Source organism: Nelumbo lutea, chromosome 1 (assembly GCF_056320005.1).
Source record: "Nelumbo lutea isolate HS-2025 chromosome 1, American lotus-T2T, whole genome shotgun sequence".
NCBI lineage: Eukaryota > Viridiplantae > Streptophyta > Magnoliopsida > Proteales > Nelumbonaceae > Nelumbo > Nelumbo lutea.
Genome location: NC_142684.1, coordinates 149,684,643 through 149,828,821, shown reverse-complemented (window position 1 = coordinate 149,828,821; position 144,179 = coordinate 149,684,643). Strand labels below are relative to the sequence as shown.

At 38.7% G+C, this 144,179-nt stretch overlaps 4 protein-coding genes, 3 long non-coding RNA genes and 1 pseudogene across 20 annotated transcripts; 4 read left to right on the top strand and 4 right to left on the bottom strand.

Moving 5' to 3' along the window:
* Positions 1–6,224: 6,224 nt before the first annotated feature.
* LOC148878323 (ARM repeat superfamily protein) lies at positions 6,225–8,448 on the bottom strand. Of its 2 annotated transcripts, none has more exons than XM_088952888.1 (2): positions 8,307–8,448; positions 6,225–8,111 (listed from the first exon to the last, which is right to left on the bottom strand). In XM_088952888.1, exon 2 carries the CDS (start codon positions 7,855–7,857, stop codon positions 6,448–6,450), a length of 1,410 nt encoding a protein of 469 aa, XP_088809014.1. In that variant the 5' UTR covers positions 7,858–8,111; positions 8,307–8,448; the 3' UTR covers positions 6,225–6,447. The 2 variants fall into 2 exon arrangements, with proteins under 2 accessions (XP_088809014.1, XP_088809021.1); XM_088952895.1 differs by having other exon boundaries at positions 6,225–7,990; positions 8,307–8,445.
* Positions 8,449–28,433: 19,985 nt separating this feature from the next.
* Positions 28,434–29,015, bottom strand: LOC148878322 (uncharacterized). The gene is made up of 2 exons (XR_016101740.1): positions 28,886–29,015; positions 28,434–28,771 (listed from the first exon to the last, which is right to left on the bottom strand). It is a non-coding gene; the product is annotated as an uncharacterized LOC148878322 (long non-coding RNA).
* A 1,154-nt stretch (positions 29,016–30,169) lies between these two features.
* Positions 30,170–46,735, bottom strand: LOC148878321 (vacuolar protein-sorting-associated protein 11 homolog). 4 transcript variants are annotated; one of them, XR_016101726.1, is made up of 6 exons: positions 46,328–46,735; positions 35,499–35,672; positions 35,015–35,338; positions 33,132–34,904; positions 32,906–33,057; positions 30,170–31,026 (listed from the first exon to the last, which is right to left on the bottom strand). XR_016101726.1 is itself a non-coding variant. In XM_088952907.1 (5 exons), exons 1-5 carry the CDS (start codon positions 46,547–46,549, stop codon positions 30,637–30,639), a joined length of 2,883 nt encoding a protein of 960 aa, XP_088809033.1. In that variant the 5' UTR covers positions 46,550–46,735; the 3' UTR covers positions 30,170–30,636. The 4 variants fall into 4 exon arrangements, 2 of the variants coding, with proteins under 2 accessions (XP_088809033.1, XP_088809051.1); XR_016101725.1 differs by having other exon boundaries at positions 32,906–33,027; XM_088952907.1 differs by lacking the exon at positions 32,906–33,057.
* Positions 46,736–46,879: 144 nt separating this feature from the next.
* LOC148878320 (uncharacterized) lies at positions 46,880–54,504 on the top strand. Of its 5 annotated transcripts, XR_016101734.1 has the most exons (6): positions 46,940–47,172; positions 47,316–47,388; positions 50,258–50,328; positions 50,480–50,522; positions 53,717–53,837; positions 53,931–54,504. XR_016101734.1 is itself a non-coding variant. In XM_088952935.1 (5 exons), exons 2-5 carry the CDS (start codon positions 47,340–47,342, stop codon positions 51,116–51,118), a joined length of 393 nt encoding a protein of 130 aa, XP_088809061.1. In that variant the 5' UTR covers positions 46,940–47,172; positions 47,316–47,339; the 3' UTR covers positions 51,119–51,777. The 5 variants fall into 5 exon arrangements, 1 of the variants encoding a protein (XP_088809061.1); XR_016101733.1 differs by lacking the exon at positions 50,258–50,328 and having other exon boundaries at positions 46,880–47,172; XM_088952935.1 differs by lacking the exons at positions 50,258–50,328; positions 53,717–53,837; positions 53,931–54,504 and adding exons at positions 50,730–50,940; positions 51,029–51,777.
* An 18,684-nt stretch (positions 54,505–73,188) lies between these two features.
* Positions 73,189–74,887, top strand: LOC148878319 (uncharacterized). Its single transcript, XR_016105109.1, has 3 exons — positions 73,189–73,367; positions 73,509–73,695; positions 73,777–74,887. It is a non-coding gene; the product is annotated as an uncharacterized LOC148878319 (long non-coding RNA).
* Positions 74,888–85,105: 10,218 nt separating this feature from the next.
* LOC148878318 (protein STRUBBELIG-RECEPTOR FAMILY 8-like) lies at positions 85,106–95,789 on the top strand. Its single transcript, XM_088952879.1, has 16 exons — positions 85,106–85,589; positions 85,883–86,015; positions 86,156–86,227; positions 86,325–86,390; positions 86,489–86,560; positions 86,674–86,745; positions 87,492–87,563; positions 87,683–87,748; positions 87,828–87,893; positions 87,982–88,304; positions 90,864–91,123; positions 92,712–92,983; positions 93,090–93,225; positions 93,856–93,995; positions 94,121–94,277; positions 95,379–95,789. Exons 1-16 carry the CDS (start codon positions 85,460–85,462, stop codon positions 95,529–95,531), a joined length of 2,190 nt encoding a protein of 729 aa, XP_088809005.1. The 5' UTR covers positions 85,106–85,459; the 3' UTR covers positions 95,532–95,789.
* A 3,677-nt stretch (positions 95,790–99,466) lies between these two features.
* Positions 99,467–101,172, bottom strand: LOC148878317 (pentatricopeptide repeat-containing protein At2g29760, chloroplastic pseudogene; annotated as a pseudogene).
* A 20,141-nt stretch (positions 101,173–121,313) lies between these two features.
* Positions 121,314–131,770, top strand: LOC148878316 (uncharacterized). Of its 6 annotated transcripts, none has more exons than XR_016101713.1 (8): positions 121,326–121,462; positions 121,639–121,726; positions 121,850–121,893; positions 122,038–122,254; positions 130,028–130,121; positions 130,228–130,496; positions 130,585–130,925; positions 131,003–131,770. It is a non-coding gene; the product is annotated as an uncharacterized LOC148878316 (long non-coding RNA). The 6 variants fall into 6 exon arrangements; XR_016101708.1 differs by having other exon boundaries at positions 130,585–130,928; XR_016101715.1 differs by lacking the exon at positions 122,038–122,254.
* Positions 131,771–144,179: the final 12,409 nt, after the last annotated feature.

Genomic DNA, 144,179 nt, shown 5'->3' with positions numbered 1-144,179 from the left:
AGCCACAATCTCAAATTGAGGGAGGTGTGCTTCAATGGCCAATAGCATCAAAATTGGATTTGATGATCTTGAGAGCTGAAATTTTTGTTGTTAAATCTTTTGAAATGGATGTTTCCAGTGGGTTTTTAATTATATACTTGTTGGATGATTAACGTTCTATAAACAATATAAATTTGGAATTATATCTATAAGGTGCTTCATGTATGCCTGTCCTCTTCCATGTATAAGACATAATCTCAATAACTCAGCCTTAATGCTGTTGTGCTCTATCAAGAACCATTATTAACACAAATTATATAAAAGCATGGAAGGGACAAAATGATAGATAAGAGTGGTTTAAGGCCAGGTTTGTCCAAAAATCGAGTCTAGGCATGTATTCATGATGCTAGATTTTGTTCAAATATAAAAATTGCATGTGGAATTCTGTATTTGACAAGTAAATTCTGTTAGAATCATGTAAAGCAGAAATACATTTGTCCCAAGCAAAATAGAGAAATTTATTTTGGTATGTAGACTTGCACAATAATGTATAATAAAACTGTTGACAGATGTTGTTGTACACATGTTTAGTACCACAAGGGTACTTGTAATTTCTTCATGCTTTATGTTGTACGACCAGCCTAGTATAAATAATAACATATTGCACACGCCTGCTGTGTTCTTTTGGGCTCCCAGTCCTCTCACCTCTCCTCTCTTTCTCTTCTCTTCTCTTGCTCAACATGGCATCAGAGCAAGTCGTCTAGGCCTGAAGGGTGACGTCAAGCAAATCTGATTTGTTCATCCTCCAATGTCGAGCAGACAGTCTCTTCATCTCCCAGCCGTATCCATCTGCTGTTCGACCTTAAGCAAGAAGATGCCTGCCTGACTTTTCATCTTCCAGCACAGAAAAGAGTTTTGGTTATAGAGAGTTGGCTATCTGATCTTCAAAGAAGTCTACCAACATTGACTGTTCGGCTGTAGAGAGGCTATCATCTGATGTTCAAGAAGGTATTATCTACTGTTCATCTACTGTTCGGGTGCCCTGGTATTCAGCTGAAGTTTTTTTTGTGTGTTATTTGCACCCATTGATGGTCTATTGATGCCCTAATATTCGACTGTGGTGTTCCTTTTTGTGTTACTGTTGTTCGGCTACCCCGTTGATGGACTGAAGTAGCTCTTTCAGTACCTGAATGGACAAATGCCATAAAGGAAGAAATTAATGCCCTTCATAAAAATGGCACATGGGAACTTGTAGATCTTCCTAAGGGAAAGGATCTAGTTGGATGTAAATGGGTGTTCACTGTCAAGCATAGGGCTGATGGAACGGTCGAGAGGTAAAAAGCTTGCTTAGTGGCAAAGTGGTTTACTCAAGTGTACGGAGTTGATTATGTAGAAACTTTTTCCCCTGTTGCCAAGATGAACTCCATTAGAGTTCTTTTTTCTCTTACTGCTAATCTGAATTGGGATCTACATCAATTTGACATCAAGAATGCATTCTTGAATGGTGACCTTGAAGAGGAAGTTTACATGATTCAACCCCATGGTTTTCTGGCGCAAGGCAATGAACAGAAAGTGTGCAAGTTGAAGAAGTTTTTATACGGGCTGACACAATCACCAAGAGCTTGGTTCAGCAGATTCCATGTTGCGGTTCAGTAGAGAGGATACAAGCAATGTCAATCAGATCACACACTGTTTGTGAAAAGAGGAGAAGGTAAAATGGCTACCTTAATAGTATACGTGGATGACATAATTGTTACTGGTGATTGGAATGATGAAATCCAAAGGTTGAAGGGTTTCCTTGCAACTCAGTTTGAAGTGAAGGATCTAGGACCTCTCAGATACTTCCTTGGATTGAAGTTGCCCAATCAAAAAGGGGTATCTACATTTTCCAAAGGAAATATGAACTAGATTTACTTCAGGACACTGGAAAGATGGGAGTGAAGCTAATTGACTCTCCCATTGACCCCAACCATAAATTAGGTGACAACCAAGGTGAACCTCTCAAGGATGTGAAACAATTTCAGAGGCTTGTAGGGAGACTGTTATATCTTTCTATGACTCATCCAGACATTGCTTATGTTGTTGGTGTCCTCAGTCAGTTCATGCATGCACCTAAGTCCACTCATCTTGAAGCAACAGAAAGTTTCCTAGTGCTGGCTTGTTATTCCAAAGGCACGGGCATTTGAAAGTTGAAGTTTATACAGATGCATATTGGGCTGGATCTCAAAGTGACAGAAAGTCTACTAGTGGCTACTGCACTTTTATAGGAGAGAACCTTGTTACATGGAGGAGTAAAAAGCAAAATGTGGTGGCTAGATCCAGTGCTGAAGCTGAATATCATGCAATGGCTTATGGAGTGGCTGAAATTATGTGGATAAAAAATTTGTTGAGTGAGTTGGGTTTCCCAGTGGACAAGCTTATGATTCTATTCTGTGATAACAAAGCAGCTATAAACATTGTTGCTAACCCAATGCTACATGATAGAACAAAACACATCGAAGTTGACAAGCATTTTATCAGAGAGAAGGTCATCACAGACGAAGTATGTACTCCCTATGTCAGATCTAAGAACCAACTTGCAGACATTTTTACAAAAGGGCTACACCATTCCAGACATCATGATCTCTGTGACAAGTTGGGCATGATTGATATCTATGCTCCAACTTGAGGGGGAGTGTTGACAGATGTTGTACACATGTTTAGTACCGCAAGGGTACTTTTGTAATTTCTTCATACTTTATGTTGTACGACCAGCCTACTATAAATAATAACCTACTGCACACGCCTGCTGTGTTCTTTTGGGCTCTCAGTCCTCTCTTTCTCTCCTCTCTTTCTCTTCTCTTCTCTTGCTCAATAGAAACCATGAGATGTGAATTTTGCATAATTTCTGAGAGATGTTCAAAAAAATCAGAAATTAATACTTCATGTCAAACTTTTAAAATAAAATGAGTTAAAGGATCTAGAGAACAACCATTTCTTTTCTAATCCAATCCATGAGTTACAGTAGCCATGGTTTTTTCTAATCCAAACCTTCTACTTCGGAATACTCTATAATAATTCATTCCATCTGTGGAACAATTTGAAGCTTGATCTTCCTTATTTATTGGGTGAACAATATCCATGGAACAATTTCCATTGGACAGAACCATCACAACATATCCTAGATCAAGGTTATTGACCAAACATAGTTCTAGGTACATTAAAGCTTCTATTGATCATGTAACTCACAATATTCAAGTGGATGTTGATCCAAAATTATAAATAAAAAAGAAAAAGAAAGGTGAACTAACAACCATCTGATCATAATCAAGCTATTGTTTTTTATGCAATCAATGCACAACTTTATTTTGCAGATATCAGATATTAAGCTACTCGAAATTTAGAAAAATCATGCATTGAACAAAGAAAAAGGTTTCTTATTCCCCAGAGGACTCACCTATTTTTGCCACATGGAGGAATACTATGGAAAACCTGAACTATCCACAAGACGGAATGGTGTGGGTTGGGCACCCCTTCACCTCAAAAGCTTATATTTTTTAGTTAAAAAAGATTCCTACAAGAAGGCTTGCTTTAGGCATTAGGTTTTCTGGTTAGGGCATCTTTGGTGGGGAGTTTCTCAACTAAGTCAACAAAAAAAAAAGGATCAGAACAATCAAGTCAACAAAAAAAAAAAGGAAAACTATACCTTCTTTTAACAAAAGGACCAGAACAACTCCACCTTGCACTATCAAATACTTCCTTGTTACAACTAAAATTTCAGACTTCAAATTTTCAAAAATAAAAAGGGCAGAGCAAGGAGTCAAATTTCTTACTACAAAATCCTGTAAGGGGGCAATAAACAGCTCAAATTGGCTTGTCATAGGCAAATGTAGTTAAGTGTGCTGGATGGACAAAAGGTCCAATCTAGATATGTTGTACAACAGCAAATATCTACACCAATTCCTTTTGAAAAGTAACCCATATACTGCATCAACCAAAACTATTCTTAAATTATGCATATGGATAAAGGTATGATACTTAATTAAATTACTCTTAAAAACTTGAAACGGAGCCTAAAAACCCGTGAATGTGCAGAGAAGAACAAGCATAACAAGATAATATGATAAGGGAAAGAAAAACATTTATACAGGTATATATGGAGATCATACTTCGCCGATCTGGAAATAATCAAGAAGACTGAACCCTCAGATGTTAAATGTCTGAGAAAAATGCTCCAGCAGTATCAGATCTCCGTCCATGGCAGCAAATAAGGAAGAGACATCATTTTCCGTGGTGTATGCGACCTCAAAACATCAAAAGTGCATTTTCCGAGACAACAATTGATAGATTTGAGAATAGAAGCAGATCTGAGGTAAGATATTACCATTGGAAGCACAGGTGTTCCAAGGAGGAAGGCCAATTTGGATAAATGAAATAAACATAAAGAAAAAAACCAAAAAAGGAATTTCACTGCCTATATTCCAGATTGGAGGCAAATGAAGCATATTTAACAAGATTTGGGCTTACCATTGACAATAGAGCTGTGATGGGAAAGTTCCAGGCTCAGATCTGGGTTTGGTTGCGATGAGGAAGGCGGGAGCTCAGATCTGGGTATAGATTTGAGATTTCTTGGCTATATAGAGAAGTTGACAACAGCAGATATTGGAGCTCAGAACTAACCATTATTGACACACTCCAGTCAAAGTCTGCAGGAAGCTACAATGATGAATGTAAATGGTTGGCTTGCTTCCCTCGATCGACTAAGAGAGGAAAGTCTGCTTTGAAAAAATCAAAGTAAACTTTACCTTCAAGATTGAGGCATTCTCTCTTCTCTGACAAGAATACATGTTTTGTCAATCTTCAACATGTTTTTACACTCTTCCAAATTTGCAAAAATCCAACCAGAGTACATATATGCACCAAACCAGCATATACACTCTTCCCAAACAAAATCTGAGGAATAATATTAACACTGTTCAAAATGATTAACCCCTTCTACTGATGTAATAGCTTCGTATACAAAAGCTTATTGACTCTGCTAAAATGAAACAACTGGTAAAAGGATATTGTAATGGTGATAGAGATTGGTTTTGATATGATACCCCCATATGCAGTGGCCTCAAAGGTGCTTACTATCACAGGAACAGTTGAGGGTAAGAGTGCTCTGAGGCCAACACATGCTGAACTTTTGCATCAAACAATGTGGTTTGGAGGACTACTTTGTGTTCTCCAACAGTTGAGGATAAGGGCTTTGTTTGTCCCCTTCACTTGGATCACTTTGGGTGAAGGGGTATGGTTATCATTTAGCCATGCATAGGATAGAGGTGAGGAAGCTTGATGTGGTTTGGAGGTTTGATCAGGTGAAGCTCATTCCAATTGATTGTGACCTTTGCTTTCTAGATAACCTTAGTGATTCATACTTTGAATGGACCCATTGGCTTCAAACATCAATTTCACTCTCCAATTATGAGTTTGAGTATACAGAAAAGCCTGATCCAATTATGAGTTTGTAGGTCACTGCAATGTCTTCCTCAAGCAAGCAATGGATTTTAGCCAGATGGCCAATAGAGAACTCGAGCATGGATGGGAATTATGAGCTTGAGGTTGTAAACATTGACATTATAAGGTTGATAGCAGAAGAGAAGGGGACGTTTCATCTCATTCTAAAACAGGACAGAAAAAGGAAGAGCATGACCAAGCAGAGATGAACTCCATGACATCATCCCATTTTGTGTTTCAGTGCTAGGAATGGGAAATGGGAATGGGCAAACCCCACTCTCCAATTTGGAATGAAGAATTGAGGAAGACAGCAGGGGAAAGAGGAGTGGGAGCTGCAAGTTTGTGTCTCTTGAACTTTTTTCTTTTGATAAATAACAGAATAAAATTCCATTCCATAGCAAGGTGCCAACCAGCTGGTTGGTAAGGTTTCCTTCTGGTCGTAGCAGAGAATTGGGATCGAATCCTGCCTGCACCTGGGTTGGGGAATGGGCTACCCCCATTGTGTAGTCCTTCAGAAGATATCAAAAAAATTATCATTCCATAGAAGAGTGAAATATACAACATAGCAAAAATGTTGGTCCACATTCAAGTTTGTCTCTCTTGAACTTGAGGTGTCAAAGAATCTATTAGGAGCCCTATTCCAACATATTACAGGATTTCTCATTTCATTTTCTAATAAACCTGATGCATAGTTCTGTTAGAAGTTCGTATTTATCCCTTATATCTACAGTTGTATGATATAGCATGACAACATGTAAAATCAATGATGAACAAAAAACTATTCATTAAAAGTCATCACCCAAACAATATACAATGAGCAATTGTAATATGTCAGATGGCCAGCCTGCCTCTCTCTCTCCTACCCCAGCACTATTCCCCCTCCCCCAACATTCAGTGCCTCCTTCCCCGTTATTGTTCCAAAGTACCAACCAAATGAGATCAAGCATAAACAACCATATATACAAAAACAAAGAAGTATTCAAATATAAGTCAGAAAAGATCCGGATCCCATATGAATTGTTCAGTGCTAATCTGTCTCAAAGATCTAACCATATGCTCATCAGTTGCACGGATTCGAATGAGCCTATTTTGTATGTTCAGGAAGGAAGGACTGTTGAATGCTTCAGATACACTATCGTGTTGTAATGGATCTTCTGAGAAATTTATCAGGGCTTCGGCTGCATTATCCTTTAGTTCCTCAGATTCACCCTGCAACAAACTAATGAGAAGTGGAATGACACCTGCATCAGCCAGAGATGCTCGATCTCCCTCATTATAACTCAATTGGGCAATAGCCCCAGAAACCCTCTCCTTTAAATCAGTATTTCCATCTTGCAAAAGTTCAACCAGGACCGGAATTGCACCAGAGAATCCAACTACAGATACAGAATACTTGTAACTCGACAGGTCCCACAGGACACCTGCAGCAGCAGCCTTGGCTTCATCATCATCTCCTCTAAGAATCCCCACCAAGTGTTGGGCTATAGATGCTGCATTTACTTCTGCAACAGCTAAGATACAAAACACATCTTCTGCAATTTCTCTCCCAAGGGGCTCAGTTCCTCGGAGAAGCTCTGCATATAAAGGAATTGCCCCAGCTTGAGCAACCAATCTAATATAATCGATGTGGGATGCGATTATACCAAGTGCATTACCAGCTACCAACTTGGCGGAGATATCTCCAACCTGCAGCAATTCTATAAGCGGTGGTATCACACCAAGATTAACAAGCATGGGTCGAACTCTTCTTGTGACCCCCAGTAACCCAATTGCCTGAGCAGCTCTGGCTCTAGAAACCATGCTGCCACTTCTAGCAGACTCAACAAGCAAAGGAAGGCCACCCAGACTGATAATAACCCTCCTCACCTCTCTCAGCAACGCCAATGCACTCACGATCTCTAACAAGTAAGGCCTTGTACTATCAGTGAATGATGCCGACATATTGATAAGAACTTCCAATCCACCAGTTCTAGCTACAGTGACGCGATTGTTAACACTACCAACCGTGACGAGCCTCCAAAGACATTTCATCAAGACTCTCCGGAAGCTGGCTTCAGACTGTGGCAATAACCCCAGGAGGCAACGGATGGCACCCGATTGACCGATGGCCACAGCCATTGAACCATCGTCTCGACGGGAAAGGCAGTTCAAGCAATACGCAGCAGCATGTTGAATTGAAGGACCGGAATCATTCAGAGGCCTACCGAGAAGGTCTACGAGGATCGGAAGGGTGCGTGATAAGACAGTCTCAGGTGCAGAACTTGAGAGACGACCGAGCTTGACGGTAGCCATTATTTGTAAGGACTCATTCTCAGAAGCTATTATTCTTTCGTATAGGTGGAGCGCTTGATCCCAATCAATAGCCTTCTCCCCCGCTTGGCTTCTCCCTGGCTGCTCCATAGAAGAGAATTTGAATCCTGGCAGGGCACTGGGCACCTACCTAGGCCTATAAAATTTAGGATTCCCTCCCTCTGTAGAACTCCAAGATCATCACTTAAATTCCATGTTTCCAGTTTACCAGAAAAACTCCAAGCTTCCAAACGAACACAGACACACACACATTAATAAACTTATTGGATTCCTAAAATCAAAGGAGGTTGCAGAAGCTTTTCGAATAAAACCCAAATAAAAACACACCAACTATTTGTTTTGCACTGCAAAAAATTGTCGTGAGGTTCGTTCAATCAGCGATAGACAGAATCAAAATGGCAAAGGGAGAGCGAGAGAGAGAGAGAGAAGCTTCGATGCAGATACGAATTATACAGATACAAAGAACAACTGATCAACAAACGGTGGTTGAAATTTAGAATATTAAATCGGTGGAAGAAGTGAAAGAATCTGGCGGTTACCTCTTCGATCGAGGGAAATTTGCGAATTCCTCGTTGTGTGAACTGCGAAACATTCCCGAGTGCCAATGGGAAATGAGAAAGAGAGAGAAGCTATCAAGAAGGAAAACGTGGCTAGCGGGAAAAACAGTTTAATAAGTTTGGTAATAGAGTCAGTGAATTGGCCTTTTTGATAAATGTGGGTAGAATGGACGTCACTGACACAATCCACCTATAAAAAAATTGGAAATTTTAGTATCCAAGTTTTCAAATGTGTCGCTCACTTACTTAAATTTTTAAAAAGTGTAAATTTGGTCCTTACCGTTAATTGATTGTCCCGTTATCTGTTGAAAATGTCAAAGCTATCCTTCAAAAGAAGACATTGGTCATTGTCTTCAACCCTGAGATTGAACCAGTTGAAGTGTTTGATATTCTAGACTAATGAAGTCATTGTCTTCTACCTTTAGATCTAAAACACATTCTTGTCTAGTTATTTCTTTGCTTTCAATTATTGTTTCTCTTTATCATATTTTATGCTTTTTCTCTTTTTTCTTTGAAGATAACTGGTAAGGTAGAAAACAATGAACAATGTCCTCTTTTGAATGGTAGTTTTGACATTTTCAATAGATAATTGACGGTCGATTAACAACAGGGACCATCTTGACCTTTTTTGAAAGTTTAGGTACTGGAATGACACATTTGAAAGTTTGGGTACTAATTTGACACTACCCCTAAAGTTCAGGGTACTAAATTGGAAACTTCCCAAAAAAAAGGGGTTTCTTTGGTCAACTACAGTTCAGAATTTGAAAAATCAAAGAGGCCAATATGGAATTGGAAACCTTTGTCGTCCCCACTTAAGAATTCTAAAATTTTTTCAACTCCACCCCCCTGTCAACCAAAAAGTGTAAATTGTTTTATTGTTATACTCTTGGATGCAAAAAGAAGGAATTGAATACATTTCTTCACTCCCTTCTCCTAAAGCTTCAACCATCTTCCCCATTTTGATTTCTTAGAGCTCGTTGCGTTCATCGTCAAGTAGAGGTCCAGTTTTGTCATTGGCCGAAGGAAGGTCGATTTACCCATCGTTCAAAGAAAACGAAGACATTGATTCGGTTCTTTCATCCCAAAGTTTAGAAGTTGGAAGGTTTCTTAGAGCGCAAAAAAGAAGAAGAAAACAAAGTTCGCTCCCTTCTTCCAAAGTTTCGACATTGGAAGGATTCATCAGCTATCGATGACATTTTTCGTTCACCATTGGAAGGAAGCTCGAAGCTCATTTTACCATTCACCAACCGTTGGAGGCACCATGTGTTCACCTTTGGAAGGAAGCTCGAAGCTCAGTTTAGCAGTCGTTCAACTGCCGTTGGAGGCCCCATTTGTTCATAGGCTTCCTTCATCCCTAGGTTTCAACCATTGGACGCCCTTGCATTTTCCTTCATCCCCATTTACTCTATTTCATTGTTTTATGCTTGATTGAGTGTGGTAAGGACCTGTAAATGAATTATTTAATGTTATTTAATTGAGTGCTATTGAATTGTTTAAGGTTGATTAAGATATGGAGTGGGTTATTGAACATTTGTAGGTATGAGTAGCCAATGGAGTGTCGGGGATCAATCCCCCAGTAGCTTGTAGTATGATACCAAGTATTGCTATTGCAAGCAAAAATGCATCCTTCGAATTTAAACAACTTAGAATAACCAGTATAAGTTGTTTTATAGTTGTCAATTAAAATATGAGGTAATATTTTTAGGGGGACGATATTATTTTTAAGCATTGATGTAAGGCATGTATATTGCAATAGACATTTGTTGCAAATTTTTTGAGAGAACTCCTCGAGGTTGGTTGGATGATGTTACATCGGCAAATAGTCATAGAAAAGTTGTGGAACACCTTTAAAATGTGGAAAGAGCAGTCAGTATTTGCCTAAGGCAGATTTGAGTCCATAAAATCATCCCATGAGCTAACTATTGAAGGGATGGGTACAGTTAGGCAACTTGCTTTTGTTCTTTTTATTATTATTCTCCCCACACTTGTCTTGTGGAAATAGTTTGTCATAACTGATCATTATGTTGGTTCAGTTGTTTTACGATTGTGTTAGAAGACTCCCCCCCCTTCGTTTTCGTATTGGTGAACTTCTTTGGCGTTTTTTGTAGTTATGTTGAACTTTTAAATATAAACATAATGGCTTACAAGGTTTTTTTGTTCACTAAGAAATATTTCTAAATCCATCGAAGAAATGTTCTTGTAGGAGACAAAGAAGCCCTAGGATAACAAGGGAGCCCGACGGTAGAAAACGGTGGGCTAACGGGGAATCCGGCGGTGGGAAACAGTGCACCCACCATTGGTCTAGGCCATTGGGCCGATGGGCGGTTGGAAGGTGTTGGGATGCTCAGTGGGCCAGTGGCAACAGAAGGGTGTGGGTTTGGTGGCCACGGGACACGTTTGCAACCGTTGGAGCAATCAATGGGTGGTTTTTTCAATTCTAACATGTTGTCCTAGAGGGGGTGTAGGGGTAGATGGGTGGTGGTACCACCTCCATGGGGTTAGTGAGGTCCTGTAGGTGTCCCTACGAGAGGTGGAGACACCCCAGGCTAACGAAAAAGCCTGACGGTGGGAAACAATGCTTTTGCAAAAGCACCATTTTCCACTGTCGATCTGGGCCGTTGGGCCAATGGGAAGCCAAAAGGTGTCAGGAGGCTTGATGGGCCAATGGCAACAAGAAAGTGTGGGTTTGGTGGCCACGGGACATGCCTACACCCATTAGAGTGGCTAATGGGTGGTTTTACCATTTCTGACACGCTATCCCAAGGAGGGGGCAATGGTGGTTTTGCCATTTCTGACACTGTCCCGGAGGGGGGCACGGGGGTAGTTGGGTGACAGGACCATCTCCACGGGGTCGGATTAGGTCCTATGTGTGTCCCCACGGGAGGTAGAGATGCCCTAGGCTAACGAAGAAGCCTGACGATGGCATTGTTTCCCACCGTCAGTTCGGGCCATTGGGCTGATAGGCGACCAGAAGGTGTCAAGATGCTCGATGGGTTAGTGACAACAAGAGGGTATGGATTTGGTGGCCATGGAACACGTTCGCACCCTCCGGATCAACTAGTGGGTGGTTTTGCCATTTCTGACACACTATCTTGGAGGGGGGCACGAGGGTAGATGGGCGGCGGTACCATCTCCACAAGGTGGGGTGAGGTCCCTTGCATCCCCACAAGAGGCGCAGATGCCCTGGGTTAATAGGGAAGCCCAACGGTAGGAAATAATGCTTTTGCAAAAGCACCATTTCCCACCATCGGTCTTGGCCATTGGGCCGATGGGCAACCAAAAGGTGTCGAGATGCTTGATGGGCCAGTGGCAACAAGAGGGTGTAGGTTTGGTGGCCATAGGACATGTCCGCACCTGTCGGAGTGACTAGTGAGTAGTTTTTCCATTTCTGACACGTTATCCCAAAGTGGTGGCACAGGGGTAGATGGGTGGCAGTACCACCTCCACGGGGTGGGGTGAGGTCCCCTGGATGTCCCCGTGAGAGGCAAAGGTAGATGGGAGCGATATCACCTCCATAGAGTGGGGTGAGGTCCCCAAGACATTCCCATAGGAGGCGGAGATGCCCCGAGCTAATGGGGAAGCTCGACGGTGGGAAACGATGCTTTTGTAGAACCACCGTTTCCCATCATTGGGCCAATGGACAGCTGGAAGGTGTTGGGATGTTCGGTGAATCAGTGGCAATAGGAGGGTGTGGGTTTGGTGTCCACGGGACATGTCCGCAACCGTCAGAATGGCCATTGGGTGGTTTTGCCAATTTTGACATGTTGCTTGACACGTATGATGTGCAGGCCTATACAATATTTTTGGCACGTAGACATATAGATAAATCAAATTGGCATGTGTGCAGTGCAGACACATGTAAAAGCAATACACATCCACTTCCATTAAAACTTCCATATGTCCATTGCTATTTAAGATTTCCACGTACATGTTATACTAGCATAAAGGAAAGGGAGGGTTCCTAAAACCCTAGTGGGGGTGCTTCCATGCTATTGGGATAGCGTTTAGGTTGGGTGGGTGGGGGTGGTAGGGATGATACACCTATTGGTCAAAATATACAACTACTAGATATGATTAGTCCCTTTGTGGTACCAAATGCACTACTTTCGGTAACTCCATGGTCAAGTTCCATAATTTGCTTCCTCAAAGCCAAATTCTCCTGCATCAAAGCATCTACGTCTCTCTATAGGTTCTGACTCTTCCTAAGAACATTGCAATATTCTGTGTATGTGACATCCACCACACAAATGCAGTGGGCTTCTCTAATGTGACAGATTCCTATAGCAGTCGTTGATTGTATGCTAGCTCCCAACGGTGGACAAAGCTCACTAGTAAATGATGCCTCGTGTCCGCATACGATGAAGGCCATCATTGCTTGGTAAAGGTTGTTGCCAAAACTTACAATCCACTATGCATCCTAGGTGTTCAATTCATAAAGGATCAAGTTAAGCAGATCCCTCTGTGGAGGTATAATAGTGGTAACGTCATTTTAATCCATTGTCCACCTGAAAAATAGATGAGAAATTCGATTAAAAGGTGACCAATGTTTGTAGCTATGAAGTATGTTCATCAGATGCATGAACTGCCCCATTTATAGATGTGTAGGAGCCTAGCTAGGCCCAAAGGTCATTGTGATGCAATATATTGGAGTGATTTCCAAAGTTTGATTCCATGGTGATGTCTATCGATGGGTCAATCTACTAACTGATTGACATGCATCACTTTACAATGCACCTGCTTTACATTAGATTGCCTAATGGTCATTGAACTGTACTATGTATATTGTATCTCCTTTACATTAGATTGCCCATTGGTCAGTGACCTGCACCATCACCATGCTAAGTCTCCCTTGGTCCTTATGCATGGGCAGTCAATACTTGTATGAATTAGTACATAGGTCTGGCCTATACCTCCAATCCATGGTGATGTCTTATCGATGGGTCAATCTATTAACTGACTGACATGCATCACTTTACAATGTAGCTGCTTTACATTAGATTGCCCAATGGTCGTTGAACTGCATTATGTATAATGTATCTCCTTTACATTAGATTGCCCATTGGTCATTGACCTGCACCATCACCATGCTAAGTCTCCCTTGGTCCTTGTGCATGGGTGGTCAAGACTTGTGTGAAGTAGTACATAGGTCTGGTCTATTCCTCCAACCCATGGTGATGTCCTATCGATGGGTCAATCTACTAACTAATTGACATGCATCACTTTACAATGCAGCTACTTTACATTAGATTGCCCAATGGTCGTTGAACTGCACTATGTATAATGTATCTCCTTTACATTAGATTTCCCATTGGTCATTGACTTGCACCATTACCATGCTAAGTCTCCCTTGGTCCTTGTGCATGGGTGGTCAAGACTTGTGTGAAGTAGTACCTAGGTCTGGTCTATACCTCCAACCCATGGTGATGTTTGTTGATGAGTCAATTTACTAACTGCATGGCACACATCACTCTACAATGCGCCTTCTTTACATTAGATTGCTCAATGGTCATTGAATTGCACCATGTATAATGTATCTCCTTTACATTGGATTGCCCATTGGTCATTGACTGCCATAGTCCACCCACCCCTACCACTCTCCCTTAATCCCTCACCCCATCCCCACCCATTATCTCATAACCACCACCCCCATAGCTATCCATTTTGACATGGAACTCACCTCTAAACATCACAGTGGAAAATATTCGAAAGGCCTTCTCTCATGCACCTAGTTCATAGGCACGAAGCTTCTACCCTGTGAACATTGGGGGATTATACCAAGGTTGGTGGCGGTTTACATGTCATTCGGCTAACTTACACTATTCAGTTCTTTCATCAAAATGTTTTCTTCCCTCATCTTCTCGTAGCAACAATAGTTATGACTGATGCTATCTATCTTTTTTATAGGTGTGTCCTCCGTTCACAAACACATATGGACCCTGGAGAAGATAAGTCAATCTTATGAATTTACACATTTAATGGCAAATTATTTGGCATTATTATCAATGAGAGAATAGAATTAAATTCATTCATGTCGACCATCTTTGGGTGTTTTGGGATCGACCCACGCATTGCGAAGATAGAGTACACAATCCAATGCAAAGAGAGGGATGTGGATTTCTCGAATGATGGCGTAGAACCTAACTCCGACGATGACTAGAGCATGAATATGCGTGTTGGCTTAAATGGTAACTTTGATAGCGGTATCCTGGTAGCAACAGCGTGGCATGGTCTCATAACTAGAGTCAACCAAGTGTTTAAAGATGCAACTACATTTCGATCTGCTATGTCTAAATACTCTATATCCCATAGATTTTCCTTTTAAGTATAGTAGGAAAGACTGGACACACATTCATGCATAATGTAGTAAGGACAATTGTTAGTGTGAAATTCAAGCCAATGCATTGGGAGGAGGGCCAATGGTCCGAGTGTAGAAGTACCAACCTCTACACTCCCACACCATAGGTGCATCATCCTCTGTAAGTCTTCTCAGGTCGGATAAGTTTGTTGGAGATCTTCTTGTTGAAAAGGTATGGAACAATCCATCCTATAGAGCAAAGGATATTGTCAAGGGCTTCAAGCGTGACTACGCATTGCAATTAATGTATCAGCAGGCTTGTAGGGGGAAAGAGGTCACAAAGGTTCTAATCAACGACATAGATGATGACTCCTACTCACATATTCCATAGTTTTGTGAGAAGATTGTTGAGTCCAATCCACGTTCGTATGTCATGTATAGCATCGACGAAGATGGTCATTTCAAGCAACTCTTCTTAGCATTCCATGCATCTCTACGAATTTTGCTCTAAGTGTCAACCACTATTATTTGTAGATAGGGCGAACTTAAATGGCGAGTACTGAGGGAAGTTGTTAGCTGCCATCATGATAAATGCCAACAATGGGATTTTCCCCATGGCATTTGTCATTATCCTGACAGAGTGCCTTGAGGATTGCAGTTGGTTTATAAAGCATCTTAAAGTAGCAATCGGTGATGACAAAGACGTGATTGTTTTGGATAGGGGAAGTAGCTTGGTGGATGCACTCCAATGGATTTTCTGACTAGGTCTACATACCTTTTGTTGTCGACACCTCATGGAAAATCTAAAATCGTACATGACATGGCTTCATTTATCGAATGAATTGTGTGATGCAATCAAGGTTGTAACGTTTAAAATCATGTATGCAAGATCAACTAACAAGTATGAGTTACTAATGAGGAGGCTTTTCAAATTGAACGAGGAGGTGGTACCACCACCCATTTACCCCCGCGCGCCCCTCTACGACAACATGTCAGAAAAAGTATGAGTTGTGTACATGACATGGTTTCATTTATCGAATGAGTTGTGTGATGCAATCAAGGTTGTAACGTTTAAAATCATGTATGCAAGATCAACTGACAAGTATGAGTCACTAATGAGGAGGCTTTTCAAATTGAACGAGGAGATGGTACCACCACCCATTTACTCCCGCACCCCCTCTACGACAATGTGTCAGAAAAAGGAAAAACCACCCATTGGCCACTTTGACAGGTGCAGACGTGTCCCATGGCCACCAAACCCACACCCTCCAGTTGCCACTGGCCCACCAAGCATCCCGACACCTTTCGTCCGCCCCATTGGCCTAACAGCCAGGACCAACAGTGGGAAATGGTGCTTCCCTGCTAGCCTAGGGCATCTCTGCCTCCTACAGTGATGTCCAAGGGACCTTACCCCACCCTGTGTAAGTGGCATCACCACCCATCTATCCACGTCCCCCACCCTTCAAGACAGCATGTCAGAAATGGATAAACCACCCACTTGCCACTCTAGTGGGTGCAGACGTATTCTGTGGCAACCAAACCTACACCCTCCTATTGCCACTAGTCCACCAAGCATCCTAACACCTTTCAGCCACCCATTAGCCCAATGACCTGGACTAATAGTGGGAAATGATGCTTCTACAAAAGCATCGTCAAGCTTCCCTATTAGCCTAAGGCATCTCCACCTCCTGCAGTGATGTCTAGGGGACCTCACCCCACCCCATGGAGGTGGTATTGCTGCTCACCTACCCCCACACCCCCTCCGGTACAATGTGTCAGAAATGGCAAAAACCACCCACTAGCTACTCCAGTAGGTGTGAATGTGTCTTGTGGCCACCAAATCCACACCCTCCTGTTGTCACTTGCCCATCAAGCATCTTGACACCTTCCAATCGCCCATCAGCCCAACATCCAGGACCAAAAGTGGGAAACGGTGCTTCTGCAAAAGCACTATTTCCTACCGCCTGGCTTCCCCGTTAGCCTAGGGCATCTCTGCCTCCTGTGGTGACAATTGAGGAACCTCACCACACCCTGTGGAAGTGGTATTACTGCCCATCTACCCCCTCTCCCCGCCCCTTCGGGACAACATGTCAAAAATGGCAAAATAACCTATTAGCAGCTCTAGCAGGTGCGAATGTGTCTTGTGTCCAACAAACCCACACCCTCTTGATGCCATTGGCCCATCAAGCATCTTGACACCTTCCAACCACCAATCAGCCCAAACGGCCTGGACCGACAATGGGAAACAATGATTCTACAAAAGCACCATTTCCCACCATCAGGCTTCTCTGTTAGCCCGGGGCATCTTCGCCTCCAATGGTGACATCTGAGGAACCTCACCTCACCCTGTGGAGGTGGTATCATCGCCCATCTCCCCCCGCCTCCCCTTCGGGACATGTCCAAAATGGCAAAACCCATTGGCCACTCCAGTGGGCGCGGATGTGTCCTATGTCCACCAAACCCACACTCTCTTGTTACCACTAGCCCACTGAGCATCCCGACATCTTTCGGCCACCCATCGGCCCAATGGCCCGAACCGACGATGGGAAATGGTGGTTTTGAAAAAAGCCTTGTTTCTCCCCGTCGGGCTTCCTCGTTATCCTGGGGCGTCTCTGCCTCCTAGTGTGACGTCCAGGGGACCTCACCCCATCCCGTGTAGGTGGTACCACCACCCATTTACCCCCGCACCCTCCTCTAGGATAGTGTGTTAGAAATGGCAAAACTATGCATTGGCTGCTCTAGCGGGTGCGAACATGTCTTGTGTCCACCAAACCCATACCCTCCTATTTGTTTAAAAATAGTTTACATTGCTTTATGCCAATACTTGTGAAGCAAAAATTTGATCACAAGTCATACCACACACATAATGGGGAAACAGTTAAGGTTTCACTAGGCAATATAAAAAATTTTACATTTCTTTAAGCCATTAAACTCTATATTTATATAGTTAGATATGTTCAATCGTTAGCTTTGTACAATAATTTGCATTGTTAATATCTGCTCACACTGCTCAAATGAGAAAAAGACAAAAAAAAAGTTTTTCAAATCATCTTTGTATTTCATCGTAATCACACCGTGTTATACCAACCAACATCCTTCCTCATAACGTATGAAAATCATGGGATACAGTTCCAGATCAGTTGAACCCCTATCTGCCACCTAATGACATCAATCATTCCCTACAACAAATGTATCATATTTTAGTACTAATGGAATACATTTATGTGTGTGCTAATACATGAAATTCATATTTACTCACTAGATCGAAATCAAAATCCACGCTCTAGGCGATGCACTCCATGTACTTCATCACAAATACACCACACTCACTACAACTGTAGAAAACAAAAATTACTTTTTTATTCATTCATAATAATTATCATACAAGTATCCCAACACCTAAACATTCACCATATAACACATACCCAACTTGTTCCAAGGCTGACTCAATGAATTCAAATGGCTAATCGGTGATCCCGACAACAAATGACACCAATTTCTCTTTCAAACTTGCTTCCTGCCAGATAATGTGAAATCAAACAAACACATCAGCAAACTAACTCATTATCTTATACCCAATTATTGGTGTAAAAATCAACTCAATGATACGTACCATGGTTCTTGCGTAAGCTTGGTGGCAATTGTTGTTTAGGAAAATGTAATTTTTGGTTTTTTGGTGCAACATATCCACCACTAGTAGCTGTCAATGTGAGCCATCCAACAATGGTATGAAAACCTTATTGCACATCAATATTTCTTAAGGTTTCAGCCACTAATACAAAACATCATGTCGGGAATCCAAGAAATAAAGTTGCATTACAAACACAACTTTGAGATTATATTACAAAACGCATTGCCAGACTGTGTGGATTTTAGCCACATTGCAAGCAACAACCCATACTGATGTCATCAAAGACATAACATATCTTGATGGTTTTGGTGGGTCTTGCCATCAGTAACAATCCATACACTAACCTACACAACCAATCAAGTCAAATTAAAATAAGTAAAAGGGATTTTTATGGGTAGGTACACCTCAGAAACTAGATTGCCAATTAGCCTTGTACATTGCAACACCCCCCTAAACCAAACCAATACCTCATCGTAGACCCATGCTTCCAGGTTGAAGAGGGGCAGTAGGAAATCTGGGGTTCAAAACACCACACCATCACTCCAGACTAATTGTTCATTGCCATGAGAATAACCATTCATCAACCTTATTACACAAGAAAGAAAAATGATATAGACAAAATTCAGTTTAAAGAAAATCAATTAAATGGGCACGATCCAATATACAATCATGTGCACTTGCCCTCTTTTGGAGTTGTTCAAGAACCGTTTCACAACTGCCAAGTCCTCCTTTGAGAGCAATCCTTCATCTTAAAAGAAGTCCACAAAGATCGTGCATCCACAAATTTCAACAAATACTCCACTAGTCACTAAAATACTAAACAACTCGACCCTACAAACAACAATAAGACAACACCAACAGTTATCACTTCACCTTCCCCTTCACTGCTCTTTTGGACCCTATAGTAATGGAAAACTCTTTTGCTACTTGCCCTTGTTGGCCAGGAGGTAGGTAAGGCGACGCCATTGTGCTACTTTGCTTTCGCTCTCTCCTTGATTGGGAAAACCTACATTTGTAAATACAAGCAATGGAGGGAGACACATTAGCAATCTAACAAGACAGGGCCACAATGCTAGTCCGTTCAGGAGATTACTCTGCCCTAGTGGTGTCATCTACGAAACCAATAGGCATGTCTGCACCATAATCATCATCTTCTGGCATGCAAGTTTCCAAAGCTATCAACCCCTTACTTAATGGTACTGCATCCGGATCCAAACCATTATTTTCAACATTGCACAGAGCCTTTAACTTCATCACAAAGTGGTTCATTCTGCTTTCTCATCGAGGCATACTCGTTGGCCTCCATACACAGAATTTGATATTCCATAGGATTTGTAGACTCCATGTTAGGAGCTGGTTAACAAATCTCAACACTAGCAGTTTGTCAACTTATATATAACCCAAAACATATAGGCTACACTAATAATATCTTTTGCCCCCTCTAACCCCACCTGTGATTAGGGTCCTCTCTATTAGAAAGTGATTCCTTACCCATACTATGCCCCCCCTGAATCCACAAACTACATATGAACACTAAAAGTTAATTACTCTATATACATCAACTTCCATGTACTTGGGTTAAATAAAGGACTCCACGAAAAACAAAAATAATATCATTAATTCAACTTACACAACCCTCTTACTGAACCTTCACTAAAGCCAGCTCCTCACTTATAGAGTTTAAAACCTCAACCTGTAATGGGTTTAGAAATCCATATGAGATCTTAGGTCTCCCCATAACTAAAAAAATAAAAGCTGCAAACACCATAAGTAGAGGAGCAGAAGTGAGAACCGTTTCCAGCCTAGCTTTCTTCAACAAATCAGCTCTATTTAGCTTCCACTAGTACTCCATGTTGCACCACATGAATAGACAAGGACCAGCCTAGGGAACTGAAGGAGTGAAAAAGTGTCATGTACTCGTAAAGCCATTACTAAAAAAACAAACAACCAATAAGCGATGTTTAATTGGATTAGATTTACGTAAAGTATAAATAAAAAAAATGAATATCATCCATACTAACCATCAATCAAGCCGCTAAAGGAGGATGAGTCTCCACTTGATCTAGCACCACAACATGAAAACAAACTGGTCAAAACCATGAACCAGGTATTCATTACACATTTACCCCAAGCATAATCACTGATAGATTATAAATCGTCGACGTATCCAGCCCAGAAGGAGCTCATGTTAGACAGTTTTGTATGCCCTTAGCTTCAATCAGAATGATGTACTTTATGAGTTTATTGTAAATGAATAAAAGTGCATATTTGATTCATGTTCCCTTGGTATGTTTCTGTGTAATACCCTTAAACTGGACACTTAATGAGACTCGTGTTAGTTTAAAATGTTCATAGCCAGTGGGTCGGTCTGGGGAGACCTATCCTGACAAGGCTGACACTGTGGTGCCACCAAGTCGGTTGGGGTGGCTTGTCTTAGCTACCAGGGTGAGACCCTAGGCACACATAATGTGGGATTAATTGAATCTTTGAACTGGACCAGATTTCCAGTATTGCCCTGGACCTTGGAGATTGATAGGAAAAACTGAAAAGTTACACCCGACATAGTGACGGGATCAGCCCCTTTGTTGGACAAAGGTAATGATCAGGGATGCACTCTCACTGATGGAAACCAAGACTGCCGGCAGCCGATTTCAATCGTTGAGATTTGTTTTGCAAAATATATTTTATATGAGATATAAAAGTATATATATTATGGTTTTGAAATGTTTGCAAAAATGTTTTAATTCCTGGGATCCATACTTGAGAGAGTGCAACACTGTTCCTTGCAGCCGAGGGAGAGGTCCTCTCTTGTCGAGCAGTGTATGATCGTTATGGGCTGAGAGGTTAAGTGTAAGGCCATTGAGGATAATACCTGATGGGCTAATCTTGCATCTGCCTACAGTCCCTGGGTGTTACAAGGTGGCTTGGCCCAGGGACCACTTAGGGTAAGTGTTGGGCCCATAGAGCCCATCTGATAGGTTTCAGGGGGTGCACTGTCCATAACAGTGTATTCGGCCAGGTCTTGTAACAAAGGCTGGACTGAATCCATGTGGCTGATGTGTAGATCAATGTTTGGGTCCCACGCCATACAAGGAAGCCCAACTGGGCAGCAGTTTGGAAGGCTTGATGAATACATAACCCTAAGTGGGCCTTAAGTCCATTTTGAACTGGGCTAATTTGATTAGTCTTTAAGGGGCGAATTCTGAGATAAGATCAGCTGATAGGATTGGGCCCACACCCTATCCACTCAGAGAGTCCAAGATCTAAATGAGATTTAGATTTAGAAACTTCCTAATTAGATTAGGAGCTGGCTGATCTAATCTACTGATAAGATAAGGATTATCCCTTATCTTAAAGGGACTTCTAATCTAGATAAGATTTGGGTTAGCAACTCCTAATGGGATTAGGAGCTGATCCCTTTAAGTCTATAAAAGGAAGAGGGGGCGACAACCTTTAGACACAACATCCAACAGACTCAAGTCTTGTCTTCAGAGCTGAGATCACAGAGGAGAGAATTCTGCACCCTGCAAATTCTTTCTAGCTGCCTCCTTCCTGTAGCCGCCGCCTATAGTAGTTCGATCTCCATTGTTTGGGAGAAATCAAGATTGGATCTTGATTCCAATATTTTGGAGAAAAGATTGGTAGGAGTTATATTTACAAGCCGTCCAGGTGATTCTTGGGAAGAATCAAGTTCTTAGGAAGGACTATACTGATTCTGCTCCACCTTGCACTGCGTCATCTTTAGTGGGAGTAGATTTTGGTTTCTACCTTGGGTGTGAACACCTTCATTGAGAGATACTATTTCTTTGTATCAGGTATTATCTCTCTCTCTTCCTTTTGGTTCAGATTTGGTTCAGTTTGTGGTTCAAGAATGATCATTGAAAATATGATTTTCTAAATAGGGAATTTGATTCCCAATTGAAGGGAGAGAAAAATTTTTGAAATTCGCCCCCTTTATTCCGCAATCTTGGGCGTTCATGTGATGAATTTCCTATCCCTTCAGCTCACCCTCAAGCTGTCTTGGGGAAACAAGACACAACTGAATAAGAACAAAATAATCAACTTCACCACCTCGTCAATGTGCTCCTCACCATCCAACAAAACAATCTTTTTCAGCCTATGCCATCTATAGAGGCAGAGTGATTTTCGCCCAAACCAAATGAATCCATGAACAATCTCCTATTGGGAAGGCCTTGGGTTAACTATACTACCCGACAGGCCAAGCCCCGTTATCAGGGCAACACCGACCTCATAGAATTTCATAATCCTTCCACCAACTGTAAAGCAATGGCTATTCTAGTCTCACGATTTTAGTAGATAACTCAAGAGGGACGTCTCCAGAGGCACATGTGGCAAATCCAAGAAGTGTCCAAAGGGAGTATGTTGGAGCCTTTGCTTGTGCTCTAAACTTAGAGACAAACTATTCACCATCTCCTTAAAACGTTTAATGAAGCACGTTGTCCCAACTTTGTCACCTTACATTTACTATTTTAACACCCTTACGTTAGCATAAGAGACAATCCGCACACAGTGTAATATTTCAATTTCATATTAGCAATGACAGAACTCAAACATCACTCAACAAAACTAATAAATCAACTCCCAATGATAAACCATTTAATACAGGGTATTCACCAAACAAATAGTCTGTACATAGAAACAATAGTGGGACAGAATGCCTATTTGCTTGAATGCCTAACAGAATAAAGCTATTCCATCTCCAGATCGACAGGCAACACAATAGGTAATGGGGGGTGCACGATGGCCGGTAAATTGAAAAACCTTCTACCGATGATGAACATAGGGGCCATCTGAGAATCCTTCCAATGTTCAAAGGGAAGAAGGTGATGGAAGAAGAAGCAGACGGGAAATATTTCTTCCAATGTCCGGTAAATCTCACATCCGACGGTGAACAACGGCTGCCTCCGACAGCCAGTACAGGGGGCCTTTGAGAAACCTTCTAACGTTCGAAACTTTGGGACGTAAGGAGTAAATGTCTTCGTTTTCTTTGAATGGCGGGTAAATTGAGCTTCCTTCAGCCGGTGATGAAATGGGACCTCAATCGGACGACGAACGCAGGGAGCTCTGAGAAATCTTTCACCGTTTGAAATGGGACAGCTAGTACAGGGGCCTCTGAGAAACTTTCCAACTTCGAAACTTTGGGACGAAAGGATCGAATCAATGTCTTCATTTTCTTTGAACGGCAGGTAAATCGACCTTCCTTCGACCCGTGACAAATTCGACCTCTATCGGACGGCGAACGCAGATAGCTCTAAGAAATCAAAATGGGGAAGATGGTTGAAGCTTGGGGAGAAGGGAGCGAAGAAATGTATTCGATCTATTCTTTTTATTTTTTTGCGTCCAAGGTATAACGGTAAAACAATTTACACTTTTTGGCTGACGTGTGCGGTGGAGTTGAAAAAATTTTCAGAATTCTGAAGTGGGGTCGAGGAGGTTTCCAATTCCGTACCGGCCTCTTTAATATTTAAAATTCTGAGCTGGAGTTGACTGAAGAAACCTTTTTTCATCGAATTAACTATACAAAAATATTTTTATATATAAAAAGGCTCGTGTCGTTCTCCCAACTCCCATTTCGGAGATTGTGACAAGAAAGCCGTGGCCGTGGGAACTGCCCCCTGATGCAATGATTAGGGCTGAGGAAACCTTTTTTCATCGAATTAACTATACAAAAATATTTTTATATATAAAAAGGCTCGTGTCGTTCTCCCAACTCCCATTTCGGAGACTGTGACAAGGAATCGGTGGCCGTGGGAACTACCGCCTGATGCAATGATTAGGGCTGTAATTCGGACCAGATTAGCGGCAAGTCGGATTGAACTTTGGATTAGGATTAGCCGGTTAGGTAGAGTTAGGGTTGAAAAATAATGACTTAGATTTAACTTTAGATTGGGTTAGGGTTGAGGTTTTGGGGGGTTTTATATATAATAGTATTAAAATCAAATTGACATCAACCCCCTAGATTCCAGTAAATAAGAACATTTGGTAACCCCCTAGGTTCCAAAAAAAACCTTCGGATTGAAGTTGGAGTACCTATCTTGATTATATATATATAGAGATGGCTATAAGTACTCGTAGATGAGAATGTGAGATAGCCAAAGCAACCAACATTCAAATTCAATACCTCACATTCATTTAGAAATGTGTCAATAAAATAACAAGTGTAACAGCCTCAGCATAGCCTTATTATACACCAAATAAGACTTCTCTTGAAGTGGCCATGTGCAACATGTGAAACTGAAAACACATGAATCGTTCTTGCTCTTCTTTTTCTGGTAGAACAAGGATCAAGCTGCAGTAAGCCGGATCACAACGTAAGGATATGTTTGGAGCCCAAGGAGACGGGCTGAGCTGGAAAAAACCAGACCAGCCTGGCCTACCAATACCAAGGGGGTACCTACCAACCGTGATTTTATTTCAAACAAAAACAACTGCCATGTTTTGGCAGTTGTTTGAAGAAATAAAATCATGCAGGTAATACAATTGAGTTTGTGTTTGCTTTGAAAGAAAATGACTTAAGGCCTAGTTCGCTTTTCAGTAAACTACTTATCGGGGTAAATCAATTATCTAGGTAAGTTTTTCATGTGAGATACTTACCTAGGTAAGTGCATTTGCCCATGTTCTTTTATTTTCCAGGTAAATAAGGCAATGACCATTTTAGTCATAGAAATCTATTATTAAAAGGAGTATTTTTGTCCCATTCAACAGTTGGTAACTTTTCCACATACCCCCTATGTGGGAAAGTTATTTATCCACCTAGAAGATGGGTATCACTTTCCTAGGTAAATGATATTTAGAAAAATAAACTTTCCCTGGTATCCACATAAATCTGAAAAAAAATAAACATGGGATTCTTTATACCAAAATCCCATTGAGAAACTTTCCCCCTCTCAAAATCCAAAAAAATAACACCCCCTAAGAATAAAAATCAAGAGAGAAAAAGGAGAAAGAAAAACATAAGTTTTCTGCATCCATTTAGGGATGTAACTTGAGTTGGCCCAAGTTAGCATTTTACGGTGCTTCAGGCTCAGGCCTTCATGCTGAGCCTATAAAAAATTTGACAAAATACCACCCCAAATCCACCCAGATTGCACTCCTAATCCATTGTTTGGTTAACGTGAGAATAAGGTAGAGAAAACTAGTAAGAGCAAGGTACCAACTGGCTAGTTGATAAGGTCTCCAACTGGTTGTAACAGAGACTTGGGATCAAATCACATCTGCATCAGAGTTGGGGGATGGGGTACACGGTAGTGTAGCCCTATGATGCCAAAAGAAAAAGAAAAAAAAAAGTGGAAAAACTAATTTCTCCCTGTTTGGTCAGGCAAGGAAAATAGATGGAAGTTTTTCTTTCGATGATTGGGCTGCTAACAACTTAGTGACATAAGACGGACAGTTTTGCAAGAGAGTCATCTACACCATGTTTCCAAATTTTGAACACGCAGCTCACATTTAAAATACCAATGAAGGCCCACAATTTTGAAAATCAAATTTTATAAATAATTATAGATGTATATATAATATATTCGTTGGCAGATACGCAAGATTGAAATATGTGAAACCTACGCCAACAAAGCAAAAATTGATCGTGTTGACCCTCACATCATCGCCATCATCCAAGCCTTGTCCCAATTATATGAAATGGGCAACAAGTTCTAGTACTATCTGTCAACCTAACGCAGCCTCATACTCTATCTGGGCTTTGAACCCACAATGTAAGACAAGCTACACCAGTAGTGTTATATAGGCTCTTAATCGATAACACAATATGAAAAATATGCCATGTTGGTTGTAAGACGCATCCAATACTTGAATTGAATTAGTAGGTGTAATAGAGTATGTGCATTTTCAAGCTTCAATACTCAACATTTTCTTTCTTTCTTTTTTTTTTTCCTTTCTTGATTGCTTTAAAATAGGTCTAATATGACCATTCCGTAGAAACAATTAAATGTCCATAATATTTGTATTTTATCGATTGATATGCACCGATACAATGTGACATTTAGAACCTTGGTTCAATGTAATAAACTAATAATTATACTTGAATAAAAATAATAGCAAAATATTTACTAATAATATAAACCATATAAGATTTCTAGATTAACTGCCCTCGTAAGAGCTTTTTTTGTTCAAATCAAAAACAGTCTTTGATAGGTAGGGGAAGGGAATTTACAGAACTTTAGCTCAGTAGAAAATTAAACACATTTTTTTAATCCAAAATTAAATATCTTTCAATGAGAGAATGCCTTCAACATGCTTGTCAACCTGCCACAACGCTGAAAGAGAAGATTCCCCTCATCTTTGTCAGCCTCCATTAAATACATCTTTCAAAAACAAAAACATGAAAGTACTAAGAAAACCCACATTTCATGAGGTCTAAGAGGGGTTTTATTTTATTTATTTATTTTTGAGCATTGTTTGCACAAGGCTCAGTTTGGAAGGAGTACAAATACAAATATATACAGTACAAATTCATACAAAATATAAGGTTTTGCGCTATTTGTATTTGTACTCCTTCCAAATGGAGCCTAAGGCTCAGTTTGGAAAGAGTGCAAATGCAAATATACACAGTACAAATACATACAAAATAATATAAAATATAAGGTTTTGCACTTTACAAATTTGTATTTGTACTCCTTCCAAACTGAGCCTAAGTTTCAACTTCTAATGGACATTGTGGTTGATGTCTGGTTGAAGACAAACTTTTAATGTGGGCTACCTTATCTAGATCATTGTGGCTCCTAGAAACTAGTCAACTTGATAGCATAACTAAAACACAGAATTGTGCAGGATTTCCCATTACAGGGACAGACTATGCAGAATTCTCAGAATTTTAGCAGATGTAGAAAATTGTGGAGAGACAAGAAGGTAATCTAGAGATGAATCACCTGATTATGCTAAATTTCAGAACCACTAAACTTACAGTGAAAGTATTCTCCTGTTGAACAAACATCTGTCATAATAAATCTTATCATTTCTGCATATATCTAGACATCCAGAGAAAAGTACCTACTGAAAAATCAATATATCAGTGACTAGTTTATAGATTGCATTGGGAGTGGAGTTATGCATCTGCAAGGAATTTGTTGCTGCCATCTATAAGATCAAGATCAATTTAAACACCATACCTCACATCTAGGATATAGATATAGAAACTATCTTAATGGAAGTTTAAAAATGGCCAAAAACCATCTCATTAACATTGAGACCTCTGACAAAAACAAATCAAAGCAAGAAAGAAAAATAAATCATAGCATTAGCCAACCAGATAATGGCAAGCTAATGAACACTGTAACAACAGAAGGCTCCATCTTCCTCAATTGGTTATTTTCTTCACCATAACCTAATAACTCCAATCTACTTCCCCTCCAAATTGAGTGTAGAGGACCAAGGGGGCAAGAAAAACATAATAAAGCCCTTCATAAGCTTTTATGACAAGTCGTTTCTTGGAGCCACAAGCTTGTACTCTGTACTTCATCCCTCCCCTACCGATTCCCTAAACCACAAGCCGATAAAATCAGGTTTTTTCTTACTTTCTATTAGAATATCCTCCATGTTTTTCAAAAAAAAAAAAAAGGATATTATATAACCTCTTTGCCTACAATTATGGTTATATAGATTACTCTCCTCCATAAGAAGGAAAAAATATAATATATTTTATAATAATATACATTGACTAATGGGAGAAGAGACCATATGCATAATGTACATGCACAACACAGAGGTCCTTCATGACTATTAATTATGAGTTTTAAAATAGTTTTGGTATACACTATATAATTATATAATTATGTTTAGCAGATTGGAAAGATTGAGAAAATGTGGCAGCAAAAATACCCCATAAAAAAGAGTTTAAACTTAAGAGGAGATGCATGACAGGTTCAGCTCCACCATGTCCAAGGGCCTCAATCCAGAGTGCTCAGAATTGAACACCTTTTTGATTGATAATGAGCATAGCCAATAAGCCAACACAAAGAGGAGGATGCTTACCTCCTATTCTAGAACCAAAATTTGGCATCTGTGGAATAAAAAGATCTGATCATAGACCAAGAATTTAGATGTCCCCACATTCACTTTGATTGTCATACTGCCAAATGTATACACATGACAGATCATCATATAGGTTCAGATAAATCATTCAACCAGTAATGCAGTATGAAAGGACAGGTCACTGAGAATGATGAGTTGTAGTTTTATTATATATTTAATTACCTCTGAAGGCATCATTACAATAAAAATGCCCAACCAAAAGAAAAAAGCCCTATGCTACAACCTATTGGTAAGAAAACGTTGGCAATAAGTAACTTACAAACAGAACACTTTCAATTAGTGAAGTCTTGCAAACTCCATCACAAGCAGTCAAATTAGCTGAACCATTTCGCAGAGCACCTTCTGCGAGTAACATTTCCAGTACCTTGTAAGATGGATTTCTAATTGGTCTGTATGAATCTGAAGCATAAAGAAATGTTTATGTTGCCCCACTGCTCCACTGAGAGAATATTTCACCTGCAAACAAATCACACCTAGAACCAGTGTTTCATGATGGAATTCAAAGCAACCATGTAAGGATTTCCATATTAGCTACCTTGCCAACCCCAAGTAGAGATTTTCAGAACATACCTTCTGAATGAATCTGGTCAAGATTTTCTAACGATGTAGGACCTCCATTGCAAAAGACAATCAAAATATACCTGCCTCTTTGACCTATGTTCCTTCTGCAAAACCACGTAATCCTGTTTTTCAATTAAAAAGGAAATATATAAAACTTTGTTTGAGTTACATGGACCGAGAGTTAGGGTTTGTTTATCAGTAGATCTGGGACACCTCAAATTGGCTAGACATGGTGAAGAACCATGTTGAACATTAAATCACAAAACCAAACAGGAAAACAAACAAACAAACAAACAAAGGTGTGACTGCAACTTTAGATCCATAACTTACTTTGATTGTTGCATCTAGTTTCTGGAGTGTAGGTCATTGATTTGCTTTGTTTTTCCTTTGAACTTGGCTGAAGACACAAGCTCATGTGATCGTTCTGCAATTGCATTTTCTTCAGCCCAAGTTTTCTTCTTTCATGTTTTATTTACAATTGAAACTTTAGAACTGGGACACCTCAAATTGGATAGACATGGTGAAGAACCATGTTGAACATTAAAATCACAAAACCAAACAGAAAAAAAAAAAACCTAAGGCATGAGAGCATTGACTGCAACTTTAGATCCATAACTTACTTTTCTCATTGCATCTAGTTTCTGGAGTGGTCACTGATTTGCTTTGTTTTACCTTCAAACTTGGTAAGTCACAAGCTCATGTGATCATTCTGCATTTACACTTTCTTCAGTTCGATTTTTCTTCTTCCATGTTTCATTTATCTTTTCAAGGGAAGCAGAGTCGCATCAATTTTGAGAGATCCAGTTTCTTCCTTTTTAAGAAACTAAATCCTCTTATATTCTTTTCTTTTCCTCATTTAAAATCAAACCAAACAGATGAAGATTTAGAATCTTTTGAAATATTCCAAATTTTCCTTTCTTTTCATTCAAATAGCCTCAAGGTGCATGTAGGTGAAGGTGGGATTTAATTCCTCTTTTCCACTATATTACTCTTAGATGGATTTGTCTTTAATTTATGATGCAACTACTGAAAACACAGTGGTTTGTTTTAAGGGTGGTAAGCTCCAAGAGGTAAGTTTGTCTAACAGGGGCTACAATATCAGAAATCAAGACACTATTTCCAACACTTGCAATAGTTTATAAAGGAAGCTTCTTCTTTATCTATATATATTGAATTAATTTAAACTAAATTAGACTTTTTGATAAACTCAAAATGTCTGGAAATAGCATGCTATCCCTGTGAACTCAAATTTCTTTGCCAATACAAGATCAAAGAGATACTAGTCGTAAGAAGTAAATTACAAACCTCATTTCATTACACTAGAAAGAATTAAAGTGTGCCACAAAAACCATATCCTCAACCCATTTTAATTTTCTGATTGTAAAAAGAGAACATAAAAGACCAGTCTTTTCCACTAATTCTCACAAAGAGAAACAGATTACCGGCCATGACATATGACAACCCCTAAAAGACTTTTTAAATGTACCGGTAAATGAGATTTGTATCTTTCTCCCTCTTCCTTAATCAGCTGATCAATTGGCTGGATCAGGTTCTGGTACAAATACAACTCAATCTCAAGAGCATCAAATGTATTAGTGCACCATTCAACCCCTCAACTGAGCCCCAATCATGTTCCATATAAGCCCCAGACAACATTTTTTTTTTGATCAATATCCCCCAGACAACATTCACCAAAGATTAGAATGAAATAGCTAAAATGTTGTTCCACAAAAATGACCTAACATAATAAACAAGCCATGTTAGAAGATACTACTGGGGGCAGTGCTGCCTGATCTAAAAGCATCAGCAGTACCATTGCTAGTTTTGCTCACAACCCTCTTGCCAAAATACTCAGCAATCACAGAAAATCCATCCTTTGAGTTCTTCACTTGTTGGAAGAACCGATCTTGGTCCTTGGCATTCTGCTCCAAGCTTCTCTTCATCTCTAGGACAGATCTGTACTCAGGAGCACACTCAGGGCATTCTTTCTCATTATCTCCAAGGCAACGCTGGTGGAATGAATGCATACACATGAAGTGCACAGCAGGGAGATCAAGGGTAAAAGTGCATGCAGTGCACTTACTAAGCTGGAAAATCCTTGCATTAGTCCTAAGATCCTGGATTTCTTTCCTCATCACCGAGGTGTCTTCCTGCACAAAAAATGTTTCACTGGAAGCATCAATTTAGAGCCTTTGTATCAATTCTGTTGATAAATAATTACAACCATGAAACAGATAATTTGAAAGTCACTTGTCAAGGCTTAGATGATGATGATGTGTCAATTCCAATTTGCACCTATTATTTTTTCATAACAAAAACTGGAGAAAGATCAAAGGCTGATAATAAGCGTTCAGTAGCCTGAAGTAGAGAAATTGTTTCCTTGAAGATGAAGATAATAATAAAAAAAGCAGACAGCATGAGTATCGAACTTGAAGGAGAAGAAAAATCTATGTGGCCTTAGTTATTGGTTATGGGACCATTTCTTGATGTAATGGTAAAATCTCGGGCTGACAAGCATGAAAGCCCAGGTTCAAGTCTGAGAGTGGCCACGTTGTGCTAAAAATATTGGATATTGGGTGTGGGTCTGTATCCAGTCAACCACTCCCAAGATCTTGGATAGCCAGGACCAGCATTGAGTGGTTCTATTATTTGTTATCCATCAGCTGATTTATAAACATTTGTTTTTCTCGTACAAAAAAGATCCATAATGACCAACTAAGGAGAACTCAAATACTACACTCAAGTTTTTCCAGAGGGCATGGTAAAGCATCCCGTCCAACTAGGGATCAAAGCTGCACAGCCTACCAAAATAAATAAAGAGAGAGAATATCTCAACCTTAAATTATTGTCAAGATTTATTGATTCATTATTGAACAACTTCTTTTTATTAGTTCTAAGGACACTAATCACCTGTTTGGTTTTAGTACTAACCTAGGGTCTCTTAGTTATGTGTTTTTTTTTCAGGCCAAATAGGTTAAAGAGATCCCCTTGGAGCCAAGATTCTGGCCTTTATTCAAGGCTAAGAATGAATTATGTCCATCAGGAGGAAGCACCTTCAGATAGGAGTTTCTCAAGTTTTCTTTTTTTTTTTTTGATCAGCAGGATTGGATTTCCCTTGGCTCACCACCTGACTGAGGCAAGAGACCTTTTGGATTCCTTGATTGTTAAGCTCATCTGGATTCCTAGGGAGCTAAACTCTTTAGCAGATAACTTAGCCAAGTCTGGTGCTCACAGGGAAGTTTTATTTAGTGACAGAAACTTGCCTCTGTAACCACTGTGTTGGGCTTTTCTTGTACATTATCTCATGTACTTCCCTTTTCGATTCTTAATAAAATCAGTTGCTCTTTCTCTCAAAAAATGTTTTAGTAGGTACATAGGTTGGATGCCATTTTGATGGGACCATGGTATACATGCCGTTTCACTAGATAATGAATCGCTAGTTCAGATTGATCAAAATATCAGCCAGTTACTTTGCAGATGAGCTTAGCTTGAGAGGACATATTCAGAGGTCTGTTCTATGAGGTCTTTTCTATGGGCTTACATTGTATTTCTGGTTTTGGTTCATCATTACTTCAGGTATTACTCTTATTGTACCATTTCTGGTATCCTTAACCCAGAGTTTTTTTTGGGCTTAAGGGTTACCACTTGTTTTTTTTTTTTTTTTTTTTTCTCTCTCTACATTACTGAATCTTTAGACTAGATCTATACTGAGTCACTGACATAAAGTATATATATCGAGAGAGGGTAAATGTATAAAAATGTGCTATTCCAAGTATTATCAAGTAAAAGCATATTAATATGGACAGAATACAAAATTAAAACAAATAGTTTATGAAAGAAAGTGCTAGCATAGCTGCAAACAAGCTTTGCTTTAGTATGTGTAGTAATATAATAAATAAGCCCATCTGAACCATATAATGAAATATTTATCATAGCACTGCAGGTTCACCTAGATTTACAAATGCAACAAAATACTCTTTAAGCTGTTGTTAGATTGATGGAATTTGGGTTGGTAACAGAATTGGTCACCTGTGGTTCTCGTAATATTCCAGATTCCTCTACTTGGGGAAGGGGGCACTTCAATCACCTAGAATTGAGGCAGAATGGAATTCATTCCAGTTCCACCTCATTGGCCAAACACAGCCTTCGGGCTGTGTTGAAAAAAAGAATCCCAAGTTTCACTGCATGGAAGATGCCAGTTTTCAAATAAAGTAAACAGGAGGAAAGTATGTCTAATAGCTGCATGAATACAAACCTGGTATTTCTCAATAGATCGGCGGTCTTCTTCAATCAGTTTTGATTCTTCTTCAAGTTTTCTAGCAATGTAATCCTTGACAATGGAGAGAGTGAGACATGGATTTCTGGACAGTGTCTGAAGAACAACAATAGGAGGTAATATGTCATCCCTTTCAATATAAGTCAACACTTCCTTTACTTCTTTGGAGCAATCTTCTCCAAGCTCACCAAAGTATTTCAGTAGATCACCCCAAAGAGATGGATCACCTCCTTTACTTGAATCCCCCAGCTTCTTGCAGCATGAAATCAACCCTTCATGGTCATGGGCTTGCATGTAGCAAGCAATCACTTCTTTATAAAGTTTCATCTTCTCATACAGAAATAACAACCCTTCTTTAAATGCATTCATCTCACAAAGAATGATAGCAAGATCGACATCATACAGTGGATGTTCCAGGTCAGATGGCCATGCATTTTTAAGCAAGTGTAGTCCCTTCTCAAGTCTTCTGAGGCAATCCTTTTCCTTGTCAATATCTTTTCCCTTAACAATTGATCTTTCCTTGGAATCTTCCATAGACATCTTATCTGCTACCATTGAACTTGTTGCTTTAGAATCAACAACAGCGTTTTCTTGTGAGACGGATGGGAAATTCAAGTCATTAGACAGGTAGAGCTCCAAGAGTGTGTTGTGAATTTCTATTTGAGCAGGTGAATCCTTCACCTTGCTGGTGTATTTCTCGAGAAAATCCAAAAGAGACTGAGGGTGGTGAATGAAAATGTTGATGAAATCAACAGGAGAAGGTAACATGGATATGTATGTACTGTTTGACTTCCCCTTTTTTGCTGATTCTGCTTCCTTAGTACACAGCTTCATGAGTATTTCAATTGTCTCCATGGGCCTGTGCTCAATGAGAATCTTTCCATACTCTTTTACTGTGACACCCGCTTGACTGGGTTCAAGACTTGAAATGTATTCTAGTGCTTCTTGATATCTACCAAGATCTTCGAGCAGGATCTTTAAGTATAATTCATGCTTCCCTGATTTCTTAGCAACATACATGGCATGTTCATGATACCCCGCAGCACGGCATACCCTTATTGCAGTCTCCACATCAAACTTATGTTCTCCAATGCTGTCTTCACTTTTGATAAACATATTTAACTTCTCAACATCTTTCAGTTTAGTATAACAGTTGAGAAGGAGAGTGGTGTGGTCCTTAGAAGCCAGCCCCTTCTCATGTAAGTTTTCCAGGTAATTTGTAAGGTTGTATATTCTTTGTGCATCAAGAAATTTCTGTATCACATAAGAAGGTTCAAGGTGACCAATGGTGTTTATATATTGAGCCATAGCTTCATCATAGTCTTGTTTCCCATATAAATGATCCCCATATTTCCTTAGCACTTCAGCAGTTGCTGCTGCATCAGCTTGCTGGCTTTGAACCAGATTGATAGCAACAGTATACAGATTCTTCCTGAAAAGCATATCTAACTTGCTTTCCATGTCCTTCTCTCCTATGCACAAAGTGGTTTTGTCACTCATTATAAGGATTATGTTACCCCATTCACAAAGCAAGTATGAAACTTCTCTAACCATCAAACTATGGGCAATGAGACGGTTCTTCAGGTCATATACATTGAAAGTATTTCTTCCATTTCTTTGATCTGCAATAACACATAAGAGGTACCCACGGAACCATCCAAGAAATTTCTTCTCCCCCTCAAATGCCCAACAAGGGCCACGCCCATCAACTTCATAGAAATAAATAGCTTCTGGACGCCCAACTATTAGCTCCTGGTTAGTTGACAAGGACAAAATTCTCAATTGCATGGAAATATATAATGTACTTCAGGAAGCTTTAACACAAGAAAGCTAATCTACAAAAAGAAACCAAAACTGCATACCAAACGATCACTCATTGTGACACTATTAGCACCACACCCAATCTGATCAAGAGTTTGCCTCCTAGGTGGTTGATCCTGCAGGCTGAACAAACTCACTGAACTGGGAGTCACAGCAAAGAGTTGAAGGGCCTGACCATCAACTCGGAATCCTAGGCCTGTGATAGAAGAAAGGCTCTTATCTGAAATATTCTCCACTTGAAGCTTGAAGCGGGTTATGCGCTCACGTGCCATGTCCCCCTTGATGCAGTAAATGCAACCGTTGTCTAGCCCTATGGAGATGAGCAATATTGGCGGAGCTTCCTCAAGGACTAAGAATGATGTAATCTGCAGACAATCAGGTGCAAGGTCTTAGACTCAAAAAAAAAAAAAAGAAAAAAAAAAGAAAAAAGAACTCAGAACTTAGACTTCACTGGTAATAATGCAAAATTAAGATACATTGAATGGCTCTAAAGTGACAATAGATAAACGAAGTTATATCATGCACCTTTGCTTCAGGAAACTGGTTAGTGAATATCCGTAATATTTGAATGCAAACAGGACTTGATGTGCTGGAACCCTCTGGTTGCATCTTGTCAAGGTCAAAAACCTTAAGGCAGATAGATGATAATTGTGGTGATGCTTGTTCATCTTCTCCGATAGTCAGCAGGAAGTTGCGTTGCTAATTTAAGCAAGAAATAAGAAACAGGTTAGGTTGTCATATAAGCAGTAATTAACCAATCAAGTTTAAAGTTGTCATTGACAATAAGATAAGAAATAGCATTGGTAATTCACTAATTTTTTACCAAATAAAAAATTCTTATTTCTAATCTACGCAACCAAACTATTCAGTTGATAATATATGGTCCTCACTTAGGACAAGGTTGTAGATGGCTTCATCATGGCATTTTACCAAGATTGTTGGGAGTGGCTAAAGGAGGATTTAATGAAAGTCTTTGAGGAATTATTTCACAGAGGGATTGTCAATGGGGGGTTAATGCTACCTTTATCACATTGGTTCCTAAGAAATTGGGAGCATGTCACCCCAAGGACTTTAGAACCATTAGCCTAGTGACAATTCAATACAAAATCATAGCCAAGGTTCTCTCCATCCACCTAAAAAAGGTCCTCCCATAATTTATCTCATAGTATCAAGGAGCCTTTATTAAAGAGAGACAGATTCCAGATCAACTGCTCAATGCAAATGAATGTGTAGAGGAATTCGAGAAGGTTGGGAAGAAAGGCATTGTTTGCAAATTGGATCTGGAGAAAGCCTACGATCTTGTGGACTGGGGTTTCTTGATTGAAGCTTTGAGCAAATGTGGCTTTGTTGCAAAATGGTGCAAGTGGATCATAGGATGCCTAAAATCTTGCCACTTTTCAATCTTGGTGAATGAGATGGTTAAAGATTTTTTTGGTGCTATGAGAGGCATGAGACAGGGGGATCCACTATCACCTTTTTCTATTCACTATTGTAATGGAGGTGTTTAGCAGATTGATCACAAAAGAAGATGAAGTGGGTCTCTTAAACGGGTGGAGAGTGGGGAGAGATAGGGTGGTGGTATCCCAACTTCAATTTGCAGATGACATAATTAGTTTTTGTGAGGGGGAGGGTGAGGAAGAGGCTAAGAATCTAAGGATGTTATTGAGCTTGTTTGAGAAGGTGACAAATCTGAAGGTTAAGCTCAATAGAAGTGTAGTGGTTGGGGTAAATATGGGGCAGGAGGAGACTGAGGTGTGAGCAAGGGAACTCAGGTGTGTGTCCAATGACTGCCCTATGAAATATTTAGGACTCCCTTTAGGTGCACTCCCTAGATCTTTGACTTTCTAGAGCTCGGTAGTGGAGAAATTTGAGAAGAAGTTAGCGGCTTGGAAGAGGAATTACCTATCATTGGGTGGTAGGATAACCTTAATCAAATCTACCTTAGCTAACATTCCGATCTACTACCTATCGGTGTTTAGCATGCCTCAAGCGATTGTGAAGAAGTTGGAGAAAATTATGCGTCATTTCTTGTGGGAACCGGGGGAGGCAAAGAAGGATCGTTTAATCATATGGGGAATAGTTTGTAGAAGGAAGGAATATGGAGAGTTGGGGTTAGGGAGGCTGAAAGAAAAGAACCAAGCTCTTATTCGAAAGTAGCTATGGAGATTGCCGAGAGAATCGAACAGGTTATGGCATAAAGCGGTTGCTAGTATTCACGGGCTCTCAAAGAATGGGTAGGATGCTGGAACTTCTAGCAAGGCCTCTTGCTCTTCACCTTGGAAAGTGATTCAGCAATGTCTCCTAATTTTTCTCAATCACATCAGACTTGATATTAATTCAAGTAACAAAATCAAATTCTAGGAGGACCTTTAGGTGGGCGAAGTCCCTTTGAAGGATTCTTTCCCCTTCCTTGTTTACCCTATCTGCTCTCAAGGGCAAACCCATTTCTATGCTTTTGCTCCCTTCTCCTTGGTTCGGGTGGAATCTAGGCTTTCGTAGAAATGTGAGGGACACTGAACTGGGCCATGTTTCTAACCTACTACACATTCTCGAGGGGGTTTTCCTTGACCTAAATAAACAAGATGATAGTATTTGGACTCTACTTTCTTCTGGGGTTTTCAGCTGTGCTTCCTTTTTCAAGTCGTTGTCTTTGCCATCTCAACCAGACAACCAATTGTTCCCTTTCCAGTCAAAGAGATTTGGTGTCATCCGAGTCCCCCCAAAGTGAGTGCTTTCTATTGGGAGGTCTTCCATGGTGCAATCAACACTTGCGATATTCTACAGAGAAAGAGACCTAGATGGTGCCTTTCCCAAATTGGTTCTGCTTGTGTGAATCTAACGGTGAATCTGCTCATCACATTTTCATTTCCTGTTCGTTTGCTTGTGGTATATGGGATTGGTTTTTCTCTCTTTTTGGGTGCAGGTGGAATACTCTGGGCAGATTGGACAGGTTGTTTGATGGTTCTACTTTCAGCTGGCCAAAAGGAGGGAAAGACTAATGTGGAGGTGTACAAGGGCAGCAATAATCTGGACCTCATGGGAGGAGAGAAATAAACATATATTCGAGGAAAAGAAAAGGAACAAAGAAGCATTAATTGAAGGGATTATGGCAAAAGTGGCTTTTTGGACAAGGACACTGGAGTTGTTTTCAGCTTTCTCTATTGATGACATAATAAGGAACTGGAGACAATTGCATCCTCAACTTCAGCCAAGTGGAAGGCACTAAAGGGTTGGGATCCCCCAGAGTTAGGATTCCTGAAATTAAACTTTGATGGAAGTAGTTTTGGGAATCCGGGTCCGTCTGGAATTGGAGGGGTTTTAAGAAATGAAAGCGGAGTGATCATGGGCATGTACTCAGGTCCCATTGGATTGTGTGATTCTGTAACAGCAGAACTGAATGCAGTGATTTACAGGATGCAGAAAACTATGGAGATGGGGGTAAGAAAGCTAATAGTTGAAGGTGACTCCAAAATAGTAATAAGTTGGCTAAAACAGAATGAGAAGGCTCCTTGGTTTTTTAGAAACAAAATCAAACAATTCAAAAGGTTCTCAAAGGGATATGCAGCTGATAATTCAATGAATAGGTTGGCAAATGGTCTAGCTGACCAACTAGCAAAGCAAGGGGTAAACAGGGCAGTGTGTTTCTGGGCTCAATTGTGAGACTGAATATTAAATTGTCTTTGTATTTTCTTAGTGGTAGCTGAGGCTGCCTTTGATTTGTACATTTCTCTTTATCTAGGTAATAAAATTTGATGTTGGTGCTGATAAAAAAAGGTTATAGATGGATTAAGTGGTTACATTTTTTTTCTTTGATCGAAAACAATTAACTTCATTAAAAATTAAGCTTTAAGTACAAGAAGAGGGAGATAAACTATCTAACTCCCCCAAGAGAAACTGAAAGCCACCCAAAAGAAAATGAAAAATACAATTAAAAATGAGCCCAGAATAAAGATTCCCTATTCACCCCTTGTTTGGCTAACCCATCAGCAAAAGAATTTGCACTTCTCTTCACCCAACTACATTTTACATCAACGCCCTTTATCAGCCATTTAAATTTATTTTTTTCATTGCTGTAGTTCCAAAGCCCACTCTTGTCTTCCTTTAACCAACTCACAACCACCTCAGAATCTCCTATTACCAGCTTACTAATATTCAGTTCTTTAGCTCTTTGAATCCCTTCCAAAGCTGCTAGGATCTCAGCCCTGAGAGAGCCACCTTCTCCAATTGGGCTTGAAAAAAGGAGTTAATACATTCCCTTCTTCATTCCTTAGAACTCCCCCAATACCTTATGGCCCTGGATTTCCACTGCTACTACCACCAAAGTTCAGTTTTATAAAGCCATTAGTGGGAGGGGTCCAAATTGGACATTTTTTTTTTATAAATGATGAAGTTTTATTAAGAAAGAGAAGGAATTACATCAAAGTTTTACAAGACAAACATCCCAATAAGGACATGAGGTGCAACCCCTAGACAAAATACAAATTACAATTGAGACAAAAAAGAGTTCAGACTTATGCACCCCCATTTTTTGCAAAGTAATCTGCCATCCCATTTGCTGACCACCTTTCCCATTGAACTATTGTCATATCTATAACCAGCCATTTGAATCTTTTCATAGATTCCTTAAACTTACAAATTACTGTTTTCGGTTCCTTCAGACACCCTATTAATTTAGAGTCACCTTCAATGAGGAGTCTGTCATAGTTTAGATATCTAGAAATCTGTACTCCTTGCAAGACTGCTTGGAAGTTAGCAAAAACTGAATCCCCTATTCCCAGCGGGCCTGAGAATACAGCAACAATATGTCCTTCATTATTCCTGAATACTCCACCTATACCAGTTAACCAGCCGGACCTGGATTCCCTAGACTGCTGCCATCAAAGTTCAACTTGATAAAACCGTCGTCAGGAGGTTTCCAAGCTACCACTGGTTTGTTCCTTGCAGTAGAACTTCTTGTTACAACTCCAATTTCTCCACAAGTCATCAATAGAGAAGTCTGAAAAAAGGCTTGAGGCTTTATCCCAATGTATAGCTCTATTTAAGATACATTCCAACACTGCCTCCTCACTCCTTTCTTTATCACTGAAGACTCTGCCATTTCTCTCTTCCCACACCGTCCATATCAAAGCAGCCCTAACTAACACATCTCCATATAACTTTACCTCTCTTCTTCGGCCAGCTGACAGTCGTAGAGTCAAAGAGACTTCCAATCTGCAGAGGCACAATCCACTTGTGACCAAAAGGACCAAAAACCTTTTTCTAGAGGCCTACAACAAACGTGCAGGAAATTAAGTGGTAACAGATTTCACCACTTGGTTTACAAAGGGTACACTAGTTGGGGGAAAGACACGGAGAAAGTCTTCTTCTTTTTTGCAAGGTTTCTAATGTGTTTATTTCTTCACGAAAAGCTTCCCAAGACAAGGTCCCAACCTTGGGAGGGATAGATTTAGACCAGAATTCTTTAAAAGGGCACAGAGATAGATTCAGGCCTGAGCACAAAGAAGAGAAGAACAATGCACAAAAGAACAAGCCCCTAGGGTGAAGAGTCCAAATACTACCATTAGGCTTAGAAGGATCTAGGACTACAGAGTCAAGGACTTGGAAAAGTGAGATTGCCATGTCAAGCTCACAGTCTCTCAAGTTTCTTATTAGTCTCGAGTCCCAACTTAACCCAATTGACAAGGAGGACACAAAACGATGTACAGGTTCTTTTTTGAATAAAGAAAGGAAATACAGAGAAGGAAAAAGGTCTTTAAGGGTTGAATTGTCAATCCAAAGGTCTTCCCAAAAAAGAACCTTGTATCCAGAGCAAACATCATACCTGATTAAGCTTAGGAATTGAGGGAGAACTCCACAAATGGATTTCCAAGGAAAAGCCAAGGTAGCCCTCGAAGATACCCTAGTGTCCCAACCATTGCTTGCACCACCATGTATACTACCTATCACCTCTTGCCACAGTCTCTCCCTCTCCAAAGGCCACCTCCGCAACCACTTACCTAGCAAAGACAAATTCTTCCTTCCTAAATTTCCTATACCTACCCCTCCCCCTAATCTTTGCTCTTACACACTACATCCCACCTGACCAAGTGATCCTTCCTACCTTCCTTGGGCTCCCAGAGAAAATCTCTCATCTATTGATAAAAAAAAAAAAAAAACTCATCAACTTTTCTAATTTTTGCACTTCCCTCCTTGGCATCCTAAATAAACTAGCAGGTTTGCTAAAGTGGACTTTATCAAGGTAATTCTACCTCCCAAAGAAATATAATTTATCTTCCATGCTGCCAATCTCTTAGTACAATTCTAGGTTCCAAAACCTACTTTCTTTCAAATTATATCCTAAAGGAACCCAAGGTATTACAAAGGCCAGCACTCAATAGCACAACCTAGAGACTCTACTATTGCATTTAGTTCCTCCTGCCCCAAGTTTATCCCTACCACACAACTCTTCTCAAAATTAATCTTCAATTTGGATATATATTCAAACAACTTTATCACCTCCTTCAAGTGCCTTGCTTTCCTAGGATCCCCACTCTCACAAAAAATGATTGTATCATCCACAAACTGTAAGTGTGTCACTACCGTGTTATTCCTGCCTACTCTCCAACCTCTAAATAAGTCCAACTTGCCTACCCTTTGGAGGAGTCTATCAAACACATCAGTTATTATGGTAAAAAGGAATGGGGAAAGGGGGTCCCCTTGTAGCAGGAAAAAAATCCCTTACCACACCATTCACTAAGACTGATAATGACAAGTTTCCAAACACCCTTCAATCCAACTGCATCATCTTTCCCCAAACCTGTTACACTTCATGACTTCCAAAAGAAAGACCCAATCCACCATATCATAAGCCTTCTCTAAATCTAACTTGCACACAAAACCTTCCCTCCCCCTTCTCATACACATTCATTTGTTATTAGTATTTGACCTGTAATTTCAAATACTTGATGCAATTCTCTAGTAAGTCAATGGTCACATAACATGTAACTGTACAGCCCATTTACCACAAATGTCATGCTTTTTGTGTATGAGAAAATTTAGCTAAAATGCCATGCTTTTGGTGCATGATAAAAATTAGCTAGGCCAACAGGGAAGAAGAGTTATCCTCAGATGACTGACATGCCATGGAGAAGAATACAAGATTATATAGGCTCTGATTGAGGTCCAAAGAAAGCTTCTCATTTAAGAACTAGGATTCTAATATAAAATACTGTATCAAGTTAAATGTATCTCAATTTGGAGCAGCAACGAATTCCATAAGTTCTCATAGTTGAAATATGCAAGATATTTTATGGCTGTTGTATGAAAATACAAGCACTATAAAGTTGGCACTGCTCATTGAGATTTGTACCACTTTGTCATGTTTTCTCTTTTTCAATTTGTCCTTATTTCCCTTTCTTTTTTATTTAATTGTTCAAGATGCATCTTCCACTTAGACTTTTCAAAACCAATGCTACATTGTTACCAGGGTCAAGAAAATCTGAAGAAACTTGTTGCAATGCATTAATGGTCAAGACGCCAAGTCTAACATAAAATAACTCTACAAGGGTTACCACAATTTAGCATCATTAGCATTTAGCTAGTTTAAAGGGAGTTCATATAATTTTCAAAAGAAGCCCTTTGAAAAGACAAAGAAATCCTGGCGTATCTGAAAAAAGCAGAACAGTCAACAATATTAAAAAAAAACTTCATTATTTCAGAATTTAATTACAGAGATTACCTTCCCTTCTGGATTATATCAAAAATTTGTCACCCATTCAGGAGGTGTAAGCATAAACCACCATCCTAGAAAGAATAGTTATAAATTTAAAAAAAAAAAAAAAAACAAGAAATCCATGGCAAGAAGGTAGGCAAGATGCATGAGAAAAAGGTTGGATTGGTTTTCACTCCACTGGTGCTTCTGTAGATTCCACAAGTATTTCAATAACACCTGGGCATGACATCTTCATGTGTCGCTTATGCAGAAGGCAGTGTCAAAAGGGTTCAGCATGTTTAAAGCATTCCAGAACTTGAGGATGCTTTCAGAAAATGATTAAAAGTCATGAAGCTAAGAGAAGGAACCATTAAAAAAAGAAGAATAAGGAACCAGCTACTTCTGTATCATTTGACAAAAGGCATGGCTCTTAATAATAGTGAGAAGGAATGACAGAATTCCACTAGCCCGCCACACATACATAGTTTTCAAGGTGTAAAGGCAAGGCTAGGAAACAGTGGGATGCCTTGTCAATGGGTTTTTTTATCAGTAAACATGAAATTTATCTATAAATATAGAAAAGAATGTCTACATAAGTTACAGTAACAAGGTTAGGCTAGTACCTGCTACCTGACACCATTGTTCTTACAATCTGATTCCGGTTACATTAAACTATTAAAGCTCCCCACCCCCAACCCCCAAATAGTCTTTTTTAACCCCTTGCCTTGTGAATGAGTTAGCAACATTTGTTTGCAGCTCTACGTGAATATATCCAAACCACTCTCATTTCTCTAGCCAACTGCTGTGCTTGTTTCAAGATGTTGATGTTCCCATGTGCACTGACCCTTTTGCAGCCATCCTATTACAGTTTTGGAGTCTCCTTCAACCATTATGTTTACCATATTTAACCTCTTACAAATCTTTAAACTTTGTAGTACATAATGCAAGTTATGCAACTCTGCTCTTGTAGAGTCTCTTAATCCAATTGGACTTGAAAATAGAACAATAAAGGAGCCTAAGTTGTCTCTAACAACTCCACCAATACCGAAGGGTCCTGGATTGCCAAAGCTATAGCCATCAAAATTAAGTTTCACAAGGTCCATGGGTGGTGATGCACAATTCCCTTATTATATTTGGCCTTTTAAGTTTGATGATTCTTCCATGTATACCCCAACCCCTTAAAATTTCATCTCTAAACAAAGGCTCAAAGATCTTTAAAGTCTTCACCCAATTTACCACCCTCAAGAGAATAGATTCAATGACAGCCTCCTCGGATCTTTTAGCCTCATTAAAAGTTTTGTTATTCCTCTCCTCTAAAATAGACCATAGAGTAGTTACCTGGTGCATCCGGTAGCCCTTAAATGGAGTAAGTTTATCAAGAACTGCCAACTGCAACAAAGACACTACAACAGTCAGGGACTAGGCAGTAAGGGTAGCACTAACCTCTTGATTTTGCAGCTTGTCAAGGGGAGTGACCTTAGTCTCTATTCGCGTAGGAGATGCTAAGGTTTTGGCCTCAATTATGGCGCCTGAAACAAAAACATAGAAATGAACCAACAAAGAGGTGGTTACAATGATCAAGCACTCAAAAGCTAAAAATGGAAATTGGCAGCTTGGTGGGATTGGTCACGCGATCTGGCTGTCAAGATTTGGTGGTTGCTCAGCATGATCTTCACTAGTGGGTCGGTTTCCTTGTGGCCAGAGGCTGGTAGTGAAGGCCTTACTCAGGGGCAAGGCCCAAACTATGGGAGAGGCTATCCTGCGAGGCCTTACTCAGGGGCGGAACCAGGGGGTGGCAGGGGGGAGCCATGCCCCCCCCCCCCCCCAATGCCTTCAAAATCCCCATAAAACCCATTTAAATTCCACTTATATTTTGACCCCCCTTACCCATGTTTCCTAGATTTTGGCCCCCCTATCCATGTTTTCTAGGTTTTGGCCCCCCTCAAGAAAAAATTCTAGCTCCACCCCTGGCCTTACTGGTGCGGTCTTGCAAAGCTGTGATAATGTGATCTTGCAAGGTTGTGGTGCAACCCCACAATGCTGTGGAGGTGTGATCTCGCGAGGTAGGTGCGGTCTGCGATCTCATTGTGTTTGCGATCCCGCAACAACATGGGGTGTGTTCTACCTGGCCTCATAGAGTTGGGCCTCACTCCCTGCAATCTTGTGGAACACAATCTCACTTCTGACTTTGTCTAGTCATAAGGGGGGAAACCACCTACTCTCAAAGAGAGAGAAGAGATAGCCCTATATACTGAAAGTATAGTTGTAGGAGATTAGTAGATGCAATATAGATTCCCCACTTGCTTCACAAAGAGAACAAGTGTGCGGTGAGATGCATCATTTAGACTCCTCTTGTGCAATGTTTCACAAGTATCAATCTTCAAATGGTAAACCTCCCAACAAAAGGCCATAATTTTGGGTGGGATAGGACCAAACCAAATGGATTTTGGGTGGGATAGGACCAAGACAAATGGATTTAGAGGGGAAACAAAAATCCTAGGCCTAGGCGATTTGTTTTTTAAATAAAAATCCAAGATAAATGGATTTAGTGTATCCAAATATGCTTGGATACCGATACAGAGGTATTTTAGAACTTTTAAGACATTCCATAGATAGACACCAACCCTCTAATTATTATTAAATTAACAAAAATAAAAATAAAATAAGAGAGTATTGACCATATTGATTGTGTGTATCAATGTTATAATCTTTGCCTGAATCCTAGGATAACTCCCTAGATTCTATAGTGATCAGCAATCATCTTTCACCGGTAGTTATCAATAATCTTCATCAAATAAGTATAAACTTTATATCAAAATATGGAAAATCAACATATTCATGAAAGAATAGAAAATCAGAAAATATAGGGGCTGAGACCCTATTTTTCTCCTAGGAAAAGAAGAAAAGAAAGGTTGAAGAAGAAGAAGAAGAATAAGAAGAGTGCACTGATTGGATATAATTTAAAGTTGTTCCTCTTATCAGTTCAGGTAACATGTGTGTTGATTGAACCCTAGCATAATAAGAAACAACAAAATGAAACTAGTATATAAACCCGTAAATAAATAATATAATGTATGTCTATTTTATAATTATAATATCAGAAAATAAAAAACATAGAAACATTATATAGTGCCTTGTACAAAAAGGCTAGGCACTTAAGCAAAGCAACATTCCATGGGTACCTTGTTCTCTAGGCGCCTGCCTAAGCATCACCTTGACAACTATGCACACATAGTTGGGATTAAGCCTTAGCTTTAGTTGAGTTGAGTGAGCAGGCATTACTTTTCACACATAGATAATAGAACCAAGGAGTTTTCAACTTGTTGACTAATCAAACGGATCCATGAATACCAGTAAAGGTAGCAACTTAAGATGAAGAAATAAATAACTAATCAAAACCAAGAGGTCATTGCCTCCGCTTAAGGAAGGCCACTCAACTCTGTAATTTAATTAGCTACTTCAATCAATCAACATGGAATACAATAGGATTTTCTTATTCTATTTTTTGAAACTAATATGTATTAAATCTAGAATAGATTAAACCGTTTCAGGGGCGGGGGCTCAACGACTATTTGAACAAATAGTCGTTTTTTTAGGCGAAAAAAACGAGAAACAAAAAAAAAAAAAAAACGACGGAAAAGGGGGACGAGGAAATCCATACAACCTTAAGCTGCTGCATGAAGAGAACAGAAGATGCGTGAGCTTGGAAGCCATAAATGAATTTAAACCCGCGATCTAGCAAATTCACCGTGCCGTCATCGCAACCAACCACGATCTTCCCTTTCCCACCGGAACAGCACTCAATTTTTCCCGTGACTTCGTCGGGAATTGAGCTTTTCCCGGCAGATTTTTCTTCAAAGAACTCGAATTTCCTCCACTGATACATCTCTATGGCACCAAAACCAGGTGAAAACGGGATCTAAAAAGAAGAAATCATGTTGACAAAACTCTTGTTGAGGCAAAATTTAGATTTGGAATCTAATCTCTCTCACACGCATGATTATAGATGTCTTTTCTCTTTTCTCCACGATTGTTCTCCAAGGAGAGAGCCGGAGAGGAAATACATGTGTTCGGAGTGTAAAACGGCGGGCCGTGCCTGACACGACACGAACCCCGTGCCGGGCTGGGCCAAGGGTTTGTGGCCCGTGAGGGCTCGTCCGGCACGGCCCGGCCCATATTACAAATAAAATATGTAAGGTCGCGTTTGGCAAGTTTTTTCGCATAGACTTTATTTGTTTAGAAGCCCATAAGACCGAAAATTGATTTATTCCCGTTTGGTTCGCATCAGATCTCGCCGCCAAAAGTCATTGAAAGCCCGGAGAAACCCAATTTGGGCCGATTTTGGGAAGCTAGGATCGTAGCTTCTGGGCTTTTATGCCCTTTCGGAGCTTCCCCATACGGGTGCGATTTCTCTTACGGATACACAAATGAACAGTAACCCCCGATGCTAAACCCCCCAAACGCCTCTCATTCGCACACTCGAGACTGCTTTGCTCATACTTCCCACAGGTTCGATTCCTCCATTCCCTTCATCCTCCTCTTCCCTTCTTCTTCAATCTTCTTCTTCTTCTTCTTCCTCTTCTTCTTCCGCCGTTACCATCCTCTTCTTCGTCTCTCTTCCGTGGTTCCACTAATTTTCCCCTCTTTTGTAGGAGATTACAAAGCATTTGGTGCTCATGAATCTTGCGGCAGTGGTAGCTTGTTATTCGGTGATGGTTTGCACTGGTACAACCCCCATCCCAATATGTATTGTTAGGGTATTTTTGGAACAGCGATTGTCTTTAAACTTCTATATGTTTACTCCCTTTTTTTTTGAATGTAGTTAAAAATTGTTTGGTTTTAAATTTGTAATGTTAGGTTTGCGCATGTCTTATTAGGGTTTTTTTTTGGAACATCGATTATTGTTAGGTTTAAGAACACATGGTTCTCTTGTAATGCTATAGATACCCATGCGATAAGAATTGTGGGCAGACCTGATTTCCACTATTTTTTCCCTTACCTATCTTTCTATTGTTTCCCTCAAAGAAACCTCTGCGGTTGTGTACCTGATTTCCTCATTCTTTTTTTTTTCTTTTGTGTTTTTCTTCTTAAACAATTTTAGAAATACTACAAAAAGAAATTATGCGAGAAATTTGATGTTTCACGAATGTCTCCTATAAATTTCACAAAAGGGAAATATATAAACAAAAAAGTTGAATGAAAACTTAGGATGAAATGGACCACCAAGTAAAAGTAAAATGATGTAATCTCAAACTTGTAAATAGTTAAATGTTCAAAAATGGAAACGCAGCATACCCAAAATCTTTATTTTCACGTAACCACTCAAACTTGCTAGGACCTTCCCTTCCTCCAAAGCATTTCCCAATACCTTTGATTGTACTTCCTTCAATAGCATCTCCAATAATCTTAACATCACTGACTGATGGAGGAGCTGCCACAAGAAAATCAAACATTAGCATTTGAGGATCATTACTTAAACAAAGTGCTGTTTTTAGCCTATCTGTTGTATGGTGCTATGGGTTGTATGTTTGTACAGGCTATTGGACAATGGCATGGTTTGCACTATGCTCTCATTTCAATCTGTGTAACCCATGTCCACAGTTAAAGAAAAGATAGTACAAAGGTTCCACACCTTTCTGCTTGATAGTTACAAAGGTTCCACACCTTTCTGCATGATTGTCTAAAAATAGGTTCTTGTTTTTGTTTGCTACTTCTGGGGTAATAATTTAATTAGTTAAACTTTAAATTTATACTGAAAATTATCCATAATATTACCTTTGCTATATAACAAATATTTATGGCACTGCAATAAGGTGGAGGTTGAAAATTGGAATTGAATGTCAAATAACTTGTGCTATTGTAGCTTGGAGATAGGCTTAGTACAAACAATATATAGGGAAAAATCCAACTAAGATTTCATAAATCCTTTTAATTTTCAGTAATTGTATATTATTGGTGTAAAATGAACAAGGCAATTATTCATGGTACTGCAACAAAAGGGAGCTTGAAGTTGAGTGTCAAACAAGCTTATACAATTGATGATTGGAGATGGGCTTAGAACAAATTTAATCAAAAGAAACTTTTCAAATAAAAGTGGTGAAAACCCCAAGTTATGGGTGTAAAGGCCTATAATCTTTTATTTTTATCAAGAGATCTGTAAATAATTTTCTTTAGTCATGAATATAGTTAACAACCTAATTCAATTTAAATCTTTGCATTGGTGATTTGATCCCCTAATCTGGATGAATGCAATTTTGTGTAGATGGGTTGGATGGGATAACAACAATCTTTCTCTAAGGCTGCAATTGATATCCCAATTGTTTGAATTGATGAAACATAGAGCTCTCTTCTGTTTACCAAAATTTCAGATCAATTGATTGTGCTCACCTTGCGTTTATCAAATTTCTGATAACAAGGCAGCACAAATAATTAATAATATGGGGTAGTAGCAGATAGCTAATAGAACTATAGAAGCTTTCCCTGTAACTACAGAAAAATCAGCTCCACACATAATTTCCTTCTGAATATTATGCAATTAGGTATGTACAGTTTACAGTATACTTCAGTACCAAAAATCTCGCTGCCCCAGCACAGATGATGAATACTTTTGTTTTTATACAATATACATATAATTCAACATACACGGCAATTAAAAGAAATCACCCTTAATTGGAAGGTTCAGATAATCATCAAACCCATACATATGAGAAAAAATCATTGATCTAATTCATAGTCCAACAAGAAAACAATTACATAGAAATTGTCTATCCATCTAACTTTTATGTAACTAGAGTTTTCGTGGCTAGGAAGATCGAGGCTGTTGGGTATGTGGGTGTATTATTCAGATGATCTAAGGGCCAAGAAAATACCTCTATGAGAGTGTTGAAATAGGTTGGAAGGAGGCTATTTTGTCTACTGGAAGAAAGGAAGTTATGATTAAGGCAGTGTTCACTGCCATTTCCACATATGCAATGTCATGCTTTTTATTTCTTAAATGGCTTTGAGATCAATTGGTTAGAATTTAGAGGAAACTTCTTTGGGGAGGAGGAAAACAAAAGGAAAATGAATTGGATGAGTTGGAAGAACTTATGTAAAAAAAAAGGTAAGTTTCTTAAACTACCCTTTATGGTTTAGCTAATATGCTTGATATTGATGTGCTTGATGTTGATGGCACAGCTGAGTTCAATGATATTCCACATACATTCTACCCTCTTGTTATAACTTTTTAGAAATTATTGTTAATGCTAGATGGTAGCACGGAAAATTCATACTTCGACAGATTTCATGATTTGAGGGAACTTTCTCTTGGTAATGATGGACCTTCAAGATCAATAGCATTACAAACCTTTATAGGAACAAAGGAGGTTAATTATGACAGGTTCAATTTGGGTTAGCCCCATTTTATGCTAACCTGGATCATCAATGGTTGTTTTTCATTCCTTTTGATTGTTAGTGCTATAGGTTTTGTTATTGAGCTTTCCCTCATTAAATTTAGAAAAAAACTTATATTTGAATATGATATTCTTTGTGTTTTTAGATGCTTTACATCTAACAAAATGGATTTTTGCTACACTATGGTTGTATAAACAAATAGTTTTTAAGAGAGCACAAGTGATGGGAATCAACTTGAGGCATATCAAAAGAACCAAAGCTGCTCTTAAGATGGTGCGGAGTTCACTGCTTTGTTATTACTTGGAAGAAAACATTCACACAAGCTTCTTTGCTTTGTTATTCGGTGCATTGGTTGTACATATTGGTTGATGTGGGTTGTACTGGCAATTTGCTAAAGCTATCATACCCTTGTTATTGATTGCAGGATTATATCCACTAACAACGTTCAAAGGGAATAACTACTTCAGGTGACTCATACAACCATCAAACCTTTTTCTATTTTTTTAGTTGATTGGAAAAAAAATATGATTATTCTATAAATTTTCAACAATATTGTGTTAGTAACCCAAAGTTTCATGATGATTAGATGCCAACCAGTGTATCTAATACATCTTTTGAGAATACCCCCGTCACAAATGCAAACTGGACACTTACACAAGAAACCTTTTTCATAGATTTACTTGTACAACAAGTCCAAAGTGGGGGAGTTTTTTCACAAAATTTGGCCTGAAGTTCAATATGAAATCGTTTAGTAACAAGATACAAGACTTAAAGAGTAGATATAAGGAGTTTACAAAGCTAAGATATGGGCAAATCGGATTTGGTTGGGATGAACAGAAGCAAATTGTTGTAGCCTCACTAGAGACATGGGACAACTATTTGACGGTATTTGCTATAACATATATGATTGTTTATTTAAATTCAATACATTGCATACATATTGATTGGTGTCCCAATGTCTTTTTTTTTATAGGCTAATCCTAAAGCCAAAATGTTTCATACTGTGGGTTGCTCGGAGTATAACAACCTAGAGGTCATATTTGGGGGAACAACACCCACTTGAAGGTTTTCAGCATCATTGGCACGAGGCATAGAGTCCCCACCCTGATATGAGGGAAACATCTCAATTGGCCCACCTATTGATGAGACCCAACATCCATTAGTAGGAGTTGATGAACCAATGAATGGTGATACTAACCAGGTCTCAGCTACAAGCACCAAAACTCCACGTAGGAAGAAACTAGTCGAATTTTGTGATGCAGTGGTTGATCAGTCTACATTAGTTGAAAAGAGATTTGATAGGCTAGTTAAGGCAATAAATGGATTGCGAATGAGGACAGATAGTCCAACATCCATGTTTTCTGTGTTGGTGGAGGTAAACACAATTGAAGGACTTGACCTTTCTGACTATGGCAAGATATACGAGGTTTTCCATGACCTAACAACAAGAGAGTTTTATTTGAACCTGCCCCCAACCATTAGGAGGAGTTGGCTAATGGGTCGTATAGATCGTTGAACATGGTGGTTATCTGACTTTGATTAAAAAATTGTCTAGTATTTTTCCTTTTTAGGCTCTTTTTTTTTTCTTTGTGAGATGATTAACCTTGAAACACATATGACTTGATGGGTTGCTTTTTGTTTTTTTTTTAATTGTGAATGAATGGTTTGATAGATACTTATTGTGATTTGTGAAGATAGGTGTATATATTTTTCCTACTTTTTTTATGGTTATAATTACACGTTGGATGGATGTAGATGCTAGTGACTGCAGGTTTTAGTTACTTCCATTTGTTGTTAATGGTATATAGGTACATGGTGAATGGATGGATTTGGGGATATATGTATGATGAATGCAATTTTATCTGCTCTTATTTGTATGATGTATGTATGAGTTGGGCTTGAGGCGAGTGGGTGATTAATGAATAGCAGGTGGATGATTGTCATGGCGTATGTGTCAATGTATGCTTATGGGTCACCACCATAAGCATTTGCCATTTGACATTGTGATCCAACCTTGATATGCATCTTATACTCATTCATTATTCATATGCCATATTAAAATGGTTGACAACCCTATTAGGATTGTAATGCTTTCAGCAATTGCACTTGCTGTAGTTGAGGACGAAGAGTAACGAATGTTGACAAATATCATCATTGTGAGAGAAATGGAGAAAGAAGGGATGTCAATCTCTAAGACACCTTACCATGATGACATACTGACTGGGTCAGAATATTTAAAGAATGTCATCTACAGTGGTAGTAGTAGATGCTTAGATATGTTAAGACTCACACCAATAGTGTTTCTTAGATTAATAGCCTCGATGAGACAGAGAGAGTTAGTGAAAGACAGTTGGTATGTATCAGCTGATGAGCAAATTGGGATTTTATTGCAAGTAATGGGGCATAACAAATCAAACTAGGATATTGCAAGCCATTTTCAGCATTCTAGTGAAACAATTTCACGACACTTTAACACTGCTTTGAAAACCATTTGTGAATTTGGGAAATAAATTGTGCGACCCGATGATATGACAGTTGTGCCACCCTAGGTTCAAAATAATCAAAAGTATTTTCCATGGTTTGAGGTAAAATCATTATATTTGTCAGATGTTTTTCTTCTTTGAACCATTACATACAAAACCGTTGCATTTCTCCCTCTCTTTTTTGCAGAACTGTGTTGGTGCTATAGATGGTACACATGTCCATGCATGTGTTCCAACTAGTGAACAAGTGCGATTTAGGGGACATAAGTCAATCACCACCCATAATGTGATATGTGCATGTTCATTTGACATGCTATTCGCTTTCGTTGTAACAAGATGGGAGGGTGTTGCTCATGATTCAAGGGTATTTTTGGAAACAATCCAAAACCCAGATAACATGTTTCCTCTACCACCAGAAGGTCAACAAAACAACCATAAATAATTATATGATTATATGAAAGTCATCGATATATTGATAAATATGGTTGCATTTTTTTGTATATGAAAGTATTATGTTGTTGATTCGGGTTACACAAATATGTCGGGATTTCTATATCCATACCAATCTGGGAGATACCACTTGAGAGACTTTCAAGGGAGAGGTGGTCGTCCAAGGAATGGTGAAGAGTACTTTAATTATGTGCATTCTTCACTAATGAATGTCATAGAGTGGCGTTTTGGAGTTCTGAAGACATGTTTCCCGATTTTGAAGTTGATGCCTCCCTACCCACTTCACAAGAAAATTAGGATTGTGTTTGCTTGTGTGCTACACAATTTCATATGGATGTCACAAATAGAGGATCCGTATTGGAATGGATTCCTATAAAAGGATGTTCCCTTGAAGGAGAGGGAGGGATGTTTCATAATGTAGCACCTACTCCTATTGACATTGGGTCACAGGCCACTAAACGGATGGAACAAGTTAGAAATGAAATTATATTCAAGATGGCTGATCACTACAACGTTACGTATTAATCGTAATCGATGAAGACATAGGAGACAATCTACTTAGCTTATATGGGTTGTGATTTGATACTTGGACTATTTATTCACTTTGAATTGTATGTTTATTTCACACCGTTTGCTATAGTTTGAACTTATGTGTATTGTTGGTAATTACTTGTTTGTGTTTCCTAATGTTCGGATGTTATGAGTTAATTGTACTTGTTGAATGGTAGTTATGGCCACTATTCGTAAGGGACCTATGTGTGCATGCGGACGAGGACGTATGAGGTTATTCATGGCAAAAACCGAAAAAAAAATTATGGAAGATGGTTTTATAAGTGCCCCAGTGGTGAGGTATGAAACCAAGAAATCAATATTTGTGAGTCATAATACTTAATATGAAAAATGAGTAATGTGTAATCGGTTTTTGTTATTATTATATTTCAGCGACTTCATGTGGGCAGATAATTATACACCGGACGAACCTCAAGTGCAGATCATTGAACAACACAACAATGGTCATGACAATGCAAACTATAAGAAGAAGCATGTTGTTGCTCTTGGAGTATGTGTGCATGTTGTAGACTATATCACTACCTCTGTGCTCAGCCTCAACGTTGAACATGATCAGATCGGGCTCTGCATGCAACACCTACTATAAGGGGGGTTTAACATTAATGGGATGCAACTGTGGCCAGGTTAGAACGAACCCAAACCAAAAAGAAAGTTGCACTAGATTAGGTCAGATTGGGACTGTTGGGTTATGGTTATGCCAAGTAACCAGAGTCAATATGAACCAACGATTATTACTGTTGGGTTATGTTTTTCTTGATGCCAAAGCTTCTGATTTGGATAAGTTTACTTGTTGACCAGAGGCTCTTTCATAGAGACTGATTGCTTCCAAGAGTTTGACCTTCAATGGAATTAGCTCTTGTGAAGATGTAATTGTCATCTACAAAAAAGATGTGAGAAATCATAGGGCAATCTCTACCTATCTTAATGTTAGAGATTTTTTTCCTCACAAGATCTTGAAGGTAAGTTGAGAGGGCTTTTGAACAAAAGAGGAATAAATAGGGGGATAGGGGGTCTCCTTGTCCGATTCCTCTTGCAGGCTTGATGCTACTCCCTAGAGCTCTATTTATTAAGATTTAGTAGGAAATAGTTGTTATGCATTCCATTATCCAGGCAATCCACTTATTTCCGAAGCCTAATTTCTCCATTAGTCTTTAGAAAACTCCACTCTACTCTGTCATACACCTTACTCATATCCAGTTTAAGGGCCATCCACGCTTTTTTACTCTTTGATTTGTTCATGAAATGTAAAATTTCATGAGAAATTAGGATGTTGTCTTAAATCAACCTTCCAAGGGTGAAGGCACTTTGATATCACTTACAATTTTGTGAATGAGAAGTTTGACCCTATTAACCAAAATTTTGGCTATGATTTTGTAGATGGCGTTACAGAGACTGATTGGTCTGAATTGGCTAGCATTGATTGGGTTTTTAACCTTGGGAATAAGTGTTATATAGGTCTAGTTTAAACCCTTTCCCAATTTGTTTCGGGTAAAGAAAACTTTAATTTTTTCCATAACATCTCTTCCCACCACATCCCAGCACTTTTGGAAAAAAAAAAAAAAAAAACATTTTGAAATCCATCCAGGCTTGGAGCTTTTAAAGGAGTTGTTTGTCCTAGAGATACCTTGACTTTTTCTTCTTCCAAATCTCTTTATAGTCAGCTTTTTTTCTTCCATTGAGATTCTCGAATTTTGCAGTTAATCAGATCATCCTTCATGTGGGGGTTGGAAGATTTGAAAAAGTGTTCATAAATGGTTTCCTCTATTTACTCATCTTCATCAACCCAAATACCTTGCTCCTTTTCCAACTTGAGGATTCTATTTTTGTTCCTCCTTTGAACCGTCATCGCATGAAAAAACTTTGTATTTTGGTCGCTAAATTTGAGCCAATTTATTCTGGATTTTTGGACCCACATTTGCTCTTCCCTTCTCAACCAAATCCCTAGTTCCTTCTCTAGGTTTCTAATCTTTTTTTTATCCTGATTTTTTCCTTATCCCTTTCTATTTCCTACTCCTTTTTAAACTTTCTAATATTTTTGTTGACATTTCCAAAAAACTTTTTGTTCCATACTTGGAGATGACACTGCAATTTCCTTAACTTCTACTCCAAATTGTTTTCTTCTAAATCTATCTGATTTCCTTCCCAACATTTTTTAATAGTATTTTCAAAATCATCATGGGATAACCACATTTCTTCCATGTTGAAAGGTCTTTTCCTCCATTTGGTGACTTTTTCATTGTTGATTAAAATAGGAAGAGGATATGAACCTAGAGTGATTAGCACTTTGACATTGGCTTCTTCAAAGAGATTCTTCCAATCTTGATTACATATAGCTCTGTCAAGTTTTGCTTGAATATTTTCCTCACCCTCTCTTCTGTTTGTCCATGTGTAGTTAACACCATGGCTCTTTAGATCTAGCAGACCACAGTAATTTTGGCAATCTCTATTCTTTTTTAGGTATGCATAACTACAAGTTTTCCACCCTGTTTTTCTTGATTATTAAAAATCATGTTGAAACCACTACAACAAAGCCATGGTCCTCTTGCTAGGCTGGCTATGTGCTTCCATTTTTTAATGAAAGTCTTTCTTTTTGTCTCTTTGGTTCCCCCATAAATGAAAGAACAGAACCAAACTTTATCATCCAGCTCCTAAATTTTTGTGTGAATTATGTTCTGATTTGCATACAACACCTTTTTAACTATGTTGTCTTTCCAAAAAAGAGTTAAACCACCTCCCCGACCCTCCGCATCACATCCCCAACAATTCCAAGTTTTCAGAAAAGGGAGCAATTTCTTACAGTTTAGAAGAGAATGTTCTGTTACCATTAAAAAGATAATGTTTGGCTTAGTGGCTTTCATGGTCTCTTTCAAAGTTTGAACTGTCAAGGAGGACCCTATTCCCTAGCAGTTCCAACTTAGAATTTTCATTTGTGACCCAAGGCATGTTTCGGGACAGGTTCCCAAACCCACTTATTGATTTTATTTTCAGCAAAAATTTGGCTTGGTGGAAGAAACTTCATAAATCCCGAGGTAGAAGGCTCATTCAGACTTGAGCACTCTTTTATGTATAAGTTAACTCCCCTATGAAAAAAATTGATTAGATATGTTCCTCTTTCCTGAGTTAGATCGTTAAAAAAAGTTCCTAACACATGTATCCATCTGTCAATCTTTAGCCATGTACTAAAATTGACAGACTATTTTCCTCATTTTTGTTTCACACCTCTTTCAGATTTTTTGGTGTCCTCAATTTTTGCTTATTCAGAACCAAATTTCCTTTGGGTTTACTTTTAAATTAGACCTTATTTTGACCATATCTTTTGAATTTTGGAGTGGTGGATTTCAATTTTAATTTTAGCTTGGTAAAATTATTTTGTCCATTTTCCAAAAGGCTTTCCCCACTTATATTTTTGTCATTTGGTTTTGACAACGTTCCTTCATTATTCATGGAAAACATTTCTTCCTGAGGAATAAGGAAGAAATTGAAATAAGAATCAAATTTCTGTGCCATCTTCTTCAATGTCTGAGTTGTCGAGGACTAAGGGTTTCCTAGTGTCCAACAACATTCTGATGCGATAAGTTCTTTCCCCTTGAGGTTCATTTGTCTCTTCTCCTTCCTATTCAAATATTGGTATTCTAGTCAAGAATAAGATACAATGAATGTTAATGGAAGTTAATACTTTAAGTATGATACTCTTTCAAATTAGAGTTTTGTCATTGAAACTAGACAATTACCAAATTCAAAAATTGGGGTAATTTAGTCAAATAAGAGTTTCACACCATTATTCACACTTTTAATAAAAGTATAATATAATATAATGTAAACATAAATAAACATTAAATGAAAAATGTGAAATGGCCTTTTTGATATAGCTTGTTTTCCAATTATTGAATAAAAGTACTTTTGTGTCTTTTTATCAAATAGATAAATATGCGGGTCTAGTTTGAACACAAAGCCTAGGTTCAAGCCCATAATTTCTGAATTGAGCCTCTCCGAGGTTGGCTGAAATTATCACCCCTAGTTCAATTGCACAATTCCTTAGTTGTGATTTGAAGTTTTGAACTATTGTTTCTAAAGTTTTCAAAGCAATAGTAGGCCTTAGAATTGATGTTTCTGTGTTGTTTAAGTATATCATAACTATTTCTCCTTTGTATTCATGATCAAAAGAAACTCCTTATGCTATGCAAGTATGGAGAAATAAGTTGTATTTGGGGTTTTATTCAGCACTCACCAACCAAAATTTCTACTAAGGCAAAGCCCTATAAGTCTCGAAGAGGGTTTCTCCTTCATATGCATGGCCACCTCTCTTTTTGGAGGAAAAAAAGAAAAGATATCTACTATAAATTGGCTATTTACCTCACCTCTCAAAAAGTATTCAGGTGTGACATATTAATATTTACTAACATTTTTATTGAATTTAATCAAATTACAATTTCAATGATATAAGACCTTACTAATTCAAACTTCAATGAAGTATGTTTCAAACATATATTTTCTTTATATGTATTACAAAATTTAAATAAAGGCCAAATATAAAAGTTTTCAAATTTAAACCCCCTCCCCCCCAAAAAAAACAAAGAACCACGCTTGAGCCGAGATAGGAAGCTCAAGATGATATCGTTACCCTATAAAAACCTGGTTTGGCTCAACCCATGATCATCCCTGCTAGTGTTTTCAATCCATCGTTGGCCCGGTTGGTTGAACTGTTTGAACAATCACTTGGTTGAGATTCCGATCTGGTTTAAGTAAAACTTGGAGATGGTAAAAAACCATTGATTTGGTAAAAATCATGTTTGACCCGGATGGTTGGACAATTGACTCATTTGACTCGATGACCAAAGTGCGGGTTGCTTATTAATTGTGTATGCAAACTTCAAGAGACTTTAACTTTGCATTCCAATGCTCGATTGAGGTGTTTTTTTTTTTTAATTTTGGGTAACTTTTTGAGATCTATGCATTAGGTGCCTTGTCTCGTTATATATTTTCTTTGACAAAAAACCCCATCTTTTTTTGCCTCAAATTATAAATTTTAATATTTTTTACAAATAAAAAATTTACAACTGAATTAAAAGATAAATTAAATGTAAAATATTTCATATATATATATATATATATATATATATATATATATATATATATATAACATGCTTTACACGTGGCAATTCTAGATGATGATAATAATAGTAATAATTAAATTAGACATATTTATGATATTTTTATTAATCAAATTAAAAAATAATTAAATTATAGTAATTAAATTGGATACATTATTAAAACTTTTGGATACATTATGATTGTCTAGAATTGAAAAAAAATGCTACTAATTTTTTATATTTATTTCTATTATAAACATTATAAAACTATATATTACATTATGATTGTCTAGAATTCACTATAATTTTGGATAAAACTATATAGTCTAGAATTTTGGATACATTATGATTGTTTATTATAAAACTATGTATTTCATTATAAAACTAATTTGGATACATTATGATTGTCTATTATAAAACTATATATTTCATTATAAAACTAATTTCGATACATTATGATTGTCTACAAGACTATAATTTTTCCTTTAAACTGTATATTTCATTTACATTATGTAAATAATTTTTACTTATCACACTTGATTTTTGTTTGTCTATGATATTATTTCACTCAAATCACTAACCCAACACCCAAAAAGAAAAATAGTTTGATTTCTAAATTGACATTAAATTTTGTATTACATTTCCATCATTGATAAAATTATTTCTTATGTATAATATTTGTTTTTGTCCAATATAATGAATGCATAATATTAAAGATTTATAAATGTATAACATTAGATATGCGCCCAAAAATTTCTCTATTTTTTTTGTGATTCTTTGTATTTTCTATTTTTTAAAATTTAATTATTTGACTATGACATCATTTCATTTATAAGTAGATTTTAGAAGCATAAGCTTTTATGTTATTGGAGTTATTAATTTATTAAATATGGATTTAATTAATTGAACTTAATGATGAGAAAAAACACAAATGACTTAAATATATGATTCAATGTACATGAATGCAAGTTAAAAACTTAAATATTGGATTTAATGAGATGATTGAATGCATTGAATATCTTAAAATTAACTCTTTTCAACTCATTTAAAATTAACTCTTTTTAAAGTAGTATAGATATATTAATTTCCACATGGTTGACATGGCATGGTCTGACTTGTCTTACTTGACCGGTCAAACAAGTGACTCACGACTCAGAGGCAAAGACAGTTCAACCTCCGGACCCGATTTTTAAAACATTGATCCCTACCCAATAGGCTAATTGAGTTTGCTAACGATCTCGAGTGTGCTGGGCTCTAATGGTTTAGATCCCTTTTAAAAGAGATTTGTGTATTGATCATAATCGTATAGATGGTGTTCTTTCAATGCAAAAAAGTTTGATCTTGACCCACAGTTTTACGAATCCGGATCATTTACCAACAAAACACATTCTAACCCTTTACCAACATGATTTTACACTGCATATCTCATGCATGGTAGGTCTTTGTCTCATAGTGCGATGTTAGATCAAATTGGTAGAGGGATCCCAAACTCCAGCTTTACAGATTCGTTTTAAACACTACCTGAACCGAACATTAGTATGTCCGGACTACCTCTGGCCAGGGGTGACCATGGGCCGGGATTTTGGACCTACAACCTTAAATTTAAATGTATCATATATATAAAACATAATAATAGGAATCTTATTATAGTGTATAAGATATATAATAAATACATATTTTCGACTATGATACTGAAAGAGATGATACCGGAAGAATTTATAATCAACTGATCGGTCAAAGCCAATAAACGGGACACCAATACATTAGGCCCAAGCCATGTAATCAACTCAACATCATCCAGACCAACGAGCCATATGACAATATAATAATGGTGATGATGATGATGCCGTTTAATCTAATTTTGAATGAGTTGTGTTGTACAATATCCCACCATATGGTGAGTTGATAATTAAGACACTGTTTTGTTTTCATAGCTGGAGATTCCAATCATGTGAGACATGTGGCGTGCCAGTTGCCAACTTTGCTAAAATGTTTCTACATTTTAGGCATATGGTTCTTCTTGATGAGAATTGGGAAATATTTGTTCTGGGCCCTGGGGCTATTTTAATTCTCTAATGTAGACTACTCAGCCAGCGAAGCGACTTTCTAGTGGGCCATAGCCCACAAAATTTGTCAAGCAGAGTTTTATTCCAAGATTCTCATAAATCGCCACCATCTAATCTTGAAACAAACATGAGAAGACTAGATTAAAAGAAAAAGCAGCAGTTGTTATCTACCTGTAAGTCTATGGACCACGGGCCTATAATATATTAATATCTTATAAACAGCTTCTCTTTGCCAACTTCTTACAAAGTTGAAAGTTGAAACAATTAGCTCATCTTAGTTTACAAATGTTCAAACCATTTCATACCATAGTTTTTAATTATTTGCTTGCTAATTTTCAAGCCAGCTTGGACTCGGAGACAAAAGATAGAATTAAAACAAGAAGAAAGGACAACTATTGTTTTCAATCCAAGGGGCGTCCATAAGCCGAAGGATTAATTGATCATCCTGGGCCTCTGGCCCACGGATGAATCTGCACTTGTACGGCTGGTTAAAACCCATCTTGAAGGTTCTCGACTAGTCGCCCATCCGGGCCCACCCATGAGCTTGTCTCACGTTGCTGGTGTCCAAATTCCAGATGGTGGAGGGAGGGCCTTCACAGTTGTTCACCAATTTCCAACTTTTAAAATTTCTATTATTTACTATACAGTATTTGTACTCTGAAACGTGACGCTTTGTCCAATTTATTTAAGACAAAAGTAAGGGGAAAGTATTAGTCCAACCTGGTTGTGGGCCTGTGGGGACAGCGGATTGGCTACCTCCAATTATGCGTACAGATTCTTGTTGAAAACAATCCCAGAAGGCCATAATGTATTGGATTTAAGTAGTTAGTTGAGCATTTGGTTCCATGTAAATTCATTTGCACTAGTGCAAGTGTATGGAAGAATGTAAATTTTGATTCATCTTTTGCTTTAAATTTTAAAACTAAAACAATGAAGCAATGTGGAGTCGTTGCCTCAATCCCCATTGGACCATTTTAACACACACACATGAAAAACACAGAGTAATGACGTGCATTTGTATGCATAAGAGGAGATACTGCCATACTGGACTGGAGAAGGAAAATAAGTGTATCAAAGTATTGGGTGTAGTTTGATCATTGACCATTGTTGTGAAGTGAACAAAAGTTGAAGATAAAATCGAAAATTATGCAAATCACAAGGTGTTTTAGATATATTAACTTTAAATCATTGATTAAAATTGAGACATAAATAAGAAACAAGAATATAAATCATATAAACAACAGAGATATTTTAAAAATACATATAAAAGTTTGAATATACACCTATTAATGAAGTAGTAGGTTATAAGGATAAGATAGAAAATTGCCTAAATAGAAGGAGGATTATAGGCATACAAAAGTCCAAAACAAATGGCAGAAATTAGGACATAAACAAATGATAGATTAGAAAACTAGATAAAAACAAGGGCATTGTTGGTATACAAAAGTTGAAGCAAAGGGGATGGGCATGAGAATCTCTTTTATATATATAGATGATCATATTATATAATAAAACATTAAGCCCCCTCGTTTGAAAATACTTATTGGATAAATAAGTGCTTATCCTAGTAGAAGTGTATGGTGAAAAGTATTTATTTTAAACAAGGTAGTATATGTATTTGAAAATTACTTGGCGGGCCAAGATGGCCAAGAAATGCAAGCACCATCTTTTCAAAAAATGCTTAAAAAAAAAACAAATTTTTTAACTTATTAAAGATGGATTTATTCAGTCACATTTTCCAAACACATGTAAGTGCTTATATGTGGCATGAATAGTTTCAGCCTAAAATATGCACCTATTCCAATAAGAGCTTAAAAATAAACAATATCAAACGGAGACCTATTTGGAACTATGGACGTTTATTGAATAAATGTTATCACATAGGCGCCACTTCAGCATTCCCCCATTATGTGAATCCGTATGCATAGAGATTTGCAAAAGCAAGTCTTGATTTATGTGCATACCTACCGTTGACAATGTTTCATTTTAATACTCTCTCCAATGAATAGGTGTTTATTCACTGTTTTACTAATGTGGTGCCTAAATGTCAATAAATAGGTTCATTATTGCTTTTCTTGGTTTTGCAAACAAATCAAGTATAAACATTTATTTTGTGTTTGATTCGAAGGAAAAAGTAAGGAAAGGAAAGGAAAAGTAATATAACCCATACAAGATTTATAAAGGTTTCCCTCGTTTTTCCTTTAAACCAAACATAACCTCACTCAATAAACGCCCAACATTCCAAAGAAAAGTATTATAAGGGGGTCACATTTTAAAAGGATAATTCTCGTTCCATTACAATAGAATTTACCAAGGAAGGAAGAGAATCTAATTGGTGGATCCTCAAGCCAAAAGTCCAACGTGCAAGGATCCAACAACTAGCCAAAGGAATTCATACTAGTAGGACCTTTATTCGATGACTTGGACAGAGACCACACACCGACCGTGCAAATTAAAATCTTTGTCCTCAATTAAGCCTTGCTTTAAAAAAGGATGACTTTTGGAGTGACCCATGGGTTCTGGTTCTCTATACATTGATCAAGCCATACAAAGTCTTTGGCTTCATCTGCCATGATCCACTGCCTAAGTGCCTAGACTAAAACACCGATACATACACACACCATTTATAATGTGTATACATTTGTGTCAGGGGCTGAAGCGTGCGAGAAGCCTTCATCCCCCATTAGTTATTACTACCGTTAGTCTTTTTGCTCCTATCCTCTCCAATTGCACGAATCTCACGCTCTTTCTCCCCGTCCGCCCGGCGGCGGCGACTGCACAACCATCATTGTCGGCGACAAACATTCATCACCGACGGCGGGATTTCAGCAATTTGAATGAAATTTTAACATCATCAACCTTAGTTTAGTGTTAGACAGTTCTGTATGCCCTTAAATTCAATCAAAATGATGTACTTTATGAGTTTATTGTAAATAAATAAAAGTGCATATTTGATTCATGTTCCCTTGGTATGTTTCTGTGAAATACCCTTAAACTGGACACCTAATGAGACTCGTGTTAGTTTAGGATGTTTACAACCAGTGGATGGGTTTGGGGAGACATATCCTGACAAGGCTAACACTGTGGTGCCACCAAGCCGGTTGGGGTGGCTTGTCTCAGCTATCGGGGTGAGAACCTAGGCACATACAGTGTGGGATTAATTGAGTCTTTAAACTGGACCAGATTTCCAGTATTGCCCTAGACCTTGGAGATTGATGGGCAAAACTGGAAATTTACACCTGACCCCTAAACTCGATTATGATACTGCACTAAGTCTCGGATTGGGCTGTCTTTGATGTACCAATCAGTGATATCCTTAGCGGAGGTCAAAACTTAGGTATGCTGGGATAATCTGAGAATTCATCTGAGTGGGTGACCATAGTGACAGGATCAGCCCCTTTGTCGGACAAAGGTAATTATCAGGGATGCACTCTCACTGATGGAAACCAAGACTGCCGGCAACTGATTTCAATCGTTGAGATTTGTTTTGCAAAATCTATTTTATTTGATATATAAAAGTATATAAATTATGGTTTTGAAATGATTTGCAAAAGGTTTTAATTCCCAGGATCCATACATGAGAAAGTGCAACACTGTTCCTTGTAGCCGAGGGAGAGGTCCTCTCTTGTCGGGCAGTGTATGATCATTATGGGCTGAGAGGTTAAGTGTAAGACCATTAAGGATAATACCTGATGGGCTAATTTTGCATCTGCCCACAGTCCTTGGGTGTTACAAGGTGGCTTGGCCCAGGGACCACTTAGGGTAAGTGTTGGGCCCATAGAGCCCATCTGATGGGTTTCAGGGGGTGCACTGTCCATAACAGTGTATTTGGCTAGGCCTTGTGACAAAGGCTGGACTGAACCCATGTGGCTGATGTGTAGAAAAATGTTTGGGTCCCACGCAATACAAGGAAGCTCAACTGGGCAGCAGTTTGAAAGGCTAAATAAATACATAACCCTAAATGGGCCTTAAGCCCATTTCGAACTGGGTTAATTTGGTTAGTCACTTAAGGGGCGAATTCTGATATAAGATCAGCTGATAGGATTGGGCCCACACTCTATCCACTTAGAGAGTCCAAGATCTGAATAAGATTTAGATATAGAAATTTCCTAATTAGATTAGAAGATGACTGATCTAATCTGCAGATAAGATAAGGGTTACCCCTTACCCTTATCTTAAAGGGACTTCTAATCCAAATATGATTTGGGTTAGCAACTCCTAATGGGATTAGGAGTTGATCCCTTTAGTCTATAAAAGGAAAAGGGGGCGGCAGCCTTTAGACACAGCCGACAACCACCAGCAATAGTCTTGTCTTTAGAGCTAAAATCATAGAAGAGAGAACTCTGCACCCTACAAATACTCTCTTGCCGCCTCCTTCCTGCAACCGCCGCCTATAGCAATTCGATCTCCAGTCCTTGGGAGAAATCAAGATTAAATTTTGAAAGATTGGTAGGAGTTGTATTCACAAGCTGTCCAGGTGATTTATTGAGAAGGACCAAGTTCTTTTGGAAGAACACTGTTGATTCTGCTCCACCCTGCACTATGCCATCTTTAGTGGGAGCAGATTTTGGATCCTACCTTGGGCGTGAACACCTCCATTGAGAGATATTGTTTCTCTGTATTAGGTATTATCTCTCCCTATTCCTTTTGGTTCAGATCCGGTTCAGTTCATGGTTCAAGAATGATCATTGAAAATAAGATTTTCTAAATAGGGAATTAGATTCCTAGTTGAAGGGAGAGAAAAAAAAATTTTTGAAATTCGCCCCCTTATTCCGCAATCTTTGGGCGTCCATGTGATGAATTTCCTATCCCTTCAGTGGTATCAGAGCCAGGTTCAAATCTTGAACCATTCTGTTTCAGATCTGAACCTGCGCAAATAGGGAGAAGGCGTTCTACCCAATTTGCGTAGACATGGGTTTTGGGAAATTTGTTCCCAAAACAGATGAGCAAATAATATGAAATTAATTTTAAATAAATCTGATTATTATTTAGAATAGTTCTTTATAATTTTCTTGATTTATGGGTTGTTCGTACAAGAGGAGATCGAACTCTTGGTTTGCGCAGGGAGAACTACAAGATTTGCAGTTTATTGAATTTATTTATTACATTTGGTCTGTAAATAATTTTTTTTTTATTTTATTTTTAGACTCAATGTATAGGCATTTGATCTGATGTAATAATTAATAGAAATAGGATTTCTATTTAATTTTATTTTTGGATCGAAGATGGCAACGCAGAGAAGGAGATTTCGTAGATGAGACATTCGCTATCTGCGATTTGCAGTTTGTGAAACTGCAATCTGTGATCTAACCTCTGTTTTGCAGGATGGAGTGTGCGAACAGCCCTAATTAACCGATTCTTGATTTTCTTTTATCAGTTGTTTAATTTCATATTATTTTCTTGAATTAAGGATTTAATTAAAAATCAAACCCTAGACCCATTCGAACCAAGATTGGTTCAAACTATTTGGACCAATTCTAGGGTTTAATCAAGGCTGAAAGTCAACCCTAATTTTTCCACTAATAGGCCTGAGGATTGATATTTAATTAAATGGTTAATTCGGCCCAACCTCTAAAGGCCCAACTTTAAATAGTTAAAACTGCTAAAAGCCCACTTCAAAGCATAAAGCAATATGGGCCGAATTGGGTAACCCTAATTCAGCCCATATACCTAGGTAATATTAATGGTTAATATTATGAAATTTTAATGGGCTTCCAATGGGCCTCATAGATAATTAATTGATTGGATCAATTTATCCCTGCATGAGATGTATGGATGTGTGATGTGTTGCGTACATGGGCCATAAGTACTTGGCCCATACTCATTCAACAGTGGCTCTTACGCATACCATGGCTAAATGCACATCATTGCCATGGTGTCCCTTTTGGCCATTGGATGATCTCCCTCAGTGGTGGGCCCCACACCTCATCAAGAGGTTACGTGCGGAACCTAGCCGATTAAAGGCCCACTGAAATCTAGCTTTATGAAAGTCAGTGGGAGCAACTTTGGTTTGACCTAAATCAAACTAGGGCGTAATTATTTGTTCCCTCTAGCTAATATGAGTGCAAGTGATAGTGAGATTCATATGATGAACTCTCTAAAGGCCTTCCATCATTAGCATGGGGATGGGTAGTAATGAGGAAACGCACCAGAAAATGGGCTATCCATTTGCTGTTGGGCTTGTTTGAGTGTTTCATAAGATGATAGGGGTGTCATAGACCGATGTGGGAGGAGCTTCACCAGAAAATGGGAACTCTCTCACGGTACCTTAGCGTTCACGAATATGATGGGTAAGCACTCACTGAACAGAAATGTTTACCTGAAAACGGCTCTAACCTTGTCTAACAGAGGCCAAAAGGAAAACTCATATGATGAGTGGATATGATCCTTCACAGAAAGGTGGTGGGGTTATGCAGCTGAAATAGTTGGCTCCATGCACCCTATGTGATTTCCCACATTTCCAGAGACAACCCGTAGTCTCCGTCACTGAGAAAGGAGGGAAATCTCAGAGATGAATAAATGGAAATGGATCGTAGATTAAAATCCATATCTATGAAATGAACATGAATCAAATTAGGTTGTGGACTGATGTTTGCTCTTTTATCAGAAAATGGCAAATGGACCTTTTGCAAAGCTTCTTGATGACAACAAGCTTAAGGGCCCAAACTATGCTGATTGGTACAGGAACCTTATGCTGGTTCTATCTTCTGAAAAGCTGGACAAAGTGGCAAAGAATCCTACCCCGGAGCGTCCGGGTGACAGGGCTTCTGAGGCCTGAAGGAGAGACTATCAGGAATGGGAGGAGAAAAACTCCCTAGCCCGGTGTTACATCATTACCTCCTTGGACAACCCAATACAGAGGCAGTTTGATCAGATCGAACTCGCCAATGACATATTGGACAGTCTGAGGACGATGTATGAAAAGCATAATTGTTCTACTCGACAAAAGGTCTTGAAACAGTTCATGACCACACAAATGTCCAAGGGCCAACAAGTTCACGACCATTGTCTTCGGATGATGGGTTACATCAATGAACTGGAGGCTCTTGGATCCGGGCTAGACCTTTCAACCCAGATAGATGTTATCCTTAATTCTTTGCCTCCTTCCTTTAATCCTTTCATCATGAATTATAACATGAATAAGTTGAATGTCAGCTTGCAAGAGCTCAGCAATATGTTGCAAAGAGTTGAAGAACTGATTAAAAATGATGAGCCTATAGCTATGCTTGTTGAAGCTGGCAAAACGGGCAAGAGAAAGAGGAAGGCAAAGAAGCCTCAGAAGAAAGCCACTAAGGGCAAGAAGCAGAAGAAAGACAAAGCATCAGATGCCTATCACTTCTGCAAGAAGATTGACCACTGGAAAAGGAATTGTCCTGCCTACCTGGAATCCAAGAAAGGTAATTTCGAAACTCGTGTCATAGAAACCAATTTATTGGTAGCTTTTGCATCCTGGTGTATTGACTCTGGGGCTTCAACTCATGCATGTAACTCACTACAGGGGTTCAAGGTAAGTAGAAGGTTGAGTGAAGGAGAAGTCACTCTCTACTTGGGGACTACTGCAACTATTGCAGCCGCGACAATAGGAACCGTGGAGTTAATTTTTAGAGAATGAAAAGTTGTACTGAAAGATTGTCTTTATGTACAAAATTTAAGAAGAAATTTCATTTCAGTTTCAAAACTGTGTGCAGATGGTTAGTCTGTCTTCTTTAGTAATACGATTACTATTAAAATAAATAACATATTCATCGCATATGGGGAACTGGAGAACGGTCTCTATGTTCTACATCCTTCTCTAGAAACTAACATAACCGAAACTACGTCGGCTGAAATCCCCAAGAAGCGAGCCCGTGATACAGTTAATCCCATGTGTCTGTGGCATTACCGACTTGGCCACATCGGTGTTGACCGAATCACAAGGTTGGTAAAGGATGGTCCTTTGGATTTTCTAACTGTAGAAGATCTTCCCACCTGTGAGCCTTGCCTACAAGGCAAGATGATGAAACAACCATTTAACGGTAAGCCTGAAAGATGTACAGGTACACTTGACCTAATACATACCGATGTATGTGATCCCCTGAGTGTTAGGACACGAAATCAACATGTGTATTTCATCACCTTCACAGATGATTTCTCACGATATCGTTACGTGTACCTAATGAGACACAAGTCTGAATCCTTTGAAAAGTTCAAAGAGTTTAGACAAGAGGTCGAGAAACAGTTGGGGAGAGAAATTAAAGCCCTTCAATCTGATCGAGGTGGTGAATATCTCTCTAACGAATTCAGGGACTACTTAAATGTCAATGAGATAGTATCACAATTAGCTCCTCCTGCTACACCACAACTTAACGGTGTTTCAGAGATGAGGAATAGGACCTTATTGGATATGGTCCAGTCACTTCTCGTACACTTAGAGTTACCCACATCTTTTTGGGGTTACGCATTAGAGACTGCGATTTACGTGCTGAATCGGGTTCCAACCAAATCGGTTCCAAGCACTCCATATGAACTTTGGACCAGAAAGAAACCAAGTGTCAGACACTTGAAGATTTGGGGTTGTCCAGCACACATTAAAAGAACGAGTGCAGACAAATTGGAATCCAAGACCAGTCGTTGCCTATTTGTAGGCTACCCAAAAGGCTCTATAGGTTACCTATTCTATGACCCAAGTGAGCAGAAAGTGTTCTGCAGTCAAAATGCCTAATTCTTGGAGACCGATTACATCCTGGACACCCATCATCAGGAAATTGTTCTTGATGAGGAGAGCTCAGGAGCAGAGGGAGATGTCCCACAAGTTCCAGGTAGTGACCAACCTAGAAGATCCACTCAGGTATCCAGGCCACCAGTCCATTATGGTTACGACTAGGATAGTTACCTGGTGGAAACCTTGACTAGTGAGGAGGATCCCGTGACTTGCGCGGAAGCTATGTTGGACATAGATTCCCAGAAGTGGGTGGAGACCATGAGAGCAGAGATGGACTCAATGGAGACCAATGGAGTCTGGACTCTAGTAGATCCGCCCTCTGGGGTAAAAGCAATCGGTTGCAAATGGATTTACAAGAGGAAGAAGGGCCCTGATGGTAGGGTTGAAACCTTCAAAGCTCATTTGGTGGCGAAATGGTACACTTAGAAAGAGGGCATCGATTATGAAGAAACATTTTCGCCTGTGGCCATGCTTAAATCCATTAGGATCCTGCTAGCTGTAACAGCATACCATGATTATGAGATTTGGCAAATGGATGTCAAAATTGCAATCCTGAATGGAGATCTTACTGCAGATATCTATATGCAGCAACCGCAAGGCTTCATAGCTGCGGGTCAGGAAAGCATGGTATGTAAACTCAATAGATCCATTTATGGACTTAAGCAAGTTTCTAGAAGTTGGAACATCCGTTTTGACTCTGCCGTCAAATCGTTTGACTTCGAGCAGAATCCAGATGAACCCTGTGTTTACAGGAAGTACAGTGGAGATAAGGTTACCTTCTTGGTTCTGTATGTAGATGACATTCTACTCATTGGGAATGATGTAGGAATGTTAACTACGGTGAAAGTATGGCTTTTACAACAATTCTCCATGAAAGATCTTGGAGAAGCCTCCTATATACTAGGTCTTCGACTCTATAGAGATAGATCGAAGCGGATAATAGGATTATCCCAATCTGCCTACATTGACAAAATAGTCAAAAGATACAGAATGGAAAACTCCAAGAAAGGAAATGTTCCTTTCAGGCACGGACTCATTCTCTCCAAGAAGATGTCTCCCAAGAATTCTGAGGAGATTGATGGCATGAAAGACGTTCCCTATGCCTCTGTCGTAGGGAGCATCATGTATGCCATCTTGTGCACTCGTCCTGACATTGCTCAGGCAGTGAGTGTAGTAAGTAGATTTTAGGCCAACCCAGGGCAGGAGCACTGGACTGCTGTGAAAAACATACTTAAGTACCTTCAAAGGACAAAAGAGTTTTGTCTAGTATTCGATGGTGTTTCACTATAGATCCAATGATATACAGATGTCGATTTCCAGTTGAATCCAGATGATAGAAAGTCCAATTCTGGATATGTTTTCACGATAGGATCGTGTGTTGTTTCCTGATTGTCAGCAAACAGGGATCCTAAGTAGCAAATTAATAGTCCACAACCCAAGCTGAATGCATTGTCGTAAGTGAGGTTGCCTTATGAATGAAGATGTTCATTCCTGAATTTGGAATTCAGCACATCGCCCATTCCACTGTTGTATGACAACACTGGACCTACGGGACGATGATATCAGAGGTAGCATCAGCGGACAATGTGGTAGACCCATTGACTAAGCCACTTTCACCGAAAGTGTTTGAGAAACACGTGGAAAGCATGGGACTCCGGCTAGTACCTGATTGGACCTAAGTGCAAGTGAGAGCTGTTAGACAGTTTTGTATGCCCTTAGCTTCAATCAAAATGATGTACTTTATGAGTTTATTGTAAATGAATAAAAGTGCATATTTGATTCATGTTCCCTTGGTATGTTTCTGTGAAATACCCTTAAACCGGACACCTAATGAGATTCGTGTTAGTTTAGAATGTTCACAGCTAGTGGGTGGGTCTGGGGAGACATATCCTGACAAGGCTAACATTGTGGTGCCACCAAGCCGATTGGGGTGGCTTGTCTCAGCTATCGGGGTGAGAACCTAGGCACATACAGTGTGGGATTAATTGAGTCTTTAAACTGGACCAGATTTCCAGTATTGCCCTAGACCTTGGAGATTGATGGGCAAAACTGGAAATTTACACCCGACCCCTAGACTCGATTATGATACTGCACTAGGTCTCGGATTGGGCTATCTTTGATGTACCAATCAGTGATATCCTTAGCGGAGGTCAAAACCTAGGTATGCTGGGATAATCTGAGAATTCATCTGAGTGGGTGACCATAGTGACAGGATCAGCCCCTTTGTCGGACAAAGGTAATTATCGGGGATGCACTCTCACTGATGGAAACCAAGACTGCCGGCAACTGATTTCAATCGTTGAGATTTGTTTTGCAAAATCTATTTTATTTGATATATAAAAGTATATAAATTATGGTTTTGAAATGATTTGCAAAAGGTTTTAATTCGCAGGATCCATACATGAGAGAGTGCAACACTGTTCCTTGTAGCCGAGGGAGAGGTCCTCTCTTGTCGGGCAGTGTATGATCATTATGGGCTGAGAGGTTAAGTGTAAGACCATTAAGGATAATACCTGATGGGCTAATTTTGCATCTGCCTACAGTCCTTGGGTGTTACAAGGTGGCTTGGCCCAGGGACCACTTAGGGTAAGTGTTGGGCCCATAGAGCCCATCTGATGGGTTTCAGGGGGTGCACTGTCCATAACAGTGTATTTGGCTAGGCCTTGTGACAAAGGTTGGGCTGAACCCATGTGGCTGATGTGTAGAAAAATGTTTGGGTCCCACGCAATACAAAGAAGCCCAACTGGGCAGCAGTTTGAAAGGCTAAATAAATACATAACCCTAAATGGGCCTTAAGCCCATTTCGAACTGGGTTAATTTGATTAGTCACTTAAGGGGCGAATTCTGAGATAAGATCAGCTTATAGGATTGGGCCCACACCCTATCCACTTAGAGAGTCCAAGATCTGAATAAGATTTAGATCTGGAAATTTCCTAATTAGATTAGGAGATGGCTGATCTAATCTACAGATAAGATAAGGGTTATCCCTTATCTTAAAGAGACTTTAATCCATATATGATTTGGGTTAGCAACTCCTAATAGGATTAGGAGCTGATCCCTTTAAGTCTATAAAAGGAAGAGGGGGCGACAGCCTTTAGACACAACCGACAACCACCAACAATAATTTTGTCTTCAAAGCTGAAATCACAAAAGAGAGAATTCTGCACCCTGCAAATACTCTTTTGCCGCTTCTTTCTTGCAGCCGCCGCCTACAGCAGTTCAATCTCCATTCCTTAGGAGAAATCAATATTGGATCTTGATTCCAATCTTTTGGAAAAAATATTGGTAGGAGTTGTATTCCCAAGCCGTCCAGGTGATTTATTGAGAAGGTTCAAGTTCTTTTGGAAGAACACTACTGATTCTGCTCCACCCTGTACTGTGCCATTTTCAGTGGGAGCAGATTTTGAATATTACCTTGGGCGTGAACACCTCCATTGAGAGATATTGTTTCTCTGTATCAGGTATTATCTCTCTCTACTCCTTTTGGTTCAGATCTGGTTCAGTTTATGGTTCAAGAATGATCATTGAAAATAAGATTTTCTAAATAAGGAATTCGATTCCTAATTGAAAGAAGATAAAAATTTTTGAAATTCGCCCCCTTATTCCACAATCTTTGGACGTCCATATGATGGATTTCCTATTCCTTCATTTAGAATACTTAAATTCTTTTTTGCTAATACTGCTATTTCGCAAAGCTGACTTATCGATAAAGTTTTAGTTCATCTAGGCTCACCTATTTGGATAATAATAAAGTTTGAGGATTTCACTAAACTATCGACTGCCGTATTTTCTTTTTTATTGCTTCTAAGGTTCAGAACGGTTTGATTATGTAATGATCTGCGAGCATTGATAATCTACCTAGGATAACCGAGACATCTTAATTCCTTCGAGAAAAAGAATCAAGAGATGAGTTATAGCCAGTTGACGGCTCCAAGTCCGTGTCGTCACCTGTGTTAGTTCTTCGGATTTTGAAATTAGGACCTTTTGCTTCTTCAGAATCTCGTAGAAATGGAGAACTAATTCTGCACTCTATCTCGCTCAATGGTTTCATGGAAAAAATTTTACAGTACTAATCCAATGATTTTGTGCTCAGATGAAATTGTCAGAGTCGGAAATGTCGCTCTACCGTCGAGGTTTCACTATCGGCTTGATAATCTACTTCAATTCGAACCAGGCAAGGCGGAGATCTGTGGATCGGAGATGTCCGATCTGATTAAAGCTCAGATAGCTAATCATCCTCGTTATCCTAACTTAGTGTTTGCTTACATAGAATCTCGAAAGTAACCGGTCCTCTCATGAACTCGTTTGATCTACATTTGAATTTCCTGATGAGATTTTAAGTACTTGTCCTATTTTGACAGGTCGGAGCACCACCAAAATTGGCTTCGCTTCTTGAAGAAATCGATCGCGAAAGTTATTCAAGTGGAGATTGTTGTACTGAGATCGGAATGGATCCCAAACTCAACGAGTTCATGGTAACTGTGGCGGAAGAAAAACTCGCGTTTGAGTTTCGGTCGCCACTAAAATTAGCTTCGCCTCTTGTGCAATTGCCACCAGGCAGATGGGGAGAGAGAGCTTGAGGTTCGTTTGCGACAGGAGAGGGGAGGAGCAAAATTCGCGTTTGAGTTCAGCTTCAGTCCAGGCGGTGATGATTGTACAGTCGCCGCCGGGCAGATGAGAGAGAGCATGAGATTCGTCACAAGAGAAGAGCAAAAGTCGCATTTTGCTTAACCTCTCACACAATTCAGAAACACGTGGCGCGTCCTCCGAATGCACGAACGTTGCCTGGACGCAACGGGCCTGAACTGAAGCCGAACTCCTTTTGCTGATTCGCAAGTAGTTGAAGTAAGCTACATGCAGGATGTTGTAGCAAACCTGGTGGATAAGGCGATTTGCTTTGGAAAGTTTCTTTGGGTCTCCTTTTCGGCTAATAAAGAGTTGAATGCTAGGGAATGGCTTAAAGCTAGGTGTGCTGACGAGATGAAGACCCTTTGCCCCCAGGATGACCCCTGTTTCAGGTCGGACAAAGATTCAAAGATAAAAAGTCTGTGGTCAGATTACTCTTCTAACCCTTCGATATTCCCCTTTAGAAGTAGAAAGTCCAAATTGTTGGAAGACTGCTACGGTGTGTGAAGGTGGTTAGTCCTCCCTCCCGTGGGGTCTGAAGCACCAGAGGGAGAGGCAAAAGAAGAAGAGGCAGGAATATCTCGCTCTATTAGGGGCATTGTCTTCCTTGCTCTCTCATTTGGCTCTGGTCCTTAGCAGTCGGTGTTGTCTGCGCTTTGCTTTGTTCCAAGTGGTGTGTAGGTGTTTCATCTATTTTTTTTGCCTGTGACTTGGCTTAGTGATTTTTTGGGTTGGGGTGGCATATTGGAGGTGTTGGTTTTTGCTTTCCTTTCCTTTTTCGTATACCCCTTGTACATTTCTTTTTTAATTAATAAAGTTTTTACCTTATTTTTATCAAAATAAAAAGTAATGGGTGATGGAATGAGAGAAAGTAGATTGAGATGATTGGTCACATGCATAAAGGACCATCTATAACACTAGTTAGAAAAAGTATAATTTATTACAATTTACGAATTAAAAGAAATAGAAGAGTTAAGGGCACATAAAAAGGGCTTGAATAGAAATAATAAGAAATGATTCAAGTGGTCCTGGTTTAACAATAGATATGGCATTGAACAAAATGGTATGACATGGCAAAGATCATGTACCCAACCCCATATAGTTGTGACAAGGGCCACAAGGCTTAGATGGTGATGATGATGAAATTTCAGTCTGATTGGTCATCCACATGGTAAGAAGGGCCTCTTTTTTCCCATGCATAATTAGATATTAATCCCCCATTTTGGTATTTGAAGGAAGCTACTACTATAAGAAGCTTTAGTGGCTGAAAAGTAGCTAGTTAGGTTGGGCTCTCCAAAATGTAAAGCTCGACAGAGGGTTTCTAAAATTTGAACAAAAAAATATGACAATTCTCAATAAATTAAGCCCTGTTTTTAGAGATGGATCCTGTCTCAAGGGATTCATATTAGAATCACTATTAAATGGACTTAAAGCCGACTCAACTTGTTTGGTTCATTGGTTACATTATAGAAGAATTTACCAGTAACAAGATATGCACTATAAATGGAACTTGCCATTTATTATACAAAACCATGATTCAGGAATCTTCATTGGGCCTGTAGTTTCTACACAATAACATTAATGGACCCGATAACACATTCAACTCCATCTGAGATTGACCCCATTAGGCTGTGTTTGTATTAAAGGAAAAAAGGGTAGGAAAGGAAAAGAAATGTAGGGAAATCTATACAAATTTTTTCACTACCTTTTTCCTTCAAACCAGTTAAACCAAACATAGCCTTGTTGTATGAGCCCCCCTTATTCAAAGTTAAGTCAACTTCATCACCATCTTGAACCACATGAAAAAGACAAAAAAAAAAAAAGGGTGCTCAAATCACTTGTCTGGAAGAAAGAGAAAAGGGCTACATGACAAATAGCAAAAAAGATTTGCAAATTCAAGACATTATTCTTGAGATTAAGATTGTTCATCTTGGGTTGTCCAAATTGATTCAATGGTCCCGATTTGCGCATTGGTTGGACCATAGTGTTGATCACCATCTATTTTTTCCTCCAAAAAACTGTTCAATTTTGGACTTCTTTTTAAACAAATTGGTAGCTAGAAAAAGAAGGGGGCATCCATTACAAAGGTTAGTCAACAGATTGGATGATGAGTCGAGTAGGATTCTTGTTGTTTTGTTCATTAACGAATCTCCATGCCAGTCACGGGTTCTTCCTCCCTTCTTTGGGAAAAGAATAAAGATGGATTATGCCACCTTATTCTTAGTACCTAAATTTAATTAATTAGTTACGGATTTTTCTGTCCCAAATAGGCTCATGGAATACCATGGTGATTAAGCGACAACCCAAAAGAGTTCATGTTTGGGATTTTTTTTTGGCGCAGTTCTCTTTAAGCCATGTTTGGTGAGCCCAAATCAGTTGTCAGTTAGCCACTTAACCATGAAAAATTCTAAAGTAAGGTAATTGGTTAAGGCAAAACCTTTGATGCAATTGCTGCACCATGTAATAAAAGAGATAAATTGATTATACACGATGGTAAATGCATGTTATTAAGTATGAAAGTATGTGAATTATAAACAAATAAAAAATTATTAATTAATTGAGTTTTAAATTTAATATACAACCAATATAACACTTGCAACTGTGAGTGTATTAACCCAAATTCCCCTAGATATAGTAGCAAAAGAAGGTGCTACACGCAAATTAATATGCATGGAGAAACTTTTTCTTCACGAGTCAATTTACTTCTTGCATTGCAGATTAGTCAAAGTTTTTGCAAATTTCTTGCACGTAATAATCGCATCATTTTCTCTTGATATTAATGGCCGAATGTCACCGTTCCAAGTTTCAACTATAAAGTCATGGATACGGGCAAAGTTTCTAATTCGCTTTTCTTATGCGAATCTATCACTGCAAAAAGAATAAATTTGGTTGTCCTTAACTTTTTTACCGAAATGTTCACCATGTGAGCATGCAATTATTCGGAATCTTTTTCTAGGCATTTGAAAATTGGGATGGAATTAGATTATCATGATGATCTGCTATGCAAAATTTGTACAACTGTCAATGGGTCAGGTTTCTGTTGGGCCCAGCCCATTATGGGATATTGACCCATATTATAGCCCACTCTCTTTCAGCCAACTGTTTTTTTTTAAGAGAAGAAAAACAAAAACTAGGGGTTAGATTTTCTTTTGCATGCGGCGTGTTGAAGAGAGAGAGGAAAAGAGAGAACTTTCCGATCGAGCATAAATTTGGACAGTAAGTGGATAACTCATTTTTCTTCATTCTGAACGGTCGGATCTTTGATCGGAGCTCTGAATCGTCGGTTATTTGAGGTCGAACAGAAGTAACTCATAGTTGTTCGAGAAAATAAAACATTTCGCGGCAATCTTCATCAATTATTCTGATCAATGGACATTTGTGGTTCGATTTGGCTGAAATTTGGTGGGATTGTTCGAAACTCAAAGACCTACGATCGGAACGGTGGAGATCTGATTTGGAGTAGTGAAGGTCTTCATGTTGTGGCCTGAACAGTAGCCGCGTTTGTGAGTTTTTTCTGACTGTTATTTTCACCGCTTTTGGTATTCTCGTTTGTATGTTTGAGAATCTGTATTTGCTCTAAGTTTGGGAGCATATTGTGGTATTTGAGTTGCTGTAATTGTTACATCAAATTATTAGTGGAGATTTTTTGTTGGGTCTCCTTGGCCCTGTGGTTTTTACCTTTCACATTGGAGGGGTTTTCCACGTTAAATATCGTGTGTGTCTCTCTTTGCTTGGCTTATGATTGTTTTTGTTGATATCTTGTTTGGAATTGTGATAGCTGAATATCTACAAGTTTTTATTTTTGAGAGAGAAATAGTTTGTGGATAAACTTAGTTTCTTCCCAACAAAGTGGTATCAGAGCCAAGTTATTTGTTTGTGGATTTGTTTGATTGCATGATGGAGCCTAATTATGGTAGAATGATTAGTTTGAATGACACCAATTACCACAAGTGGAGAGGAAAAATGAAGGATCTACTATTTGTGAAAAAGTTACATTTACCAATTTTTTCTACTCAAAAACCTAAAAATAAATCTGATGAAGAATGGACTTTTGAGCATGAGATGGTTTGTGGCTTTATTCGACAATGGGTAGATGATAGTGTTTTGAATCATATTGCTAATGATTCGTATGCCAGAACCTTGTGGGATAAGCTTGAGACTTTGTATGCCTCTAAATCTGGGAACAATAAATTATTTCTGTTGAAACAGGCTATGAATTTGAGGTACAAGGAAGGTACTCCTATTTCTGATCACATAAGTGAATTTCAGGGGTGCTTTGATCAATTGTCCGACATGGGTATAAAATTTGAAGGTGAAATTTTGGGACTTTGGTTGCTTATACTCTACCTGACTCTTGGGAAAATTTGCGTGTGACTTTATCCAGTTCTGCTCCTGGTGGTGTAGTGAACTTGGAATATGTAAAAGTTGTTGTTTTGAATGAAGAAGTCAGACGACGAACTCAGCAAGCATCATCTTCTCAATCAGAGGTTTTGATTACTGAAAACAGGGGGAGAAGCAATGATAGAAACCGAGGACAAGGTAACAGAGGTAAAAGTATGGCTAGAAGCAAATCAATGTCTAAGTACAAAAACCTTGAATGTAACTATTGTGGTAAAAAGGGACATATCAAAAGATTTTGTTTTCAACTGAAGAAAGACAATAAAGGTAACAAAGGTAAGCAACAAAATAAAGATAATGATAATGATGATCGTGTTGCCACCACCACTATAGGTGATCTTGTGATTGTCTGTGATGAGAATTTGATTAATATTGCTTGTGATGAGACAAGTTGGGTTGTTGACAGTGGTGCCTATTTTCATGTTGCATCGAGAAATGATTTTTTTCACATCTTATACTCTAGGTGATTATGGGGTTTTAAAGATGGGTAATAATGGTTTGTCAAAGGTGATTGGCATTGGCACTATTTGTCTAAAAACAAGTAATGGGACTGAATTGATTTTGAAAAATGTCAGACATGCATCAGACATTCATTTGTATCTGATTTCTACCGGTGTTCTTGATGATGATGGTCATGTTAGTACCTTTGGTAATGGACAATGGAAACTCTCGAAAGGTTCTTTGGTTGTGGCACGTGGAAAGAAGTATTCTGGTCTATATTGGACCAAGACTTCAGTTTCCATTGATGGTGTGAATGCAGTTGAGTGTGATAACTCATCAATGTTATGGCACAAAAGACTAAGTCACATCAGTGAGAAGGGACTTGATTGTTTGGCGAGAAAGAATCTATTTTCAGGTTTGAAAGGTGCAATGTTAGAAAAGTGTGCTCATTGGTTGGCTGGGAAACAAAATTGAGTCTCTTTCAAGAGCCATCCCCCCTCTAGGAAATCAGAGTTGCTTGAGTTGGTGCATTCAGATCTGTGTGGTCCGATGAAGACAAAAACATTTGGTGGTGCATTTTATTTTGTTACTTTTATTGATGATCATTCAAGGAAACTTTGGGTTTATGTTTTGAAGAGTAAAGACCAGGTACTTGGTGTCTTTAAGCAATTTCAGGCTTCTGTTGAGAGGGAAACAGGGAAGAAACTGAAATGTATTCGCACTGATAATGGTGGTGAATATTGTGGACCATTTGATGAGTACTGCAGGCAGTAGGGCATTAGACACCAGAAGACGCCCCCTAAGACACCTCAGCTTAATGGCCTGGCAGAGAGGATGAACAGGACGTTGATGGAGAGAGTTAGATGTTTGCTTTCAAAAGCAAAGTTGCTTGGATCTTTTTGGGGTGAGGCTTTATATATTGCTGCACATGTTATTAATTTATCTCTTATTGTTGTTTTGCAAGCTGATGTTCCTGACAGGGTGTGGTACGGAAAAAATGTATCCTATGACCACTTACGTGTCTTTGGCTGTAAAGCATTTGCGCATGTGCCAAAAGATGAAAGGTCCAAGTTAGATGTCAAGACAAGACAATGTATCTCCATTGGCTATGGTCACGATGAATTTGGCTATAGATTGTACGATCCAGTTGAAGAGAAGCTTGTAAGAAGTCGTGATGTTATTTTTATGGAGGATTAGACCATTGAGGATATTGATAAGGCGGAGAAAACAGAGTCTTCAAGTACTGATGGATTGGTTGATCTTAATCCAATTCCTGAGAAACATATGCCTAGTGTAGCTGAGTTTGGTAATCATGATGATGGCCAGAATCATATTCATGATAATTTGGTTGAATATAATGATGATGATGTTACTGATGATATTGATGCTTCTACTAGTGGTGCTATTGGTGAACCAATTGCCCCACTTTGAAGGTCTTCTAGACAGCATATTCCCTCCACTCGCTATTCGTCTAATGAATATGTACTTCTCACTGATGGGGGAGAACCTGATTGCTACAAAGAGGCTATGGAGTTTGAGCACAAGAAAGAATGGGTTGCCGCTATGAATGATGAGATAAAATATTTGGTTGACAACCATACTTTTGAGCTAGTCAAGTTGCCTAAGGACAGGAAAGCTTTGCAAAGGTGGGTTTACAAGTTAAAGACTGAGGAGAATACTTCTAATCCACGATACAAAGCTAGATTAGTTGTCAAAGGCTATCGTCAGAAAAAGGGAATTGACTTAGAGGAGATTTTCTCGCCTGTTATCAAAATGTCTTCTATCTGAGTTGTTCTTGGTTTGGCAGCCAGTCTTGATTTAGAGGTTGAGCAAATGGATGTAAAAACTGCTTTCCTTCACAGTGATTTGGAGGAGGAAATTTACATGGAGCAACCAGAAGGTTTCGTGGTGAAGGATAAAGAAGACTATGTCTGCAGATTGAAGAAAAGTCTATATGGGTTGAAACAAGCCCCGAAACAATGGTACAAGAAGTTTGAGTTTGTTATGATCCAATAGGGACTCAAGAAGACAACCTCAAACCATTGTGTTTTTGTGCAGAAGTTTTCTGATAATGACTTCATCATTTTATTGCTCTATGTCGATGGCATGTTGATTGTTGGTCATAACTGTTCTAGAATTGACAGGTTGAAAAATGAGCTTAGTAAGTCTTTTGCAATGAAAGACTTGGGACCAGCAAGACATATACTTGGCATGCAGATTACTCGTGACAGAGAGGCCAAGAAGTTGTGGTTATCTCAAGAGAAGTATATTGAGAAAATACTTCAGTGGTTTCATATGGATAAGGCTAAAGTGGTAAGTACACCTCTTGCTTTACACTTTAAGCTTAGTATTAGTCAAGCTCCTTCTAGTGATAAAGAAAAAGGAGAAATGCAACGTATTCCTTATGCATCAGTAGTAAGAAGTTTAATGTATGCAATGGTTTGCACAATGCCTGATATAGTTCATGCAGTTGGTGTTGTTAATCGTTTTCTGTCCAATCCAGGTAGAGAACATTGGACTGTTGTGAAGTGGATATTGAGATATCTCCGGTGTACTTTAGTTTAAAACTATGTTTTGGAATTGGGAAACCTATTCTTTGTAGTTTTACAGATTCAGACATGGCTGGGGATGTTGATTCTAGAAAGTCTACTTCTGGTTATTTGATTACCTTTGCAGGGGGAGCTGTGGCCTAGCAGTCTAGGTTGCAAAAGTGTGTTGCATTGTCTACGACTGAGGCTGAGTTCATCGCTATTACTGAAGCATGTAAGGAGTTGCTGTGGATGAAAAAGTTTGTGCATGAGCTTGGTTTCACTCAAAAGAGGTATGTCTTATATTGTGATAGTCAGAGTGCTATTCATCTTGGTAAGAATCCAACATTTCATAATAGATTGAAGCATATTGATGTAACCACAACCTACACCGCCCAATTGACTGGGTAAAAGAAATAAGGATCACACGATCCAAAGTTCAAGGAAACTTAGTAGTTTTAGGTCATCTAGACCTCCAAAAAAACCACTTACTTGGGTACAAGAAAGGATCACTCAATCCACAGAAGATAGATTTATCTTTGCAGCATTAGTTTTTTCCTTCCTTTTAAGGGTTTCTTGGCACATGACTAGGGAAGAAGAAGAGAAGACAAGTTGAAACCCCTTTAGATCAGTTTGATCTGCTTCTTGATTAGATTTGATTCACAGCAAGAAGAGTCCAAAAAAGGAAACTTTATCGCACTCTTTCTGATCTCAAAAGGCATGTTCTGATACCATGTTTTCAAGTCTGAGATATTAGAGAAGGAGAGGAAGAGAGGAAGAAGGAAGAATAGGAAGAGAGAAGAGAGAAGGATGTTTGGATTCAAAACATACAACTAGCGGCTCTAGCTCTCTTTTCCTTTTATATTAGGGCGACCCAATTTAAAATAAAAGAGGGGAGAAATTATAATAGTGCCCCTACAACACTAAAGAATAGGAAAATGTAATAAACTACTAGGAGAACTAACGTATTTCGACAACTATGATGCCGAAAGATGTGATATTGAAAGAACTTATAACCAATCAACCAGCATCACAAAAGTGGTATCAATCAGGTGGATTTTCATAAAAAAATTAACGGGGGGGGGGGTGATTGGACAAAGTTGTTCTAGTATCATGTCTTTCTAGCGTCATTGATTTTTCCTAAAGTTTAAGATTGATTTTCATATTTATTTTGGTTTTTCTTCTTTCACTATGGAGAAGTACCTTGGAGCTAGACTTATTCACGAGTTGGGCTGGGCCGAGTTTGTGTCGGGCTCTGTCTATGTATTAATAGAACACATTTAGGCCAAGCTCGAGCTTGACCCGATCATTGCCCCTAGGTCTAAGCCCAAGCTTGAAGCTCGACCAAAAAATTGGGAAATGAATTTTCTTTTTTATTCCATAAAAACCATTTTGTTTATATTAAAAGACCTCAAAGCCCAAATATAATGAAAGATCTCACTATGATTTCAAAAAAGAGAAGATGAACAAAGAAAAAACATATTTGTATATATATACACATTATTTTTATTATATAAAATATATTTCTGTTATACAATATAACTCCAATTTGGGCTTGGGCTCGAGCCATGCTTTTCTAAAAAAACCCAAGGTCAACCTACAAAAAAGTCAGGCTTGGTGTTTTGGGCCCCAAACCAAGCCACATGTCTAAATTCATGTCTAAGCTTGACTTTGAATAGTTTAGACGAGGCCAACCAATTGGGCTACCGAGTCCATGAACAAGTTTACATGGATACCATAATCTATATTCCATCTTAAATTAATAGAACTTTGGTTATCAAACTGTATTATATAGTTAAGACATTTATGGGTGGATCAATACCGAGTTAAGCCCAAGTCTAAATTTCCTCCTCATAAGCACCCCTCACACCAGCCTCAGCAAATTCTATCCACACATTGGGAATATCTCCTATACTCATATGTTATTATTCATAGGAGATATTCCCAATACAAGGTGGGATATGATTGTGAGATTGGTATGAGGAGCGTTCTATAAAGAAAAGATCCCATCACGTTGAATCGTACGACTGTATTTGATTTGAAGGAAAAAGTAGGGAACCTTTACAAACCTTGTAAAGGTTTTCCTACATTTTCCTTCAAATCAAGCATAGCTTACAACATGGTTTTTAAAACCGGACTGGACCAGACCAGACTGGAAAAACCAGGAACTGGTCACCATCTTATCCCAGAACCGTTATTTTGCAAAAAAAACATTGATTTGATTTGCAAACCGTTGATTTGGGCAGTTAAATTGTTCGAACTATCTAATATTTTGGCTGGTTTTTATTTTTTTTATCAAAGTTAGACCTATTCATAGGCCGGATAGTCCGATGACTCAGCCCGGCCCGACCCGCACCTCGGTCAGGCTTGGTCATGTAAATAGGCCCGTTCAGTTCGAATAATCGATCCGTTTAAGCAGGAACCGGACCTTCGTTGTCGCATTCGGTTTTAAAAACCTTGATTTACAGGACCTGACGGATAATTACATATATTACTATGGAGTTGGATTCAGGTGTGAGGATGGGAGGGATAGGATTGAGACAAACTAGTGTCGAATCCAATCCCTTGACATCCCTAATCAATAACAGAAGAATCATGAAATTCCAAACGGCATATTCATAGAAAAACGGAAAGCCTACAATTCTACTTTATCGTATGTTAAGTAGGGGCCTAGATGGGTATTGTGACCTGGCCCACCACATCGAAGGAAGGATAAGCAAAGCAATTACCTATTTATTTATTTCATATCTTCCCTGCGGGCAGAGGTCTTCACTCTTCAGGCCGAAAGCCAGCAATTGAGGAGGAGTAGGTGGGAAACATGTGGGCCCAGATTGGTCCAACAACTTTTAGCTACCGCATGTAGAAAATTAGAAATAATCCCAAATCAATTTACTTCCTACACAGATTGAGTTCCAGCGTAGATCTAGGGAAAGGACAGTGGAATGACTCCCTTCTAAGGACATTTTTCACTTTATGTCCGGAATAAGTTTACGCTTTTAATAAATAAAAGTATGGCCGTTAAATATTTTATTTATTTTTGCTATTTTCTTAATTGTGGGCCTTAGAACATGGGTTCAAACGTGGGCTTCAACCATCAACCAGCACCGCTGAACATGAAGAGAATAGTAGTAGTAACAAAATGTGGAATTGCAAATTTGCAATAGTGTTAACGTATGTACCTTTTAATCGTTATATTACTATTTATGGTCCTTTTTTTAATCGTTACTAATGGGCCTTCACACCTATTATTTGCAATTTTGCATGGATGACTCCAGGAAAGTATGATCTATGTCCTTTTCTATTTGGGCCCCCACTCGAAGCCACAGTGTACTAGGCTGGCTACAACAGTCAACAGCTCTACAGCTAATACATTTCACTAGTGACCAGCCCCTACCGTAACGCGCTACTACGGTCAGAAAAAGCACGGAGAGTTCTACCGTCCACGGACGAGGAAAAAAGGAAACCAGACCACATCACAAGATTCACAACATCGCAAACTTACGCAAGTGGACATTTTAGTCATTTTCTCATGGTTCCTACTGCTTCCTAACCTTCCTGCCATTCAGTCATTGACTCCACTCTCCAGTCCCCATTAATGGAAGAAATTAATAATGGCTTCCACATAATAATCAGTCGCCACCAAGGGCATTTCTGTACTTCTGTACCGCATTTAAATGCGCCATTCGTGCTATTGATACACTTTCAGGTGGAGTAAGGACTCTGCGTCTGCGAGACGAGACGAGACGAGAGAGAGAGAGGGCCACAGTGCTCTTACTTGCGAGTTTCCAACCTCTGACCTTAATTATTTTCTTCGCTGTTTATATTTTTACTCTTTCCTGCCTTTCAGCCCACTTTTGCCGACACCCTCTCTCCTTCTCAGTCATCCTTCTCGACACGGTCGAATCTTTACTCTCTTGTTTAATGGAGAAAACCAGAGAGGAAGAAGAAGATCTGATCTTTCCCAACTTCTTCTGTTCGTCTGTTCTCCCCCGATTGTCTTGCATGTGCGGTGGAAGAACACAGCGTCATCTCTAAAGCACTGTAAATCAAAATGGGGATGAATAGAGGGACCTCGCTATCCACCTCTCATTTCTTCGTTGTAACTTATGCTATTGCCGTAGTGGCACTCACTGTCATTTTCACTCTGCCTCTCGTTCGTTCGGCTACTGATTCTTCTGATGGTAATCTCTCTTCTTCTTTTAGTGGTTGGATTATTCGTTTATCTTCAACTTGCGGTCTACCCGTCTCGATGAAGTTAATTCGGAAATGAGATGATATTGCCTAGTTTGAAGCCCAATGTTTCAGTAGCGAGGTTTTTATTTATTAATGGAGGAAGCAGAGGAGTTATAATTGTCTCTGCCGATCTTATCTGTTTCGTTTTCTGTCTGCCTGTACATCTGTCTCTTTTCATTCTTTTATATAAATCGAGTTTTTGTCATTTTACGGGGACTCAAACATCGGTGTCTGATTGCAGTTCAAGCTCTTCAGGTTCTATACAGTTCATTGAATAGTTCTCCTCTGCTAACCGGGTGGAAATCAAATGCTGGTGATCCATGTGGAGAATCATGGAAGGGCGTTACTTGTCAATGGTCTTCCGTTGTTGCCATGTGAGTTTGTATTTTTCATGCATTTAATCCTTTTTTTTTCCATCACTGAATTTGATGTAACTATTAAGGTACTTTTTATTCAATCAATTATTTTTATTTATGTTACTTCATTTTTCTATTTTTTCGGTGACTCTAAACAGTCAGATTTCCGGGCTTGGACTCAATGGAACCTTAGGATACATGCTTTCGAGTCTTTTTTCATTGAAAGCACTGTGAGCAAATCTGTCCCTTATTTCTATTTCTGCTTTTGGCATACTGAAATTTTAACCTTTTATTTTGACTAATTGTTCCTTTTTATTATTATTTTAGAGATTTAAGCGGCAACAACATTCACGATTCAATTCCATACCAATTACCTCCAAATCTTACGAGCCTGTAATGTTCAATCATTTAAATATTCCTTATTCTTTTCTTGTCTGCTTGCAAGTTGTTGGTTATTTGATGTTCAAATGTTTTCTTTTTGTACTACGCAGAAATCTTGCCAATAATAACTTAAGTGGGAATCTTCCTTACTCCATTTCTACTATGGTTTCGCTCAATTACCTGTAAGTGTCTTGTTTTGGGTGCTGTTGTATTTAATATGCTCATCTTTATTTGGATTACAATGTGGGCATTGAAATCCTAATGCTGCGGCCTTACTTTAACTCTTTGATTATAGGAACCTTGGCCATAACTCAATTTCCCAGTCAATCGGTGATATATTTGCAAATCTTCAAAGTCTCTCAGTTTTGTAAGATATTTCATTCTAGCTCTTTTTTTTCTCCCTTAATTTTCATTCTTTCCTGCTCATTGCTTCTTCACAATCGTGGACTTGTAAATAACAACCTTTGTTACAACATTGCGTTGCTAAGGGGCTCTGTGTTTTATCTCTCTTTTTTAGAGGCCAACAGCTGTGATGTATTCTTGTTATGGATAGATATCGTTCAGTTTAATGTTTGGTATGATGGTTGTCATGAGTGCCATTAGAAGAATAGAAACACAAACTCTGGAAAGCATTAGCTATTAGGAATTCTGTATAACAATTGCATGATACCACTTGAAAATTCTATTGGAGGTCAAGTATTGAAACTGCCTTTCCTTCTCAAAATAATCTTCCTCAGTATGTGTTTTCTGAAATTAGCTGCACATTTGATGCATCAACCAGTAGTCGTTTACCTTACTTTATGCTCAGACATTTTTTTTCAGAGATATACTTGGAGTTATTGCATCTTAACAAAACAGTTAAAGACATGTAAAACATAACTTTATAAAGTTATGCTATAAGAGGATCATGTGGTAACAGTTGTAAATGTATTTCTGGTATCCATACAAATCTATGCCTTTGTAGAGAAATGAAGTGATTCATATAATGTATTTATGGTATCTGTGTGCATCATATTTATTATACTTCTTTAGTTTTGCATTTATGGCTTTAAGTACCTGCTCCTTCTGAAAAAAAAAGTCATCATTGAACATTTGACATTTTCATGGATGCAGGGATCTTTCTTTCAACAACTTCAGTGGAAATCTTCCTAATTCCTTTGGTTCTTTGTCCAACCTTTCTACTCTGTGAGTTTAGATTTTGATATTTGACCAGGAGTGTAGGACTAAGAAGTCAACTTTTGGGATTAGATTTGCAGATTTCTATTTTGTTTTCCCAAATTTCATGACTTGTGAATTGGTGTCAGGTATTTGCAGAACAACCAGTTAACTGGTTCAATTAATCTTCTAGCAGATCTTCCTCTTGATAATCTGTAAGCTTCATCCTTTTCTTTTAATAATGTGTTTGCTTTTTCTATGATTGTTATTTTGACATTTTCTAGTTTTTGGCAGAAATGTTGCAAATAACCATTTTACTGGCTGGATACCGTGGGAATTTGCCTCAATCCCAAGTTTTATGTAAGCTATTAGCATTGTTTCATTCATATTCGTTTTGGTATGTTTACTTTTTTTTTTTCTTTTAATTTAAACAATTACAATAAAACAGATATGACGGGAACTCATTTGAGAATGGTCCTGCTCCTCCTCCACCGCCATATACCTCACCTCCCCCTGGTAGATCACATAATCATCATAACCATTCTGGATTAGGCACACATTCACCACGGGGATCTGGCAGACGGGCATCCAGTGACAATCAAAATGGTAAGAAGGGTTTGGCGGCAGGACCTTTAATAGGTATAATTCTTGGTTCAATATTGGTGGCTCTTTGTGCATTGCTGGCTTTAATCTTTTGCCTTCAGAAGGGCAAAAATGAGAAAGGAAGTAGTGCAAGAGCTTCTACAGGAACACCGGTTGGCACAGATACAGGTACTTTATTCTTCCACATGTTTTCTACTTTCTTTTTATTGATAGTAAATTTCCTCATTTCTCAAATACAATCTCACCTTATTGTCCACACAAGGATGATTGATTACACTTTAGTCTGAAATTCTATATGATTTGTGCTTCTACCCCCATCCAATATTAGCTTGAGATCCAACCTAACATGTAAAGCATGCAATATTGATGTCCTTTTGATGTTATTTATGTCTTAAAGGAGAATTTATTAGTTGTCCTTTACAACCACGTCCTAAGGCTAAAGCAACTTGTACCTTTTCTCAAAAGATCATTTCAGTCAATTGCCTATTCTAACATATTGGAATATTTAAGAATTTCTAATATTTAATTGAATATTTTGTAAATCTACCATGAATTTGATTTCATATTATTCTTAGGAAGTTGAAGTGTTGATACGAGTGTTCATGATACAACACATAACTCTTGAAAGTAGCTTTAACAAGTGTTTAGAGATCATCAACTACAATAACTGACATTCCTATATTATTCATTAGGGCATTGTCTTTTTTGGCTTTGTATTACTAGGCAAACTCTTATCTTTTGGGAAATAGGAATGTCTTGGGTCCTTCACATTCATGTTTGTGGTATAATACCTCTAAAACTTGCCAATTCTTGCACGCTGGTAAGACTTGTATTCATGGCCCATGCTTAGGTGATTTCCAGTTCAGAGAGTAGAATTGACCTTTAACAATTTGATGTTATGCCTCATATTAGGAGCTTTTTGTCTATCATTCAAAACTATACAGTTACAGTTCAAATTTCAAACACAATATTTTGATATTGCTTTATGTTTGGCCCAATTGATCTATATGTGAAATCCATTGAATGCTGGATCCAATTGTGTGAATATGCATTATGTGGCAAGTTATGGGCCTAGGGTCCAGACCTCTTATGAGCCCTGTAGCCTCACGCCATAGAATTAGCTTTTTTAATTAATAACAACAAGAAAGAATGAAAGATACGGAATATTCAGCTGGGGCTTACTCAAGCAGTTCAGAAAGTGGTGCCCCGATTCATTTCCATTCTGTTCACTTGCTTCATAACAAGAGTCTCCAGACACATGACCTACAAGAGAATAACCTGAGATGTTCAATTGGGAGGATGCTTTTTGATTTTCTCTAATGCTTTTAGACAATCTGCAGTGTATGTTTTGCTTACCCAAATTCCAACCTAATCCTACTTCTTTGACTCTTAAAGCGGTTACTAAGTGCAAGAAATTGCCAAGGTTTAGGTCCATATCCAGTCCAGTAGTCCACCCCTCCCAAGACCCAGTATAGACAGGACTGACAATAGGCAATAGCTCTTTAACTCTTTAAGAAGAAGAGGCTTCTAGATTAAAGGAGAGACATTGCCTTGGCCAGTGTTTTGGAAGTGAGAAATGTAACTGCAAGGGATTCCTAGAGCTTGAGGCATAAGTAACAAGGCTTACACATGCTTGAATGAAATGTGGTGCCACTTTAAAAAAGAAGCCAAAGAAAAAAAAAAAAAACTTAATATACAAGAATATGCAAATCTAAGTTCTGAAAGAAGTAATATATCTCAGTAAGCCTGTTGGTTCAATTTGCAGTTTTTTTTTTTTTTTGGATCTCATTTGGCAGCATGTTATTAACATGAAAGTTGTAACCTTGTACATTCAAGTCCTAAAGAGGCCTACCTGTTTATAATTCATCAAAATATGGAAGCAAGTCAGGTAAGGTGCACCCCACAAAATGAGACTCACCTGTGAGTGTAGGAATGACAATTAGAAACACTGGCCTTGGCAATTAGAAATTGGAGCCTTTAGGGATAGCTATGTAACTTTTGTTCCATAGTTCTTATCTATGGGTGAAACTAAGAAGTTTTATGATAACCAAAGTCTTGAAATTAGGGTCTTTACTCACTTAAAAGTCTGTAGTTAGACATTTGCGTGCACTATCTTTATTATTTTGAAAAGGTAAATGCTGACATAAAGATATATCAGTCTTAAAGTACATTGTATATTAAGGGAGGTAGGAAGTTTGATTATACAGGTAAGAACATCCTTCACTTGGAGTTGGACTCGGCAATCAGTGAATACCTTTGCCAATTCCTTGGCAAAGTAGGGAGCAAACAGAAACCGGCTTCTTTGGGGGGTTGCAATGGTGGGGGATCATGGGTGATTGTTTGTAAAATTGAAAATGTTTGGCTTAGGAATAAATCCTAACCTAAATCACTCTGGGGTGCCAGGCACATTCATACCTTGTGTACTATTACCATTTTCTTTATTCTTTCTATCAAAGCTAACAATAAAAAAAACAGCATTCTTAAAGTATCTATGCAACATAAAAATGTGCAACTTGTCACCATTGTAGATACCAGGAAATTGGTAGAATGTTATATTGTGAATGAATTTGGACATTATCTGATTAAGGGAAAAAACTACAAATTTTAATCAATCTATCATATTAAAACTGGAACTCTAAACACAAATGGTGATTTTCAAAAGGTTAGGATGCTGAAAACTCTCTCATGACATGCATCCTGACATTTTCCCGCCTTTTGATTTTGTAGTAATTAACACACGGCTTCAAGAGGAAAAGTTCAGAAGTATGGCTAGCGTTACAGATTTGAAGCCCCCACCTGCAGAAAAAATGGTAGCTGACAGGGTATATGGGCAAAATGGATCTATTAAGAGGGTAAAATCACCTATTACTGCTACTCCTTATACTGTGGCATCTCTTCAAACAGCAACAAACAGCTTTAGTCAGGAGTACCTTATTGGTGAAGGTTCCCTTGGTCGTGTTTACAGAGGAGAGTTCCCTAATGGAAAGGTAATGAGTTGTTCTTCATTGGTAATTTTCTTTTTGCATTTTGTTGTTCTCTCTAGAATTGATCATAGAAGAGCCTCTAGGAAACAAGTTACACAATACTTAATAATAGTCAATAATTTGATGTGACAATAGCAAATGGTTGGAGCTAAGTTTGAAAACATAGTTGTCTTCCTCTTCCACTTTCATTTCAACTATCCTTCCACATCTTCTATCATTTTATGCCATTTCTTCCTTTAGTACATATGTTCTATCCTTTCCTTTGTTTTGTTGATTGAATAACACATTTTCTTTTATGCTCAAGATGAAACTTCTTTGGTTACGTAACAGGGAAACATGAAGGAAAATTGGTAAATGCAGGCAGAGATGTCAATGGGTTGGGTTAAATGGTAAAGCTGCCTTGACCTGGGTTCTAGTCAACCTTGATTAGGTTTCTAGTCAGGTTCAGGTCAAGTGGGCCTGGTCCACAATCCACATCAGGTTAGGTTGAAGGAGACCCACCACAATTTTTGTTAACTCATGTTGTCAGTGTTAATAACTTAATATTTCTAGTTTTGATGCTTTGGTGATATTCTTCCACAAAATTCTCTCTTCTTTGTTAGGAGAAGACTTCAAGTTATGTTTTTCCCTTTAAATGAAACCTAAAATTATTTTATCATAACCCTTTGCGAATATACACCAGATGACAGATATTTACAATAAAATATTCATGAATTTCAATGACAAGTGACATAGTAACATTGAAAAACTTATAAATGTAACCTTCACTAAGAATAGGGTTACTGTTCACAGATCAATTCAGGTTGGAACCAGTTGTGACCCTATAGGGTTGGGTCAGGTTCAGTAATCATGTCCTAATTGATTGGGTTGGATTGGAATGTCTTTGGGTCAGGTGTGGGTTGACCTGAACCTGACCCATTGACATCCCTAAATGCAGGGAAAAATATGCAACCAAGGGCACATTAAAAGAAGCCAGTGTGGTTCTGCATTGTTTTGGAAGCAATTTTATTTGCGGATTTTTGTGTGTGTTTATGCAATATTGTAGAAGCTGATTACTTCATATGAAATTCAACTTTGGCAATGGTAGTGCTATATGCCCCAGTTTGATGTCACTGGTTAAGCCCAAGCTACTTGTCACTGCCAATAAAATAAATAAAAGGCAATAAGTAGCTAGCGACATTTTTATTGGTAACTGATCAGCAATAAGATATAGAGAAGAAGATAAGTACAGCTATACAAAAGAATGAATAAAACGAATAAGATTAGAGTTAGTGAGGGCTAGTCCTGACATTTTACACTATCCACAGGAAAATAAGCTCAAATATCTGAAGAATTACAACCCTTACCCAGGGGTTTTGGCCGCCAAAATAGTTCCTGTCTTACAGTTCACTCCCTAGCAAGTGAATTGGTTAAAGAATTTGCTGATCTTTGTATCATCTGAACTAATTTTGAATTACTTCATGCTTTCTCGATCTTTGTCCTTGATTATTTTTCTTTACAATCAATTCCATTCTCTTTCATTTACTTACAATTCTTGTAGCTCATCTTTTCAAGCAATAACCTATTGACTGCAATGTGTTTGGTGATCTAGGTACTGGCTATCAAAAAGATTGACAGTGCAGCACTGTCATTACAGGAGGAAGATAATTTTCTTGAAGCTGTCTCAAACATGTCACGCTTGAGGCATCAAAATATTACCACTTTGGTGGGGTACTGCACGGAGCATGGGCAGCGTCTTCTTGTTTATGAATACATTAGCAATGGGACTCTGCATGATATGTTGCACTTTTCTGATGATGGCAGCAAGAGACTCACATGGAATGCACGTGTTAGGGTAGCACTTGGCACAGCTAGGGCCTTGGAGTAAGTTTCCTTTTCTTTTTTTTGGATATTTAATTATTTATTTATTGTGTGGTTTGTATATTGTTGTTGAAAGTTCCATTTCCAAATCTTGAAATCTTCTCTTTAGGTATTTGCATGAAGTATGTCTACCTTCAGTTGTACATAGAAACTTCAAGTCAGCAAACATTTTACTTGATGAAGAGCTCAACCCCCACTTATCTGATTGTGGGCTGGCTGCCTTGACACCGAACACTGAGCGGCAGGTAAGATAAGTGGCGCTAGACATTGTTGTCCATGATGGCTATATATGATACCTGGATACCTGTATATGCCTAGTGTACTAGTGTTGGATACAAAACTTGTAGGATATGATACTTGGATACTGCATGGATAGTTAAATGCTTCTAGATGCACTCTATAGCATTGACACTTTTAGAATATGTAAAATGGTATGTTTAAACAAATTATACTATGAAGAAATCTGCACATCTTAGAAATTAATTAAATGTGGAAAGACATAAATCTTTAGAAATGACATTTAGCTTCAAAACTAAACGTCATACTTGAACACATATCTGAGATCCCATACTTGTGTCTGTGTCCAGCATTTTAGGACATGGAGAATCATATCCATATTCAGTATCTGTGTCTGTGTCCATATCTGTACCTGGTCATTATAGATACACCCTTGATACATATTTCTCAGCTTTACATCTTTGTTTACAATGACATAATGACCTTAACATTTGAGAAAAACTCTTGGATGAGTCTATTTGAGGGTTAACCATTTGATGGTTTTACCTACTGATTATTTATGACTTTCCAAAGTAATGACTTATGACTTTCTGAAGTAATGTCTGCAGAAGTTTAAATTCCATCATTGTATTTGACAGGTTTCAACTCAGATGGTTGGTTCATTTGGTTATAGTGCTCCTGAGTTTGCCATGTCCGGAATTTACACTGTAAAAAGTGATGTGCATAGCTTTGGAGTAGTGATGTTAGAGCTGTTGACAGGTCGGAAGCCACTGGATAGGTAAATTTCACCCAACATCATTGCATGGCCAAGTTTGTTCTGGAATTATCTTCATGCTTTCTTCAATCTGTTGATGGGTCTCTCTCTCTCTCTCTCTCTCTCTCTCTTGTATTCTCCAAGTTTAGTTCGAGGGTAAGATCAGAACAGTCTCTTGTCAGATGGGCTACTCCTCAACTTCATGATATTGATGCTTTAGCAAAAATGGTTGATCCTGCACTAAATGGCATGTACCCTGCGAAGTCCCTCTCACGCTTTGCCGATATCATTGCCTTATGTGTTCAGGTATGATGAATTCTCTGCTGAAGAGTTCAATGATATTTCAATATACCATTTACATGAGAATTCCTGAGTGTTCTTACTCTAAACATCTTCATCTCTACATTCATGACACTTGGTGTGACTTTAATTTCTACCAGATCATTTTACTAAATGAAAAAAAAAATCATTTCTGCTCTGTATAAACACTCCTCAGTTGGGAAAGAGTACAAATACAAATATGTACAGTACAAATAGATACAAAATACAAGATTTTGTACTCCTTCCAAACTGAGCCTTGACACATGATAGAAGATATCTGTGCAAATACTATGATCATTCTGAACAAAAGACAGTTCTATTAACAACTCGAAGTTGTAACTTTTGGTTTCTGTCACGTCGTGTTCCACTAGTGACTTGATATCAAGGTTTGTGGATGTTATGGATTTGTAGAATTGTAGGCTGTAGCCCAAGGAGAAAATTACTGCCCGCTGTATATAGAAAGCTAGGTTGGATGAAAAAATGGTTTAGTGCTAGGGGAGTAGTGAATACAGAGGAGTGAGGACAGTTGTGAACTTGAGAGGTTGACGAATAAACCTTGCTACTTGAATGAAGGCACAAACATCATTAGGAACCCCACTGCCGAACTGGACACATAACAAACTCTGTATTAAGGTTTGATTTTCTTTTTTTTTGTTAAGCCTGACTATGCGTTTGTCAGTGGAATGCTCCCAAGACGTTTATATCGAGTGCAGAAAAAAGGTCCTTGAGATTCATCCTACAGTTTCCCTTCTTTGGCGATCAGATTTGTTCCTCAGTGCGCCTCAAACCAACCTCACAGTGCATCGCAGCTGTATTAAAAACATCTTTGGTACTTAATGTCGTCATTCATGGGAAGATGTTCTTAATGCATGGTTGCGATGCGCTGAGGTCTGAGGAGCAAATCCGAATTTTTCTTTGGCAAATTAAGCATTAAATTTCCTTTTAAATACTTCTTTACAGTATCTTTTCATTTTTATGTTTCTTCTCTTTGCCTCATTATCTCCAACTCCAAGACTCCACCAACTAGACTATCTGATATCTCATTGTCCAAATCATAATCTAATCATGGTTTTGACTTTTCTGTAGCCTGAGCCAGAGTTTCGGCCTCCCATGTCCGAAGTTGTTCAAGCACTGGTCCGTTTGATGCAAAGAGCAAGCGTAGTCAAGAGACGATCAAGTGATGATTCGGGTTTCATCCATAAGATGCCAGACTATGAGGCTGTCGAGATGTCATTTTAATTTTTAAGTATCTCAGCAACCATTCCACGTGGGTAGCATGTGGCATTTGCAATTTTGTATACAAACATTCAAAAGTTTAGTGCAAATGAAGAAGAAACAACAAATGGTCGAAGACAGAGATGGGGTGATCGTGATCTCAGTGAGATGGATGAGCAGACAGCGATGAACAAATGTTCCAATATGCAAACCAAAAGATGTATATTTTAATAACAAAAGCCGCTCGGTTATATCTAAGTTTTATTGGAGCCTTCGGATGTACACTCTGGTCTCTGCATACTTTCGAGTAAAATAACATCGTTGACTAAAGCATGATTTTCAGAATATACAGGGTCAAAGATTCCTTTGATCGGCAACTTGGTTATGATGGTGTCTGGTAGCATTTTAGTTCCCAGGCCCGACTCAGATCCCGCCCCTGCCCGTCGGACACGCTAACCTAATCCTACACGAAACTGAAAATAAGAAATACATAATAAAAACTACTTGATCATCAGATGCAATATATTATGGTCTATACAACACATATCGGTCTGTATCGATTGATACATATCGAGTCAGTGGCTTTCTGATACGTCCCTACGGGGGTTATATCGGGTCAGTTACTGGTTCAAAGGCTTTAAACTGATTCTTCTAAACCGATTTCAAAAAAAAAAAAATTTTTTTTAAAAAAAAGTAAATCATCAAAAAAGCATCGATACAGGCTGATATGCCCTATCGGCATATTGGCCCGTTGTGTCGATATTTAAAACCTTCGGTTCTATACTATTGCCATGTTTTGTGGATAAGATGCTAATCTTATTCGTGCCTCTACCCTCCATACCATTGATCAGCCTACATTAACTTAACCTTTGTTGAATTTACCTGGATACCTACATTTCTTCTGATAGAGTGTTTTTTGTAATTTGTCAACATGAAGCTCATAAGCTTAATTTATGTAATATATTTATTTTTTAGATGTATAATAAGAAAATAATTTTTGACATGAAGTGTCAAATCAAGTGTCAAGCAAGCTCAATTCCATTCAAGGCTTGCTTTCTTGTCAAACTGAGCTTGAATAGTCTAATATTCAGCTTAGCTTGACTGGTATCTATTCCTCCCAATACAGCCACCATGCCGTGTTTGGAACTTTGGATATGTGCCCATTTTACATAGATAGACAAAGAATCCATGTGTCCTAAAAAAAAGAGATACAATGTATACTTTGCTTTTTCTCCTTGACAAACTCAATCTGACTTCATTAGAATTTTGTGAACCCATTCATTAGATGTTGGTTAGACATTATTTTTCACTAGACTTGCTCATTAGATGTTGGTCAGGTAGCTGATAGACTGGTGGACTGGCCCTAGGCTCAAGCTTGGGCCCTAAACATCAGGTCCGATTATTTTTTGGACTAGGCTTGGGCTTTTTTCAAATAAGCCTGGCCTGAGCCCAACCCGATAATATTATATATAATAAAAAAATATAATATACATTATTAATAATATATAATTAATATATTATAATCGAGGTTCAAAAATTCGTTATGTATCGGCCCGTATAAGCCGATACATATCGTATCTTTGAAGTTTAGGCACAGGGAACGGTACCAAATCTTTAGTACCGTTCCTTTTCGTCATTCCGAAAATGTATCGTGTCCTTATCGATAATGTTTCAGTGAGTATCGGCCTATTTTGGTGAGTATCAGCCTATTTCCAAGATCCAACAAGTTTTTCAAAATTGTTAAGAAATGAGCGAAAATATGTATGTTTTTTCAATTTTTTTACAATCTTAGCCAATGTTTTTGTGTTTTTTTAGTTTGGATTCTTAGAAACATCTTTGTGTATGTTGATATGCTATTCTTGTGCAAAAAATCCCATTTATTTTGCTCCTATATGTAGATATTTGTGAATATTTGAAAATTTTCTAGAATATTAAAAATCTGAAAGAAATGAAAATTTTAGTTTTTTTTTTTTTTTTTGTGATCTACCGCTAAATATTGATTATGTTGTAGATCTATGGGTGATCTATCATGTCCATAGATCAATTTAAATTTCTTCTAAATAATTGATTTTTTCTATTTTTTAATTTTTAGAATTATATATAATATATAAATAATTTCTTCAGTTTTTTTGTGATCTAACCCTATAGGTTGAGTATTTTGTAGAGCTAAGAATGACATCAATATATTGAAATATCATATGAAAATTTTTAATTTGTTTTTTTTTTTTATTTTTAGATTATAAATATTTATTTATTTCTCTAATTTTTTGCTATGATAAAATTCTAATAATAAATATTTACAATAAATATATGGATGATCTATTATGTTCATAAACTCATTCAATTTTTCTGTTACATATTTATTTTTTAAAATTTAGTTTAATTTTTAGAATAAAACATGAAAAATAATTATTTTAATAAAAATAAATAATTATTTAGTTTATAGAATGAAATATGCAAAATAAGTATTTCATCTATTATGTCCATAAATTCATTCAAATTTTCTGTTACATATATACTTTTTTTAATTTTAATTTTATTTTTAGAATAAAACATGAAAAATATTTATTTGAATAAAAATAAATAATTATTTAGTTTTTAGAATAAAACATGCAAAATAATTATTAATTTTAGAATAAAAATAATAGATGTCCATGAAGCCATCCAAAAAAAATATTTATTTAACTTTTAGAATAAAACATGCAAAATAATTATTTAAAAAATACGGAAAAATGTTTGATTCAATAATTACAAATTTTACATAATTATTTGATTCAATGATTGTTAATTGCTTAAATGGATTAGATAACACTTGGAAAATGTTTAAAACAATTAAAAATATTTTTTAGTAATATTTAAAAATAGTTAAAAAATACAAAATAAAAGGCATTGATATATTTCACATGATAATCTATAATTTGAATGTGATTATAATTGTGGCCTCGAAAATATGAAAACAGTTATTATTTGTCTAATTGGATATTTGTACTAGATAATAATCGAAAAAATATTTAAAAAATAAAAATTTTCATAATAACAATTGAAATTTAATTTACTAACACATTAACACTTAAAATTGGATAATTTATATAATAATTGAACTTTTATGTGATTCATGACTTCATGTAAAGTTTTAACTTTTAAACATTATAATGTGATTCAAATGTTGAATTTGTAAATTATAATAGATTTAAAATTTGAAGTTGGAACTCGAAGATTGGAACTGAATTAAGTATTTTATTAAATAATATGTTTTTGTTCCCGTTTGTTGAATATAATATGTTTTTTTTTTTTATAAAAACCCATTAAAACACATGATTTTTATGTATAAATAGTTCATTTAAGTCTTATATTTAGTGATATTGATGTTTATTTATGATTTATTAGAGTATTTATAACATTTCCGTGTGTTCTCATGCGTATCTTAATTTTTTGTTCGTATCCATGCGTATCCAAAACGAATCCCGATACGTCTTTTAAATTTTCCCTTCCGATACACAAAGCGTTTCTGATACTTTGAACCTTGATTATAATATATTTGTCCAAATTGGCTTCAGGCTTTATATAAGGACTGCACTTGAGCTCAAGATCTAGGCCTGATGGTGGGGTTAGACTTAGGCTCGGGCCTGATTATTTTTTGTTAATAAAGAGTCAAAGCCTGGCCCTAACCCAGCTCAACCTGTGAACATGTCTGTCTTTCACTACTAGGAGTAGTAGAGTTTGTGGGTTATTGAATTTTTTAAAATAGAAAATTAAATATATGGCTATTTAAGTAAACCCACAACCAAGTCAGTTAAGAAGCTGAATGTAACATGGGCATCTTCTTTAACTCAAGCCCATGCAGAGCACGGGTCACTTATAGTGTATCTAAAGTTGGTGTTTACACATAATTTGGTATCTACAAGCATCTGCTATTTAAACTTCCTCTAGCTCTGTATGATTAGGTCTGGTTTTCTAGATTAGCCTGACAATGCTGTTTGGATGTTCAGTGAACCCAAAACGGGTAAAATCTCTTTAATTTCTGGGTGAAAACTCTTTCCGACATGGAACTCATGCACATTTCCTTGAAGGTCAATGCAACTCCATCCACGACGATTTTCAACTCCGATCTCCATCTTCTTTCGGACTTCCATAACTTCATCCCATTTGTTACCCGCAGCTAACATTCCAGACAATAGAATATAAGCACCCCCATGAGATGGATCCAACTCTAGAATCCGTTGTGTGGCCAATTTGCCAAGCTTGAGATTACCATGGACTTTACAGGCACTAAGCAGAGCACCCCAAATAACCACATCTGGCTTCACGGAGGAAGTCTTAATGAAACCATGGGCCTCATCTAAAAATCCAAGTCCTCCCATCAGATGGACCATGCATGAAACGTGTTCAGCTCGAGGAGCAATACCATGGGCCGTGGTCATCAATCTGAACCACTTCTGTCCTTCTTCCAACCACCCAGCATGAGCACATGCAGACAAAATTGCGACAAAAGTTGTGCTATCTGGTGCCAACCCACCTTTCGCCATATTGCAGAAGATCTTAAGGCACTCTGAAGCTTTCCCGTGAATTGCTAGTCCTAACATCATAACATTGTAACAGACTAGGTTTTTCTTTGAGATTTCATTGAACACTTGTTGCGCAGTGTCCAAACACCCACACTTCACGTACATATCAACAAGTGAAGTGCTGAGGACAACATCAGATTTGATCTTTTCTTTGTCCAAGCTCGAGTGAATCTGTCGCCCTAAATCCAGAGAACCCATATGGGCACAGGCAGTAACAGCACCTGTAATTGCAGTGTCATTCGCGATGATCCCTTTAGCCTTCATCTCGCTGAATAGCAGCAGCGCTTCCTTGAAAGCACCATTCTGCACGTACCCATTAAGCAATGCACTCCAAGAGATCTCATTCTTCACTGGAATCTGGTCGAAGAGTTTCCTGGCTTCGTCTGCGTTGCCGGCCCTCCCATACGCAGAGACCATGGAATTCCAAGATACCACATCCTTGTCTACCATTTCGTCGAAATGTTTACGGGCATCAATAATGCTCCCGCACTTCGAGTACATATCAATCAAAGCATTGCTCATGTAAGAGTTAAACCCAACCTTACATTCTCGAACCAAAGATTCTAATCTCCTAGACAGATGTAAATCTCTCAATTGAGCACATGCGGTGAATACTGCAACAACAACGACTTCGTCAAACATTACTTGCTCCTCTCTCATGAGAAAGAAAAGCTCCACAGCCTCTTTAGCACGACCACTCCGAACATAACCATTGAGCACCACCGTCCACGAGATCAAATCTCTCTCGGGTAGTTCATCAAATACCTTTCTTGCATAATCAACAGGTCCGCAGCCAGAGTAGCCATGAATCAATGAATTCAACAAAAAAACATCAGAAAAAACCCGAGAATGAGAACCTGACAATGAAGACCCAATAAAACCTCTAAGGTACCCAGATCAGCAGCCGCCTTGGAAACAAAAGAGAAAGTAATCCAATTGGGTTTAGCCCCCTTCAGCATCATCTCTTTGTATAAAGCAATTGAAAGTTCAAAATCTCTTGTTTTGGAATAAACTCTGATCATAGTGTTCCATGTGAACGTATTGGGTTTCTGAATTTGATCGAACAAAAGACGGGTGTAATGGGAATTAGGTGAATCCATATGGCTAATGGTTTCAAGGATCTTGGTTAAATATAGGTTATCCAGAGAGAGTCCGGATCTGAAAATTTGAGCGTGAATTTGTTTTAATGCCGCCATGGTGGTGCAAGCTTCGAGAAGAGAAGAAAGACATGGGTGCTTGAGTATTAGCTTGCTGGCTATGGATTTACTCATTAGTCAACACAAAAAAATGCAGTTTAGCGCCGAAACGAGGTTATATAAATAATGAATTTGCACCTGGATTAGTAAATGGGCTAAATTTTTAAAAAGACTATTTTACCTTTTATTCTTCTTCAAATTTTCAAAATAAAACCTTTGTCGTCTAAGTCTAAGAATCAGCGTCTTTTGCTTTTTTCCGTTGGATATTCTGTTGGTCACGAGATGCTACAAGACTACGGTTCACTGTCCTATTCCGCCACTGCCGCTGCAACTCAAACCAGTGGTTGTAGCAGTCCCCACCTTCTCCTTCGGTCTCCTTTTATCATTTTCTCCTGTCTCTCCTTCATCCCGTTTCTCTCTCTTTCCTCTTCCCTCCTCTCCCTCTTTCTCGTTCCTCTTCTTCCTCTCCTTCTTGTTGGTGACAGTTCAACTCATCCTCTACCTTTGTTTCCCGGTTACAGAAGAGAACCAGTCCAGCTAGGGGAGAGAGTAAGCAAAGAGGGAATAAGAGGGAAGAGAATGAGGAAGAGGGGAGAGAGCGATGGTTCACCAATACCGTAAGTCGCAGTGGCTGCGGTGGAGCTTCAGAACGAGTGAGCAGAACAGAGGAGTAGTTCCAGGACGCGATCATGGTCGCCGGCGTTGATTTTTACAGATGGGTCAGGTTTTATACAAATATTGGCTGCCGGCGTTGATTTTTTACAGATGGAAAACAGTGAGCAGAAAGATTGCAGATGGGTCAGGTTTTATACAAATATTGGCTGCCAACGTTGATTTTTACAGAAATCATGGTCTCCGGCGTAGTTCCAGGAATCGATCATTGTTTTCCAACGGGAAAATCCCAGAAAAAGGTACCCTGTTTTGCTAATATGGTCGTTGCATCAACGGCAACTATAGCGAAAACGGGTTAAGAAGACACTGAATCCGGGTCGGATTCTAGAAATTTTGTACGGGAAGATGCTTACATACATTCATAGCTCACTTTCAGACTTATTTTTGACATCTAGGTGTTCGTGTGTGTGACTGTGTGGAGTTGTCATCTATTACCAAGAAACGCAGCCTTGATTTTCAACCTCCTTAATGAGGTTCTAATATTGATTGCCAAAAAAAAAGCTGGAGCTTTAATATGAAAAACCAACGATGACGAGGGCTGCATTTCGGTGAGAGACCACATCTTCGGTGGGTTTTTCAGTATCCGAGCTAAAGTTGCAATGGCGACAAGGGGACGAGGAAGGGGTAATATTGGGTTTTAAAAAAATTTAAACGTCACGTGGTATCATGTATATACTCCGAACCGATCAAATAATACCAGAAGTAGTTGATACCCATTACTCTAAAGTAACGAACAAAGAAAAATAGAAAAGTCAAATGCTGTATAGAATGTTTTACTTATTCGGTGATTTTGATAGTTGCTGTGGGAATTGCTTGACAAGTATTAATTCTTTATTTTATATGATGTGTTTTATATTTTTAAATAATGTTTTTATTATTTTTGTCTTTCAATATGAATTAGCAAAATATATAATTTTCAATGGAACAACATTTAGAAGTATAATTTATAAACAAGTTCATTTAGAAGGATAGAATTGTAAGATGAAGATGTTTTCAATGTTCCAATATTTAGAACACCGAACAGTTTTACTGCATTCAAGCTCCAAAAACAGAAATAAAAAAAGAAAAAGTCTTCTAATAATTCAGAGTAAGGCCGTTAATGGTCCGATCTAACCCAACAGATCCAACTCTATTTCAGAAGGCTTTTGTTTGCATCTCGAGTCTTATTTGATTATTAATAGAGTTGATTGGAGGTTCTTTTTTCTGGTATTACATATTACCATGATTTCTAATTCAATATTGATGGGCATTTCACCCAATAGAGATGGAGATATCTGGGAGATATTTGGCTAATTTTACTATAGTATTTGGAAAATCTAAAAAATCAAAAAAGTTTTTTTTTTTTTAAATATAGAATCAGTTAATAAATTTTTAGGCTCAGTTTGGGAGGAGTACAAATACAAATATATAGAATGAAAAACCTTGTATTATTGTGTCATAGATCTATGGGTGATTTACCATATCCATAGATCTATTGAAATTTCTAAAATATTCATTTTATTTTGTAATATTTTGAATAAAAATATTTATTTTTTCATTTTTAGTTTGAAAAATATTTATTTTCTAAAACTAAAAAATATTTATTTTAAAACTTTTTGTAATTTTAGAATAATTTTTTTCTAATTTTTAATTCATAGATCTATTGAAATTTATTGTAAAATATTTATTTTTTTCTAATTGTTGGTGTGATCTAACCATAATATTTACCATGTTGTAAATCTATGGATGATCTATCACATCCATAAAATTATTTTTCTATTACATTTTAATTTCTAATTTTTGTAATAAAAAATAAATAATTGTTTTAAAAAGTATAGAAAATGTTTCATTAAATAGCTATTAAGCTTGTATTTTGTAGTTATAACCTTATTAGAAAATACCCTTATGTTTTCATATGTTGAAATGTTAGTTATGATATATTTTTTCATAAAGATCATTAAAGGATGTGATTTTTATGAATATATAACTCATTTAGGCCCTATATTTAATGTTATTTATGTATATTTATGATTTATTGGAGTATATATAGTGTTTTCATACGTTATCCATGCATATCTTAATTTTTTGTCCATATCCATGCGTATTTTGATATGACTTAAATTTTTCTTTTTGATGTAGTTAGCATTTCCCATACTTTGAACTTTGTTTGGTGTTTTTTCATTTTTTTACTTTTGTTAGCAACAATATGCTGACATGGCATTGAACATGCCTATGTGGCAGCAACAATAATGGTCCCAAACAGAAAAAATAAATAAATAACGTTTTCTAAGAAAATGACATGCCAGTACAGCACTAATTTCTCAAAAAACACCTCTTAGGGAATGATATTGTTTCCAAACATGGCCATAATCTATCAAGTAGGGAAGCTGTGGTGGAGGGTGTTTGTTGGTATGTGGGAAATGGATGAGACATCAATGAATGCAAGTTCGGATTTGGTCGTCATTGGACCATCCTCACAGTCACAATCCCTTGCAACTGTGCATTGGGAATATCTCCCATGAAAAACAAAAATACAAGCATGGACATGTTTGGACATGTTCTCAATGCACAGCTGCAAAAGGCTGAGAATGGTGTGAGGATGATTTTATGAGGACCAAATCCTTGCTCATATACCCTTATAATCTCCCTCAAAGACAAGAGGGGCTAACCAGCTATCAGCTTGATTGGCTTCTCAGAACATGTGACGATACTCAATACCCATTTTGAAGCAATCATTCAACTCTAAGTAGTACTTGATGATGTTTTTCAATCTCGAAAAAGGGTTTATCTCCTTCTTAGGGGGTGTTCTTTTTTTTGGATTTTGAGAGAGGAGAAAGTTGATCAATGGGATTTTGAATCGCATCAAGAAACCCATGTTCTTTTTTGATATTTATGTGAGGACGAGAGAAAGTTTGTTTTCTTGAGTACCACTTACCTGAGCAAATTATACCCATATCTTAGGTTGGTAAATAATTTTCCCACATGGGGAAAGTTGTCAACACTTGAATGGAACAAAAATGTCCATTTTAATAATTGAATTTTATGGCTAAAATGATCATTACCTTATTTACATGAAAAATAAAAAAGGCATGGGTAAATGCACTTACCCGGTAAGTCTTTCCTAAGAAATGATTACCTGGGTAAGTGTATTTACCTGGATAAATAACTTACTGAAAAATGAACGGAGCCTTAAAACAAGAAATAACAAACTTTGAATCACCCTCAATAATGATAAAATGCTTTGGCCCCTAACATTTAAGCCCAGTTTAAAAAGAATATAAATACAAATAGGTACAATGCAAATACATACAAAATATAAGATTTTATACTTTACAAATTTATATTTTTACTTTCCAAATTAAGTGTTAGTGCCAAATTATGAACTTTCCAAACAATGTCGCTTGCTAATTGACTTCAATTCTGTGCTCTCAACGTTTTCATACTTTTCCTCTTAAGTGAAGTCAAAATTTAGTAAAACTTAAAGATTTTGAAACTTTTCTACTTTAAAATACCTTTTGCATTTGGTTTTGTTGCCACCTATTGTATCAAATTAGGAGTGAAGTTGAAACCATGTCTAGGGAAAAGGGACAGGTTATATGACTGAATTTTTATTTTATTATTATTTATTTATATTTTATGTATTGGGGAGTGGTCACTTTAGCCGATCGAGAGAATCCCCTGACCAATGGATGCTTTAAGTCAACTTTCTATTTTAATAATATTTATTTGTTTATTTATTTTGGTAAACTATTTCATTTTTCAACCGGCCTAGCAATGTAGGAAAAAAAAAGAAGGAAAAGTTGACCTAGCAACTTCACCACTTAACTCAGTTCAGGGCCGGACCCCTTAGAATCACCAAGACATAAACTAAAAGTTTTAGACCAAGCCGTGGTCATAATGGCCTGTACTGGTGCATGTGGGCCCAACGCAAGGGTGGGTCCAGATTCTTGAAATACAGAGGTCCCATACTTACTTAAAATTGTTTAATGAAAAGTTATTCAATTCTTAATTTGGGCTTTTGTGAATGATTCAAAAACTGATTGCACGATATGTATCAAAATGGGTTGCTGCCTTACCTTGAGATTGGGAGAATTGAACAGATGACGATAGTTGAGAGTGGAGCGGAGTTTGTTGCAGGCGTTTTCCTATTTAAAATTAGGTAGTGAAAACTGAGAATAAAATGGACAAATTTTCAGAAAAAAAAAAATCTTTAATTCACGCAGCTAGTGCTCCAATCTCGTAGCGGAGCAGACACTAGGGCTCTCAATGGATCGGGTCTAATCCAACAGACCCGAACCGATTGGACTGTTTCTGGTTTAAGTTCCTGAAACCAATGCATTGGTTCCGGATCTTGATATAGGGTCCTGATTATTATCAGTCCGGAATCAGTTTCATCTAGTGCTAAATCGATTCAGACCTGATCTGATATATATAAATTATATGTACTATACATAATATATATATAGAATATTTAATATATATATTAAACATAAATATTTATTTTTTATTTATTATAATCGAATCTGTCAAGTCAGACCCAATTGTCCCGAGAACTGATCTGTTCGGTTCCATGTCCAAAAATAACAGACCCTATGGGGTCTGGGTTTGGTTCCAGATCCTCAATATTTCATGTCGGGTTGGTTTTGGTTCTAATTGGTTCTAGCCCAGACTCGATCCATTGACAACCCTAGCAGAGACGGGTACAAATGATTATGAATAGGCTTATATAACTGAGGGTAATTTGGTTCATAGAAAATAAAATTTTCCCTGCTTACCGTTTTGTACTTATCCTTGAAACATAACTGAATTTGTCAATAAACCAAAGTTTGTCATATTATATGTAAAATGTCCTTTCCAAAAAATATATTTAATTAATAAAAACACTTGTTTAACTTAATCTAAAAAGTAAATAAATTGTATGCTTGAATAAGTAGATAATTGCATTTAAAATATATCTTTTAAAATTACAATGAAAAGAAAAAATTGGTTAGATGCCTATGGATGTCATGGATGTTATTGTTACACTTAAATATTATTAGTATGTATACATGTGTTGAACAACAACTAATTTTAGTGTCCTTATTAAGATCTGTGGGACAAAGATAAGTAATTAAAGCATGTGAGTAGGTGGATTATTATTATTATTATTATTATTATTATATTTTTGTTTAATTTGATAGATAAATAATTTTAGAGATGTGTCAAGTTTTCCTATAAAATTTTTGTATTTTATAACATCATTGATTAACTCATTTCACCCAAATAGTTAGGCTGATGGCACACAAGCTGGATGAAAAAACTGTTTTGTTTTTTAGTTAGTATTAATTTTTTACTCCAGTTTTCTCATAAAATTTCTTATTTATTACACTTGTTTTTGTGTAATTAATATGATACATATATAATATTAGAGTTGTGCTCAAATGTTTTCTACAAAATGTGTATTTTTAGCGTACTTGTGTTTCTATCTTTTGTAGAATTTTCTTTTATCTAATTATAACCTTGTGGTCGGGTTGGCTCATTTGACCTAAAGGTTGAACCATTGACCCATTACCCGAATAAGAAAATAGTTTTATTTTTTTGGTTGATTTTAAATTTTGTACTTCATTTCCATCAATAAATATAAGTGATTCTTATTTAGCATACTTATTTTTGTTTAATACAATGAACATATAATATTAGAGATGTATCAAAAATTTTTCATGAAATTTTTGTAAATTTTTTAAATTATTAGATCTTCATTCATTTTCTATTATTTAACTGTGACATTATGAGTTGACACATTGACCTAAACCAAGGTTTTAAAAGGCTAAAGGCATAGTTGAGGCATAATGGCCCAAAAAGGTGAGGCATAAGCATCAATGTGTTGAAAGGCATAAGTCTCAAAGTTTAAGAAAAAAATTAATTAAAGTTTATAAATTGATGAAAACAACATGTAATATATTAAATTAAAATGATAGAAAGTATGCATATCTATAAATTGGAAAATTTATAAGCAATAAGTTTTGGCATTTAAGCATTAAATAAAATAATAACTAATCAACTAACAATTATAAACATTTTATATTTCATGTAAAAATAATTTAGAAGAAAGGAAACAACTTAGTTGATTTGATTTATGTAAACAACAACAACAACAATAATGATAATAATAATAATATTATTATTATTAAGAAATAACAATTAGGAGAAGAAATGAGAAAAATAACAAATTTGGGACATTACAATTAGATAATAAGAAAAAATTGGCTTGATTTATTCAAAAGAAACTAAAAACTTGATTAATCCTTTTTGTATTAAACTATCTTAAAACACTAAGAAAAACTAATAGAATTTGATTTGCCTTATTAGTTTTTCATTTTTACTTTTTTTATTTGGTCCATAATTATTGAAGTGTTTTTCTATGTTTTTAAATTATAAAAATACATATTTTTTTTTGCATTAAATCGCTAATTAATAATTGATATTTGAGACTTACACCTTTTTATGCATCACTCCTTGAGGGTTGAGGCTTATGCCTCATTTTGACAAACGCTTAAGCTTCACAACAAAGTTATAAGGCTTAAGCCTTGAGGCAAAATCAATGTGCCACGCCTCAAGGCTTGAGCCTTTTAAAACAATGACCTAGACAGTTGAACTAACCCATCACACAAATGGAAGAATGGCTTTGTTATGAGGTGAGTTTTAGAAACATAGATTTTATATTAGGGTAAATTACAAAGCCCCTATACTATGGGGTTAGTGGCAAAGGCCCCCTGAATTTTTACATTGTGACAAATATCCCCTCGGCCATTAAGTTAGATGATAGAAGGCGTTAAAATACTAAAATACCCCACTAAACCTTCTCTATTTTCTTTTTTTTTTTTTGCCATTTTTCTTAAAACTTAACTAAACCAAATGGAGATATGTTGCTTCAACTAAGGGTGTCAATGGACTGGTTTTGGATTGGACCCCATCCAGTCCAAAATCAATTTGGACGGACTGGATGGACCAACAAGACACATTGGATTGGACCAATCTGGTCCAAAATATTTATTAGATTGGATTGGTCCATCCATAACAATTTTATATTGGATTGGGTTGGATCAAGTCAATATCTGATCCATTGATATAAGATAAGAATATATGTGTCAATAGACCGGGTTTGGGTTGAAATCAATCTAAATCAAAATGAATTTGAACAAATTAGACGGTCCAAACATTGAATTGGATTGGTCCAAAATATTCATTGGGTTGGATTGGACCTGATCCATTTATAATGGACTCACATTGGACTGGATCGGATTGGACCAAATCCAGTCCAATTGACACCCCTGGCTTCAACAAAGCGATTGGGAAAACAATATACTCTGACTTTCGGGGCAAATTAAATAGTCTCAGTCACCAGATCCCTGAATATCATCCGTTCGATGTCTAGCACCATCTCCGGCATCTCCTCCTGGCAGTCCCCACTTCCCTTGATGCCATCTCCGGCCATATCCTTGCAGGGCACCTTGTAATTAAATGATTTCCACCAGGTGCCGGATGTATCCTTGTGGAACACCTCCCATCCCTTGATGTCGTCTCAGGCCATATCTTCAAAAACAGATCTTTTAGGTTGTGTCTCAGTGAAAGTTTTCGCTGCCCCATCATTTTCATTGCACCTCGACCTTTCAAATGTGCTAAATGTATTGCCAACGTTTTCCAACGATATTGACTCTTTTTTTTTTTTTTGGAGTTTTGAGAATCCTTGCTCTTTGATAAACTAATATTTTCACTTTCAATTCAACCCTTTCTCCATAGTTAATAAGCTTTTCAGGAGAATGTTTAAATATCAACTCAGCACATCATTTGATCCATGAGAAAGGGGTAGAGCTAGGAGGTGAAACATCACCTCACCCCTGTTTAGAATCCAAATGCAATCCATCATGAGCAGCCCCGCCATATGGATGTGAATCTAGATCAGAGTCTTTTACAACTTTTTTTTCAAGATTTGATAAGTTTTTGCTAGCGACTTTTGGTTTGCTAGGCTTCAGGTCTCCTTGCCTCTCGGATGGGGCAATAGATAGTTTCTGAGACAATTTTCAAATCCTCCAATATATTAAGATGCTCTATCTAAGCATCAATTTCCTTCTATTTGCATGCAATAATTCTCTGTATTTCTTCAGTTTTTCACTTTGGATCTGTAGTTCTTTAATAGGGTTTCTTAGCCCAGCCCACTCATTTTCCTTGCGATCACGATCTATGTTGATTCCTATTCTCTCAGCATCTAATCTTTTCATTCCCAAAGCAACATTTTTCTTTTTCTTTTTTTTTTTTATTTTTTTGCAAATTTCTCTTGTAGAAAACTGATACGCTGAAGTTCTTTAGTTTTTTCTTGCCCAAAGGCTTCCTCCTTCTCCCTCAAATAACTTTATATTTCTTCTTACCTCTTATCAATGTATCTATCCAACTCCTGCATCTCAATGTTAAGTATAAAATCTATTCGTTCGTGCTGAATCTTGCTAAACCATTCAGAATGTTCATGCTCTGTCTTACTAATGAAGGCCTCTCTCTCTCTCTCACGAGAAAGAGATTCAACATCATGTTTTAATTGATCCTGCAATACATCCTTCTCTAATTTTAGGCTATCACATTCATCTTTAAGGAACTTCAAGACTGCTTTTCTCTCCTTAGTAACACGTTCTGCTTCTCTTTGAAGCTCTTCTCTTTTCTCATCAATCAGTTCCCACTCAGTTTCAAACTTTGCTTTCTTTGCTTTCAATTGATCAAATTCAACTACAAGTTGCAGCTTTTTAGCCCCAATGCTATCAATTTCTTCCTTAGGTTTTGATGCGGCACGATCTGGGCACTCCTACCTGGCTGCTAACTAGCTCCTTGTTGGCAACGAATGGCACCTGAGAAGATGAAGAAGAAGAATTCCCGAAGATTTGCCCGACAGGAATACTTCGAAGCTTAAGTTAGAACGCTGGGGAGCAAAGAGAGAGAGAGCACAAAAGGCTAAGAGTGTAGATCGTGCTAGATCACTATGTCTCAAGATTAGCTCGTGAGCGAATAAGAGTGCAAGTTCAAATCTAAATCTCAGAGTGCCTGTCTCTCCGCTTTAAGGGCTTTATAGGGGCATTCTTGTCAAATCCGGCATAACCGCTACTGGGCTCCTATCACAGCCGTTACCTGCTAGGGCTACGCAGGTGATCGTTACGACACACTGCCTGCACAGCTGAGTGACATGTCTCCAAAGGGACAGGCACGCCACCATCTGTTGAGAGACGTGAGGCAAACTGCCAATCGGGCAGGGACTGCGCCGTCAGTTGAGAGATGTGGCACAGTCTGATGAGTACGGTCACCTCAGATGGAAGCTTCCTAAGAGCGCCGCATCACAGTCGCAAGTTACTTTGTAGTGGGCCATCCTTGCCGCGAGCTACCTTGTAGCAAGCCCTTAGGGGTACTTTGAGGTAATACTCATCAAGGTTGGTCTTTGGGGTAGTTCTTCTGCCCAGGTGCTGAACGAGCTGGTTTCCCTAGCTCACGAGCTGAAATAATCTTGGAGTATTCCCTTCTCAGTAGCTCGGGGGATCTGGAGTTCGCGTTGTAGCGAGCTCCCCCTATAGAGAGATATGACGTAGTGAGCTGTTCTACAGACTTGTTACTTGGTCGCAGTCAAGCCAGGCTGTTGAGTTGTTGCTCGTGCTGTGTCAGGTCCACGTGTCATCATCTCAGTAGGTCTAGTCAAATCATCCTCCATCAATTGGCCCCCACTCCTTGAGCTAAGAGTGTTTCCTTAGCGCGAGGAGTTCATGGAGTGTGACGGATTGATTTGGCCGAAATTCAAACTTGATTGACTGCTCATATTAAATGCCTGCGCGGGAATTAGGGGATTTTTTGACTTTTCGAATACCAAAAATGTGCTGAAGCGGCTCTTAACTCTGGATGTCGTGCAACCGTCACTACCCCAATCATGGGATATGTGTAGCCAGTCACATTTCGGTTTCAGAAGACATGCGGTCAGTTTGACTGCGAGCCGTCAGATCTGCTTCGATCTGAGACGTTGATTTGAGGGTACGGTGGTTATAAATAGGACCCTCTGGGCCTCATTTTCTTTCATGCCATCTTGCTGCCTTCGGATTCTGAGGTCGCGCATTCATTTAGTTTACCCGAGTTTCTCATTTTACTCTGTTTCGTCTTCTCCGGTGAGTCCCAATCACTGTCAACCATGTTTGGGTACCCATACCACACCTACCACCGGGGCGATAACCAGGACGATGATGCTCCCTCGAGCTCGAGGGGAGCTTGGGAGCAGGTCTCAGAGGCTCGGGAGACCTCCAATGATGTAGCATATACTTCCCGGGGGAGGGAGCCTGATACTTTTGGCCCTTCCTCTATGACGGCGGAGAGACTCAGATCTCTAATCCGTTGTTTTCACCTCCCTGGGGACCTGGTCTACAGCCTCCCCACTGGCAACTTCCCTTGGGAGCATGGTTCCAGTGATATAGTTATCTTCCAGGAATAGCTCAAGGCTGGCCTGCGTCTCCCTTTGCACCCCTTAATAGTGGAGGTGCTAAACCATTTTAACGTCACCATCGATCAGCTCCATCCCAACGCTATTCAGAACATGGTTGGGACTATATCTTTGTGTTATGAGTATTGTCCTCCTTTGAACCTTGACATCTTTGCCTCAATTCTTTGTATAAAAAATGCCACTCCTGGGGTTCCACCGAAGAGGCACTTTTACTACCTCTCTCCCCGCCGCGGTTATAAGCTGTTGCATGAGCTACCGAATAAGATTCCCGCCTGGAAGCGGGATTATTTCGTGGTCCTTAACCCCGAGGGGTGGCCCTTTCCTACTTCTTGGAGGGGCGCCATCTAGGACCTCGAAGCCGAGCTGGACCCCGAAACTCAAAAAACGATGCTGTCCTAGGCATTGGTAGGCTTCCTTTGTTCGAACTATTTGACCGAGGAGAAGCTCGTGCAGGCCGGCCTGAGTCCAGGTAGGTTGTCTTTTTAGGTCGCGTAGCGTCTTGTAGTAATATTGCGTGTATACATGCTCTGTTCTTTACCAAATTGATATCTTGTGGTTTCTTTTTTGGCAGCCATCATGTCTGGAGTTGATTTGCGCCGCCTCCTCTCGAGCAACCAGAAGTGCAAAGTGAAGAAGTCGCTCCCTGACCGGACTCCCCCCTCTAGGGGTACCGAGTTCAGGTCTGTTGAGCCAGACTTCACCTCTCCACCGCCCGAAGTTCCGCCGCCTTCATCCAAAAGAGGTGCTGGCAGGGCCAGCCTCAAGGAGGGCGAGCTCCCGCAGCAAGGGGTAGTCCCTCCAGGTTCTTCCCAGCCGTTTCCCTACCCGCGATTCCTAGTGAGGAACTGGGAGGGCGTGAATGACTTCATCGTGGCTCGTCGGAGGAGCCGAAGAGCGATCTGTAATGAAGAGGTTGCTAAGTGGGGGCAGTGGAACCTGGGGATCTTGCCGCGCTCGCCGCCTCTCACTATATGGTGGTAAGTGGTCATTCTCTTCTCCTTCGTCTTTCGCTTCCTTTTGCTGTCCTTTGACTCCAGTCTCTTGTTAGCAGGTGAACACCGCCATACACGCCATGGCCCTCCAGACGTACGTCCACTCCTGCGACGCTCGTAACCAAAAGGTCAACATTCATAAGCTCCAGGGAGAGCTCAACCAGACTCGGGGTGAGCTCCTTCACACTCGCAAGGGGAGCGAGTCCCAGGAGCTGCTCATCCGAGACCAGGAGGCGCAGACTGCCAGGCTTTATGAAGAGAGCGCGCTATAGGGAGGAGTCATCGAGGGTGGCGGCGGAGAGGGAGCTCCTTCGCCAACAGGTTTGAGACTTGGAGTCCACTCTTCTGGACCAGACTCGGAACTTCGACAATATGGTGGAGGCCGAGCGGGAGAGAGCGGTCTGGGACTTCAAGGGCTCTCAAGAGTATCATGACCTCCAGGTGGAGTATGGCTCAAGCTCGTACCACTCCGGATTCAAGCTCTGCTGCTGGTTGGTCTGAAAGAAATTTTCCGGGCTCAACCTTGACGGCATCACTATGAAGGGCTTGTCTCCTGAGACGGTGGACCAGGCGGAGGAGGAAGAGCCTGACTCCCCGGAGGATGAGGACGAGGTGGAGGAGGTGGACCCCTGAGGCTGGCGGCGTTAGTTTTTTGCTTCTGATTTCTGGTGGCTCCTGGGTGACTGCTTCAATGTCGTAGGTGAGGTTGAAGGGAGTTTCTCCTGTGGCGGTCTTCTCTATGGTTCGGTAAGCCCATAGGACGCTGGGTAGCTCGTTTGCCCACAGTCCTTTAGCTTAGTCTAGGCGTGCTTTGAGTCTGCGAAGAATAGCTCTGTTTGTGACCGCTGCTTGACCGTTTGCTTGAGGATGTGCGACCGAGGTGAAGTTCTGTCAGATCCCCATGTCTTAGCACCAGTTCTAGAATTTGATATCCTCGAACTGCTTGTCGTTGTTAGAAATTAGCACCCGAGGTAATCCGAAGCGGCATACGATGTTCTTCCAAAAGAAGTTCTAAACGTTTTGGGCTGTGATTGTTACAAGAGGTTCAGCTTCTACCCACTTGGTGAAATAATCCACTGCTACCACTAAGAACTTCCTCTGGCCTATCGCTAGTGAAAATGGCCCAAGTATGTCGATGCACCATTGTGCGAAAGGCTACGGGCTAGTGAGGTATCTGAGGTCGGCAGCGAGCTGATGGTGGATGTTGGCATGCTTTTGGCATTTGTCACACTTTCTGACGAGCTCAATGGCGTCTGCTTTCATTGTTGACCAGTAGTATCCCTGTTGTAGTGCTTTTTGGGAGAGGGCCCTGCCCCCCAAGTGTCCACCGCACAGATCCTCATGAGTGTCGCGGAGTACAAGCTTGGCTTCGGTAGGCCGCATGCAGTGCAGGTAGGGGAGCGTGTAGGATCTTCGATACAATTGTTCGTCTATCATGACATATTTGACTGCCTCACGCTCTACCCTTCTGGTGGCATTGCGATCTGCAGAGAGAGTCCTATGTGGCAAGAAGCTCACGAGTGGGTCAATCCAGCTCAGCTCTGCTTGGCTAACTGGGACAAGGCGTCGGCCTCAGTGTTCTCCGACCTTGGGATTTGCTTGATGAAGTATGACTGGAAGTTGGGCAGGGCCTCCTGCACTTTGGCTAAGTAAGCAATCATAGTCGGTTTGCGAGCTTTGTACTGTCCTATGACCTGATTGACCATGAGCTGGAAGTCACTGCAGATGATGATGTGCTTGGCTTTCATTTCTTTGGCTAGAGCTAGCCCAGCTATCAACGCTTCGTACTCCACTTCATTGTTGGATGCCACGAACTTGAAGCGCAGTGCGTACTCCAATTTTGTGCCACTTGGGTCGTGCATGACTATTCAGGCTCCGCTACCCTGCTGGTTCGAGGAGCTATCTACGTTAAGGATCCAGGGCTGCTCATTCCAGTTCGCGCTTGGCCTCACTAGGAGAGATGTCGTACTGGCTGCAACCTCATGGTGCTCAGACTCGACCGGCCTGGGAGCTTCAGGCTCGCCCAAATTGGGGGCCTTGTGCTCAACCGACCTGGGGACTTCAGAGCCGAAAGTGCATTCTACAATGAAATCTGCTAAGGCTTGGGCTTTAATAGCAGTCTGCGGCTTGTATTGGAGATCGTACTCGTTGAGCTCAACGGACCACTTCTTCAGTCGACCAGAGACCTCGGGCTTGAGTAAAACTTGCCTCAAAGGTTTGTCGGTGAGGACGATAATAGTGTGAGCTTGGAAGTATGGGCGGAGCTTTCGGGCTGCGATAACTAGTGCGTAGGCCAGTTTTTCTATCTCTGGGTATCTTGTCTCTACTCCCTATAGCACTTTACTAACATAGTAGATAGGTCGTTGGACCCGATCTACTTCTTTTATTAGTACCGAACTGACCACTTCATCGCTGGTTGAGAGGTACAGCTCTAAAACATCGCCCTCTTCGGGTCAGGTTAAGACCGGTATACTAGCAAGTTATTTTTTGAGCTCGCCAAACGCGAACTAACAGTCTTGGGTCCATTCGAACCCTTTGCTTTTAATTGCCTTAAAGAAAGGCAGGCAGCGATCTGCCGATTTGGACATGAAGCGGCTCAGGGCGGCTATTCGGCCATTCAGCCTCTAAACCTCCTTCATTTTTTGGGGTGGTTGCATGTCTAAGATGGCCTTTATTTTGTCCGGGTTGGCCTCAATGCCACACCGATTCACGATGTACCCTAGGAATTTACCCGAGGTGACTCCAAAGGCACACTTGTTGGGGTTCAACTTCATATTGAATTTACGCAAAATTTCAAAAACTAAATCCAAGTCTTGTATTAAGTCGCAAGAAAGCTGGGTTTTGACGACCATGTCGTCTACATAACATTCCACCTTTTCGCCAATCAATGGCTCAAATAATTTATTTACAAGTCTTTGGAAGGTCGCCCTAACATTTTTTAATCCGAAGGGCATGACCTTGTAACTGTACAAGCCGAGCTCAATTATGAAGGTAGTTTTCTCTTCATCGGTTGGGTCCATCCTGATCTGATTGTAGCCCGAGTAAGCATCTAGAAAGCTCAGCAACTCATGCCCCGAGGTCACGTCCACTAGGCAGTCAATCCTGGGGAGTGGGAAGCAATCCTTTGGGCAAGCTCGATTCAAGTCGGTGTAGTCGACGCACATGCGCAATTTACCGTTAGCCTTTTTTACTAGAACGGGGTTGGCCACCCAACTAGGTAATGGACTTCCCTGATAAAATTGGCTGCAAGGAGCTTCCCGACCTCCTCGTCGACTGCCCTCCACCGCTCCGGGGCTAGGTTGTGTTTCTTCTGTCTAACGGGCCTAACTACAGAATCAGTATTAAGCTTATGAGTTATGATGTTGGGGTCTATGCCGGGAATTTCTGTCGTGGACCAAGCAAAAACATTTCCTTGATGGAAGCACCAATCTGAAGTGTTCCCTTGAGGACGACGACGTAGCATTTGTGATACTCAAGTTGGTCACCTCGTGCTACCCCGATGCCAAAGTCCGAGGGGAACTTCATGGCCAAGTAGTAGGTGGACACCACAACCCGTAAAGCATGGGTAATTGGCCGACCTACTATGGCATTGTACAGGGAGGGGGTTGCGACCACCAAGAAGTCATGGTTGAGCCTCACACTGCTAGGCCAGGTGTCGACTTCCACGGGTAATGTCACCCTTCCTAGGGGCCGAACTTCCTCTCTGTTGAAGCCCACCAGGGGAGTGTCTATGGGCTTTAAGTCGCTCTCCCAAAGCTGAAGTTTGTCGAAGGCCGCTTTGAAGAGGATGTCTGCCGAGCTGCCCGAATTAACAAGGACTCGCTTGACTTCGAAGTCATTGATCTTCACTTTTATGACGAGCGTGTCATCATGGGGGTAATGGACCCCGCGTGCATCATCCTCTGTGAAGAAGATGGGGTCTTCTGTCCTTGGTCGCTTCGAAGGGTTCTGTCCTTCCCTGTCGGTCTCGCGAGCTGATGCGTGAGCTGCTGTTGAGGTGCAGCCTGCCACAATGGAGCCTCCGACTATGACATGGATGATACCCCAGACCAGTCTCTCCTCGGGGGGGCTGCTTCTACGGTTGTTTCGCTTACCTGCTGGACTCGGGAGCGTCTCTACTTTGCTCCCCTTGTCGACCTGCTTTATTATTATTATTATTATTATTATTATTATTATTATTATATTATTATTATTATTATTATTATTTTGTACAAAATTTTGTAAATATCCGCGATGGATGAGTTCTTCTATCTCATCATGGAGGTTTTTACAACTTTCGGTACTATGACCGTGATCTTTATGAAAATTGCAATACAAATTTTTATTTTGGGTGCTAGGGTCGGTCTTCAACGAGGTGGCCACTTCACATATGGAGCGTCCTTGATTGCCATGACGATCTTAGCCTGTTTTGTGTTGAGGGGCATGTAGTCCCTTTCTGCTACTAGGGTTCTGGCTCCCTCTTTCTTTTTTTTGGGCTATGTCCTTCTTCCTATTGTCGCCCTAGGACGGGGGTTCTGGCTCCCTCTTTCTTTTTTCTGGGGCCTGCTTGCCCTTCTAGTTGATCTCCTCCTTAGTCCCGATGAACCGATCTGCGAGCTTAAGGAACTCGGTTACGGTTTTGGGTTGGTTGACAACTATGTGCTACTTGAATTCCTTATGGGTGATACCTCGCTTGGCTGCTGTGAGGTGAACTGTGGGATTCAGGTTGGGTATCTGCAAACAAGCATCATTGAACCGCTTGATGTAGCTCTGGATGGACTCCCCTTCCTTTTGCACTATGCCGAGGATGCTCTCCTGAGTTCGAGGGCATCTCTTGCTGGTGATAAAGTGGGAGGTGAAAACTTGCACGAACTGTGCCCAACTTGTTACCGAGCCGGGTGCGGGGTTTTGTACCAGGTGCGGGCCACTCCTTTGAAGGTAGTGGAAAAGGCCACACACATGCATGACTCGCTAGCCCGTGCCAGGTGCATCTGGGACTGGAAGGCGTCCACATGGTCATTTGGATCAAAAGACCCATCATACTTGTCTAGAGGAGGGAGCTTGAAATCCTTTGGCATGGGGACAACCAGGAGTTCTGGAGATAGCGGGGAAGAAACCGAGAGAAGGGGGTAGTTTTTACTTCAACTAAGCACATCTCCTCCTTTCCTTTGAGCTCGGGAGACGCTCTGGAAGTGGTTCGGCGAGCTCGCTGGCGTCTTCGCTGCTACTTTGCTGGTTCGGCGTTGGTGCTCGACGCCTCGGTGTTGCCGAGCTCGATAGGCTCGGACTGCTGGTGACGACTCTAGACCGAAGGGCCTTGTCTGTAGCCCGCTGCTAGGACCTCAAATGGGTTTTCCGCTAACGGGAGCTCGAACTGTGAAGGTTGTGGTGACACGGGCTTTGTTGGGTGAGAGACCCCTGACCCGCCCACAGGCTGCGAGGCGGGTGCCGAGGGGGCAGCCGGCCTCTCTTTATTGCTATGGGAAGAGGCATGGCTCTTGGCTGGATCCTGGACCTAGGAGGCTTCTCTTCGGTGAAGCCGCTCACTCCAGCGGGTGGGCTTGGCCTACTTCGTGGCCGGGTGCCGAGGGGGAAGCGACATCTGGGCCTGAGGCAGAGAGGGAAATTGCTACTGGTACTGGTACTGGGAAACCTGGTGCAACACTTGCTGTTGGTAGAGTTGAAACTGTTGGAACTATTGCATCTGAGCCTGCATGGCCCGCACACATTGCATTAAGTCTTCCAGTTGGTTCTGGTTGGCCGTTGGGGGCACAACCGAGGGTTCAACAGAGGTTGCTCCTATTGTAGAAGGGAGTGGGGCAATGGCGGGTGCCACTGTAAGAGGCACATTCAAACTGGGGACTCCGTCCATGGTGAGGGGGACGATAAACTGTCCAGTGTAGACAGTAGGAAGTTGGGGCTGCTCTCCAGAAGCGTTCTAGTTGTTGCCATGTCCAGCATTGCTGGAAGAAGCCATGAAGAATGCTAAGTTTTTGGAAGAAAGTGCTGTAAAAGCTTGGAGGAAGGCTTTTAGTAGCGTTTCCCAAAGACGACGCCAAATGATGTGGCACGATCTGGACACTCCTAGCTGGCTATTGACTAGCTCCTTGTTGGCAACGAACGACACCTGAGAAGATGAAGAAGAAGGATTCCCGGGGATTTGCCCGGCGGGAATACTCTGAAGCTTAAGTTAGAACGCTGGGGAGCAAGGAGAGAGAGAGTATAAAAGGCTAAGAGTGTAGATCGAGCTAGATCACTATGTTTCAAGATTATCTTGTGAGCGAATAAGAGTGCAAGTTCAGATCTAAATCTCAAAGAGCCTGTCTCTCCGCTTTAAGGGCTTTTATAGGGGTGTTCTTGTCAAATCCAGCGTAACTGCCATTGGGCTCCTGTTGTAGCCGTTACCTGCCAGGGCTGCGCAGGTGATCGTTACAATGCACTGCCTGCGTGGTTGAGTGACACGTCTCGAAAGGGACAGGCACGCCACCATCTGTTGAGAGACATGGGGCAGACTGTCAATCGGGCAGGGACTGTGCCGTCAGTTGAGAGACGTGGCACAGTCTGACGAGTACGGTATCATCAGATGGAAGCTTCCTGAGAGCGCCGCATCATAGTCACAAGTTACTTCGTAGCGGGCCATCCTTTCCACGAGCTACCTTGTAGCAAGCCCTTAGGGGTACTTCGAGGTGACCCTCATCAAGGTTGGTCTTTGGGGCAGTTCTTCTGCCTAGGTGCTGAGCAAACTGGTTTCCCTAGCTTGCGAACTGAAATAATATTGAAGTATTCCTTTCTCAGTAGCTCAGGGGATCCGGAGTTCGCATTGTAGCGAGCTCCCCCTACAGAGAGCTATGATGTAGCAAGCTGTTCTACAGACTTGTTACTTGGTCGCAGTCAAGCCAGGCTGCTGAGCTGTTGCTCGTGCTGTGTTAGGTTCACATGTCGTCATCTTAGTAGGTTGGGTCAAATCATCCTCCATTAGGTTTTACCTCCAAAACCAATAACTCTTCTCTTTTAGTTTTTATAGCCGTCAATTTCTCCTCTTCTTCATGAACTTGTTTCCTTTTATTTTCCAATGCATCGGTAGATTTATTAATATTTGGCTTCCTGTTGTTGATCTCTTCTTTCTCTTTATATAAATGAATCTTCTCCATTGGAGAAGATAATGAACAATACAAAGTGTAAAAAACAAACTAAGATAATTTCATAAATTAAAAAAAAATGATAAAATAAATTAGAGAAGGGTAGTTTGGGCATTTGGAAAACTTTAAATAGTTGGATGAGAATCTTTTTTGAAGTTAACTGATGGAGTGCTAATGGAGGGGGGGTCTTTGTCTAACGGATAAAGTCCAAGGGGGTCTTTGTCGCAAATTGAAGTTAAGGGGGTCTTTGTCACCGACCCCATAATATAAGGGGGTCTTTATAATTCACCCATTATATTATTAAAATCTTAATTATATGATTTAATGAAAGAGAACAATATTTAACATCTAAAATATAGGAGTTAAATGAGAAGGAATTGAATGAAGTGAAAAGTTATAGTTCAAATTACATATTTTACCTTTATTGCAAAAGTAGGGGTATTTTAGTAAAAAGTTAATAAGTGAATGGAGTTAAATAAAGCACTTAATGAGAATGAATTGAATGAAGTAAAATGTAATAATTCAAATTATGTTTTTTTGCCCTCACAATGAGGGGGATTAAATTTAAATGTAGAGATATTTTAGTTAAATAAAGGTCCACAAAATTTAGTGTTATTTGACAAGTCTTTTTTGAAAAATATTCTAGAAGTAACAGCTAAAAGAATAGGGGATGTTTTGCTAATCTTTCTAAAGGATCTTTTAGGCTTTCAAAGCTTGGAAGACCAATAGTGAACTTTTCCTGTTTGGCAAACAAAAGACAAAAAGCAAAAAAAGATATCCCCCCGAAAAGCTCAAAATTGTCCAGAAGCTTCATTTGAAGCTTTTGGTCTTATCGAGCTTATGGGATCTCGATAGGGGTCATTCGAAAAACCTTCATTTCACTCTCACATTCTGCTCAAAGCGCATAGGCCTCCTAAACGAACGAATATCGACACCAGGTATGGTCGTATGGAGCACTCCTTCCTCTTCTTCCTTCCTACTTTTTCTTCGTTTTTTTTTTTTTTCTTTCTTCTTTGATCTGAATCTCTATTCGTATCTCTATCTTTTAGATTGATCACTATTGCTTCAGGATTCTCACTTTAGCATTCTTCGTGCATTTTCCTGTTCATTAAAGTTTCTAGGTTTCTAGTCGCCAAAGTCATCAAGCGATCGAGAATATCATTTCATTTTACAAGATCTAATCATTGTGTGTACAGTCCAAGGTGAAAAATTAGAGTTGTCACTGGTTACCTAGAATAATCCAACTACAAAACTCGTAGTTATTAGATTTTTTAAAATTTATTATTTTCATGTTTTATTTTATGATTCCATTGTTCGTTTTGTAGATTGCATTTGAATCAAGCAGCCACTTGATTATTCCTTTCACCAGGTATGTCATTTCTTTTTCTTGTTTTGATATATGAAATAGTTATTATTCGAATAACCCAACAAATTAGAGTTGTCACCTCGCCTCTTCTTCTCTGTGTCTTTGTGTTATGCGGATTTAACCACCATTCCTGAATTGGTGGTACAGAGTAAATGATCTTGTGAATAGTTAAAGCCTTTGGGTTTTCTCAACAAAAGACAAAGCTGAACAACGGAAATAGGACTTGACCACTTCTCTAGTGAATGAATCTGCTAGCTCATTTGTTAACTTTCTTTTCACTAAAGTGAATGGAAGAGGGGTCAATTGCTAAAACTTTGAAAGCCAGAACAAATTGGAATGATGGGCTGTGAATTCACATTTCATGGTAATTGTATTTTTCTTTTTTTTAATCAGCATGTCGTGGTAATTGTTGCAAGAAATTTTTGCATAAAATTGAAAGCCATCCAAATTGTTGAAACGACAGAAACATTTATTTCTGTATGACTGTATCTGATTGAGTTGCATATGTTTTGTTATGGTGTCATCATCATCTCTAGACAGGAAACTCTCTAAAATTAAAACGGGAATGCTTTTATAAAGGAACTTGAATTCAAGAACAAACAAGCAATTGGTGGGCTTCCATAAGGACAATCTAGTAATAGATTGACAATATGTGCCTCAAATAGCCCATTTTCATAAGAATTCATTGAATTAGAACTATATTTTAAGTTTCCTCCTATTGGCTTCACTTCTTCATAATTAACTCCCACTATTAATAGTTGTTAGATCCATTTAGCTTTTATAATTTAACTAACATCATTATCTCATAAAAAGTATATGTTGTTGACAAGGTCTGTACCTAGTTAGGTGGGTAGTAAAATGGCAGGGAAGTACCTTGGTTGTAGCTTATCTAGATTCACACCAAATTGGCAGAATGTTTAGCCACAGAAAAGTATTTAATTGAAATGATTATGAGCTATTGATAGTTCTTTGCAACTATACAAATAGTTCCATTTGGTTAGTGTTCCCCCTAATGATTTTTGAATTGGTGAGGGATAAAGAAAGTCAAGTGATAGTTCTTTGCAGTTCTACAAAATACAAGGTGTGTTAAAAAAATAAAAGATGGTTAACACAATGAAAAGAATAGTAACAAGACAACGAAATTAGCAGAAAGGGCATATCTGTATTCACTGCATAACCATCATTTAAATAGCAAGAAAACATAACAAACTATCAGAGATTCTAGTACCAAACACTCCTGATATGACTCCTACAAAATAGCAAATACAACCCAACTGAAAGGACTAAGTCATTATTTGACTAACTCAACAGTAAATAGTTTCTAAATTAATCTTTAACACCCTCCCTTAATGTAGAAATTTAACACCTAAAAGATCTCTTAAATCCATGAATTTTTTTAGTGGAAGTGGCTTGGTGAATACATCTGCAACTTGATCATTGGTACTGCAATATTCCATCTTGATGTCTCCTTTTGCAACTAGCTCTTTTATGAAATGATGGCGTGTCTCAATATGCCTTGTTCTACTATGGTAGACTTGATTCTTTGTCATAGCAATTGTGGATTGATTGTCACAATAAATAGTAGTCGCCTCCACTTGAGTTTGCTTCATATCATCCGGGATTCTTCGCAACCAAACTCCTTGACAAGCTGCTGCTGTTACTGCCATATATTCAACTTCTGAGGATGATAAAGTTGTAGATGATTGTTTTTTTGAGCTCCAAGAAATAACTCCGTTGCCCATAGTGAAAACATAACCTGTAGTACTCTTCCGATCATCAATGCAGCCTCCCCAATCACTGTCAGAAAAACCATACAACTTGAAGTTGTTATTGTGCTTGTACCATATCCCAAATGAACTTGTTCCTTTCAAGTATCTAAGAATTCGTTTGGCAGCCCCCAAGTGATACTTGGACTTTGCATAAACCTGGACAAGAGACTTGTTGTTTGCGAAATATCCGGTTTTCTATTCGTGAAATATAATAGACTGCCAACAAGGCTTCGATAAAGCTGAACATCAACTTTTTCTCCTCCATCATCCTAGCTGAACTTTTGATTAGTGCACATGGGAGTACTTACAAGATTGCAATCTTTTAAGCTAAACCTTGTAAGAAGATCATTGACATATTTTTCTTGTGTCATAAAAATCTTATTATCACATTGCTTAATTTTCAGCCCCAAAAAGAAATTCATCACCCCCAAATCAGTCATATCAAACTCATCTATCATCAGTTGCTTAAACTCATTCAATAAAGCATCACAATTACTTGTATAAATCAGGTCATCAACATAAAGACAAACAATGAGAGTATCACATGTACCTCTGGCTTTGACGTACAAGGTTGGTTCACTTGGGCTTCTTTGAAATCCGTTCTTACTGAAATGTCCATCAGTTCTCCCATACCAAGCACGAGGTGCTTGTTTTGAGCCGTAAAAGGGCTTTTCTCAAACGGTACACTTTATCTTCATGGCCTGCAATCTCATAGCCTTTCGGTTGTCGTACGTACACTTCTTCTTCTAAGATTCTGTTTAAGAATGCTGACTTCACATCAAACTGGTAAACTTTCTAGTGAAAATGAGCAGCAATAGATAAAATAGTTCGTATAGTATCAAACCTTGCTACTGGAGAGAAGGTTTCTTCAAAGTTTATACCCTCTCGCTGCATGTACCCAAGTGCAACAAGCCTTGTTTTATACTTTTGAACAGAACCATCAGCCTGGTACTTGATCTTATAGACTAATTTCAGCCCAACGACCATCTGGAATGTCAAGTAGCTCTCATGTCTTGTTTCTTTCTAAGGCTTTCATTTCCTCATCCATTGTTGTACGCCATTCTTTGGACTTGATGGCTTCTTCAAAGACAATTGGTTCATTAATCTTGGCAATTTGACATCGTTCTGTGTTGTCATAAATTTCTTGCAATGATCTCCATTTTCTTGGAGGTGTCTCTGATGAAGACGAGCTTGGTGAGTGTGAGCTTGAGACCGGTGATTGACTGTTTGTTGGTGTAGAGGAACCAGAACCTCCATTCTCATTTTCTTGCCTTGTAGGAGAGTTAAGGAACTCACCATCTTCTAATATTGGACCTGATTGCACAATCTCCCAATTCCATGCACTCTTCTCATCAAATACAACATCACGACTTATTAGTAACTTTTTTGTGACAGGGTCATAGAGACGATACCCTTTAGTTTCAATACTATAGCCAACAAATATGCATTTAATACTGTTGTCATCTAACTTCCCTCTCTTTTGAGATGGAACATGCACATGTGCAATACATTCAAAGATTCTAAGATGAGTTACCTTAGGCTTCCACCCATGCCATGCTTCAAATGGTGTCTTTTGACTCAAAGCTGCTGTTAAAGATCTATTGAGAAGGTAGGCTACTGTATGGATTGCTTTTGCCTAAAAAACTTTTTGGAAGACTTTTATCTTTCAGCATGCTTTTTTTCATTGCTACAATACTCTGATTCTTCCGCTCAACCACTCCATTTTGCTGTGGAGTGTAACTAGCTGTTAACTGTCTCTTGATGCCGAACTCTTCACAAAAACTATCAAATTCTCCTGATAGAAATTCTCCACCATGATCTGTCCTCAAGACTTTCAGTTACTGCTCACTTTGTTTTTCAATATAGGCCTTAAACTTCTTGAACACCGAAAAGGCTTCTGATTTTTCTTTCAAAAAATATACCCACGTCATTCGGCTAAAATCATCAACAAAGACTAGAAAATACCTGCTGTTGTTGAGGGAATATGTTGTCATGGGCCCACAAACATCCGCATGAATCAGTTCTGTAGGTTTGGAACCTCTTCTTGCTTTGCCTGTCGGGAAAGAATCACGATGTTGCTTTCCAACTACACAACTCTCACAGACATCATCAACATTTTTAATTACAGGCAAACCATCAACAAAATTATGTTCATATGAGCCAAACTTCTGAAATTAAGATGCCCATATCTATAATGCTAAACCCAGGTTTTGTCACTTAGTTGCTTTCAAAGCATGCTGATCAGTAGAGGTGAGAATGTAGGGAAAAATTTTGTTTTTTTTTTACATGGGTACTTCAACTACCAACTGCGTTTTCGATTTGTCTTTATACACAAAGCAAATGGAATCTTCAAAGACAAGAGAATACCCATCCAACATAAATTGCCCAACACTCGACAAATTTGAATTCAGATGAGGAACATACAACACATTTTGAATATATTTCAATCCAAGAGAGTTCAACATCACAGTACCTTTTCCTTGTGCCTCATGTACTGTTCCATCACACATTGTGATCTGACTAGTCACATATTCATCTAAATCGGTGAAAAGATGCAAATCACTTGTCATGTGATTGCTGCAGCCGTTGTCGATGTACCAAGCTTTTGGAGAACATTCTTTGGCAAAGAAACATGCAAGAAATAGACTTTTGGTATCATCTTCTCCTTTCTCCTGGGCTAGATTGGCATGCTGCTCCTTACGCTAGCAAAATTTCTCTATATGGCCATATCTCTTACAGTAGTAACACTGTTTAGGGATTCGATTCTCACCTTTATCATAGTTTCTTGAACCTTGGTCGTACTCATTGGAACGACCACTGCTTCTGCCTCTTCTTCTTCCTCGTGACGAAGAACCACCATGCGTCTTGGAGTTGCTTTGACTTCTTGGTTCACCTTGTGAGAGTTGCATCTTACTGTAAAAAGCATTATCAACAGAAACATCATCATATTTCTTCATCCTATCTTCACGAGAGAAAAGAGAACCCTACAACTCATCAAGAGTTAACATACTCAAGTCTTTTGATTCTTTTATTACAGCACAACATGATCATATTTCTTAGGCAAATTCTTAAGAATTTTCTCAACCACTTTTTCTCACTCAAATCTTCACCATACTTTCTAATTTGATTCACAACATCAATCACGTTGGAAATATAATCAGACAAAACATCTCCATCTTTCATAAGCAAACTTTTAAATTTTCTACGAAGAGTTTGAAGTTTAACAGTTACCACTTTTGCAGTGCCTTGATACGTCGCTGTATACAATCCTTCCTAAGCTTCTTTGAACCTTGTTGTAGCAGATATGCGTCGGAAAATCACGTCATCCACAGCTTGTTGGATGAAGAATAAAGCTTTGGCATCTTTCTTTCGAAGGTCTCTGAGAGTATCAGCTGCCACTCCGTCTTCAATATAGCCCTTCTCCACTAAATCCCATAGTTCTTGGGATAAAAACAAGGTCTTCATCTTGGTACTCCACACATCATAATTACTCCCTTGGAAAATTGGAATTGAAGGTTGCGATGGGTTCACTCTAATGTGATTATTGGCCATTTGTGATTATTTGCCATGCTTTTTGCCATTGCTACTAGAATCTCTCAGGTTATGTTTTCACTATGGGCAACGGAACTATTTCTTGGAGCTCAAAGAAACAACCATCTATAGCTTTGTCATCCTTAGAAGTTGAATATATGGTAGTAACAGCAGTAGCTTGTCAAGGAGTTTGGTTGCGAAGAATCTTGGATGATATGAAGCAAACTCAAGTGGAGGCAACTATTATTTATTGTGATAATCAATCCACAATTGCTATGACAAATAATCCAGTCTATCATAATAGAACAAGGCATATTGAGACACGTCATCATTTCATGAGAGAGCTAGTTGCAAAAGGAGACATCAATATGGAATATTGTAATACCAATGATCAAGTTGCAGATGTATTCACCAAGTCACTTCCACTGAAGAAATTCATGGATTTAAGAGATCTTTTAGGTGGTGTTAAATTTCTACATTAAGGGAGGGTGTTAAAGATTAATGTAGAAACTATTTACTGTTGAGTTATTCAAATAATGACTTAGTCCTTTCAGTTGGGTTGTATTTGCTATTTTGTAGGAGTCATATCAGGGGTGTCTGGTACTAGAATCTCTGATACCAGATGTTAAAAAAATAAAGGATGGTTAATACAATGAAAAGAACAGTAAAAGACAATGAAATTAGCAGAAAGGGCATATCTTTATTCACTGCATAACTAACATTTAAATAGCAAGAAAACATAATAAACTATCAGAGATTCTAGTACCAAACACCCCTGATATGACTCCTACTAAATAGAAAATACAGCCCAACTAAAAGGACTAAGTCATTATTTGACTAACTCAACAGTAAATAGTTTCTACATTAATCTTTAACAAGGTGTACCCACATGAGTATAATGTGGGACTTTTTTGATTTGTTCAATTTCATCAATCTAAGGCTCTTTTGCCTACCTTATCTTTGCTTCAACTTGTGTGTAAATTATAACAAATATGAAGGATATACAGAAAATGAATTAGAAAGGATTGTAAATGATATACGGTATATATATATATCCTTGGATTAGTTAGGTTTGAGTCCCTATTTTCTTGTTTATCAACTTTAAGTTTATCTCTGCAGTGGTTGTTTCTCCATTTAGAATACATATGTTGTATACATAAATTCATGTGTTAGCATTTCCAGAATGTAAGGCATTATACAACAAAGGATGACCTAATATGCTCGAGAGATGAATTTATAAGAGAAGCGTTGTTGGATCCATTCAATCAAAAGAAACAAAACATACTCTCAAGTGCTTTCAAGACCTGCAACTGCACATCATCTAATGAGCTTCAACATGTCCCAGTAACTACAGTTCACCTTTTTTGGTCATTCAGGAGGTGATTTTCACAAAAAGTTTCCATATCTAAAATAGAGCATGATCACCTACAACTACCTAGCATTTCTCCTAAACCTTCAGATTTACCTTCAGCTTGTGTTACGAAATTGTACTTAACCTCTTCCCAGTCAAACCTCTTGGCAACATTGAAACCGATCCTGTGTGGATGCAATGACGATAGCCACCTTCCTGTGGGAGCTCTGGGATAGTGTTGATTTTATGTAATGGTTGTGATCCAGATTCAGCAATGATCTGTACTTGACTGTCTTCCAATTGAATAACCATTTTATTCGGTTTTAGTTGATTGTACGTGGGGTTTTCGATTGAATCATGTGTGCTTAAGTGGGTATAGTTGTCTAATTTTTACTTGCAGCTTGAAATTTTAGATTCAATCCTTAACGCTTTTGGTTTAAGTGGGTTGGGATTACTTTTAGTTTTATATTTAAGTCTACTTTTCTGTAATGATTTGTTACATGGATATTAAGGGAAATGTTTTGTTTATCTATTGATTGTAGTTTTTGGGAAATTCAAAGTTTTAAATACTCTTTGCAACTTGAAATTTCAGATTCAATCCTTAATGTTTTTAGTTAAAGTGGGTTAGGATTGCTTGTAGTTTTCATATAAATCTAATTTACTTGAATGATTTGTATAGGGAAATATATGAGTGGGGCCCATTTTAATATTTTGAAAAAGTAAATAAAGTGGGACCTGCAAGTACTATTCATATGCTTGAAATGTTACTCGATCCCATGCATGACATTTCACATTTATGTAAGAGGGATCCACAAATGCATTTGCCGAACGGTCTTTTGGTCTTTCTAGCTTTTGAAAAATATTGCAATCAAACGGTATTTGATCTTTGAAAATCTATCTGTGAAAGCTTGTCTTTTTTTGATGTCTTGAGCTTTTGGAAGATCTTCTTAAAAAGACTTGTCAAACGCCTCCGTAGTGAGCTTTTACATAACGATTTTGGCAGCCCAAAGATCGTTTAGTTGGAGGCATGTCTTTATGCGTGAAGACGAGACAAAAAAAAGGCGAGAAGCTTCATTTCTAACTCCTAAAAAGATGACAGCTTGTGCGAAAAGACGCACCAAACAAGGCCATAATATACCTTAGATATAGAGTTCAATGAAAGAAAATGAGAATTGATACTTTAAATATTAAATTTTAGAGATATGTCGATTTTTTTTTTTTGTAGAACTTTTATATTTTATAACATCATTGATTAAATCCATTTCATCCAAATGGCTAGGCTGATGGCATACAAGTTTGATGAAAAAACTGTTTTGTTTTTGAGTTGGTGTTAATTTTTTATTCTAATTTCCTCATAAAATTATTCTTATTTATCATATTTATTTTTGTATAATTAATATGATAAATTTATACTATTAGAGGTGTACCTGAATATTTTCTACAAATTAATATATTTTTAATGTATTTGTGTTTTTATCTTTTGTAGATTTTTTTTTATGGAGAAGTACGGATTTGCCCAATGCTGATTTCTGATTTACACTGCAAAGCTATCCATCCCATCTCGATTCGTAACATTGTAGGTACGATCTCCCTTTACCATGACTATAACTAACCTTTGAACCTCCACATCTTTTCTTCAATCTGCTCCATTAAAATGAATTCCGCTTGTGTTCTCCCCGAGCACAGGCGAAGTTATTACATGTCTCCCTGTCCTGGCTACAAAATCTTGCATGACCTCCCAAACAAAGTCCCGACCTGGAAGAGGCGATACTTCGTAGTTCATAACACTGCAAGGTGGTTGTTTCCAACTCATTGGAGACCTTCCATTCAGGACCTCGGCATCAAGTTGGACAAAGAGAAACAGGAGGAAGTCCAATCTTGGGTGAAGCTCGAGCTGAAGTTCAAAAATTTCGTGACCGAAGAGAAGCTCATACAAGCCGGGTTGAGTCCTCTTGGTAGGTCACCATCATGATTGTCGTACTTGCTTTCTTATTCATGGTTTATCTGGATCTTGTAAATTAACATGATCGTTACTTTTTGAAGGAGCCATGGTTGATATCCCTGTTGCCAAGCTCTTTGGAAGTATGAAGAAGGGGAAGAAGAGGAGAGCCTCCAAGAAGCACCCTTCGGTTATTGACTTGGTCGAGGAAGACCAAGGTAGGAATTCTCCGTCTCACCTACCCGAGGAAGCCTCGGTGTCCGAGTCCCAGCCCACACAGGCGGCTACTCCTTCAAGAGATGACACATCCTAGGAAGCTCGAAGCATTTTGACTCCAAAGTTTGGTCTCCTCAAGAGTAAGGACACGGTTTTCGCCGAGGAGGTCGTGCATTGGGTCGATCTGCCGATGGCTCAACTTGGGGCCAGAACGGAAACTCACTACATGGTGGTACATACCTGATCTTTGGATTGTACTCTCTATTGCTTTTTCTTGGTACTTAGATTTTGTTTCTTCCTTGGCAGGTGAACTCTGCGATCCATGCTCTTGCCTATCAATCTGAGGTGCAGCTGAAGCGAGCCCTCCAAGCTGAAAAAACCTCCCAAAGTGTTCAGTGCGAACTGGACTTAGCTCGTGGTGAGATTCATAAGTTGGAGAATGATGCGCGAGCCCAAAAGGAGATGATCGTGATAGTGAGGGAGGAAAAGAAAAGGCTCAAGGAGGAAAGGGAGGCCCTCTAGAGGGAAAAAGAGAACCTCGAGGAGCTCATGAAGGAGCGCACACAAATCTTCAAAGACATGATCAAGGATGCTAGGGTTCAGGCCATTGAGGAGTACAAGTCTTTGGTGGAGTAGCGCGATCTGTTGATGGATATCAGCACGACTGCCTATCGCAAAGGCTTCAAGCTCAGCAGGTAGCTGATGAGGTGCAAGTTACCCGGGCTCGACCTCAACGCTATCACCACATCCCAGATCACCAAGGAGATGGCTAGGGAGGCTGCTAATGACCTAGACTCCAAGGAGGAGAGTGGTGATGACCTTCTTGATGAAGAGACGGCAGAGGAGGGAGATGGAGATGCTGCCACCGAGGACCACATGGAGACTGACCCACCTGTCGGAGCTACTATTGGGGACGAGGAGCCCCATGTCAACTAATGTCTATCTTTCTCTTTTCTTGGACCCCCTGTACATACATGATGTCCCGAGCCATCGAGCTCAGTTGAGTACTTGTAGATATTTTTTTGTCATGTACTTCGAGCTTCACTTTATTAATGCAATGCAATAGTTTCAAAAGTCCTTGTTGTGCAAACTTTTCTAAGTATAGATTACTCCCAAAGTGCCATTCTGATGAGCTAGGCCCGAATAGGAATAACCCGATTTCATTGTATGCTGAAGTAAATAGACATTGTAGGGTATATGCCCGACATGTCTATGTACAAGCTACTTTATTTACCCATGCCGAAGCAACTGGGTTTTTGGTTGTCCATGTCGAAGAGGCGACTGGTTCTTAGTACACCTATGTCGAAGAGGCGAGTAGGACTTATCTACCCATGCCGAAGAGGCAACTGGGTCTTATATTGTGTCGAGGTCATTTGTTAGCTCAACACCATAGTCTTTAATTTCTAGGAGGGATTGCGGTTCTCTCTCCAGTTAGATGTCCTTTTTTACCAACTCGGTGGTCTTATGGACTTGGTAATTTTTTTGGTTGTGTTAGAGTTGGAGTCACAAGCTCATAGATAATATCTCCTCAAGTTGTCAATGTTCCAAGCTCGAGGTACTTGTTTTCCTTCCATAGTCTCGAGCTCATATGTGCCTTCGCCAAACACTCGTCTCACTCGGTATGGACCCTCCCAGTTCGGTCTGAGCTTACCCACATCGGGCTCAAGTACCATTACCTTGTGGAGCACTAGGTCATCGACTCGAAACCGTCGCTTCCTGATTTGAGCATTTTAGTATTGAGCTACTCATTGCTAGTAAGCTGTAGTCCAGATATAGGCCAGGTCGTGTACTTCTTTGATTAGATCCAAGTTAGTCCAGAGCTCATCGTCGTTTCCCCCTTCTTTGTATGCTTCAAGCCGCAATGTTGGCACTCTGATCTTTGTCGGAATCATGGACTCCGTTCCATACATCAGGTTGAAGGGCGTTTCACCAGTTAGAGTCTTGATGGCCATCCTATAGGCCCAAAGGACACTGGGTAGTTCGTCCACCCACAACTCTTTAACTCACGCTAGGCGAGCTTTCAGCCTGCGAACGATAGCCCTGTTCATCACTTTGACCTGTCCATTCGCTTGTGGGTGTGCCACGTGAAGTTTTGCCAAATCTCCAACTCGACACACCAATTCTAGAATTTGATGTCTTCAAACTGCTTCCCATTGTCCGATATCAGCACCTTGGGTATTCCGAAATGGCACACAATGTTCTTCTAGAAGAAGCTCTGCACGTTTTGAGTTGTAATGCTTACCAATGGTTCAACCTCCACCCACTTTGTGAAGTAATCCACTACAGCAATCAAGAATTTCCTCTGCCTAATTGTCGACGGAAATGGACCAAGGATGTTGATACCCCATTCCACGAAGGGCCACGGGTTGGTTAAGTACTTCAAATTGACAGGAGGTTGATGGAGGATGTTGGCGAGCTCGAGTGCGTCTACCTTTATGGAAGGCCAGTAGTAGTCCTGCCTCAATGCTTTTCAGGTGAGCACTCAGCCCCCCAAGTATCCGCTGCATAGTCCTTCGTGGATGTCGCTAAGTACTAGTTCAGCTTCTGGAGGTCGCAAGCAATGTAGGTAAGGGAGCATGGAGGACCCCCTATACAGACGTTCTTCGACGAGGATGTACCAAGCTGATTGACGCTCTACCCTCTGAGCTGCATTACGTTCTACTAGTAGAGTCATGTGGAGCAAATAATCAATGAGCGAGTCAATCCAGCTTGGTTCCGCTTGCAACACGGGAGTGACCTCTTCTGCCTCTCCCGAGAATGCTGGGCTGAGGCAGGTCTTCTATATATACAGTTCGCATTGTGTTGTGGCTGGTATTTGCCAATCGTGACAGGGTGTTGGCCTCAGCGTTTTCGGACCTCAAAATCTGCTTGATGAAGCATGAATGAAAGCCTCGTAGGATTTCTCTAACCTTGGCTAGTTAAGTTTCCATGGTGGAGTCTGAACTACCTAAGTCCACCAGAATCCGCTTCACTTCGAAGTCATTGATGGCGGGTTTCACCACAAGAGCAACGTCATGAGGGTACTGTATCCCACGTGCATCGTCCCTAGTGAAATAGATAGGCTCTTCTATCGAAGGTCGTTCCAATGGGTTTTCTAATTTGTAACTTAGCTCTCTGACTGAGGTCTTCCCTGGTGCTATAGTGCACCCCGCCACAATGGGCCCACTCGTGATTATGTTAATCACCCCGTCGCAATGTGTTTTCTTTAGGAATTTATGGAAGTAAAGACTAACGTGAGTATACAATAGACAAGGTTTTTCCTACAAATATGAGGTGGTGGTTGGACTAGAAAATTTTCGCCTTTCCCTTTTTTCTCCTTCCTATGATCAAATTAAATATCAATAAATATTAGACATTTACTAAAAGGCGAAACATCAAATGGTACTATGTCTGTGTTTTATTTGATTTAGAATAAGGAGACAGAATTCATAGCAATTAGACTTGGCAAAAAGTTGACCCAACCCAACCCAACCTGGAAAAAGCTGGATTGGGGTCGGGTTGGGTCACGGATCAACCCATTGACCCGATTGTTAGGTCTAATTGGGACTATTTATGCATTGCTAAAAGTTTCCACTCTTTAATTTTTACTATTTAGTCTTTACTCTTTATTGTTTACTCTTTAAATTGTTAAATGTTCAAGTTTTTTTTATTTTATTTCTAGAATTTTAAAGTAAACTCCTTTAATTTTGACACTTTCATGTATTTTTTCCTTTGTTTTTTAAAATTTTAATTACTTTTTGGGATGGCCCGAATTGATCCATGGTCAACCCTAACCCGAACATTTAGAGTTATGGTCTAGCATTTGACAACCCAACCCGAAATTCAACTCAACCCAAAATCAACCCGAAGTATCTTGACCCAACCTGAACCCAACCCAATTGCCATGTCTAATAGCTATTTATTGCATATTTTCTAATGAAATTTGGTAAAAAACCTTGCAGATTGTGCCTTTAGGGTTTATTGGTTCATTGATAAAATTTTTGAGTTGTTTAGATATGTTTAAGAGAAAATCTATGGAGTATGAGTAAGAGGTCAAACCCTAGCCCAACCCTAAGTTCTAAACTCCCAATCCTAACCCTAACCCAACCCAACCTTTAACCCGATCTACCCAACCTGAAGTTGACTTTGGGTTGGGCCCAACGCAACCTTCTTCCCATCCCTTAAAATCTCATAAAACTATTTAATCTCAAGCTTTAACTCACTTTTCACTATATGTATTAATCTTGTGTTTTATTAGTATTTGTTTGTTGATGTTTTTATTAATTCTTTTAGTACAAAATCAGAAAAATAAGTGTTTGAAATTACTATAGTTTATTATGAGTTATGACTTATGATAGATCTTTTATGGGTGCCAAACATTAGAGAGGAGATGAAGAATAAAATATTCAAAAAACGTAAAAATATGTTATTGAGGTTTTTTAATCTTTTCATTTGGGATTAAGTGAAGTGATTGTTTTAAAAGAAAGACATGATAGTATGTAGTGAGGGCTATACAGCTATTGTACATCTAAAAAATTCAAGGGATTTTTATAGTTAAGTCCACCCCTAGGGTGGAGCTAAGATTTCTAGGGGTGGACTGAATCCTACCCGTGGATTGATGCCAAATTCACGGGCAAGATGCAGTTTAGGGGGGGGGGGGCTACTAGTAGACTAGGACAGGATTGCAATTCAGATTTCGGAGGTGGATTGGATTGCAGTCCACTTATCCCAAAAACCAATGTATGATATAATATATAAAACATATATTTATATATGACATATATTATAAAGTCGGGTTTGGGTTGGGTTGAGTTGCCCAAGGGGTCAACCCTAACCCGAGCATCAACCTGACCCAACCCAACCCTACTTTTTCAGGTTGCCTTCGGGCCAACCCAGCCCAAGTTTCATCCTTAAGAGGAACACACCAAGTTAGGAGGCATTAGGGGCGAATTAGCCTCGTCAAAGCCCGACAATGGCTCAAGCAGGCAAGAGAGTTGCTGCTACGACTTCCTTTTGACAGCAAGGCCCTATTTGGTATCACTTCAAAGAATCAATTCTAGTGATTCTCTTGATTCTCTGGATGAGAATGCCATTTGGGAGTGAGATTTTCAAAATTGAAATTCATTTCTAGATGGAAAATCTCATCCAAATAGCCATTTCTCAAAAGTGAAAAAAATAATCTCAATTTGAGAATGTCGTTCTCTCAATTCTCGATATGTTTTTTTTTTTTAATTAAAAAACACGTCTGTTCATATTACACATCAAAGCGGGGGCAAAGTTGTAAGATGCCCTGTCATTGATAACACCTATCGAACGAACAATAACACTAAAACCCCTTTCTTTTTCTCATAGCCTTCCCGGTGTTTCACGGTCGTAGTTCACTAGACAAGCTTTTCCAGTGTTTGATCGTCGAGACTGGCAATCAAGGTTCAAAATTTCGTCATGTATCAGTCGATACATATTATATTGGACCCTTCCCGATACGCCTCTACAAGAGGTGTTTCGGGTCAGCGAGTGGTTCAGGGGGTAGACTGGTCCCTCTGACCTAGATTCGAAAAAAATAAAAAAATAATAATAATACCAATATAGATCGATATGCCCTACCAATGTATCGCCCTATATCAATATTTTGAACTTTATCGGCAACCACTCTAATGGTGACTATTGTTGTGAATGATTTGTTTGTGTTTTTTCTAGTTAGTTTTTCATTTGATATACATCAGTCATCAGTTACAATTGGTGGTCCATGTTCAATCCAAGGAGTGGTGTCCAATCTATGTCCGAACAAAGTATTGTGATTAATGGTTTGCGTTGAACGAAAAAAAGTGGTCTGTGTTTGAATGGAAGGGGAGGGAGAGAGGGATGCTCATCAAAAGAAACATTGGTTCTGTCAATGGTCGATTCATTATTATTATTATTATTTTGAAATGGTGTCGATTCATTAATTATGACAGAATGGAGTGTTTTCAATTGCTCCATTTTCTTTATGGTTTGAATATTCTGCGTTTACAGTCATCATATATGATGATTGGTGTTGTCCAAAAGGTGAACGGTGTTGGCATTTTCTCCACTTTATTCCCCATTGTTGCTTATGAAAACCCACTACCAATCTCCATTGTTGTCTTCTCACTGTTTCAAGGGAGAAGATTTCACCCATTGAAGTGGATGCAGTCCTTTTATCTCATCTAGACGTTGTTGAGGCAATTGAATGTGGTAACCAAACATCATCCTGAGTTTGAGAAATAAGAATCAAAATTATATGCCAAACACCCCTAATATTTCTCAGAATGTGAAAAATTCTTAGAGTCCATTATTTTCTAGAAGGATCGTGAGAATGAGAATTTTCAGAATTGATATCGAATGAGGGCCTAAGCGACTAGAGTCCCAATATCTCCCGATGCTTGTTGATTCTCCTTCCAATGGCATTCTTCTACTTTAAGAGATGTCATAGATTTATTAAGTACACAAATAACATACTTCCCATAAGAAAAGGAAAAGAACTTCATTGCCCCATTTGAAGGAAAAAGAACTAGTGATATTAACATTTCTTCATCTTCAATCTATTGCTATTATTTATTCTACTATTTTCTTCAGAGTATTTAATTATTGGTCGAAACTCTTTCTATACCATATCTTTTCCGCATCATAGATTTTCCCACATACATACATATATATAATATATATATATATATATATAGAGAGAGAGAGAGAGAGAGAGAGAGAGAGAGCTTGGTAGTTGTTGTTCCTTGGTTTGTTTAGCCATGAGATTGAAATGGCCATGATAAAAATAAGAGGGGTAAAAATGGAGTTATACAACAATTTAATATCCATGTTTAGGGGCCTAAACATTTTCCAAACAAATGGGCTATTTGTTTCATGCGGAGCCACCTTGGAACTTATAAGGCATATATAAGTGGTTTTTTTGAAACTACAATATACATTTAAGTAGTTTCCTAAATACACAATACATAATATATATATATATATATTTCTGTGTGTGTGTGCATAATTAATCCTTTTGTTTTTATTTTTCATTCCTTTTTTTTTTTTTCTTTTCGTGTGAGGCATGCATCATGCATGATGTGGATAAGGTGTACACTTCTATTTAAGGTTCAAAATTTTGCAATGTATTGACCAATATGTATCGTATCTTTAAGGGGTCAACACGGGAAATACTACAAAGTCATTTGTTTCATATCCTTTCAATGTGCTGACCACGTATCGTGACCGTACGTATCGGGGTGTATGAGACCTATATTGGGGTGTATCGGCCGATATAGTACAATTTCTTGTAAGCAAAAAGTGAACTAAAAATGTTTGAGAAAAAAACACTTCTAACTCCTTCCTGAAGCCTTATTTCTCTCCAAACTCACTAAATCATCCCTACACATTATTGGATTGTAAAATCTTAAAAGAAAAAACAAAAATAACCTTCAAAACTCAAGATTTTCATTTTTTTTAAATTACAAAAATTAATATTTTTTTCAATTTATTTGATATGTATGTATGTATGTATGTATATATATACACACTCTGCTTATGTTGAAAATCCTATACTTTTTGTGCTATAAATAAACCTATTTAATTTTTTGTAGAAAATTCAGGAAAAATATAAAACAACAACAAAATATAAAATTTTATATTTTTGGTGTAATATGCCAAGTAGACTAATTGTGTCATAGATCTACAGGTGATCTACCATATCCATAAATATATTGAAACTTCTAAAATATTCATTTTTATTTTTGTAACTTTTGGAATGAAAATATTTATTTTTTTCATTTATAAAAATGAAAAAATATATACTTTGTAAAATGAAAAATAATTTTTTTCTAATTTTTAATTCATATATCTATTGAAATTTATTGTAAAATATTAATTTTCTTTGTAATATTTGTTTTTTCTAATTTTTGGTGTGATCTAACCATAATATTTTCCATGTTGTAAATCTATGGATGCTATATCACATCCATAAAATTATTTATCTGTTACATTTTATTTTTTAATTTTTGTTATAATTTTTATAATAAAAAAGAAAATAATTGTTTGAATAAGAAATAAATAATTATTTAAAAATATAGAAAATGTTTCATTAAATAATTATTAAGCTTATATTTTGTAGTTATAACCTTATTAGAGAATACCCTTATGCTTTCATATGTTAATTATGATATTTTTTTCATAAAAAAACACTTATATGATGTGATTTTTATATATATATAGCTCATTTAAGCCCCTATATTTAATGTTATTGATGTATACTTATGATTTATTGGAATATTTATAGTGTTTTCATGTGTATCTTAATTTTTTGTTTGTATCCATGCGTATCCAAGGTGTATCCCAATATGTCTCTTAAATTTGTCTTTTTGATACTTTGAACCTTGCTTTTATTACGCCTCATGCAATAGGTGTTTTAGGGCATACACCTCATGGTCTAAAAACAATTGTAATAAAAACCAATCAGCCAAGTTGATTAGTTTGACCTAAGTGGTTGACTAATGACCCACAACTAAAAAAAGGGAAAAAAAAACGTTTCAACCTTGAGGTGAATTCTTTAAACATTGCTTTAGTTTAAGTCACTATTGTTAAGCTACTAGAATATGAGATCAGATTATTTCCTCACAAAATTAGTCCTTAAACGGTTCTCACAACCTTTATAGGCATGCATTACATCTCCATACTTGTATGTTTCCAATCATGAGAAGATGTTTCTAATGCATAGTGAAGTGTTATGAGATTGATGTGAGGACCAATTTTGTGAGGATGAAATCTAGATTCCTAGAATACATTGCTTAAATATGCAAATTTGAAGGATTGGTTTTAAATGAGTACAAGTTGGAGTATGGGTTCCGATTTGATGTGCTTTGTGTATCTCTTGATTGAATTAAAATCATCCTTGCCTTCGCACCTTCTTATTTATCCCTCCCTTTCTTCTTTAAGCCACGTTATGACTTACAATGACTACAACAATGGCACCCTTGTTACTGCAATGTGGTACACACTCTTATAGCCATCTATATAGGTCACATTTATAGAAGATTTGGTCCAACCATCAAATAGGACCTAAACCAGAAAGATCAAATGACCTTTCAATCATCTGAACATAGTAGTTTTGATGAGCTCCCTCATTTTAACTTGTCTCTTTATGACACGTAGATTTATTATATCTACTGTGGGCCAATCCCTAGTAGTTTGGATCTCCTCACACAAAAAAACATCCCAACACATTTCAACATGATCTGTGTCTACACATCCCATACATAGTGGGTCCTAGTCCAATGGTGAGATGTGCAAATAGATTTGGGATTTGCTTCCCAACACACTTCCAAGATGATTTGTGTATGCACATTTCATCATGAGATTGTGGTCCACTAGAGGTGAGCATGGATTGATTCAATTCAGTTTCAAGGTAGAACCCAATACCTATTCTATAGGGGCCGCTTCTAGTTTTTGGATCCAAAACCTACCTTGTCAACATCAATTCCATGATCTACCTATGTAGCCTATCCTTTCTTTAGCATCCCCCTAAAAAAAGAAAAAAGGAAATGGAACATGCTCTTTGAAAACTTGATTTTCAATTATTATTATTATTATTATGATGATGATGATGATGATGATGATGATGATGATGATGATTATTATTATTATTATCAGAACTTATATTACTTTCGTTGATTACATTGAGTAATTTAATTTATAGATTATCATATAGTTCAGAACTTATCATTGTAATTTAATATTACCTTTTATACTACCTATTATACAAATTCAAATATTAAATTGAAGAAAATGTATAAAATTGCTTAAGTGACTTAATGGTAAGTGAGACATGGTTTTTGTAAACATGAGTTCTTAGGTTCAAATCTTTACATCCTATATTTTTTTTACTATTTATTCCAAGGCAAGTTTGGTTACAAAGCTAGTTTTAAGTTCCACCAAGGCCACCCAAGGTCAATTTTTCAAATCAGTTCAAGTAGGGTATACCTCTAGACCTTGTAATTAGCCTACATGGGGTGTTGGATATACCATTACCATGTGCTCATTTAAATTCATTTTGCATCTTTGTACAATATCTTTGATTAATAAATTGACACCTTTTGAGACAACCTTGACATTGCTTGTTTGTAATTCTTTGATATCCAGCCCAAAGGTTACATTACAGCATTTAGGTGTTGAGTGAGACTCATCATAGGAGATCTAGATGACTTGATTCATTGTATACCTATAATACCCCAACTAAGGGTGGAGTTGGGCAATTCACTTTATTGACACATGAATAATTATTGGTGATGTCTTAACCCCTGGGGTGAGTCTCTAGGGTGTAGGTGTGTATCTTATAACGTTGATACTAATCCAACTAAGTTTGATCCATTACATGATTTATTAGTCACTATTAGTGAATAGGATCACTTGGATGTAAAGACTTTTCTACCCTTGAACTTGAGGAGTCCTTAGGGTTGCTCTACCATGATCAATCACTTTGATGTACTATAAGTGAGGTCACTATTTGATTGTGATTAACATACTATGTATGTTGTGAGGCTGAAAGTGATATTGCAATTCCTATGATTGTTAATAAGTCATTTACACCCTCGGATAAGAGGAGAGTGTCACAACTAAGAAGCTAGTTTGCATCAAGACTATAGCAATAGAATCACAATGAGAGTATGGATTATATACAAGTCTCTAGGTAACACCAAGATGAGTATGTGAGAAATCCTAATTGAACTAGAACTCTTGTAGAGGAAACTAGTTGCACTAAGACTTTAATATTATATATGGTCCTAGATCACCCTTGGATAGGTTTAGAAAAAGCCCTTGTAGCAAGGGGAACTCATAAGGTAACTTTTTGGGCTTATCCTGTAATGTCCTAATTAGTTATAAAATCCTTGATATACCCGAGTTACTATATGCTAATAATTGCTTCATAAGTGTTTTTGAGCAAGTTTGACTTATTCAAGAAATTTTCAATCTTAGCAAAACTCTTGGTTGTGTGGAGGGGTAGAATTAGAATTATCTTTGCATGAGAGGGCTTAAGTGATAATTTTTAGAGACTTGAGAGCAATTATAAAATAGTTGTTGGACCTAAACACAATATCAAAGATGTTTTAATCTTGACCATAGGGTGATTTGGATTTTATGCCTCCACACACTTCAATTTCTATTCTCTATCCCATATAATTGTTGGATTTCACGCCTCCTATACACTTGCCTCTATACATAGGATAGAGATTCTGGAATTACAGTTATTCAAAACACTAGAGTGGAAAAACCTATAGAGTAGAAATTGAACTACAACTTCTGGTGCTTAATAGATTATATACAAATAGTGGGAGCAGTGTGATGTATATTAAAAAGACTTCTCCAATTAATTGGATCATTACATACAAAGGAGAATTTCATATTCAACTTTAACCAAAAGCGTAAAGATCAACTTCTTACAAATATGATTTAAAGAAAATATAAATAGTTAGATTTCCATAGAGATCTCAGGTTAACTGCGATTTGTTACATTTAATGCAATTTCACTTTTAGAGGGTTGGTTCTAAGAAATTGGAACTAGACCCTACCAACATGATCACATTCAAATTTGGTCCCAATACACTATCCCAACATAGGTTTTCTTGATGCTTGCGTGATTTGGAGGCTAGGTTTTTTATTTTTGACTCTTCATTCGTAGCTTTGTCATACTATGTTCTTACAATCTATATATACAATATAAAGAGTTGTGGAGGCCAAGGTTTGTCACCATAAGCCTCACACGAAGTCCCCCCTTCTCCTTCGCACATATGAAATATTAAAATTCCTTTTATTTCTCCACATAAAACCCTTTCACGTCTTAATTTTCTCTATTAAAATCTATCACTACTCTTCTTTAGTAAAAATATTCTTAATCACATATCTTCAATAGTCAATGTTGTAACATCTATCTTCCACTAAATCACTTATTTACTATTAAATGTCTTTGAAACTCTTTTGTCATTTATATAAATAAAAGGGTTAAATACTTAAACTCCCCCTATGGTTTAGTAAATAGACAAGAACTTACCCTACCATCTGTATGATCACTAAAAGTACCCCTATGGTTTCTGACAATGGACCACAATCACCCCTTGAATCTCAACTCGTCGTTAATATCCGCTAGCATGTGGTGTCATGTTGTCACGGGGGTAGTTCTATAGCGGAAGAAACCCGTGCGGCATCTAGGCCAAGGTAGGCCAAGATAAGCCTTTGTGCGCTTAGAGGCTAGGAGTTGCCCAATGGGATGGCTCCACCAAAGTCAGTAGCACTGGATCATGACTTCAAGTCCAATGGTTGGGGCACTCTGCTAGCTCAGACCGGTCCATGGGAGGCGTCGCTTACGTGCTAAAGGGGGACGACCATAATGCAAGGCGACCATGCGCTGGAGAGGTGATTGGGCACCGATGTGATGGGTCTCCTGTATGTCGATGATGACAGGCACCTATGTGCCATGATGATAGGCAACGCTTGGGCCGGAACACACCCGTGTGCTAGAGGCAACGGGGTAGCTCACTCAGATTGGGCAAGGGGCTGGCGTGGCGAAGGGTCATGTTTGAGCCAGGCCCACATGCCAAGCCTCCCTTGAGTGTCGATAGCACGGTGTCGGTCCAACACTGTCCCCATGAGCATGTGTGCGCCCATGAGGAACCCTGGTAGTCATGCTAGCTATTAACCAGGGCCGCTCCACAAGGGATGAAGGTCTAGGAGTGCCAAGGTTAGGCACCCAAGGAGGTCGACCACCTCTCCTCAAAGAGTACGTTAAGCTTTTGGTGGTCTACCTGAAGATAACATCAATTCTCCCAAAAATCTTACAGGCAAAAATGACAGTGATGTCCCTAACGTAAGCCTGCCAAGCGTAGGCAAGGCTAAGCCTGTGTCATACCATAACAGGCTCCCCCACTCAATCCACTGTCGTCCTCGACAATGGTCTTCCTCGTGAATGGGCGTCTGTGTCTCGCGCCATCCACTTCCTTGCCAGTTCCAGGGCTCGCCTGGCCAAACCGGGTCTCGCCTATATTGGTGTCCATTTATGGGGACGGAACCATTTCACCATGCCGGTCTGCCTAGACTTCACCCCCAATGTTGAGGTTACTCAAACCGCGCAAGGGCTATGCCATTGAACTGTGAAAGAAGGGCCCTCGAAGAAATGTGTGTGGTACTTCGCGGAGGTCCACCCCATGTATCATCTTACCTCAAGGCTTGACCGTCTTCTTGGTAGCTTTTCAGTGATGCTAACGAACACGTTGATAGGTCTACTCCTCATGTTGGTGATGACCTGGGTACCCTTTCACCATGCTGGCCTGCAGACTTCACCTCGCCAATTCAGGTTACTCAAACCTAGTCATGGCTTATGCTCTCTTAGCCCTCGAAACTATGCTTCGCCTTGCCGACTCGGGCTACCTCTTCACTTCGAGGGGGCCCCACTACTGCTGCCTCAAGGAGACCTGACCGCAATCTGTGCCAGTGGTGGCAACTTTTA

Coding starts and splice junctions, on each gene's coding strand:
- LOC148878323 (XM_088952888.1), bottom strand. CDS start 7,857: ATGGAGCAGCCAGGGAGAAGCCAAGCGGGGGAGAAGGCTATTGATTGG.
- LOC148878321 (XM_088952907.1), bottom strand. CDS start 46,549: ATGTATCAGTGGAGGAAATTCGAGTTCTTTGAAGAAAAATCTGCCGGG. Junction 35,339..35,498: donor ACCAGTTTCCTGAAGCAAAG/GTGCATGATATA, acceptor GATTGTCTGCAG/ATTACATCATTCTTAGTCCT. Junction 31,027..33,131: donor GATCTATTGAGAAATACCAG/GTTTGTATTCAT, acceptor TTTTTTGTGCAG/GAAGACACCTCGGTGATGAG.
- LOC148878320 (XM_088952935.1), top strand. CDS start 47,340: ATGAATCTTGCGGCAGTGGTAGCTTGTTATTCGGTGATGGTTTGCACT. Junction 47,389..50,479: donor TTCGGTGATGGTTTGCACTG/GTACAACCCCCA, acceptor TATTGATTGCAG/GATTATATCCACTAACAACG. Junction 50,941..51,028: donor CATGGGACAACTATTTGACG/GTATTTGCTATA, acceptor TTTTTTTTATAG/GCTAATCCTAAAGCCAAAAT.
- LOC148878318 (XM_088952879.1), top strand. CDS start 85,460: ATGGGGATGAATAGAGGGACCTCGCTATCCACCTCTCATTTCTTCGTT. Junction 85,590..85,882: donor GGCTACTGATTCTTCTGATG/GTAATCTCTCTT, acceptor GTCTGATTGCAG/TTCAAGCTCTTCAGGTTCTA. Junction 87,894..87,981: donor GCCTCAATCCCAAGTTTTAT/GTAAGCTATTAG, acceptor ACAATAAAACAG/ATATGACGGGAACTCATTTG.